This window comes from Peromyscus leucopus, chromosome 6 (genome assembly GCF_004664715.2).
Source record: "Peromyscus leucopus breed LL Stock chromosome 6, UCI_PerLeu_2.1, whole genome shotgun sequence".
Lineage (NCBI taxonomy): Eukaryota > Metazoa > Chordata > Mammalia > Rodentia > Cricetidae > Peromyscus > Peromyscus leucopus.
Window position 1 is genome coordinate 61409441 of NC_051068.1, and position 144179 is coordinate 61553619.

General features: G+C 42.1%; 2 protein-coding genes across 8 annotated transcripts; one reads left to right on the top strand and one right to left on the bottom strand.

Moving 5' to 3' along the window:
* Positions 1-3401: 3401 nt before the first annotated feature.
* Positions 3402-91869, bottom strand: Arfip1 (ADP ribosylation factor interacting protein 1). 7 transcript variants are annotated; one of them, XM_028894291.2, is made up of 10 exons: positions 91512-91869; positions 79558-79637; positions 65219-65320; positions 45813-45921; positions 38779-38874; positions 37382-37494; positions 33419-33640; positions 30791-30948; positions 24665-24839; positions 3402-5326 (listed from the first exon to the last, which is right to left on the bottom strand). In XM_028894291.2, the coding sequence occupies exons 2-10, from the start codon at positions 79633-79635 to the stop codon at positions 5171-5173; spliced, it is 1209 nt and encodes a 402-aa protein (XP_028750124.1). In that variant the 5' UTR covers positions 79636-79637; positions 91512-91869; the 3' UTR covers positions 3402-5170. The 7 variants fall into 7 exon arrangements, with proteins under 7 accessions (XP_028750124.1, XP_028750126.1, XP_037062592.1 ...); XM_028894293.2 differs by lacking the exon at positions 79558-79637; XM_037206697.1 differs by lacking the exon at positions 38779-38874.
* A 7347-nt stretch (positions 91870-99216) lies between these two features.
* Tigd4 (tigger transposable element derived 4) lies at positions 99217-102590 on the top strand. Its single transcript, XM_028894285.2, has 2 exons — positions 99217-99941; positions 100200-102590. The coding sequence occupies exon 2, from the start codon at positions 100602-100604 to the stop codon at positions 102141-102143; it is 1542 nt and encodes a 513-aa protein (XP_028750118.1). The 5' UTR covers positions 99217-99941; positions 100200-100601; the 3' UTR covers positions 102144-102590.
* Positions 102591-144179: the final 41589 nt, after the last annotated feature.

Sequence of the window (144179 nt, forward strand, 5' to 3'; positions counted from 1 at the left end):
CTGACAGCATTATTAGTGAACTAACTGCAATGGTGTTAGGGTTCTTAGACTGGGTCTAATTTCCTTTCTCTGTGCAGACAGCCTCCCCTTTCCACATCAGAGCTAACAACAGAGTAACACACAGTTCTTCCTTATTATACATAACCCCAAAGAGCAGCCTTTGTTTCTAGAACATTTGGGAGGACCACTTGACAGTTTATCATGAAGAACCATTTATTCGAGGAAACCTGTAGGGCAGGAAACCTATCGAGAACACAGAATTTAGTAAAGGTTGTTTGCATTTTTCTATTTTAACAATAGCTCCTGTAACATTGTAATAGTAGTTAAGAATGCACGGCCTTGGAAAAGTTTTGAACTAATGCAAAATTAACTGACTCTTTGATTAAAAAAAAAAAACACCCAGTTCATTCACAACTAGAAAGTCCTAGGTAAACATAAAAATGTGTAATTTTAAAAAATAGCTGAGTTATTTATAATTTATTTTTGAGTGTATCAGTGTATATTTACGTGGGTGTCCTTGAAAGCCAAAAAAAGGGGGTTGGATCCCTTAAAATTAGCATTATAGGCAGCTTACAAGAGCCTGACATGGGTGCTAGGAACCAAATTTAGGTCTTCTGCAAGAGCAGCAGGTACTCTTACCTGCTGAGCTATCTCTCCAGCCTCCCCCTCTCCCTCCCTGTGTGTGTGTGTGTGTGTGTGTGTGTGTGTGTGTGTGTGTGTGATGGGCAGGCCTGTGTGTGGAAGTCAGAGAGCAACTTGCAGGAGGCTCCTTCCACCATCTAAGTTGCAGGGTTGAACCCAAGTCATCAGGTGTGGCAGCAGGTAAGTACCTTTCCCAGATGAGCCATCTTCTCTGCCCCAGAGTGCACTGCGTTAGAATGTTTGATTTTAAAAACTGCTGTTTGGAGGCTGGACAGATGGCTCAGCTGTTAAGAAAGCACTTGCCACTCATCCTGAGGACTTGGGTTTGGTTCCCAGAACCCACATACAGCTCACAATCATTCCTTACTCTAGCTCCAGGGGATGTCGTGCCCTTTCCTGGACTCTGGGGCCACTAGGCACACACATAGTGCATGTGCACACACGTAGGCAAAACACTCACATCATTAAATAACTAAATCTAAAAAAACCAAGCAATTTAAATGCTGTTTGATGCTGGGCATGCCTACAATCCCTGCACTAGAGAAGCAGGAGGCTCAGTTCAAAGACACCTTTGACTACACAGCAAGTTCAAGGTCAGGTGGGACCTCATGAGCCCCTATCCCCAAACACCAGAGTAAAAATAATAAAATAAAATAAAACTGCTGTTTGCAGTTTCATACAAAGAAGCATTAGATGAATTTTGGGATTATTAGGATAGAATTTCCTACAATTTCTGAAATTTCCCTAAACATATTTCAGCCATTTTATACTCATGCCTATACATGTTCTTGGCATTAACAACTGATTAGAAAATCAAAATACTGATCAGTTCTGAAAAATGAAGATGCTATTCCATAGCATTGGATGTTCAGCTCTCTTCTGTTAAAAATAAGCAAGCAGAGCTGTCTCATTACCATATCAATTTGTACCCATCTTCAATAAACCGTAAAATCATATGTAATACCAAAGAACTGTTTTAAATTAGATGTCATGATTTATCAGTAAATGTTTGATTTGTATCCTTATTTCATCTGCCTTGGCTTGGGCTCATCAGCTTCTCAGGTGAAAAGGGTGGTGAGCAGAAAAAGCTAGAGACACAGCTGGATGTTCTAGCACTGCTGACTTCTCAAAACCACCCATCATCTCTATGGCCTTAGATCTCACTCATTTTCTCTCACCAATTTAGTAGTTTTCAGTGTACATGTCCAGATTTTTTTTATTTTTATTTTTTACATGTCCAGATTTTATTAGAAGTATTCTATAACTTTGGTGGGTTTTATTAGCATTATGAAAGATACTTCTGAAACTTCAAATTTTATGGGTAATATATGAGATGGAAAACATGATATCCTACAAAACAGCAAAACCCATTGTCTAGTTCAGGTGGGTTCTGGTGCTTTCTGTGGAATTTCCTCTGTAGACAATGGTGTGCCTAGACAGATACTGTTTACTTCTTCATTTGCTATCAGTCTGGCCTTCATTTCTTTTTCTCGGTAGTATCGCACTGTAATACCCAATTGTGTTGATGCAGAACAGCATTGCTAATGACATACATTCTTTCATTATGTACAACGTTAAACATAAAGTGTTCAATCTGACACTAGTATTAATTCATCTACAGATTTTCAATAGGAATTTTTCAATTCTTATTTTATGGAGTTTTTTGCTCATGAATAAATGTTAGGGAAGAAGAAAGGGAAAGAGGGAGGGAGGGAGGGAGGGAGAGAGGAAGGAAGGAAGGAAGAAGGAAGGAAGACAGCCGTGTACATGATGTTAATATGGTTTGCCCATTGCGGGGGACACCTTAAAGAAGTCAAGGTTTTTGCCAGATTGCTCCTGCAGGTTTGGGGTCCTTCCTAGACTCTATTGAAAAGAACAGGGCTGGGGGGCGGCACAGCGGGTCGAGCACGGGATGCCCAGCGGACTCGCAGCACTCAGCCTGAGACAGGGAGAAGACAAAAGAATGAGCCAATTGGCTAGATAGCCAGGAGCAGAGTTGCCAAGCCAGTTCCTTCAGTGTGTGTTTTCCTTGGATAATTTCTGTTTTAATGTGAGAAAAGCCATCCCTCCACTGTCCCGAGGCACCACATCCCCAAACTCTCGGATCTTGTCTATCTATCTTCTAGACAGCAGTTCCCTTTCCAACCGTAACACCCACAATGTGACTCCTGCTGATTCAAGAATCACTTCACTTTCCACATTCTGGCTTAAAACACACGCTCCGTTCCCACATATGCTCCCGGAGGTGGAAATGGGTACATTCACTCTTGAAAGCAAATCAGCAATACAGAACCATCTTTAAAGTGTGTATGCACTCCGAGGGCCTGTCTTCTCTTCTAGCTATAGATCCTAAGGGTGACAAGCCGGCTAAACATTCACACCGAGTTCTTCGTACTAACAGCCTGGCAACTCAGACACCTACCTTCAGGTCTGCCCTGTGACTCCTGCAGATGGCATGGGAGTGACTACTTCTACTTGCTGAACTTTTCTTTCTCTACAGTGTCAGGGGTAGCCTGGGCAACAAAGTGAACATACTACTGTCTAGCATAAGGTTACACTCACTTCTTTTGCACATGTGCTCACTATTTAGAAATCATCATTACTTTTAGCTTTTCTGAAAAAAAATTAATCCATGAGTCTAATAACATTTAGCTCTTTTGCTATAATTGTTGTTAAACTGTGGTGAGATTGGGCATGTTCAGTTCCTGAGAGATTCAGATTGAGAAGAAAGAATGACTCACAGAACACGACAAATTAAGTAATAGAAGCACCATTTCTTTTTCAAAACCAGGGGAAAAAGTATATTCTCTGAAGCTCCAAATAGTTACTTCTTATTTAAAATGTATGAGATCAGGGCAATAAGATAATGTAGCACAGACTTTAATAAGAGTACAAAGTTCACCCCAGAGGCACACTCTGGGGAGTGTAAATAACCACACAAGTGGCTTTCTGCTTGAAGAATAAAATAAGGCTCTCTCAGAGTACAAATATACAGAAGGAATGATTTAAAACGGGTGCATGACTTACAATCACATGACAGTGTATTAAGCACTCAAAACAGGCATATTAATAAAAAAAGCCAGCTAAAAGGCATTTGGACATACATAACACATTGTACAGTCCACAAAGTTTACGTACAACAGTAATTTTAAGTACTTCATTTCAACACAATAGAAATGAACAGGTAAAGTGATATCTTTCCAAATACTCATTTATATGTATGACAAAAATCAAAGGAACTTTACATTTAAACAAGATTACCTCACGGAGGAAACCCCCCACAGTGGACAGGCCAACTGTATACCTAAGACCAACAGCACCGCACAAATAAAACACTGGCCTTTCCCTTCCTATGACCTTCGCGCTACACAATCTTTTCATTACCCAAGTAGGAAAAATTCTCCCACAGTCCCATTCTTCAAAAGGAATCAAGAGAAACCAAACAAAAGACTCCAAAGTTGGTTTCCCCATCCACCTCAAGTATGGTTTGATGAGGACATAGAATCCCAGCATTTACTGTGCTCCTTTCCAAAGAACAGACACATCAATCGTGATCCACGGGGTTTCTTCATGGGTTCTGTACAGCGGTTGGACAAGAATTACTGCATTTGAGAAGGCACAGATCTGTGATTTAAGGCTTAACTGGTACAGTCACACATGGAAGTCTACAAACATGGTCTGGAAATTCTCTTCTATCAAAATGGAATTTACCCCCAAACTAGCTTTCCAATCTACAAATTTCTACTCTAGAAACCACTAAGAGTTTCCATTCCTATGTCCACATGTAGAAAAAAAACAAAACAAAACAAAAAACTCCGCCTCTCTTAAGCAGATTTCATTATAAATCAAAATTGCTAACACAAGTGTCAAATTCATAAGTTTAAACATGTCATAGAAATTATGACACTGTGATTCCCAGGTCTTTAAAATTACCTAAACAAAATTACAGTGGTACAGATTAATTTTTAAAAGATATCTACCACAAATTATGAGCCAATCAGTCATTCATTTGAGTTGCCCCTCTGTGGACACTGCGGGACGCTATATAACTTACTCTGCAAAATAGCTTTTCTTCTTTAAGATAATACACGAACATGAACTTCTTAAAGATGTTGATATATTCATATATAAAATATCTGACATTGATACAAATCATATAAACCTCCCTTGGAAAATTACAGCTGGTCCTCATTTCTAGGACCAAAAGCCTTGAATTTTTATCTTATCAGTGCAAATCTATATTAAATATTTCAAATTATAGAAATAGCCATCAACCCTGAAAATACAAAAAGGATTCCTCAAAAAGGAAAACTACTGTATTTAGAACTATAGAAATGACGTTTCCATACAAACCACCCACCTTCTCATCAAATTTAACAGCTCAATTATTAGGGTGTGAAAAGGGAAAAATGAAAGCTATCTGTGCAAGAGCCTCTCCAGGTCGGTCACCTCCCCACTCCCCACTCCTTCACTCTCATTAGGTGATCAGTTCTTTAACAATACACTCTTCCTTCTTTTCCAGGTGAGTTTACTGCTCTTCAAGCCAAGACGGGGCGTCCACTCCAGGGGTTTTCAACTTGACATGGAACTGCTTAAGTGTCAGTTCAAGCTGCTTCTGATTGCCGGCAAAGTAGGCAGCCACAGCACTGTGGAACAGGACCAGCTGATTGCGCAACACTTTAACCTGTGGACAGGGCAGAGCGACAGGTCAAGTATTATACCACGGGCAGCAGACCGACCACACGGTGAGGTTTCCTCCATCCCTCATTCAGGTGTCACCAAAGAGGCCATTCTAATAATGACAATATCCACATCAAGTACATGATGTCTGTTGAGGTCACCAAGCTCTTAGTGACTTTTTCATTACCTAAAGGGGGCAGGTCCACTTAAGATGTCTTGTTTTTGCATTGCTGAGAATAGAATCCAAGGACCTGCATTTGGTTAGGGGAGTGCTCTACCAAGGAGCTAATATTCAGGCCCATTAATCATTTCCAAACAACATTATTGAGAATATTAACTAAAAGCACCATTGTATTCCGTCTGGGACTAAGAATATTTAAAACTATGTGAGATACAGAAGGGAAACACTATCTACAATTACCATACTACAGTACACCAGCTCCAGGGAGAGGCAGCATTAAGACTAAGTTTGGGTGGTGGTACCACAAACCTCTAATCCCAGCACTCAGGAGGCAGAGGCAGGCAGATCTCTATGAGTTCAAGGCCAGCCTGGTCTACAAAGAAAGTTCAGGACAGTCACGACTGCTACAGAGAGAAACCCTGTCTCAAAAAAAAAAAAAAAAAAAAAAAAGACTACATTTTACATAAATCTGGGTAGGCTGAATAATTTTAAATGCTATGGTTTTTTTGTTTTAAAGAAATCAAAGAACAGAAAGTCAGTTTATTTGAACGCCATCTCACTTTCCATATACTTCCAACTACTTATTAGTTGTAGTGACATCAAGAACACATCAAAACTGTTTGTAGATTTATTTTTTCCCTGTGTGTGTGCATGGGTTCAGTGTGTGCGCCTGTGCATGTAGCATGTGGCCACCCTGGGGTGGGGAGGTCAGAAGAGCAGCAGTACTCCTAACTGCCGAGCCACCCCCAGATCCCAGGAGCTCATTTTAACCCAATAACACTACACTTAGGAATCTTTCTTGATGAAATACCTTAGGTGTCATAAAGGTTTATGAATTACATTGTTTCCTTCCCTGAGGTTTTATTTATAAAATTCATTCTGATTTACACATCCAGTGTAATATTCACCCAAACTGAAATTCAATAATCTTAATGATGTAAAAGCACCTAAAATATGACCCTAAGTGCAGAAATAGAACATAAAATTTCAAATGTGATATGATAGCTGCATCTTATTGTCTGTCTCGATTTAATCTGATCTGCTCTCAGTTAAATCTACTATCACTATGGCTGATAGGTTTCTAGTAGGTGTGCTGTCCAGATTTGATCCCCGGCATCACACGCACACGCACACACCTTTTATGAAAATGAAAGGTAAACATGTAAAGAGCTTGATTATAGAATATATAAAGAATTCAGTAAGATGTTAACACCCCCACCCTCAATAGGCAGAAGACTGAATAGATATTTTATCATATAATACATAAAAAGGCTAAGCACATGAAAAAATGTCCTACGTCTTAAATTATCAGGAAAATCTACATTAATCCTACATTGTGATCCCACCACAGTGGTAAAGATGCAGAGTGACCAAACTTCTCCCACATGAGTTTGTAAAATGGTAAAGTTTGTCATTTTCTTAACAGTTAAACATACAATTAACCTGTAATCCAACTAATCCACTCCTAGGCATTTTGCTGAGAGAATGAAAACCTAGGTGCACATGGAAACTTACACAGGGATGCTCAGTCAGGCTGGGTTAGAATTAGAGTCAGGGGTTGAGTTCTTGTGATAGCTTCACAGTAAAAACAACTCAAATGTCACAATAGTAATGAGATGAACTGGAATATTCCCATAAAAAGGAGTAATGTTCAACAGAAAGAACTGAGTATGAAAGAAACCAGAAGGGAAGCACACAGGTCGCTTGGGTCCATTTCTATAAACTTTACAAAGTACAGTCTCCCTCTTCGTAAGGCTTTCACTCCAGTGACCCACCAAGGGCTCTTTAACTCTCCACCCTGCTCTGCTACCCGAAGTACTACTTGGCCTATGTTTCGCATTTTTATTTTGGACGATCCTTGAATTACACAGCAAATCCAGGACTGATGTATTGTGAAAGTCCACTTTCTACAAGGAAGTTCTAATTAGTAACTTTACTGTTGTCCAGGCCACAAGTATTTCTTGTCTTGGAATTTAACTCCTAATACTTTTCAGTCAAAGAGACTGGGGGAAGAGCATGGAACTTAATTCATATACTGAACCTGTAAAGAGCTGTACCAACGGCACCAGGGAAAGGGAACCACACCTGCAGATGTCTAGCTAAACCAGTGTCCCACGAGTCAGCTTCTTGCCCCAGCCACGGTGACAACAAACTGAGCACACACAGACAGCTGGAGAAGAGAGAGAGGGCAGCTCACAAGGCCCCGACTGGGGCATCTGCTGGGTTGAAACCACCTCTCATCCACAGTGGAGCTTAATCCACACAGCCGCATGGAGCTGGGCTTTGGGGGACCAGACTCTACTTGTGTTTTCACAAGACAACAGAATACCAACAGCCATGAAAACAGTCTCCAGAACCGAGGAGGTTGATGTGCGTGCGCCATCTAAAGACAGCGCTCAGCTGTCCCTGCTGAAGACAGCGACAACAGCGCAAAGCTCTGAAGCCGCAATGGAAACGCAACACAAGGCAAAAAGCCTCCCAAATGTAACCAAGGATCGACTTCCATCCTCCTTTTACACCACAAACCACTTTTCCCTCCACCACAGTTGTAACTTTTTGGTATGCCAAAACAGGTCAAATTTTTCTGTCAACACTGAGTATTGAAACTTAGATATGTTTAGTTTTGGTAGTAAAGTCTTAAAAATCAGACACAAATTTAAATAAGAACATTAACTCATTTATCCACTCAAAAATTAGTAAATCAAAGTCAAAGCTCAACACATCTATGATTTAAAACAGGATGGTTTGCCTTTCTGCTTATCGTTGTCGCTGCATTATGGTACGTACTCAGACGGTGTACGTTCATATGACGGACTCAGCACAGCTGTGTCTGCCGTGCTGCAGATGACTCTGGTTATTAGACAAGAGAGACTGGGCTGGGAAGGTGGCTCAGTGGGAAGAGTGCTCGCTGTGCAAGCATGAAGATATGCATTCAAAAGCCAGCACGTATACGAAAAGAAAGAAAAGGAAAGAAGCGGGCGTGGTGGCATGTACACCTATAACCCAATCCTGCGGGCAGTGAGACAGGAGGACTCTGGGGTCTGCTACCCCCAGCCTTGCTTCACTCAGTGAAGAGACCTGTGTTACAAGAACAAGGTAGAGAGCATACAGCAGGATACCCAAGGGCTTCCTCTGGCTGTTGCACGCATGGGCAGCACCACTCCCCACGCCACGCGCACATAAAGAAACACCACAATCACGTAAAAATAGTAATTAAGGAGTATTAGAAAAGCAGTTGCTAAACAATTTTAAAATAATTAACTTTTACAAAATTTTATTGCAGGCTGAACAACCCAATTTGAAAACAAAAATCCCAAACACTAAACATCTACATTTAAGTGCTGATTATGACACCAGTGAAAAGCCCCATGCTGGACCTCATGTATGATCCAGAGGCAGGGCCACTGAAAGTGGTAGATGAAGTCACCTTCAGGCTACCTGTATAAAGGTATATATGTATGTTTAGAACTGGGTTCTTTCAGCGTAACAACTCATATGTATGTATGTATTTACACACACACACACACACACACACACACACACACACACACACACACACAATCTCAAAATACAAGAAAATCTAATATCCAAAATACTCTGGTCCAAGCAGATACTAGGAGATGGTATCCACATGGGATATTGGCCTTGTAATGAGTGCACTATAACCATACAACACATTCTAACACTACATGGAAGTAGTAATTTTACATAATATTGCGTTAGTTGAGTAAATTTATTAAATACATTTTGTATTACTTTACTTAACCTGTTTCTTGGGGAGGGGGTGAGCACTGGGGAGTGAATCCAGGGTCTTAGGGGTTTTGAGCTAAGCACTCTACCACCGGGTCATGTCTCCAGCCCCTTGAATCTTTCAAAGAAATGAAAACATCTCAGCTCATAAAGTCAAGAAATGCCTAAGGCTAGATAGACCTCCTGAAGATAGACTGGAGTGTGAGGAACTTGGAAATGTCACACTCCTGGATGGTTGCATGCTCTTTCACCTAGTGTAGCCTGCCAGCACTCACGAGACAAGAAGCATTTTAGAAAACTTCTGAGCAAAACTTCGAAGCAGAGCCTGGTGGCGGCGCACGCTCAGGAAGAGCGGAGACACCGGGCCAAGGGTCGCGTAAGCGTTGAAGCACACACAGGCAACTTCCTAAGATTATGAGGTAGTACAATATTAACCTGTACGTGCATGTGTAGGTACCCGTGCATGTATGTACATTTGTGTGTCTGCGTGCATGCGTGCATGCGTGCATGTGTGCATGCTTGCATTGCTAGGGATGGAACCCACAGCCTGTGCATGAAGCAAGCCACTCTGTCTCTAAATTATACCTCATGCCCCAACATTAAAGCTTTTGTAAGTCTTTCTGTACATATAAAGAAGAAGAAAAAATCCGAAACTACTTTATCTTTAGAAAGACAGTGGTTAAAAGAATAAATAAAGCAACAAAAGCAGAGACTTAAGAACAAGAATAACTATTACAGGCAAAAAGGAGACGACAAATCTGACCAACTTTTAAAACTTAGCACCAGAAAGAAAGCAATTTAAAATGAATATACTAAATCACTGTGTGCTCAATTACAAGGAACTTTCATGAAGATTTGCCAGTGAACAAACCAGATCAGATCTACACAGAACCACCACAGCACCATCTGCCAGTGACCTAAACATACCATACAATGCTCTGATTGTTAAAGGCCAAAACACACCCAACAGCGACTCCTAAGGCAGAGACCAACCAGGCTCTTAAAGAGCATGCTCAGAGATGATGCCGAGTGGATAACACTGCCTCCCACTTACAAAGCATCCTGGGAAGATGAACACTATGAGGCTACTGACATCCTGCAGGTGAGTGCTGCCCTGTAGTCAGCAAGGCTGTGAGACCGCAGGCCTCAGGCACACCAGGCAGCTGCTCAGCCCGTGAGCTATGCCTCCAGTCTTACACACGCCCCCCCACTCTTCAGAGAATCAGTTCAACAACAGGTTTCACACAGTCAGAGTAAGCTATTAGTCTCAATAAACAGTCCCATTGTGAGGTGCTTCAGAGTCATTACTGGCTCTCCCAGTGAGTCTCGGAAACAGGACTTACATTAAATATACTCAGCTCCTGGAGCAACAGACTAGCGTGAGCATATGCAGAAAGGGTGCAGTAGGCCATTCTGTAAGAGGGACCCAACTACTAGGACACCAATATTAACAACGCCTTTCTCCACACCCCACTATTTCAAAATGGATATCTGTGTTTCCCTTGTCTGTCACTGATCTTTCCAGGAAGACACCAGAAGAACAGGCAGAAGAAGCAAGCCCCCACTTGGCCCTCCACTAGGTTCCAGAAACAACATCATTAGTTCACACGCCTGTCAGGCCAAAGCAACTCTGGGCAGAGAAGGAGAAGTACTATCAAGACATGGGCATGGCACTGGGAAGGGGTGAGAGCAAGGAGACCGTATGATCAAGTGGTGGCAGAAGAGATCATCTCAATTTTTTGATTCATCGGGTTTAGATGCAGCCTGTAACGACCGATGAGTAGAAGGTTAAAGCTGGAATCTTAGGAAACGGTGGTGGAAGCCAGTGAAACACTGCCAGTGAGCACCCTGGAAAGAAAGTAACTGAAGGCACTGACGGAGAAGCCCGAGAAGGCCGGACTGCCAGTCTGCGAAAGCACATTCTGAGTACAGTTTGATCTCGTACCACACACACCCCACACATATACACAACACTTATCCACACACATCCACACACACATACATCCACACACACACATACATCCACACACACGTACACACACACACCACACACATATACACACACATACACACACACACACATCACACACACATATCCACACACACACACACACACACATCCACACACACACACACCACACACATATACACAACACATATCCACACACACACATACCACACATCCACACACATGTACACACATCCACACACATATACACACACACACATATCCACAACACACACATATCCACACACACATATCCACACACATCCACACACATGTACACACACACACACACACACACATATCCACACACACATACATACACACACCACACATCTACACACATGTACACACACCCACACACATATCCACAACACATATCCACACACATGTACACACACACACACCCCACATATACACAACACATATCCACACACACACACATACATACACACATATACCACACATCCACACACATGTACACACACATGTGTACACACACACACACACATACACACATATACCACACATCCACACACACATGTACACACACACGTGTACACACACACATGTGTACACACACACACGCACACGCACACTTTTGAGTGCTGGCTGGGCATCTGCAGCCCCAGCCTCTCCGGTTGTGGCAGAGCAACTCAAGAGCTCCTATTTTTGAAGCCAGCAATACAACACAGTCAGAACACATCTCAACCAACAACACCCTGAATGAGGAGGTTTTCTCTCCTCGGGCAAAAATGTCTGCTGCCTTCTACACTCTGACTTGTACTGTGAGTGCCCTTCCCTCCCTTCTGACTGCTCTCTGTTGGATGTGATCACATGGACTCTGCCTCCCAAGGTTATCTTCCCGTCTTCTCCCACTATTCTCTCAGGAGCTGTACCCTGAACAGCACTGAAACGCTGTACTCAACCAAAGGCAGGGCTCTGGAGCCAGTTAGGAGGTTTCAATTCTAGTTTAGCTCTGAGACGTCAGGCCAGCCACTAGACCTCTCTCGTCCTAACACAGACCAAGGATAGAGTGTGTGAGGAGACTTCTGAATGCCTCTGAGAAAACTCCAGGAAACAGACAGGAGTCTTGTGACCTCAGTCTAAACACAGAAGTGTTCTTCGAGTGTGCTTTCGTGCCCCTTCCAGGCGCAGTGGCTAGCAATGAGTTTATTTTAGATTAAATAACTGATTAAGATTAATCATTAAAACTGGCTACTGTTATTTGTTTATATGCCTCCATGGAAAAACATGGTTTTGCCACATACGGCTTAGCCAAGTGCAGCTCGCCCCTGTGATTGGACACTTTACTCATGTGACTCTTCTGAATCCTCAGAGTATAAATCATCAGATGCTCTGAATAAAGTTGGCTGTTGCATAAGACTTCAGTCCGCTTCATTTATCGGCACTGTCCTCCCAGGTTCCACTGCCTCTAGAGCAGCAGACACTCTTTGAAACATGAAAGTTGCAGATTACATATACAGAAACATAACATACAAAGCCCTTGTTAACTAGTGTCCTTTGGGCCCAGCGTCCACTGACTGAAAGCTTAGCACTTCACAGACTCACTCACAGAGTATCTCTCTGAGGGCAAAGGAGACCAATAGCCGTGACACACGACACAAAGCCCTTTAACCAAAGAAGGGCCTGTGACACACGGGGAGGGGGCAGGTGGGGAGGAGGGAAGTGTGTAAGTTGTTACAGGAAATGAAGTTGCGTAAGCCATTCACACGAGCTTCGGAGCTTTTAAAGTTAATTTTCAAGAGGAGTTGGGAGAGTTAGCAGCAGCCTACTAGAGGAATTTGACAATCATAGGCTTGAGAGCACTGGAGTGCTCAGAGGTCCAGAGAGACTGCAGCAGAAATTTCCCAGAAATGATCAGGAAACGCAGTGAAGAGAATCCACTCATCCTTGCTCTATTCCTGACCTCATGTTCAAAATAGTCCTGCCCCTTCAGGTGTTCCTGAATCCAGAAGGGAAACATGTGTGCTGAGGGGTGTCGGCAGGTGCTAAAGGACGTTAACTCACTCAAGTTCTCTACCAGACAACAGAGCTCACTGAACTATGGACAACACGGGGTGACGAACACACAGAAGGTCTTCCAGAGGAGAAAGCCTGTGCTTCCTGGCGTTTGGACACGCGGCAATACAGAGCTAAGTGAAACAATGGTCCATTCAATTTCACCATTATAGTCACAAAACAGTTTTCCTGAATAGAACATATTATAACATCATGGAAAACTAACTTTAAGAAAAATTATGAACCTGAAGTCTTATAGAAATTACAAAATTCTGATCTCATTTATTGAATGTTTTAATGAAATTTATATTCTTTAAAAACTGCAAGCAGTAATATTCTCAGCTTATTAAGGAAGAAGTGCTGGGGGCAAAACTCATTGGTCGAGTGCTTGCCTAGCTTGTAGAGGGCCCAGGGCTCACTTACATTCTACAAGAGAAAATCAGGATTCATTCTTTCTTTCTTTTCTTCTTCTTTTCCCCCCTCTTTTTTTTGTATTAGTTCTCTGTCTGCATGTGTGCCGACAGGAGAGGGCATCAGATCCTATTATAGATGGTTGAGTTGCTGGGAACTGAACTCAGGACCTCTGGAAGAACAGCCAGTGCTCTTAACTGCCAAGCCAACTCTCCAGGCCCAGGATTTTAAGTTTATTTGGACAGAAAACCAGAATGCCTTTTAAGTTTAAGAATGTTTTAAAAATCACCCTCATTATCAAGTGACTTTTTGGTCATGCCCAACAAAGCACAGATGAGTCACGGCAGGAGTGCAATGTCAGCATCAAAGTCCCAAGTCACAGCAAGGACCCAGAAAGCTCCCAAGGAGCAAAGTGAAACTCAAACACCGCTAGTGTCATGAAACGCCGCCACTCTGAAACCCTCACTGGAGATAGGCAACCCAAGAGACAGGAACTAGGAAGACTTGGTCAAGGGCGCAGTATCAGTGCTGCGCACCAGCCCCACAGCAGCCCTGACACTGTGGCTCACACTGACCACTTAAATACAACACAGACCACAAAACCTGGCGAGCCAACTTGGGAGATGCTCAAGGCTAGCGGTGTCGGTGAAAAGGGGAGCCGAGGAGCCCACAGACACCGGCCACTTAGACAACAGGTCCAGTGCAGCACCATGGTTAAGCAGCATGCACTCTCGTAAGTGAATCCTTTTTCAAGTGGAAAGCTGGAACTACTTCTTCTTCTCTAACATATCCAACAGAAATCTGAAATTCCAACCCCTACCCCACTTCTAACCAAGAAGGATTAGAAGACATACATGTCAATGCATTCCTAGCATTTCAGAGGTGGAGGCAGGAGGGTCAGAAACTCAAGGTCACCCTCCGCTTTATATACTATGAGTTCAAGTTCATGTAGCCACTTGGGCTACATGAGACACTGTCTCAAAAAACCAAACCCCAAATCCTCAGCTCCCAAACAAACCAAACAAAAAGCGATGTCCTTGGAAAACATCACTTTATTGGAAATCTGAGCACAGCTGACAAACTGAACTGGTCAGCTGGGGGTGCCTGCCACGGCCACAGCTTGCTGTCGCTCCTCATCTTCTACCAACTGCTCTAAGTGGTTCTGGGTAGGTGAGACTTGGCTAAGTCTAATTACAAAATCAACACACGGCTCACGGTTCATTTTGCTAATGGTTTACAGTCAATTTTGTCTTGTGTCTGAAGAGAGGAGGCGATACCACAACCACACCCCCCCCACTACTTGGGTTTAGAAGAAAAAGCAGTAATGTGGAAGGCATTTAACCACGAACAGAAAACACTACCGTATGTGCAAAGTTTCCTCCATCACACGATTCCTACTTCGTCCTTTAAGAATGACTGAGGTAACGCATGTGCTCGCATCAGCTTACTTTCTGTTCTTAGCAAAGAACTGATCAGCAGGTTTTAAAGCAAAGCAGGGAATCACAGGCTCAGGCTATATTTGGAAAATAGAACTCTATTTTTTCAAAATAGACTGATTTTTGAGAAATGGAGCATGTCAGTTACAAGATTTTCTAGCTGTGTATATTTCCTTTCTCCTTACAAGTAAACTTGCTTTATTTTAAACACCTATGTGTGTGCACACAGCTGCTCCAAGGACAACCTATAGGAGTTAATTCTCCTTCCACCATGTGGTCAGTCTCCAGGACTAAACTTCGGTCATTAGGTTTGGGTGCCAGCATCCTGACCTGCTGGAACATCTCACCATCCTAGTACCTACTTTTGAATAGCAGGACTGATATTTTGTTTCTGTGGTTCTTTAGGTAGAATCTCATCATCTCACATTGCCCACCCTGGTCTAGAACTCAGGATCCTCCTGCTTCAGCCTCTTGAGTGACTGAGATTATAGCTATACCTGGCTTAGGTAGAACATTTATATGGATTAAAAATTTTAATGGCTGGACATGCTAGAGCACAACTTTAATCCCAGTACTTGGGAGGCAGAGGCAGGTGGATCTCTGAATTCGAAACTAGCTTGATCTACAGGGTTAGTTCCAGGACAGCCAGGACTACACAGAGAAAGTCTGTCTCAATGCCCCCATCCCCCCACTCCCAATTTAATATGTATTATTTTCACTCCTGTTTCCATCATAGTTTCCCTTTTAAGTAATTAATTCTATTAATATTTCTATTTTTCCTTTATGCAAACAAATAAAACATGATTATGTATTCTTCCTTTGTTTCTTACATTCAGTTATGGTACCAGCCTGGTACAATGGTATACACCTACAATCCAGAAGCATAAGGATCATGAACTGAGGCCAGTCTGAGCTACAACAGGAAGACCCTGAAGGTACCAAGTACAATGGTATTTATACTTAACTCAAGTATGTTCTGGGGCCTTTCCATCAATAGAATCCTTCTTTGTTTCTTATAGTTGTAAAATACTCTAATATTTGAATGAGCTAGTCCTTTACTGGTGCGCTCTCTCTCTCTCTCTCTCTCTCTCTCTCTCTCTCTCTCTCTCTCTCTCCCTCCCTCCCTCCCTTCCTCCCTTAGTCTTTTTTTGTTTTGTTTTTTTGAGACAGTGTTCCTCTGTGTAATACTCCTGGCTGTCCTGGAATTCACTCTGTAGACCAGGTTGGCCTCAAACTCACAGAAATCCTCCTGCTCTGCCTCCCGAGTGCTGGGATTAAAAATGTGCATCACCATGCCCAGCTTGGTGATTCTTATCTTTTCAAGTCACAAATAATGCTGCAACAGGCTGGTCCCCTTCCTCCTCCCACTGACAGTCCCGGTTTCATGTCATGTGGATTTCATCACCTCTTGCAAACACTTATGTTTAGGCCTATAAATTACTGCTGCTGTCAGCTTTTGTCGGCAGGTTTCTCTATGCAGGGGCTGTAGTTATTACGGAAATTCAAAGGAGAAAATGATCATACAGCTCAGGAAACATCGTGGAAGAAGGGACACAGGAATGTATAAGAACCCAGAAAGGTGTGGATGAGTGTTGTACAGCTACACCCTTCCAGAATGAAAAATTCCTTCCTAGAGAGAGTTCATAAGGCTCGGGAGGCCCCCAAGAAAGCTACAAGTATTTTAAGTCACTAAACCTTACCACAGAGATATTTGTCTGCATTCACATTCACTGCTTCACTATTCACGACAGCTAAGTACCTAGTGCCCATCAACAGATGAACAGATAAAGAAAATATCCTGAGTGAGGTAACCCAAACCCAGAAGGACAAATATGGTATGTACTGACTCATGAGTGGATACTAGATATAAAGCAAAGAACAATCAGACTGCAACCCACAGAACCAGGGAGGCTACATAGCAGCGGGGACCCTAGGATGACTGTGGCTTATAATAAGTTTTGGTTTTACTCAATTACTGGGCAAGCCTCAGTGAAACATTTCACTATTAAGAATTTGTACCGTATCAAGCTGATAATAAAAAAAAAGAAAAAAGAAAAAAGAAAAAACAACAACAAGAAAGAGAGATAATGTGGTACCTATATTTGACGGAATTTTATTCAGCTGTAAAAAAAATGGGATCATAATATTTGTAAGACAATGGATGAAAAACCAGAAATCATTAGGTTAAGTAAAACAAGGCAGACTAAGACAAACATTGCATATTCTGTTTTAAGAGGAAGCTAGACTGTAATGTGTGTATACATATATATATGTATACACACACAGGTATAGATACACGTATATACAAATATATGCATACACACATATTTACATACACACTTATAGACTAAGTTGTTTTCTAACACTAGACTTAAGCTCTAAGGAGAGGATTTATATTTATTTTTCATTTACTGGTGACATCAGTATCTGGAACACTACATACTTGAGCAGCATATATTTGCTGTTTGTTCAATGAACAGCGAAGAATAACAGCAATACAAAATTACAAATTACATGATAACATGTGCTCAGAAGGTAAAGATGTATGGATAAGGGAATGTTCGCAGGATCTAAATGTAGGTACATCATTTTTTGACACTTGATAGGTCCTTTTGTGCTCAGCATCACACACTAGTTTGTCTACTGTATTCAGGAATCTTTTTTTTTTTTTTTTTTTTTTTTTTTTTTTGGTTTTTCGAGACAGGGTTTCTCTGTGTAGTTTTGGTGCCTGTCCTGGATCTCGCTCTGTAGACCAGGCTGGCTTCAAACTCACAGAGATCCACCTGGCTCTGCTTCCCGAGTGCTGGGATTAAAGGTGTGCACTGCCGCCACCGCTGGCCATCATCTCACTTGACCTATGTGTAAATATACCAAGTACGAATAGTCCAGTTGTAGAAAACAATTACACAGCGAATAACCGACACAGACAAGACACTTTGAAACACTACAAGCTGAAGTTTTTTCTCTTTCTCTTTTTTGACAATAGGAAAAACATTCCAAGAATGTACTGTAGAATGCTTGCACAACACGCACCAAGTCCTGGATGCACTCTCCAATGCCACACAAACTCGGGTCAGTGGCACATGCCTAATATCTGACACGCAAGAGGTGAAGGCCTGAGAATCAAAAGGTCAGGGTTACTGTCAACTACATGAATTTGAGGCTTCATTTGTACTAGTACATACTAGGTAACGGTAAATATGTTCCTAAACTCTGCCTTATATAATCATCATTTTCAATTCAGAAGTCTAGGCTGGAAGCAGACCGTGGCTTAGCAGCAAGAATATGGCTTTGGATCCTAGCACTGTAAGAAAAAAAAATCCAACTAACTAAACCAGAGTATGGCATTCCCCTTCACAGGTATGTGTATTAAGCAAGGGATACATGGTCCCCTAATTTTCCAGATCCTAAGTTTCACAAGTGCTGTACTTCCTGCCGCCGCCTGGATGTGTCAAGTCAGAGCCGCACAGTCACACAGGTGCCGCCTCACACCGTGTGCATTTTCTACTCCGTCAGACATTTTCTAGTGTCCATGCAGTCTTTCTTCTGCCCAACCATTTTATTTGGCCCTCTGAATTTTTCTCTAAAAATTTAAATTCATAATACACAATGAAATAAGGTGGTAATGTATTAGAAATGAAAGAATATTTTAGTACTAGAAAGGAAATTCTTCCCAGCACTTGGGAGGCAAAGGCAGATAGATGGATCTCTGAGTTGGAGGGCAACCTTGTCTAAGGAGCTAGTTCCAGGACAGCTGGGGCTATGCAGAGAAACCCAGTCTTGAAACACACACACACACACACACACACACACACACACACACACACACACACACACACAAGGAAGGAAGGAAGGAAGGAAGGAAGGAAGGAAGGAAGGAAGGAAGGAAAAAAGGAAGAGTAATTTTACTTTTCTTAAAAATAAATAAACCCTTACTTTTTGGTTTATACCCCAAACTGTTTTACTGGATTATTTTTCACATTTAACCCCACCCTCAATATAGTCATAGCCTTAAAACACCTATCATGTAAGTGGGATTACTCTTTACCTTCTTCCTCCTAGTGCTGGGTTCAGCCTCCAGGGCCTCAAGCACACTAGACAGGCTCTCTACCACTAGCCCCATTCCCAGCCTCACATTACCTTACACCACGTAGCTCACATTCTCAGTGGTTCCAGTGCAGAGTTGTTTAAAACTAACTTAAAGAGTTGCTAGAGCTAATCTGCTTCTTTCCCCAGCAACAGTAGGCTGGGGAGACAGACACAGCCGGAGTGTTCTGAGACAGTAAGCCGGTCAGGACACACTCTCTTCTCTCCTGGTGACTCACCTCCTTCCATGGCTCTCCAGTTCCTGCAGTGGACTTCCAATCCAGGGAAGAATGCACACACTGTGTTGGTGAATGCCTGCACCATCTCTGAATATCATGAGGGCTTAAAGGAGGACACAGTACCTATTTTCACAGACTTTACAGAGCACCAGAAATGTTGGCTTTCTTTCTGTTTTACTAAAGTGGCCTAATGTTTGGTTTTGAGCTGTGAAAGATAAATGATGGGTAAAGAAGCTGCTTGAGGTCACAAATATCTCAAACTCTGTTAATTAACGATCCAAGAGGAGAGATGCTGATGAGAGGTGAGACACTGCAAGAGTCTAGTGAACTTGGTTCTTCCTGCTATGAACCTGGTGTGGTTAGCAGATGAAAGGCACCACAGAGACCAATACGATTGTGTACGATCTGCGTCATGGGGTGTGAAGGCAGAAACACACACGAAAGTGGAACACAGCTTCTTACTAAAGGCGAATAACGAGCTCAAATGTCTTTTATTACTCTATATTAAGGCATGCACACATACAGAAGTGTGTAGCAGTACACACTTGTAGTAAGGGATGAGACGGAACACAGGAAGTGAAACCAGGATCTAGTTTGGTTTCCCATGGGCCAAGAGTGAACAAACTTCAACATAACTGAGTCCAGGAGATCTCTGAACAAGAGCTAAAGGCAACAAATGAACTGTGCTTACTTAGGGCCACAGTGCCTGTGACCTTTGAGCTGAACACATCAGCACTTCTCTCTTGCCCTTAAATCTGAACAATGTCCCTCACAGACTCACCTCACAATTTCATTTACAAGTAGACAATTCTTTAAGATAAGCAAACCAGCTTGTATTTTTACTTTATTTTTAAACTTTGTTTAATCTTTTAACCTAGTTGTAGATTATATTCTTTGAGCAGTGTAACTTCAAAAGACAATAAAATTGTTAGGATACTTAAGATGTGCCTCTCTCTTTCCTGATAATCCCACACCCAAGTAGTCTCACATCTTAAATTCCCCTGCCATCCCACACCTGATAAAACCCAAAGTGCGTGCTTCTTTTATCTCTGACAACTACACTTGCTATCTTGACTCACTTCAGCCCTGAATTCATTTTGTTTGTCTGAGATACGGTCTCATGTTGTAGCTCAGACAAACCTTGGACTGAGTATGTGGTACAGACTGACCTTCATGGCCAATCCTCTTGCATCTCGAGGCCCCTCAAACGCTGGAACTGCAGGCGTGTCCAGGTAAATCTTTCCTCTCCTCTGTGCTGGGGATTAGATCCAGGGCCTCAGACTTGATAGGCAAGCACTCTATTGGTCCTGAAATTCTTTTCAGGTGTGATAACTGAGGACCAGCTTCATCTGAGTGGTGGTCCCTAAGAGACAAAGCTCCTCAGCTACAAGCTTAGTGTCACTCTGCTGCTGCTCATATACCTATCTGTTCTGTTTTGCCAAAGCACAGCAAGGCTAGACTAAGAGCATACTGTAAATATCTTCATTTCTAAAACAGAGCAAAGAACCCAACCCGGGGCCAGGCTCACAAACACTAACACTAAAACTTAATACCAAGCCACTGGGCTGACTCTCAGTTCCATACTCAAGGACTTTCTGCCATGGCTTTAAGAACCATTCTAACACCTTACTGTTTGGCCTCTCATTTTAGAAGAGCAGTTGGCTGGGGATGTAACTCAGTTTCAGAGTGCTTGCTTATTGAGAACTATTAGTATAGAAAGCTACAAGCCACAAGAATCAGTAGAGAACACCCCCCCCAACCCCATAGAGAACTACAAAACAAGTCCTTATAACATCAAATTATAAAGCAGCACATTTAGTGATACTGTTCTCTAAAAACACACTGAAGAAATAAAAACCTGTAGTATGTTTTGTTAAAATTAATCTCTTAAATAGATGATTTACATCTGTGTATAAAAGATCAATTAACCCAGAAGCAGTTTACCAGAAGAACAGAACCGAAGTGAAAGCTGTCAAGGAAGCAAACTGCAGGAGAGACAGTCCCTAGGCCTCCCTTTGTTTTCTCACTATTCCAAATAAAAAGGGTGAGAGCTGTCCAACCATACAGCCCTGAGAAGTTCTCTCATGGATCTAAGTCCTATAGATAATGATTACATTAACAGTTTGATAGTACCTCATAATTTTGAACCATTAAGTAAAAGGATAAAAGATCTATTTCTATAGAACCTTTATTTCAGACTCACTGACTGCAGTTCACTCTGAAATCTAGCTGATGATAACCATGCTGCTGTGGCCTGAATGTTCTGCCCCTACATTCATTTTGAAATCCTCACCCCAAGGAGATGGCAGGACAGAGGTGCCTCTGGTGGTGTTTGGTCCCAAGTCCACATGAATGAATTAATGCCCTCTTCGACTCCTTCCTCTTCCTACTGGGCAAGGGTGTAACAAGAAAGAGCCATCCATGAGCCAGAGGCAGGACCTCACCAGACATCAAGTCTGTGGATGCCTTCACCTCAGACCTTCAAGTCTCTAGAGACCAGAGAAACACATTTCTGTTTATAAACTATGTATCTATGGTGATTGTTCTAAGAGCCTCCAAAGACTAAGACATAATCTCAGAACACAAAACCCATGAGAAGAGGGATAATTTTCTATTATATTTTACAGTAAAAAAAGAATGACATTATTCTCCACTAATGCCCAAACCTTTGCCACGGAAGCCCCAACTGTTTCTAAACTCTGAACACACAATGGTCAACTTCCTATCATCTCCCCTTCAATATTCCATCCCTGCTTCAAGTTGAACACTAGGTTAAACGAAGGTCCACCTGCATCTTCATCCTACCTAGTTCCCAACCCCATCATGCTAGGTTAAACGAAGGTCCACCTGCACCTTCATCCTACCTGGTTCCCAACCCCATCATGCTGCCACAGAAATGCCCCTTGTGACAGCTGAGCTCAAGTTACTCAGTATTCCACTTGGCTATAAAAGCTTCCTTACAAGATGGTAAATATCTACTTTATTTTTAAAATTACCTAATTTATCTTTGAGACATGGTCTCTACACAGCTTTGGCTGGCCTTGCTCTGCAGATCATGCTGGCCTGGAATCCACAGGTCCTTCTGCTCTGCTACCCCAGTGCTGGGATTAAGGCATGCACCACGGCCACACCCACATTCTTCCTTAACAAAGTGCTGACTGAGTGCCTAAACTATAACTATCTTTCTGTCACTCCCATCATGAAAATTTTTCGGTGCTTACAAAATAAAGGCATTAGTAAGATCCATCTGACTGGCATTTAAAATTTAGAGATGAGCTGGCTGGCTGTGAAGGTGTCAATATCCATATTCCTGTAGAGCATGCCTCTTTTTAAGTACTATACCACACAGTAGTAATGTCAACAAATATGCAAATACTGATATAATAGTATCTACCAAAATACTAAACAATGCAAGTGATTCATATGTCTGAGATGGAAATGAACATAATCTTATGAGCCTTAGCTAATGAATGCCTTAAAAGGCTGTGCAATCATGTTGGGCAATCTGCCTGACAATCTACTTAGGTTTCTTTTTCTACCATTGTATTGTTTCCAGGTGAGTATTTTCATCCACAGTTTCTTCAAAAACTGGAGTAACACTTCTAGACATGGTAGATTCCAAAGAAATATATCATTACTCTGTGGGCTTTATGGTAGCTGTGAGTTTCTAAGAAAACATTAAAGGCAACAAGAAGATAGTAATTCAATATAGCCCTTTGATGTCATGAGGGAGAATATAAATATTAGTTTTCTAGGAGAAGTAAAGAAAAATAATTGCTACAATTTGAATCTTTAATGCCCCCAAAGGACCATGTGTTAGAAGACTGACTGCCAACCTATGTCACTATTGGGGGCTAAAGTGGGGCCTACAGCCAGGCATGGGGCACAAGCCTGCTTAGCTAAAAACTCAGGCACAGAGTTCATCATGAATACAAGGCCAGCTTTTTTTATATACCAAAACTCTGTCTCATAAATAAAAGCAACAGCTGGGTGTGGTGGCAGATGATGAATATGCATGCGGATCTCTGTAAGTTCAAGGCCAGCCTGGTCTATATAGCAAGTTCCAGGACAGCCAGGGCTACACAGTGAGCCCTTATCTCAAACAACAACAAAGTAGAACAAAACCAACTCTACCACAAACAAAAGAAGAAGAACCAATGTGGTGGGGCCTCGTAAGGAAGGAGGATCACCCTGGCTACCACAGGGTGAGCAGTTTTGTTTGCTACGTGCTCCTGCTGGATACACTATCTTATTACTGAAACCTTGGCAACTGTGAGCCAAGGCAACCTTTTCTCTTTAGAGAGCAGCTGTCTCGGGTACACACCACAGTAACAGACTGACTACATAGCCATTTTAAGAGGGCACCTAGAAGAAGATGGTGGAAGGCCTGTCAAGACTTCAAAGGATGCAAATAGCACTTGAAGAGAACTATTGCCACGCAAGATCCACCTTCCCAGGACTGAGCAACACCAACTGTACTATGCTAGTTACTGGCTCTCTCATTTGCAACTACACTCTTCCACATAAAACTCAGAAGACATGTTGAACACAGGAACTCATCTTTCACACAAAGGAAAACTCAAGGGCTGAGGACACAGCTCGGCAGCAGACCACTGACCCATTATGCTCAGGGATTGGATTCAATCCCTAGCACCCAAGGAAAACAAGCACACAACAAAACCAGGACTGCCTGCTGCCTCCTAAGGCTGGAACATGGGCCACCAAGCCCGGTAACAGCTCCATTATTTAACTACTTAAAGTACTCGCTACCAACATCAATCTCAATAACGAAGTTTAACACAAGCATTTTTGACTCCCAGTTGTTATATATGAAAGCACAAGATAGTATGGTTGATGATTTTTTTTTTTTTTATTTTGGTTTTTCGAGACAGGGTTTCTGTGTAGCTTTGTGCCTTTCCTGGAGCTCGCTCTGTAGACCAGGCTGGCCTCAAACTCACAAAGATCCGCCTGCCTCTGCCTTCCTAGTGCTGGGATTAAAGGCGTGCGCCACCACTGCCCAGCAATGATTTTTATAAAAGAAAGATAAGTTTATTTTTATTGTACCTATAAACTCAAACTGATTATAAACAAAATTCCTTCATGCAATTGTCATGAAAAAGTTATTAGAGATAAATACTTTCTACTGATTTTTGTTTTAAGTGATCATTTTAAAATCCATGGAAAGCTGCCAGAAAGCAAAGAAAAACTTTACCTTATTTTCTTCAAGAAATTTCAATTTGACAGAAACATCACTGCGCATTTTGTCGTATTTTTCCTTATGTATTTGGAATAGATGCTGTGACTGCTCAATTTTTGGCAGAGTGTTTGCATCACGTGGTCCAAGATTCAGTTCTTCCAAATCAGTTCGATATGCATCATATTCAATTCTGAAAAGAAGAAAATAAATAATGCATACCAGAAAACACTAAAACAGTCTGGAGATGGGCTGGAAACCAGCACTCAGTCTCATATTAATAGTAATACATACGATACACACACACACAGTCTATACTCGATGTATCTGAAACTAGCACTTCTCTAAAAATAAAGAGCTATTAATATATAAAAGGGATGGGGGACTTCAGTGCTAGAGTGCTTCTTTCGAATGTGTGAGATCCTGGCTTTGTTCTCCAGCACTGTAAAATACATGCATGCATACATGTTTAAGTACACAATGCATGCACACACACAGCCTGGAAAGAAGAGCTACTTCTTAATCTCATAGACTATTTCTCCCCAAATACAGTATTAACTGACAAAATTTTCAACATTTAGCAACCACTTAAAAAAAAATGCGACTTCAACTGATGTCAAAACAAGTTCAAAGGTAGTTATCAATCCTTAATGCAAACTGGTTAATACTGATGAGACAAAGTCGGTGAGATCAGCCACCTTCAGAATGCCCTAGCAAAACCAGTAAGAAAAGTTACACTGAGGGTTTCCAATGCATGTCGTACATGCACTTTAAAATGTTCCAGGAAAGGCGCAAAGCTACACAGAGAAACCCTGTCTCGAAAAACCAGAAAAAAAAAGTTCTAATAACTATTTTTAGATAATAAATATTAATTTATTTTACCCAGAACACCGAAAATCCTATTGCTGCAACCTGTGAAGAATGTAGACAATTGCTAACGAGCTACTTCACAAATGGACACTGAGTCTCGGGAAGCCACCGTGTACGTTTTAGAATCACACTCTATTCACACAGGCCACACTTCAGTGTTTAGCAGGCACAGGTGACAGCACAATGCTGGGGGTGTTTTGTGTCACAGCAGCGTTTAGAAGGTGACAGTGGCATCTCCTACAGAGCACGATGGCCTGTCTGTGAGATGCTCTGCCTGAATGACTTGGAAACAGCGACCCCGTCAGCCTCACTCCACGATCTCACTAGTGATCTGCACCGCACCTGTCACAGCCCTGTGGAAGTAGAGCGCTGCTGTGGTAAGCAGCGACTCGCCCGGCTGCCTCTGAAGTAGTCAGTACTCAACTGAGAAGGAGCAAGTCACCTCGAATTTAGTTTAAAAAAAATCAGAATCACCAAGTTTATGTCCGACAATTAAAGGTCTTTACTCAGATATCAACAGGGTGAGTCACATCTCCCAGTCCAAGAATGAAGAATACTTTTAAGTAATGAACTACATTATATAGCTAACTTGAGAAAGACTATGTCAGTCCCTCACACTAAGCCCAGTTTGTTTATTTATTTTTGGGTTTTTGAGACGGAGTCTCACAGTGTAGCTCTGGCTGTCTTGGAACTTACTATATGTAGTCCAGGATGGCCTTGAACTCACAGAGACCTTGCTTGGGGAAAATACATTAATGTACTACATACATATGTATGATGTACTAGATAATTTTATGTACAGAAAGAAAGTGTACAAGAGGTAGCTTAACAGAATATCAGCTTTGGGTGTTGATGGTGAGAGTCTGGGCCTGCCCAGACTCTCCCTCCCAAGTGCTGGGATTAAAGGCATGTGCTACCATGCCCAGTGTTCAAGCCCACTTTATTTTTAACGTGTACTAAATTTACCAAACCAGATCTTGCAGGGCCAGTGAGGATCATGTCTGTTCCCTAATAGGCTGACCCATGCAACAATGATCAAGTCAGCACCTTCTGTGTTTTGGGGGAGCTGATAAGTTAATCCTCAAGAAGCTGGTACCCAATTACAACAAAAAGTCATGATGCAAATTATCATCAACGACAAGGGGGTTGACTAGATATTTGAGAAAGCATTTCTGAGAACAAAAACACGACATAATTAAAATTTGAAGAATGGTAAAAGCTTATTAGGCTGATGAAATTGGTAGAACGTTCCAAAAAGAGAACAGTGTGGGCACTGGGAGATATTTGTGAATTAATTCAGTGTATTATAATCCAAAATTAGTACACAACAATGGAAGAAATTTCGGTCAAGACAGAAGGTAGGTAGCCCCATGGTCCCTGATGTACAACAGCAAGAACAAGCAGTAAAAAGCCATGGAAGAGCTGCAATTTGACCTGATTCCACTGTTCAGGGTTAAAGCTGATTTTCTAATGGTAAGGAAGGGACATGGACTGGAGCAGACTAAAAAATGGGCCAGCCCCAGGACTATGGGCAGTAAGAAATGAGTCTGGAAACTAGAATAAAGATAATGGAGATTAAGACAGACATAAAAAGTCAATGGGGCAAGACAAACTTGGTAACAATAACAAGTTAGTTAAAGCCAGGGGTTTAGAAGCCAACTACCTTTCACTTGCTCTCATGTCTTTAGTTAGTGTTGCATATTTTTTGTGGTCCCATTTTCCATCTATGAATTCATACACATATGTATTATATGACATTGGGCAATAATTAAAACCTTTAGAATGCTTAGTATTAGAAAAGGAAGAGCTAAAAGCAAACACAAACAAAAAAGTAGAACCCATCTTGTTAGCATTTAGGCGTCTGTACTGGCCTACCCTTAGGGTCCTGACAGGATAGACCTCAGCTGCCAACACTAAGAGCACCCCCGTGCGCATTTGCTGTTTCCTTATGAAAGGCAGGCCTTGCACATCTCCCATCTCTCTCTGTCTCTCTCTCTTCCTTGTCCCCGACTGGTCCTTGCCCCCTTCTCTGCCCCTTCCCCCTCAATAAACCTCCTACATGGACCCTGTTGTATGGTGTGACTCCTTCCTTCCCGCCCTTTTTAAAATACAACAAAAGCCTCTTCAAATCCCGGCAGCACTTTTTAAAACAGTAATGATGAACTGAAATATAAGCAAAGTTACACTATTGACCTTGCAGTCTTTACTGTGACACTCATTTTGTAGATGACATCAAAGCAGAAGCTCTTGCCAGCAACTCTCCTCTAAGAGCACTCCTACACCCAAGGGAGGGCACCCAGCCCTCCAGAGCAACCTGCACTTCCAGATGGCCAGCCTCGGCCTGTTACTCTACGGAGAGCAGGTGTCCACACCTTAAAAGCCTTCATCACAACTGCCTGCCTTCCTGGCGCTGCTGTGGAGAACTGCTGAATGGGCTGTTGGCAGAGGGCTAGGAAATGCTTGTACACAATACACATCAGGGTTAACAGACCACCCAGCATGTGCCTTAATGACCACTTCTAGTGCTGATCAAATGGTTGACCCTCACCGTAAAAGTCAGTAAATTGTGGGTTTAACAAAGAAGAAAACTCTGCTACTTAAAGCTTTGTAGTTTGGACTCTTCATCATTAGAAGCCAATGTCCCAGTGTTAGAACTAAGCAAGCCCTCAGCTAAATGATAAACAGAAATCAAACCCCAAGCTAAACTTAAAGAATTTGCTAGTGTAATTTGAATAAAAAAGGATGATTATGGGATGATCTTTGTTGGTTTGTCAAGCACACAAATGAGGTTGTCTGAAGGTTTCCAAATAAGCCAATATACTGTATAATACTGAGATCTGATACCACATTATCCTTCAAGTTACGGTTCTCATTATAGTATGTAAAAACTGTTTTTCATTATGAGACAGTGTTGCACGAATCTTAAATGGTCTTATAATTAAAAACCCGGATCCAGATATTAGGGTAAATGATGAAAGATCAGAGAGACAAAGGAACAAGCCACAGCCACTTCTCACCTCTCCAACTCCTGAATCCTCTGACTGAATGTCTGAGTCCTCAACCAAAAGGCTTCTGTTTCTGTCTCCTCACGCCTTATAATGCCTTTCTCTGCCCAGTCATATCACTTCCTGTCTCAACCTTCCTAGTGCTGGGATTAAAGGCATGTGACTCCCAAGTACTGGGGTTACAGGTGTGTGTCACCATTGCCTGGCTCTGTTTTTCTCCTAGAGTGGATCAATTATGTAGCCCAGTGTGGTTTTGAACTCACAGAGATCCACATGGATCTCTGCCTCCAGAGTGCTAGGATTAAAAGTGAGTGCCACCACTGCCTGACCTCTATGTTTAATCTAGTGGCTGGCTCTGTCCTCTGATCTTCAGGCAAATTTTATTAGAGCACAACAAATTATCACCACAAAACATGAAAATTTTTATGTTCTTAAAAATTACATTATTGTTTTGTTGTGCTAGGAACTGAACTGATGGCTCTGAGAGTGCTTGGCAAGACACGGTCTCTGGACTACACTTTCTGCCCCGAATTTTACATGAAAAGCTAGAAAGCCAAATGGGCATCTGAAACTACAGGTAAGCAAGCCATTCACGCTCTGGGGACTTACTTTCCCCCTCTGTAAATCTAATGTGTTTTCTGTACTTTTCTGTGCATGGTGGCACCTGCTAGGAACCCCGGCACTTAGGGGGAGACACATAAAACAAGAAAATTCTTATTTTCTTAAGTACTAGAAAAGCTGAAAAGACTGAAAATCATCTTAAAATGTTTAAAGATAGAAGAGCATGCACTGTGAATGATTATGATAGACAATTCAGCAAAGACTGATTAAAGAAGTTAGACAAATGAAGCTTTTATTCATACACATAATGAATCCTTTGAAAAATACAATGTCTCTGAAAGGATTTAAACAGACTGGAAAATCAATTGCTGTAGATGTTGTTGAAGGGAATTCCATTAAAAGATATATTACTGATAAATGGTTTCAATGTTAGTGAAGGAAGGATAGGTAGATTGCTTCCAATTCTTTTTTCACCATCTGATTTTATCATGTTAATAAATTAAGTTTTATGTTCAAAACTTAAGTGTTCCACATATTGTTTTTGCCCTGTGTAAAGTATAGACAATGCATACTTAAGGATAAGCACCCAACTACAGAATGGCAAGGTGCTTCGGGAGTTCTCAAAGCACTCCATTAAGTTAGAGCAAGAGGTCAAAAGGTCAAGTTCTCCAACAAGGTAAAACTTAGCACCATCTTGAACCCTACTATGAAAATGGAACAGAAAGTCAGCATTCTAAATACTCAGCAAACACTACCAGAAAATTGGGCTGATAATAAATAATAGTGTCAGGACATAGGGAAAAACCTAGACATGAAGTTGAAAATGTCATTATGGGTGTGTTACTTTTTAAAGAATTTTTTAGATATTTAAAAGTATTTATTACTACACATTTTGTTCACTTAACAAAACCATGAGATAGGGATATATGTATAAAATAGTACATTGGGAAAATCTGTATTGTAAACAACTACTAAGATAAAGGGAAATATTTATGATAAGGTCAAGTGTGAAAGCATGTGGTAGAGATTGAACCTGGACAATGAAAATCAGGAATTGGTACTATGGAAGCAGCGTGATGCATCCCAGTGCACTCACAGTGGGATGCACCAATTATATAGTTACAGGTTCACATTAGGTCAGATTCCAGAGTATATACTTGGCAGGACATAGGAAGCTAAAATTGAGAACTCCTCTCTTTCCTCATTTCTTAGTAAATAAGGTTGAGGTATACGACTAAGGCCCGACTGGACATTCCCAATACGAAGTGTTCAGGGCCTTTTGAAAATACTTCTGGAGAAGTGGCTGCACTGAGTAACTAGGGCACCGGACCCATATGCTAATTAGACACTTCTGAAGCACTGTTTGGCTTTGGTTCTTGACTATCTTCAAAATCTTGTTCTCCCCTTTTGTTATTTCTGAGGACTACCCTCTAACCTTCCAGTACCTTCTTTGTGGAAGTCAAAGAACATTGCTCTGTGGAGGCGGTTTTCTCCTTCCACCTTTACATGGGTCTCAGTACTGAACCAACACACAAGGCTTATGTAACAAACACCTTTGTTCACTGAGCCATCTAGCCATCTTTTTTCCCCCTAGTACATTCTTTATCTTCCCATATTGCACAGTAGGTTTCTCTTGTTTACAATAAAAAACTTTAACTAAATACAAGTCATCTGTGAAATGGACAATATAGAAAAAGTCGATACCCACCTGGCATTTTCATACTGTTTTACAGTCATTAGTGTATCTTCAATTGTTTTATTCACCAAGGTGTTCACACTAGCAATGAAAAAATTAATGGCCCCAAGAAGAGTCTCTCCATTTTTAGCCAGCAGCTTCTGGGTATCGGCATTATAGCCAAATTCTTCCTAAAACAAAGATGACATCTTAACTAGTCCACTAATAAATCAGTGGACATGACTTTGAAATCATAAACATATTACCAATGGGGAGAATGTTTGACTCAGAAATCTAGTAAAAGAAGTTTTACTTTTTCTGCTAATCTTTAGATTTCTAAGAATCTAAATCATTGCTAGCTACATAATTACTAAAATTGTAGTAAACCAAAATTATCATTAGCCCAGACACACAGCTAAATCTAAATAATTTTAAAAGCTAAACTATTTTGCACTATAAAGAATATTTTTGTTTCTACATTTTGTTTCTATTACACTGTAAGCACAGCTGTTCGGGAAAATACAGCAGCTTATTAATCATAGAAGTTAGAACTTTCAGGACCAAATTAGGTAACAATTGGTTAAAACTTTCAGACATAAAATAGATTGCATTCTTTTGTGTGTTTTGATTGAATTTCCTCAAAGTATAAATACAGACAAGACACATTTCTTTGTAAACTTAGGGACCAGGTGCCTTTCAAGCTCAGGTCTATCTGGGCCCACAGCTGAGGGAGATTCACTCAACACCAGCTTCAGTTCATTCTAATAAACTATTTTCAGCTCAGCCAACATTTCAGACAGTTCTTTCATATGTGGCAAGAACACAATCTTCATGCTCAGCAGTCTAAGCTTCCCAGTTCACATGGATTACTCAGGAGCACATCTGACCAAATAAAGTAATCCTATTTTACTGTGAGATGTATCATTCAACTTGAATTCTCCAGTCTGTTATAAAACACTTCAATTTTGGCTATAAAAAAAAAAGGAATAGAAAGTTAACTAGAAGATGAAAATTTAATGTAGTACTACAGTTATAATTATATTTCCAGATGATAAATTATTTAATAATTCAGTAAGTATTGGGGGAGTAAAGTTATATTATGCTAAAAAATATTTTCCATTTAAGACAGGTTCATGTACTTTATTCCAGACTCAGTCTTCTAAATTGTGTAGACTGATTACAAATGTAGGAATGTGTAAAAAGAAGATTGCACACTTGTTATACTAACATTCAAGTGTCTGAAACAATAGACGTATTTCAAGTTCTATTCAAAAGTTCAAGCCAATTGGAGCTAAAGGGCAAGACCCTGTCTCAAAAGAGTGTCAATCAATGGGGAAACCATCAATCATTCTACCATCACTACAGCATTTCTACAATGAAAGGTAGGACAGCAGGATGCTTCTGACATTTTTACAAACCAAATTATGTATGAAGTATAAATAAATGTTACTGCATATAAAACAGTATAGGATAGAACACTTTAACTTCTAGGAAGTGTTAAAATATTATAATTGAATGTACTTATTTTTTTTGACATTTATAAAGAGGTAAAAGCCCAAATTAAAAATAAATCAGCAAACAAGAGGAAGAGTACTATAAAAACTAGATGGCCAGGCAGGCAGGATGGCATACACCTTTAATTCCAGCTCTTGGGAGGCAGAGGAGGTTGGATCTCTTTGAATTTGGGTCTAGCCTCGTTTACAGAGCTAGTTCTAGGATAGCCAGGGCTACACGGAGAAACCCTGTCTCAAAAAACCCCCAAACACTACATTTACATAAATCTAATCGTTAATAAAAACTAAAGTGCCGTCTTACTTACCGTATAACAGAGCATGGGACAACACCACCAGGCATGCCAACATGAATGTGGATAGGGGACATGGGAATGGGTGCCAGCATGGAGAGGACATGGATGAGGGACACAGCGGTGGACAAGGATGTGGAGGGGTGGGGTACAGGAACAGGATGATGAAGGGAGAGAAGGTACACATGGCCTCAACCCTACACAAAGAACTACAGGCAACTAAGGAATACAGAGAGAGGGTGGAACAGTCTTCCCCAGGGAAAAGCACCCTAAGTAGTTATCCAAAACCAAATGGCCTGTCCCCAAAACATACATACAAGTAACATTATACACACAGAGCAGGTTGTATTTATGTATTTAGGAATACACACACACACACACACACACACACACACACACAAACACAAAACAACAATTAATGAAAACTGAGGCCATATCTCTTCACAGCAATAAAAATTCTAAGACACCACCAAAACTCATACATAGTTACGATTCTCTGTAGACTTGAGCAGGCTGGGTAATCTTTTTCCTTCTTTCTCACCAAGAACTTTCTTCTAGAACCTCCAGCTGCATCCATTCCAGGCACAAATAGATCATTGCATTGACAGAGTCATTTGGGTCTTCTTAAAGATTATATGACAAAAGAATGCCTCAAAATCCCATTTACATTGGGGTTTGAGGATAAAGCTCAGTGGTACAGCACATGCCATTGGGTTCAATGTCCAGCCCAAACAAACACAACAATGACAATTTTACTAAGAGTTTAGCCAGTCACATATGGAAAAATTACCTCTCAGAATACTTCTATTAGCACCCTCACACCCATAACCCCTAAGAGTTATTTTAAATAATCTTACGTGGAGTTCTAGAGACTTCAAACTCAGGTCAGCAAATGCATCTCCAAGTTGCTTTTGAGTATGCACCATCTGGAAGAGCTGTGTTGCCAATGTCTGAGCCAGTTTCAGAATGTTTTCATATTTTTTCTTATTGTCTCTTAATATATCAATCTGAGCTTCAAGTTCAAGGTCCACAGTTCTTGAGCCACGGCCTAGTTTCTCAGATATAATTTGCCGGGTACACTAAAAGTAGAAAGATGTACTTTGTTTAGGAAGAAAAAAGAGAATAATAATACAGCAATGCAAAGTACATTACATTGCACGTTCCAGTTCTAAACCTCAAGTGAGCTAGTTTTCAGGCTTGAATACTGTTCCCCTTCCCAGGACCTAGGAAGTACATTTACAAGCCTGTCTAAAAACTATTGCTAAGCTAAGGAAGTTCTGACATACATCTAGCTACTGTTGTGCAAAGTGACCATTTTTTTACATGCGCGCGCGCGCGCACACACACACACACACACACACACACACACAAAATGTTCACAAGCAGGCACTTGGGTCCAGATCTAATAAAGAAATGCTTTTTTTTTTTTTTTTAATTTCCCACAACTAGGGCAGTAGAAAAAATAAGATACTAATTATGAGGCAAGCTAAGTTTGGATACATTAAATAAACTTTGAAACTAAATTTACAAAGCCTACATGAGGTAACTGTACATTTTTTAAGGAAAATCTAAATAATCAAATGAGAGGACTAGAGGATGTCTCAGTTTTTAAAGACAGTATACAGTTATTCCTCATTCCTCCAATATTTGGTCCCAGGAAGTTTCCTAGATAATTCCCAAAACATTCTGAAGTTAAGACGCACAACTGAAGAGGAGGACACACCACAGCAAGTTTACGGAGGATCTAATTCCTCTGCCTTCCCTCAAAGGGCCGGAAATGGAAGCTACTTACAGTCAGAGGATCAAAGTTTCCCATATAAGAATTCACTTAGGGCATGGGGGTGCGCACCTTTAGTACTGGCACTATGAGGCAGAGGTAGGCAGAGCTCTGAATCTGAGACCAGCTGATCTATCTACATAGCACGTCCCAACCTACCTACCAAGATCTTGTCCTCCTTACCCCTCAAAAAAAATCATTCAGAAGATAATGGCCTCCAAATGAAGCTAACCTGCTAAAGAGCTGGAAAGTCTGAAAACAAAAAGGAAACGCTGACCTATGTAGATCTCTAAAGTGAGGAGGGTGGATGAAATGGAATGATACCCAGTCCACAGCATACCAGGAGGCCATACTCTGGCTCCTGAACTGACAAGACAGCCCTGCACTCTGATTACTGAAATGTCACCAGAGCTCTGCTGTGGTGACAAAACAAACACTAGAGGACAGACAAAGAAAGGTTATTAAGACAAAACACAGAAGGAAGCCGAACAGCGAACCAACAGGGGAAAGCGGCCAGCAATGAACGGATGGGGCAATCCCAACAAGAAAAACGGGCCAGAAAGCTGAGAGCTGAGAGTCTGGCCTAAAGACAGAAGTGATGGGGAGAATGCTAATGGAACTGATTCAGAGTTTAAAGAATGACTTTAAAATAGTATTTCCTAGTCAGGAAAGATGTCGACTCTGAAAGCTTGAAACTGAGAGAGTCTGTTCATGGGGGGTGGGCAGGGCGCAAATGAAAAAGAAAAATATCTCAAACAGGGTAATACAGCAAAACCCTGCCTCAAAGAGGCAGGAGAGCAGGCAGGATGGACAGATAGACTAAAACACAGACACAACAGAAGGAACTTCCAGTTTAGGCCTTGAACCCATCTTCTCGAATTAATTTCCAGTTACTTACTTTCACCTGAAGAAATAGTTGATATTAGGTTAATAAATACAGGTTAATATCTTTAAAAACAGGTTAATACCCTGTTTTAATTAATTTATTTTTATTAGCTGGTTCTTGTTTCTTTTCCTAGTGTGTAATAGAATGTTTTTGTGAAAATGTCCTTGTTTGTTCTTAAGGAATGAAGCTCGGTGTGGTCGGACAATTACACAAGTGAAAGGAACGGGGATTCCAAAGAGCTGGCCACACCCTCATGCAGCTACAGAAGCGCAGAAGACAGGCTACTCAGGAGACTCAGGGAGTTTGGAGTGGATGGGATCTGCAGACAAAAGCCGTAGGGTAATAAAGTCGGTAAGGCAGGAAGGGCATCCCATTCTAGAGACAACGGGGATCTGCTGAGGGAGTTTAAAGGAACAATGACCCACCACACCCGTCCAAGAGAATCGGTGGTGACCTGTAACAATAGTCAAATAGTAATAAAGATATGGACGAGGACTGTGAGAGCTGGAACAGGAAAGGAAGAGAAAACAAAGGGAGAATCCAGAGGATTTAATGACTGATTAGATATGGAAGATCAACAAGAGGAAGGGATGAGTATTTGCAATTAATAAATAGTTGTATTATAAGAGAACATAAGGCAAGAATCATACACCCCTACCCTTGAGAACAGTGAGGCAAAGACTTTCAAGGAATGCCCTGTGTGAGACGAATGTAGGCATCACTATTGCAGACACCACCAGCATTTCTTAGTTCCTGCGATGACATGAACTAAAAGGACTTTTGGAAAGATTCATACAGCAAATTTGGGGCTGGGCAGACGATTCAGTAGTTAAGAACTCTTGCAGTGAACACCCACATGGTGGCTCATATCCATCTATAACTCCAATTATCTAAGGTCTTCTCCTGACAGGCACATGGCATACACATGGTGCACATATTTATATATAGGCAAAACATAGAGGGTTTCAGGTTGGAAGAATAATCTCACCCTGCTTTAGTCTTGAGAAACATGTTAGAGAAAACTGCTGTGTGTAAAAGTGTAGACAATTTTGACTTGCCAACCTCTAGACCCATAGCCAATTCTAAACACAGAGTATTGTGGCTCATACTGTGGCCTGAGCTGTTGGGATTTTTCATCTTAAGTAAAGTAGTCCATGACTTGTAGCATCTGATCCCCAGTAAAATTCAAAAGTACTAAGTGGATTTGTAGCTTGGACAGTCTGAAATGGATTCAATGTGCCATAGACTTAAAAATTGGCTTTTTATTTTACTGAGACCATTAGGGAAATAACCACCAATTACTCCAAAGCAATGCAAACAGCCATGTTGAATTTATAATCTGGTGCTGCCTTTATAGTTAAGAATTATTACAAGATCACAGAGTTTCAGACTTTGGAGAACTATTGTGTTATAAAATATCAAGAAAAGGTCATGTTCAAGGGCATGAGCCTGTAGTCCAGGTAACTCAGGAGGCTGAAGTCAAAGGATCCCTTGATCCCAGAAGGGGAGCCCAGACTAGCTAATAAAGTGAGACTGTGTCTCTTAAGAAGAAAATGAATTATCAAAAAAGGAGAGAAAGTAAGTACATTTAATATAGCTCTGTAGTTAAAGGTATTCTATGAACTCTCATCTGTGTGTGTGAGACAGAGTCTCCATATACTAGCCTGGAAGTGAGAGAGAGAGGGAGAGGGGAGGAGAGAGAGAGGAGAGGGGGAGGGAGGGAGGGAGGGAGAGGGAGACAGAGAGAGGGGGAGAGAGAGGGAGACAGAGAGAGAACACGTGAGAGTGTGAGACAGAATCTCCATATGTAGCCTGAAAGTTGCAACAATCCTGCTTTGGCCTCCTAAGTGCTGGAATTATAGGCATGCATGCAGGTTGGGTTTTTTGTTTTCTTTTAAACATGTGTATTTTTTGTCAGAGTTAAGTGTTTTAGTAAGTCTTTTTTAAATTCTTTTGTACTAAATTTTAAATTATATGTAAAGATAAATAATGGAACAAATATTTATGGAACAAAACTTTATTTCCAAATTGCACATCCATGTTTAGATGGTATTATTTTTCATATCTGTATAAGCTTGATAAATATGATAACGGGAATAACATATAAATGAAAAGTCTTAGGTACAGTTAGGGTGGAAATATTTAAAAATCACAAACCTTGTATGTGTTGAGACTCCACTTTCTAACAAGTTCTAACTTTTCCATTGCAGGATTTTTAATTTCATCTGCTAGAATAACTGGTCCACCTTTTGTGTGTGTCCTTTGGCCGCCTGCATGAACAGAACAAAAGACAAAAGCACAACCCAGATAAACCTAGGGCATGAGAGAAAAAGTGAAACCTGAAAGTGATGCGTAAACATAAGGAAACTGCGTGAAGGACTACAGCCTCTAAATCATGCAGGCTAATTTCCTAATCACTTACAGATACTTCTGTCCATTAAACAAACATGAGGTTTGTCTCAAAGGAACAAATTCTGCTTCAAACTTACCTGAAAAAACAAAAAACAAAGACAATGAATGTCTGGTTGGTCTGAGGGGACTGCTTACTCTGTAAAGTACCCGCTGCACAAGATCTGGGACTCATGTTCAGATCCCTAGCACCCACGTAAAAAGCTGGGTGTGGTGGTGCAGGTCGGTAACCCCAGCACAGATGTTGGCGAGGGGCTCCCTGGAGCTCACTGGTCAGCTAGCCTAGCTGACTTGATAGGCTATAGGCATAATGAAAGACACTGGCCTCAAAAAGTAGAGAGTGATGGTGAAAGACAACCAAGCCTGACTTTGGGACGGCACATGCACACCAAAAATCAGGGTGAGTATAAATTTTCTTCTCCCACTTATTCCAAAAGCCAGATTAGCTTTTGGTATAGCTTAACAACAGACATAAAATCAGAGCAATGCAAAAATAAATAAAATAAAATGTTAATGCCATACAAAAAGAAATGTTTAGTTTGTTTTTCTGTTTCTTTTTGTTTCATGTTTTGATTTTGGGAGTGTCTCCTTATGTGGCTCAGGTTAGCCTTGATCTCTTTAGCCTCAACCTTCCCAATGCTGAGATTACAGGCAAGCACTACTAAATCCAGCTTCCTTTTCAGTATTTTGTTGCAATCTACAAACTATCTGTATGTGGAGGCTGACAAGAATACACAAGCTTTTCACTTGACCCATTCTCAATAATAACATGGCTGTCAGAGCTTCCTTTCCATTTGCAAAGAGGGCAGAGCTGCAGAGCTGAGAGGTCAGAATCAAACAAGTGGACCTGTACCAACCAGAGAAAAGAGAGAATGGGTGAAAACAAATTACGTTGTACTGTTTTAACCTTTAAAAATCATGAAATTTCAGGTTTGAGATGCAACCTAATTGCTTTGAAAGGACAAATGATTTTGATTTCTAGAAAATTGATTTATTGTTAGAGAAAGCAGCAGCAGCAGCAGCAGCAGCAGCAGCAGCAGCAGCAGCCATAACATACGCCTACAAACACAGAGTGAGCAATTAGGAAATGGAGTTAGGCTGGCTTCAGCAGGAGGAGAGGTCCAGTCAGTCAGTGCAGTGACTACCTGCAGGAACGGTCAGATCACCTCCTGGCTGGGCCAGCTGACTCGCTGCAACCCTGCTGGGAGACAGGACAGATGGCAAGGGCGGCGCCGAGGGACCTGGAAAGGCAGACATTACTGTGAAGATCCACTCCTCCTCCACGTCAGAACAGAGATCTACTGACAATTCCTTTAACATGGTCACACACCTCAATTAAGACTACAATTAATACACTTGCTCTCCTGCAGGAAAAGACCAATAATAAGACAATGCCAGGGGCTGAGTTCTATGGAAACTTATTATTAACCTATCAAAACTAAACAAAGCACTTCACTATGTCAAAGAACTGGCAAGATCATATCTAAACAAATTTCCCTGGAGTCTGGTATTTTCTTTTTTCTTTTTTTTTTTTTTTTTGTTTTGTTTTTTGTTTTTTTTTTCGAGACAGGGTTTCTCTGTGCAGCTTTGCGCCTTTCCTGGGACTCACTTGGTAGCCCAGGCTGGCCTCGAACTCACAGAGATCCGCCTGGCTCTGCCTCCCGAGTGCTGGGATTAAAGGCGTGAGCCACCACCGCCCGGCAAGTCTGGTATTTTCAAAACCAAATCATATAAAATCTGGGAGTTGAATGATTCATAGTTTAAGTATATATCTCATAACTTCTCAGTCTTTACTATGAAAAAAAAAGGCTTAGGTACAGAAAGGAATACAGAAACGTATTTTAATACTTTTTACAAAAATGTGAAGGAAGTATGTCTTTCCTAATAATTACAACCTTCATAGGAACTGTTGCCAAATTTTTCCAAACATAAACCAAGTCTGATACAGTGTAGACTACTGCTCTTAGTGTTGGGAATGTTGGGAGCCCACAGCAACTCAGCCACCCTGAGGCATGTTGAAAGGCAGAGGCTCAGGCCCACTGAGCCAGGAACTGCAGTACCACAAGATCCATGGTGAACTCTAGGTACTGGGAAGTTCCAGAACTGGTGCTGTCATGGTTCCCAAGTGATCATGAGAATCATTCCTGGAACTTTAAGAACATATCTGGGACTCTCTCAAGATCTATTGCTTGTCAGTGTGAATGCACCTGCTGTTTTGAAGGCTACTTGTGAGATTTTCAAACAGTCGAGTTTGAGAATAAGAGGAAAGAGAGCAATTTTTAAGTAAAACACAACCAAGCTTTAAATTCTAATTCTGGGTATGAAATTCTGGTTCTGTCTATCACATAGTGACAGGAACACTCTGACAATTTACTTACATCTCTGAGGCTCTGTAGTCCTCTACAAAGTAAAAACTGTTCCCTATCAGGCTGATGAGGTGGCTCAGCAGGTAGAGGCACTTGCTCCTAAACCTGATGGCCCGAGTTTGGTCCCTGGAATCCATGGAGAAGTAGAAAGCTGATTCTCACAAACTGTCTTCTGATTCCACATGCATACACTGTAGCATGCACACCCACACACATATACACACAAAACAAATAAATGCAATTTTTAAAAAGGAATGCTACCGTATATCATTGTTCCTAAGGCAACTATTAAGTCAGGCAAAAAGAATAATCATTAAAAACATGAGAAATTCTTTCAACATTTAGCTGAGAATATTTTTCTCTACTAATATGCATGTGTGTATCTCTGAGTGTCAACGTGGTAAATTTGCAAGCACGCATGCATGAGAGCTGCAGGAGGAACCAGCTCGATCCCTCTGAGCTTTTTTCTCTCACTGAACCTGGAGCCAGGCTGGCAGCCTGCAAACCCCAGGGACCTTGTCTCTATGCACCATTCCCCCATCTCCCCAGCACTGGAATTACAGGCACCAGAAGCCATGCCTGGCTTTTCATGGGTGCTAGATATTCAAATTTAAATTCTCATGTCTGCAAAGCAAGTGCTCTTACTCACTGATCATCCCTCCAGCTCTCGCTGAGAATATTTTAATGCTTATAATGAACTGTTATTTCAATTACAATCTTCTCCGGTTTTCTGGAAAAAATGTATATCAAATGTATTCATGACAGGAAAGAATCAATACTCGCTTTACATATAATTAACAAGAGATGTATATATCCCATACACAAATAAACAAGATTCTGATGAAGACAGTCTTTAGTTGTAATAGTAAGAAAACCTGCTTACATTGAATTCAAGCATATGACGAACCTAAATAGACTACCACTATCATTTAAAGTACAGAAATCTGTCTCTTTAAATCTACTGAATTACAAAACTTAAAACTAGACTGGATGATAGAAATCAACTGGCTTGAACACTCACAATAAAGTTTATGAGAAATGAGGCTCAGGAGGTTAAACAGTTTCATATGGGGAAGTTCACAATCTACACTACAGGATCTCCATTATCAAATTAAATACAAAAGCTCTATCTACAAGTTACTTGCTGAGTTGAAAGACATTTCAATAGGCTATCCAGTCTAAAAACCATGTTATACAAAGACCATATCTCTATTATCCAAGGCACCGGGTTCCTATCATAAGGAAGTAGTAAACACAAGGAAACAACGGCTAGAGTTCCATGTCTGATGACCTCAAGAACAGAGCTCTGTTGTTCTGGTTATTACAGTCAGTTCATTAATCTCTGTAAGAAATGATGTCTCAACACAACATGACATGTGTATAATATATGTAGCAAATGATACAGCTTCTATACTAAAATGGCAACTGATGAGGTAGGATTTCAACTGTCTGCCTTACCTTTAAAGGTACCTTCCATTTTTCCATACTGTAAGCCTTTAGACTGGTGTAGTTTAAATTAGCCCTCCCAACTAAATGTGGCTATCCAAAGTGTTAATGCCCACAAAAAGCTCTTAAGAATCCAAAATCTTCAGAGCAAGATCCAGGACAGGCACCAAAACTACATAGAGAAAGGGTCTCAAAAAACCAAAAAATAAAAATAAAAAATAAAAAGAATCCAAAATCTTAAAGCTGGACGTGGTGTTACACACCTTTATTCCTAGGACCCAGGAGAGGAGCCTGGGGAAGGATTGTGATTTTAGGCCAACCTGAACTACACCTGACCTTTCAGACCCTCTCTCCCAAAAGAAAAAACAGAAAACAAAAACTTGAGGATCTTGCTAACTAAGTTTAGAGGAATTAGCCAATTTCCTCTCAACAGAAATCGAGGCAGAGGCAATGATTAGAACTCTCACCAAAAAAAAACTCGGGACTAAGCCTACATCCTTGTTAGGAGCTTGGGTTTACTTTTGACGTGTGCTCTTAATGATTCTGCCACATTTTTGTTGTTGACCAGGTTTCAATATTTGTTGTTGTTTTTAAGCTAAATTTAGGTATAATTTTTTAACTTTAGTAAAAAGTAGAAAAGTATATTATTATCTTATAGTAACTGTTCAAGTAATAAGAAGTCTTTATCAAGTAATGTTTCAGCCTTCTGTCCAGAGAGCTAACCATGACTAAGTCCCCTAACACTTTCCCTCGGATTCACTTCCTAAGTTTTCAGCATGTCACCCTTCCTCATGGTCACTCCTATTACCTGCCTATCCACGTCTTAAAACACGTGCCTCAAGACAACTGTGCCTTTCCATAAGTGCTGAACTAGTGCAAGTATACAGAGTTCTCTCACGAGTACACCGATCAAGCTGTAGGTTAAAACAAGCTTTATAAACTCAATCCAAAGAGATAAATTACTCCCATTAGCAAAAAACATACTTGTCATTCCAATTTGAGTATCAGAGTCAGAGTGCATTGACAAGTAAGTGAAACTAGCCGGCATTTTAATGTTCATGTACTATAGATTTTAATGGCCATTTTAGTCCAATTACTCTACAATCCTGTTACTTACAGGGACAAGATCAAATCAAATGTCAGACAAATAATTTCATTAAAAATAATTAAAATATTTAAATAAAACATTTGTTTTTTGTCATGAGAGACTGAACAGAGCCATTGTATCTGGCATCAGTTCTGGAATGATGGCAGCTAAGCTTTGAAGTAACCTTTTGTAAATAGTCAGGGATTGTTATTATCTAAGTTGCTCTTCCTGAAGTATTCACAGAGCCTTTGCATGGCTTGGTCTGGAGACATGTCTGGCAAACAAGGAGGTCTCATATGGCTGAGAAAGGCTCAGGTACCAGTTCCCTGGGACAACTCCAAGATCGGATAGGAGGCTTCAGTATGTGGAAATTGACTTGCTAAAGTACCTCTTGGGTAACAATAAAGAGGTTTCTGCAAAGTCACTAGTTGAGCTCATCAGAGCTGTTCACCTGCTGCTGTTGCTAAGCCATAAGACACCCCAAAGTGTCTCTCTTTGACCGATTGAGTAACTCAGAATACCATGTTGATATTTAAAATTTGAAATTGGGGCTGGGATATAGCCTAACAGTAGTAGAGCACTTGCCTAATATGTACAACGTCCTGAGTTTAACTCCCAGTACCACAACAATTAATAAATAAAATTAATAGGTAGTGATTGATCAAAACAACCCTTTCAAAGACAAAGAACCCTGCATGAGAACGCTATACTTCAGAATGCAGCAGAGATTGCATGTGCCTGTCTTGTGAATGCCTGCACACACCAGAGGACTCTGGGTGTTGTTCCTTCTTAGATGCTGTTCACCATGTGTTGTGAGATAGGCTTCTCACGAAGCTGACAAGGCTGCTGTCTACACCTCCTGGCTCTGGGGTATACCTGGTGTTCTAGCATGGGCTCTAGAAATCAAATTCAGGTCTCCATCTTGTACATCCAGCACTTAACCAACCACATCATCTTCCAAGCCTTAAGACTGTACTTTTTAGTTTAGATTAAACACACACACACACACACACACACACACACACACACACACACACACTTATTTATTGTAGGAGGGATAGGCAATCATGGTGCACATGAGGAGGTCAGAAGAGAGCTTGCAGAAGTTAGCTCTCTCACATCTTCCATGATGTAGGTCTCAGATACAGAACTCAGGGTGTCAGGCTTGGTGGCAAGTGTCTTTACCTGCCGAGACATTTCATTGGCCTCAGACTCTATTTTTTAACAGCCATGTCTTGATTTTTGTTTTCAAGAGCTTTACAAATATATACTGCTAAGATGCTGACCTATCTCAGGAGGCACAGGCAGGAGGATCGCTGAGTTTGAGGCAAGCCTGGTCTACAGAGCAACAGGACAGTCAGGTTTACATAGAGAAGTCCTGTCTGGTCTTGAAAAGCCAAACACCAAGAACAAAGAAGACACTACCACGTTTGCTTCCTTTGTACAGCGGAAGGAAAACAGGTCACTAAGCAGACCGTTCACTCCTCAGCTTACAGTGTGGAATGCACACTGGGTCACCCAGAAGGTCTTTTTCCAAGACCCATGCAGCCAAGAATATATTCAAAATCCAAACTGCTCTTGAAATAAAGCGATGGGCAATCATATGATAAAAAGATAGATTAATGTTATCTGCAAGAGGACTAAGTACTGCCAAGACAAGGAGATCTACTATATAAAACCACAACATTAAAAAAGTTAATACAGTTCACACTAAACATTAACTATAGCTACTTAATTACAGCTCTAGATCCAAATGTCTGGTGGTTTTCTTCTACTCACTTAAAATAAATTCTCAGGGAACATCACAGAAGAGTGGGGTGAGGACCAGGGTAAAACAGTACCTTCTGGATAGGACAGGATCGGGACACTCATCAACTCTGGGAGTTGTTGCCTACACAAGACCTAACCAGCCAACATTTCAGCATGAAGGGGAGGGGCTCATGAGCTCTAACCCCTAGCTACGGGAGGTTGATGCTGGGGAAGGGACAGTCCAAATTCTTCAGACCGTGGGCCCTGGCAGGTTGACCATGCACCAGTGGATGGTCCCACACCCATGTGAATATGAGCAGCACATTCTGGACTAAGTATTTTGTTTGTTTGTTTTTATAAAGGTGAAGTTGGGAGAGGGTGAAGAGAATCTGGGAAAGTTAGGATTAAGGAGTAAGGGAGAAGATGATGAAAATCTATTGTATGCATGTATGAAATATCAAAGAATTAATGAAAGTATTACACTAAAAACCCACAGAAAAAGTTATAGGCAAGGCCATGAACAAAAGATTTTCCCTTTGCATTAAATACAGATATATATTTGCATATATATGTGCATATACACATACTTCTCAGATTGTGTTCAGGAAAAAGTTATGGCAGGTCTAATTGCCTGTCCTTAAAAAGGCTGTTTATAAGACTGGCCTTTGTCCAGATCCTGGCAAGCTGACTTAAAAAAAAATTTCCTCCAGAAGGCTTGGGCCCAGGTCCTAAATTGTTCACACAAACAGTGTGGTTGAGGTTGAGTGTCTACAGACTTCTGTTAAGTCTAGAATATTGATGGTGCTCACAGGAAGTCTGTGTGGACTCCTAATAAAAGTCCTGTACACTAAGTGCTCAATGAGCTTCCCTCAGTAGCCACACTTTAGGTACGTTGTCACAACTCACAATGAAAGAGCTAAGTAGTCCTTGTGCACTGGCACTAGAAGACCCTTTGAAGATGTTGCCTTACTGACTGCTTGTAGTTGTCCCTGGAATAAGCCACAATATAAGTATCGGCCGAGACTGAACATCAAGATGATCTTGGAGATCTCCTTTATGGCAGGCACAGGAAAATAAAAGCTCCATTTTCTTATTTATTTTTTTTTTGAAATATGTAGCCTGCATTTATATAAATCAATACAGTTATAATTTTTGTGGTTACAACCAAAAGTATCTAAGTTAACATCGTGAAATAATTTTAGAGCTTGATTTCACAATATTTTAAAGTGATTACTAGAAAGTCTTCCCAAGTAGTAACCTGAAGGGGTATGCATGAGTGGCAGGACATGTGCCTAGTGTGTGAGGCACAGGCTGCCCCTGGAACGGTAAGAGTAAAAGTATACTGATACAGTCATATAAAGACTGGTGAAATCATTCTTAAATTATTTAAATTGAAGAGAAAGATGATTGTTTATGATCGCTTTTCATCACAGATTTAAAGAGCTCAACACTTGTCTTCTTTAACAGAAGCTGCACTTAGTGAACCTCCCCTCTTCCACTTCAGCCGTCTTTACAATATGTGGGATCTTACCTTGCGATGCTCCTGCTTCAATAACCCCCTCTTTGGTACTGTCAAAGCCATGGGATGTAATTTGAGTTTCTGAGAGTCCAAGTCCAGACGGTAATGAACGCTTCAAATCCTTAGTAACATTGGAATAAAAGAAAAAAAAAAACTTGGTAAAAGATCTCACATCACATAATATTTCAGAATTGTACCTTTAACTACATTTTATGATATTTTTCTCTTTCTACAGATTATCCTTAAATTGACATGCATTCTGTGATGATCAAATACAACACACCTTTACACTGATCACAGTTTAAGGTGTAGGGACACAGAAGGTTGGAGAGATGGGAATGAGGGTAAAGCAGGATGCATCTCAGTCTAACTAACAAAGACCCTTGTGGAGGAGGAGCAGAAAACTCTGGGCAGTCATGATCACGTTATTGTCAAAGCAGGAGGGCAGCAAGGAAGCTTCCAGGATCAAATGCAGTTAAAGTCTCCACTGAGAGATGGGTGAGCAGGAATAAGAAGAAGGATAGATAAAATAGAACATTTACTTCTAATTGAATTAAAAAAGGAGTTCTGAAGAGTAGATGTGCTTGATTTGGTGAAAGAACTAATTTAAGAATATTAATGTGACACATGTAAGGACAGCTTAAAAGAATTAGAAGCTGAAGTCAAGACCAATCATAAACTAGAGACCATTATATCTCATCTAATGCCAACCTAAAGATAGAGAAGTAGAATCCCCTCCCCCACAAAATGAAATTCAGGAATAAGTAAAATTAAAACATGATGAAAATCTGCCCCACATTCAGTATCACAGTAAGTGGGATGGATATCTGCTATATACAACTGGCATCACAGACCATTTAGAAGTTAATTTTCATGAACACAACATGACAGGCAGGAGTGATATAAGTCAGTGGTAAACCCACCGCTGATTTTCAGCAACTCTCTCTACTCTGCTACTGGAATAAAAATACTGTAGCATAGGCTAAGTGACATCTGTGACAACAACATGATTTGCAGACAGCATTTGGAATGCTTGCTGAAGAACTTTCTGAATCCTGAGATTCCTCTAGCCCTTAAATGTGCCCACTAAGTTTTTCTCGCTCAAGGCATTAGCAAGTCTCAACTCATTTTCTTAAATTTTTCCACTGTTACCAATGTGGAACTTGGCAACATATACAAAGTGTCCAAAATATAATTAATATGCTAAGTTTATCATCCTTACACTGCTGGGGAAAAGCATTTGCTCCACATCTATTTTGAGAACTGAAAACATTTCCTGAGGACAGACTTCTATGGAACTCTCTTCTCTGGTGACCAAGCATGAACTCGTGCCTTTCTCTACATTGAGATCACCTCTCGAAGAATCCTGGGACTCCATTAAGATTGAGTACTGGGTCTAAAACCTGATGACTGGCTATACCACTAATGTCCTTATTGTAACCCTAAACATTTAAAAAAATACAAGATTTAAAATTTATTTTTATTCTAGAGACAGGACTATTCCACCTCATGTTGACCTTGAACCTGCAACCCTTCTACTTCAGCCTCTGGAGTGCTGGAGCTATACCTGTGTCACTATATCTGGCTTACCATACATGATTTGTAACTAAACTCACAGGAATTGAAGCTATTCCCACCTGGGGATATTCCTGCTTTAGTATTGCTTATGATTATCCTTTTATACTCTGCTAAACCAATTTAATAACTGAAATATTAAAATTCTCATTCTCTCTCTCTCTCTCTCTCTCTCTCTCTCTCTCTCTCTCTCTCTCTGGGGCAGGGTGGGGGGAGTTCAAGAAAGGGTTTCTCTGTGAGCCCTGCCTGTCCTGGAACTCACTTTGTAGACCAGGCTGGCCTTGAACTCTCAGAGATCTGCTTGCCTCTGCCTCCCAAGTGTTGGGATTAAAGGTGTGCACCACCACCGCCTGGCTTAAATACATTTTTAAGATTTCCCCTAGATCCTAACTTCCCAAGAACAGAAAACTAAATATGCACCAATTGACTTCTGTTTTTATAGCATTTGTAGGCTGTATATAAACCTAAACTTTTCCCTTACTGTAATAGTGATTGTATGCTTTACTTTTAAGGCATCTCTGCTTAATTTTGAAACACTCTGTTCTATTTATTCAACCTTAAATCTCGTAACTTTCTAGCTAGACCAGTAACTGAGTGATTTATCACATTACATTAGGTGGAGGGAGCATGTCTGGGAACAGTTTCTTAATCCTTCAGTCTTCAACCTTGGCATTTCACCACACTAGTGTCTTCACTGGTATTATAACAAGGTGTGTCTCAAGTGATTTGTTATAATAATGCCTAAAACAAAAACATTTATCAACTTCTGTGTGAAGAATATTTATATTGTGGTAGGGTCGAGGTTATCTCTACATTATAATATGCTTTCTAGACTGAGAGATGCAGGCAGAATACCTCAGAAAGAAAACAAAACTGTTCAGCACTTTGGTTATCAGTAAAGAGTTAGTTGTGATACCAAGTGGATTTATTACTTTAAAAAATAATAGCAATAATCAGTTTGATGTAATGGCTGCAACATTTGCTCTGAGTCCAGTCAGATAAGCCTACACTGGGAACCTGGCTTAGTCACTTAATCACCATGTGATCCCAGACAGCTTCTCTAACTTGTTGAGTTTCTTTAGTATAAAATGGAGATAATTGAGGGTTAATAATGCTTACTTCACAGGCAACACACAAAGAGCACGTAGGACAATACCCTCTTGCATTAATTTATAAACAGAACTCTGTTGAATGTTTGAAGTGGGATCAATAGAAGATTATATATGTTTCATATAATTTAGGATGAGTGATTTTTACTTTAAGAATGACAAAGACAGTACAAGACACCAAAGTCATTATTGTATCTCCTTATCATCCTCACAAACATGGAATTATAAGCACTCATCCTTGACCCATCGTTAAGTAATACACTTAACAATGCCATCTTAATTATATTAGGGCATGCCTATATTTAAAACTACCATATAATTAACTTCTAATATTCACCGACTCCACATGAGACACCTACAAAGAGCTTTTAAGTCTGAGAGCCTGGAGTTTTAGAACGTTGCACACTAGACGGGTACAGTGGCACACTTGTTAAGTCCAGCTGCTTGGGAGTCAGAAATAGGGCACACTTGAGCCCAGGGGTTTGATGGCAAGAACACACCTCAAAGACAAAATAATAAATGAAAGCACACACTTAGAATATAAAATGATAATATATGCAACAGAAACTGCCTATGAATACAAAAATATAAGAAAGTCAGTCTTTAAAGGGTAGGCGTTCATTTCATACTAAAAATAAATGTATAGAGAGCAAACAAAAGAGGAAGAGGCAGATCATGAATTTCAATAAAAGTAACTTAATTCATAGGGATGGCACTGAACTATACCTTCTACATATGTTTTAGAAATCCCTTCTTTATGTTTTCCCTTTCCCATACAGTATAGGATTAAAATTTAAAGACTCAGAACTCACTTTTTTATTTATCATAATTTTCTGCTATTTTAACATCCCTATTGAATTTGACACAAGTCATCCACTTCATTTCCACAGTCTCCCTATTTTTTTCACCTTGCATAAATCATAACAACTTTTAAGAGATGTATCTTTCAGTGAAGATAAGCTCACCTTAGGAAAAATATGAGAACTTAAAAAAAAATCTAATCACTCAATCTGGACTGCCACCTTGGTTCCTAGAAACTTCAGCAGAAGGGTTTTAACAAAATTCCCTGGGTGTCAAGGGATAGAAAAGCACAAAGAAGGACTGAAGTATCTCTGAGACACAGGTTGATCATTCCTAATCCAAATTCCCCAAATACGAAATGTCTTCAAAAACCATAAACTTCTTTAGTACCAACAAGCTAAATGTTCCGACCGGTGCATGGAAATCTCACACAAAATGGCCTTCAGGTTATATGCATAAGGAATACAGGAAACATAAATGAATGCTATGAGGAGACTAGATCCTCAAGACTGTGTGTGTGTGTGTGTGTGTGTGTGTGTGTGTGTGTGTGTGTGCGTGCGTGCGCGAGCACAGGCAAATATTTCCAAATCTAAATCTCTGGGCATGTCTTCCAAGGAGTCCCCAGATTTGTTAATTGAGGTGTGAAGACTCACAGGTAATGCTGGTGGCATCATTCTGTGGGTTAGGGTCTCGAAAGAGAAAGAAAGAAAGAGAGAAAGAAAAAGAAAGAAAGAGAGAGAGAGAGAGAGAGAGAGAGAGAGAGAGAGAGAGAGAGAGAGAAAGAAAGAAAGAAAGAAAGAAAGAAAGAAAGAAAGAAAGAAAGAAAGAAAGAAAAAAAAAATGAGCTGAGCCCCAGCATCCACCACTCTCTGCAAGGTGACCAGCTGCCTCAAGATTCTGCTGCCATGACTTCTCTGTACTGACCGACTGTACCCTAAACTGTGAGCCCAATAGACACTTCCTTCCTAGAACAAGTACCTAACATGAGTGGTATACAAAGTGTATACGCAGGCATACTGGGGCAGCTGAACTCACCTGAAAGAACATTAGCCACATGAATCATTTTCTTATAAAAGAACACTGTGTAAATTCTCACAAAGAAATAGTAGAGTGCTGGGTATAAGGTGAAGTAGTAGGGACTACATAGATATGATAGATATCTCTGATTATATACACTTTTAAATGACAGAAACTGCCATCTACCTTATTACCAATGGCCTCCAGCCTGACAATGTCAGTACTTCATGGTGGCCAGGGTTCCTTGACTCAACAAGCAACAATCCTTCAAGAAACAAAGCTCTTGTCAATATATGGAAAAAGTGCAGCATCTGAACTGAAGCGGTACAAAATTCTGAAAAGGGACTAGTAGCTTGATGGTACAAAACAACTGGGGATGTAAGAGAGGAATGGATAACTTGTGAGATAATACTCAAAAGTCAGAGTGTGTCAACTTGTCTATTGTGAGGGGGCATTATATTTCCTAAAGTAATACAATATAGGCTCACGGTGTACAAAATTTTCAAATGTGTCTTTTGCACATAATTTTTTTGTGCTTAGTTATAAGATATTGCATAGCTTAGTAACTTGTTGAATGTATGTGACTGTATTTATTTCTATTTTTACAAAGTCTATTTCAGAAATAATTAGTCCATTAATAACCAACACTAAATCCACACTTTACATTTTTATGTTGCTGACATTCAATTCAAAACTTAAAATGGCTTAAGTCTCAACTCTACTGAAACAATAGGTCAATACTGAAGTACTTAATACACTTAAAAATAATTTTCAATTAGCCTATAAGCAAATATGATACTTTAACAAAAACTTCAAATAAGGTTCCTATGTATTTTTAGTACATTTTAAATAATACAAAATCAGACTATTTAGATTTCACAAAGCTGTGAAGGAGTGTTCATTTTAAGCCATGGGAACTTGCCTCCATTTTGCATATTTTAATACTGGTTAGAAAATGAAAGAATGCAAATTTTTAAAAGTTTTTTTTTTTTTTTTTTTTTTTTTTTGGTGTGTGTGTGTGTCTATCTATCTGTGTGAGTGGCTGTGTGTGTGTCAGGATGCCTGTGGAAGGTAGAGACACCTAGGAGCTCTTAGAGCTGGAGTTACAGGTATCTGTGAGCTGCTGACAAGGGTGCTGGAATCCCAACTTCAGTCCTCACATAGAGCAGCCAGAGCTGAGCCCTTTCTTCAATCTCAAAATGAAATTTAAAACCTAAACCCCAATTTGAAACTTGGCATAACTAGCTATTTTTGAACAACAGTGTGAAACAAGCATATCTAAGAACACAAAGTATTCGACAAATGTTTTAAAATCGACACCCTTGATGATGTGCATGATACTGGAACACGTGAGGAGAACTGCAGCAGAATTACTTGTCCCTTATTCTGCTAGAAGAAAAATATTAATGAGGGACTATTTCTCAACCAACATAGTGCATCCTTCAAGTATTTTATGAACCACAGCAGCTCCTTCTCTTGTTTCCTTACACTATATTCTGATTTCCAATTGTCTATCTTTAAACAGTCTGGTGTTCATCAACGGTTCTACTTTCTCTACCAGAGCCTAGGTCTTACCTCTCTTGTCTTGGTGACTATTCTTGTGTTCCTTGTCTCTTGTCCTGTCAGCCCTGCAATGGAATCTTTACACTGTAGTGAGAAACAACTTTCTTTGCCCTTCTCCCCCAACCCCCCCTCTTTTTTCACAGGTCTGACTATGCATCCATAGAGTGACCTCGAACTTGCTAAGAAGCCCAGGCTCACTTCCCACTCACGATCCTTCTGCCTCTTCCTCCCAGTATTGGGATCTAAGGTGTGTACCACCATGTTCAGCTCAGACACAACTTTCTAAAATGTGAATGTGGTTGAGATAACCCATTTTTATACTTTTTTGTGGCTCTGCACTGCCTTTTTCATAAGTTAGTTTTTTAACATGGGTATAAGATTTTGCAGGGACTACAGTCCACATTATCTATCTGTGTCATTTCTCATACACTTTATGCACCCCCCCTCCCCCAGCACACACATATTCTCTACTTTGGCCACCTTCTTCAGACTCTTTACCGGTGCTTCTGAAGGGAATATTCCTCAGCCTTCTTCATCTGTCTATCTTATCTTTCAGCTCTCGGTTTGATCAGCAATTTCTCGGGCAATATTTCCTCTAACCATATATAAGCATGTTTTATTTGACCAAGTCTATCATTTTTTTCCCACACATTATTAAAAAAAAAATCAACAAAGACTACATATCCACAAAAGCAAACAACAGCCCAAGCAGCACAATTAAGGGCGCGTGATGTAGTCAATCTGAAAGTATAATACCTCTCTCCCACCGCTCTCACAAAAGTAAGCATTCATTCATAAAAAAATATTTACAAAATACCTCTATTACACACCTAGCATTTTTTGAATAAAGATTCTTACCCCTCACTGCAATTACAACCAAATCACATGGGTTTCTGGAATAGCTATGTAATGCTAGTTACTCCATCTGGACATCCAGGATTCTCTGCCTGTTGTAAAATAAAGCAGCGAGAGCCAAAAGTCTCTAAGAAGTTCGTACTGAACTAGTATTCTGTAATTTAAGTTCTGAAGACCCTAGATTATACCCTCTAAATTTAAATGGAAAATTTGATAGTTTAGTATATGTATATAATTTTCTAAGGACTTCAGAGATGGGAAACTTCTGAACTATATGTTTTTGCTTGGGACATTCCACAGGAAAAGTTCCATTTCAGATTTATCTAACAAGGAAATTTCCCTAATCTGACAGTTACAGCTGAATTGACAAGAAGTTTCAACTGTGTATAACTCATGTTTGCTTCTCTTTAATTCAAGGTACAACTTGCAAATGTCTAGTCATTATTTAACAAACATGATAATAATATGCATCACATTTCATTTTTGCTTTCTATTTTGTTTTCTGTTGTTTTGAAACAGTCCTATATTTTCCATCCTGGCCTTGAATTTATTGTGTAGCAGAGAATGACCCTGACCCTACGACCTCCACCCCCTAAACTGAGATTATCAGTTTTATACCTCTTCACTGTTTAGTAGGTTTTTTTTTTAACAGCATCCATTGTAAATAATACACAGCTCAGAAGTTGAAAAGTAACCTGACTTCTGTGAAGATTAAACTTTAAAGAACAAAAAACTATTTTACTTTGAAAAAACATAGTATCTTTACTGAGGGATGGAGGAAGCACCTGAGATACACAGTCACTGTCACCCTCTCTAGAGCCAAGGACTACAGTGCTGGGAAAGGAGTTTCTAATGTTGGCATTTCCATTATAATCTCTACAGACATGTGAATGTGGAGGACTGTCTACAAGGCAGGCTAGAGAAGTCAGATTAAAAACACAAACATCTGCAGTGAGAAACAAAAACATCAACTTGGATAGCTTTTACAGTTTCATTGCTTGTGCCACAGTGACACCTGCTGGCCAAACAAATCACTGCAACTCAGGAAGTTGGAGTTCAGGGGACTACCCTTTTCAAGTAACATAGCTACTATGTAAAAGGTGCTACAAAGTTTTAAATGAACAAACACGAGGGAAGAAGTATGCATGTATTTCTGAAATCTCCTTTTAGGAATCCAGACACATGAGACTGTTTTAATATTCCATAAACATCTATAGTCTAATACCAGTCAATACATTTGACACTTCGTCCTCTATAAAATTTCATCTTTGTTAAAAGATTCAAGGTTAAACCCAACTTCCTTTTCATTAACTAGGAAAATGAAATGAGAAAGTGACTAATGTTTAGGTTAACATATACCTAATGGATCTTGAGCATAAAGACGGAAATTAAAGAGTTCCTAGAATTCAATGAAAATGAAAGTACAACATACCCAAACTTATGGGACACTATGAAAGCAGTGCTAAGAGGAAAATTCATAGCTCTAAATGCACACATAAAGAAGATGGAGCAATCCCATACCAATGAATTAACAGCACAACTGAAAGCTCTAGAACAAAAAGAAACAAACTCACCCAGGAGAAATAGACGCCAGGAAATAATCAAATTGAGGGCTGAAATCAACGAAATAGAAAACAAGAGAACAATACAAAAAAATCAATGCAACAAAGAGTTGGTTCTTTGAAAAAACAAGATAGACAAATCACTAGCCAAATTAACCAAAAGGCAAAGAGAGAGCACCCAAATTCACAAAATCAGAAATGAAAAGGGAGACATAACAACAGACAATGAGGAAATCCAGAGAATCATCAGATCATACTTCAAAAACCTGTACTCCACAAAAATGGAAAACCAGGAAGAAATGGACAATTTTCTGGATAAATACCAAATACCAAAATTAAATCAAGACCAGATAAACCATTTAAATAGACCAATAACCCCTAAAGAAATAGAAACAGTCATCAAAAGTCTCCCAACTAAAAAAAGCCCAGGACCAGATGGTTTCAGTGCAGAATTCTACCAGACATTCAAAGAAGAACTAATACCAATCCTCTTCAAAGTGTTCCACACAATAGAAACAGAAGGAACACTACCAAGCTCTTTTTATGAGGCTACAATTACCGATACCCAAACCACACAAAGATGCAACAAAGAAAGAGAACTACAGACCAATCTCCCTCATGAACATTGATGCAAAAATACTCAACAAAATATTGGCAAACCGAATCCAAGAATACATCAAAACAATCATCCATCACGACCAAGTAGGATTCATCCCAGGGATGCAAGGATGGTTCAACATACGGAAATCAGTCAATGTAATACACCATATAAACAAACTGAAAGAAAAAAACCACATGATCATCTCCCTAGATGCTGAAAAAGCCTTTGACAAAATCCAACACCCCTTCATGATAAAGGTCTTAGAAAGAATAGGAATACAAGGAACATTTCTAAACATAATAAAAGCAATTTATAGCAAGCCAACAGCAAACATCAAATTAAACGGAGAGAAACTCAAAGCGATACCACTAAATTCAGGAACAAGACAAGGCTGTCCACTCTCCCCATATTTATTCAATATAGTACTAGAAGTTCTAGCTAGAGCAATAAGACAACAAAAGGAAATCAAAGGGATACAAATTGGCAAGGAAGAAGTCAAACTTTCACTATTTGCAGATGATATGATAGTATACATAAGTGACCCCAAGAACTCTACCAGGGAACTCCTACAGCTGATAAACTCCTTCAGTAAAGTGGCAGGATACAAGATCAACTCAAAAAAATCAATAGCCCTCCTATACACAAATGATAAAAGGGCTGAGAAAGAAGTCAGAGAAACATCACCCTTTACAATAGCCACAAATAATATAAAATACCTTGGGATAACACTAACTAAACAAGTGAGAGACTTTTTTGATAAGAACTTTAAAACTCTAAAGAAAGAAATTGAAGAAGATATCAGAAAATGGAAGAATCTCCCATGCTCATGGATAGGTAGGATTAACATAGTAAAAATGGCAATCTTACCAAAAGCAATCTACAGATTCAATGCAATCCCCATCAAAATCCCAACACAATTCTTCACAGACTTGGAAAGAAAAATACTCAACTTTATATGGAAAAACAAAAGACCCAGGATAGCTAAAAGAATCCTATATGCTAAAGCAACCTTTGGAGGCATCACCATCCCTGACCTCAAACTCTACTATAGAGCTATAGTAATAAAAACAGCTTGGTACTGGTATAAAAACCGACATATGGACCAATGGAATCGAATTGAAGACCCTGACATTAATCCATGCACATATGAACACCTGGTTTTTGACAAAGGAGCCAAAACTATACAATGGAACAAAGAAAGTATCTTCAACAAATGGTGCTGGCATAACTGGATGTCAATATGTAAAAGATTACAAATAGATCCATATCTGTCACCATGCACAAAACTCAAGTCCAAGTGGATCAAAGACCTAAACATAAATCCAGTTACACTAAACTTAATAGAAAAGAAAATAGGAAGCACTCTTGAACGCATTGGCACCGGAGACCATTTCCTAAATAAAACACCGACAGCACAGACCCTGAGCACAACCATTAATAAATGGGACCTCTCAAAACTGAGAAGCTTTTGCAGGGCAAAAGACACAGTCAATAAGACAAAAAGACAGCCAACAGATTGGGAAAAGATCTTCACCAACCCCACATCTGACAGAGGATTGATCTCCACAATATATAAAGAACTCAAGAAACTAGACATCAAAGCACTGAACAGTCCAATTAAAAAATGGGCTAAAGAGCTAAACAGAGAATTCACAAAACAAGAACTACAAATGGCTGAAAGACATTTAAAGAAATGCTCAACATCCTTAATCATCAGAGAAATGCAAATCAAAACGACTCTGAGATACCACCTTACACCTGTTAGAATGGCTAAGATCAAAAACACCAATGACAACCAATGTTGGAGAGGATGTGGAGCAAAGGGAACACTCCTCCACTGTTGGTGGGAATGTAAACTTGTACAACCACTGTGGAAATCAGTATGGCGGTTTCTCAGAAAATTAGGAATCGAACTACCTCAAGACCCAGCCATCCCACTCTTGGGCATATACCCAAAGAATGCTGATTCATACCATAAAGATACATGCTCAGCTATGTTCATAGCAGCACTATTTGTAATAGCCAGAACCTGGAAACAACCTAGATGCCCATCAACGGAAGAATGGATGGAAAAAATGTGGTACATATACACAATGGAGTACTACTCAGCAGAGAAAAACAATGAAAGCATGAAATTTGCAGGCAAATGGATGGAACTAGAAAAAATCATCCTGAGTGAGGTAACCCAAACCCAGAAAGACAGTTATGGTATGTACTCACTCATTGGTGGATTCTAGATATAAAATGAACAATCAGACCACAACCCATAGAACCATAGAGGCTATATATATAGCATGGAGGTCCCTAGGACGACTGTGGCATATAATAAATTTCAGTTTTACTCAATTATTGAAAAAAAATAGCCAAATGAATGGAAACACATGAACTATGAACCAAAGGCTGAGGGGCTCCCAGCTGGATCAGGCCCTCTGAATAGGTGAGACAGTTGATTGGCTTGATCAGTTTGGGAGGCATCTAGGCAGTGGGACCAAGTCCTGTGCTCATTCCATGAGTTGGCTGTTTGAAACCAGGAACTTATGCAGGGACACTTGGCTTAGTCTGGGAAGAAGGGACTGGACCTCCCTGGACTGAGTCTACCAAGTTGATCACAATCCTCGGGGGAGGACGTGTCCTGGAGGAGGTGGGAATGGAGGGTGGGCTGGGGGTAAGGGGAGGGCGTGGGAGGGGGGAGAATAGGGGAACCCATGGCTGATATGTAGAACTGAATGGTATTGTAAAATAAAAAAATATATATCACAAAATAAAAAAAAATTAAAAAATAAAATAAAATAAAATAAAATTTCATCTTTGTTAAAAGATTCAAGGTTAAACCCAACTTCCTGTTCATTAACTAGGAAAATGAAATGAGAAAGTGACTAATATTTAGGTTAACATATACCTAATGGATCTTGAGCATAAATATATTGGCATACAGTCAAAAGATGCTTTTGAACTATTGTTTCCACTCTTGAAGAAAAGCACACAACTAAGATTAACTTTAATTAAAGGATACCAAATATGTAAGAGACCCATTGTCTTAGGGTTTCTATTGCTGTGAAGAGACACCATGACACCTTATAAGTGGCAACTCTTATAAGGAAAACATTTAATTGAGGGGGCTCACTTAGAGCTTCAGAGGTTCAGCCCATTATCATCATGGGAACATGGCAGCGTGTGGTGCTGGAGCAATAGCTGAGTGTCCTACATCTTGCAGGCAACAGGAAGTCAACTGAGACACTGAGAGGGATACTAACCATAAGAAACCTCAAAGTCTGCTCCCACAGTGACACACTTCCTCCAACAAGGGCACACCCACTCCAACAAAGCCACACCTCCTGATAGTGCCACTCCCTGTGAGATTATGTGGCCAATTACATTCAAACTACCATATACACGACACACACATTTTCACTAAGAGCAGGTACAAACAGAAACAAGCATTATGGTGTTGAATTTCTTGATGGGATGAGGTAGGATGCACTGGTTTAATTATATTATTGCTTCTCTGGGGGCATCACCACTAATAAAAGTCCACACCGAATATGGAGAGGTCTCCAAGACAAACACCTTTTCCCTTTCACTGCCTTCTAAGATGAAGTGAAACAACACCGTAGGACAATCCCCAGAAAGGAGAATCTGATAGTAACGAAGAGTCAACTTTCAAATCAGCGAGTTGTTTGCTTTGCGTGCATAAGGAACGTACTTCATCAGCACTACTCAACGGCAAGAGTTAATGTACAAAGTAACCCTGAAGAAGATTCTCACTGGAGCAATGAGCTGCCAGATATCCAGGTTGGAACTGGTAGTTTTACCCACCTTCTGTATTACAATGAGATAATATGGTGCTGTTTCAAGGACAGACCAAGAAATAAAGCAGAGTTCAAAACCAGAGCCACATAAATGACCTAGATTTATATTAATAGCAAAAGCCCATAGAAGAGTTCCCTGTCTATATAAAATTTTATAATACTTTTTATTTAATATATATTCTATTTAGTATATACTTAGTATATTTAAAATGTATTTAGTATATATTTGAAAGTATAAAGTCTCACATAAGAACAAATTTATTAATATATAATTTACAAAACTGTAAATAATAAAAATGTAAAGTATCCATGAGTAATAATGTACTGTGAAATAACTACAACCTAGCTAATTAACATATTAACATATTTATCACCTTAGTTGCCTGTGTGAGCACGTGTGTGTGTGTGTGTGTGTGTGTGTGTGTTGAAGTGCCCTAGATCTTAGCAAATTTCAAGTATGTAATACACTATTAACTGTGTTATGCATTGTGTCTTCAGAACATACTCAAAATCGAAAGCTAACTGCCACCTTGACCAGCACCTGCCCATCCTCCCCATCCACCCTCCTATTCTTTTTCTATGTTTGGATCTGGCTTAACTTACTTAGCAGAGATATCTTCCAAGTTAACCCATGCTATCACAAAGTGCAAGACTCACATTCCTTCATTCTCATATTCATATTCATATTCATATTCTCCCTCACCATTTCTCTCTCTTTTGTTTGAAACAGAGATTCACATTGCAGCTTAGACTGGCCTAGGACTATGAGTCTCAATCATCAGTCCTCTGTTTTTCATATTTTAACGATGATATTCCTTTGTGTGTATATACATGTGTGCTTGTGCACAAAGCTATCTGTATTTTCTGCCCCTGTTCAACCATAACAGATACCTAGGTTATCTCTGTATCCTGGCTACTGAGAACAACACTAAACAACTGTAATTTTATTTCTTTTGATTATACACCCAGAAATGGGATTGTCTCTTTTCTACTTCTACTATCCTAGAACTGTTCTGTTTTTAATTTTTCAACGAATCTCTATACTGTTTCTTTTTATTTTATTATATTATTATATTATTATTATTATTATTATTATTATTATTATTATAATAGCTGTTTACATTTCCACTATGGTGGTTCGAATGAGAATGGCTTGGGAAGGATTAGGAGGTGTGGCCTTCTGGGAGAGGTGTTTAACTGGGAGCAGGCTTTGAGATTTCAAAAATGCCACACTGTTCCCAGTTAGCTCTTTCTGTCTCCTACTTAATGGATAAGGATATAAGCTCTCAGCTACTGCTCCAGCACCATGTCTGTCTGCCTGCTGCCATGCTCCCTTCCATGATGATTATGGATTCACCCTCTGAAGGCCAAAAAACTCTTCTATAAGTTGCGTTGGTTTAGGTATCTTAGCATGCAATAAAAATGTAATTAAAACATCCACCTATTATGTTTAAGAGTTATCCACAATATCCCCAATATTTGTTTCATATTTATGTACTGTCTTTAAAAGTGAAAGAGAGACAGAGAATGACACACATGGAGAAAGAAAGACAGAGACAGACAGAGGATGAGAATGAAAACGAGTAACCGCTAGGCAAGTGCTCTAATACCGAAAGTACCCCCATTTTTTTTTGCCTTCTGATAAAAGCTACTCTAATAAGTATGAGATGGTAATTCACCGTGGTTCTAACTTGCAGTTTCCTGGTGGTCAGTGATGTTGACCTACATTTTATCTTTGTCGACTGGCAGGCACTCTTTTTGGGAAACGGTGACAGTTGTATTTCAGCAGTAGAGTACTTGCCTAGCATACTTTAGGCTCTGGGTTTCACCCTTGGCACAGGAAATAAGGAAGAGGGGGCAGAGAAAGACAGAAAACAAAGTTTACTCAGGTGCTTTGCTCATTTTTTAATTGTGTTGTCTGCTACTGACACTTGGACATTAGCTGCATTGAATATATGGCTTGTAAGTATTTTTTCCCATTCTGTAGTTTTCTTTTCATTCTGTTTATTGGCTCTTTTGCTATGCAGAAATTTGACTTTGCTAGAGTTGTTAATTTTTGCTTTCAACGTTATACCAAAGAACTCACGGCTAAAACTTTCTTTATGCTTCCTTCTAGAGATTATATAGTGTCCAGCAGAAAGTCTTTAATCCATCATGAGCTAATTTCTATGTAAGATAAAGATTCCATTTCCTTGCTCATTTTGTGTCTTGTTTTAGACAGTCTGATGCTATAGTCCAGGCTGACTTTCAACTTCAGTAACCTTCCTAGCCCAGTCTTCCAAATACCAAGATGACAGGTATGGACTTCCACAACCAGCCTCGTTTTCCACGGACAGAAAACAAGGCCTTTTAGCAGATGGTGCTGGAGTAATTGTATAATATTAATTTAGAAGGGGAGGAACAAACTGTGGCTTCTATTTCAGATCACATTCAAAGTTAAAGTTAATTCAAGATAAACCACACACCTAAGCATGAGAAGCAAAATACAGCTTATAAAAGAAAGTTTGTTCATGATACTAGATTTCTTAAATGGGATAGCAAGGGAAAGACTGATAAATGTGACTCATTAAAATTATCAATTTCTGGCAAAAGGGGGTATAGTACAACTGTTAAGACTGAACGGGACAACTACAAGGGCCTTAGTCGGCAACCTTGCTCACTAAAAGATACCACTAGGGTGAATATGACCAAAATACATTATATTTACATATGAAATTGTCCAATGAAAGCCTGTTTTGTAAAAGTAATATATAACATGTTTATATTTATAGAGTACAAAAGCCTGTGGTGGAAGGAAGCTACTATCTACCTATGTAGTAGGTACATCCAAACAGGGAACTTACACCCAGAATATAAATTTCTACAAATCACTGAGAAAAAAGTTCACACCTAATTAACTAGAAAAGTCACTTCACAAAAGACAACATCCAAATGGTGAGTCCAGCGGCTCAACAGCATTAGTCATCAGAGAACTGCACACTAGGTTATCACTATACTCTGTAAGAATGGCTCACGTGGAATTATCCACCAAATACCAAGAGCTAGCGCAGATGCTGACAACTAGAACGGTCATTCATTGCTAGTGGAGCTGTCGACTGGCTCAGCGGCTTGTCACACATCTGTGGACTCATGACCTGTACAGGAGTGGGAAAGGCAGCTTTATTCATAATGGACCAGGACTGGACACATCCTAGCTTTCCACCAACCAAATTACAAATAGAAAATTATTATAATGCAATTAAAAGAACAAAAGACTGCTATAAGCAACAATACAAATGAGTTTCACAGATGTTGAGTGGAAGTGAGTTCACAAACTCTAAACTGATAATCCACTGATAATAAAAAAAAAAGGACAGTGAAAAGCAGTCCATGTTTGGCATGCTTACATATCTTACATTTGGGAGACTGAGGCAGGGGGGTCACAAGTTTGAAGCCAGCCTAGGATACATAAGAAGACCCTGTCTCTAAACAACAAACTAAATGAAGAAATAACTAAATAGAACAATCTAGACATATTTACATTAGTGGTAGTCACCCTGAAAAGGAGAAGGCATACTGCCTAGCAACAGGCAATGAGGACATGGTCTGAGTTCTGGATACTCTGAATCTTTATTCAGTGGTGGTTTCATAGAGCTTCACATTTCACACTGGTGCTTTTTTCCCTGTGTATATGCCATACACAGGAATTTTAAGAAAAAGAATAGGCTAAAGGTGGTGACTTTTCCAACAATGAACCTAACTTCAATTGTTTTTTCCCTCGAGACAGGGTTTCTCTGTGTAGCCCTGGCTGTCCTGGAACTCACTCTGTAGATCAGGCTGGTGTTGAACTCACAGAGATCCACCTGCCTCTGCCTCCCAAGTGCTGGGATTAAAGTCGTATGCCATCACCACCCAGCTCTAACTTTTTGCACTGGGGATGAATTCAAAGCACACACTCCATCACTGAGGTAATCCTAACACACGTTGTATATGGTGCATTTTCACTGCTTACAGGTCTTCAGCTCTCACTAGATATTTCTGCTGTCTGTTTGTTTGTGTTGAGACAGAATCTTACTCTGTAGCCCTGGCTAGCCTATAACTTACTGTGTCGATAAGCTAGCCTAGAACTCGCAGCAATCCTCCTGCACCTCTTCCCAAGTCCACCTTCAGATAGTCTTTTAGGATGTCAATTCTCTGGTGGTAGGTATTTTTTTCATTACTATAGTCCCAGTGTCTTGTGTGGCACATAGCAGTTACTTAATAAATATTCACAGAATAAATGTGCTAAAGTAGTTATCAAAATTTAGAAGAAAAATGATTAAAATTTTGTTACAATGAATATTTGAGCTAATAGATATTTTTTAAGTAATTGGTAGCAGTAACTTGAGTTTCCTTATTGTGTAGTTTTATCTTGGAGGTAAATGATTTCATTGTATGCTCAGAATTTGATTCTTCCTTCAACTACTCTATTTTTGGACTATACATGCCCAGAAGTCCAATTAAAGTACTTGAAAGTGAAATAAATAACTAGTGTAAATGTGGTCTGTCCCTGGTGAAATGTATGCTGCCAAGGTAGTAGTAGTCTTCAAAGTGAGGCTTCTGAAAGACATGAATGGCTTTTCTCATGGGACTGGGTTCATTCTCTCAAAAACAGGCTGTTCTGTGTATTCCTATTCACCTCTCACAGATAGATGCCCTTTCTCCATGTGATACCAGGTTACAGCATGACACAGCCACCTGATCTTGAACTTGCCTGCCTCTAGAACTGTCAATTTACACAAACCTCTTTTCTTTATAGTCATCCTCAAGTCCTCTGTCCTGGCAACAGAAAACACTAAGATGAATCTCAGGCTTGACAACTATCACAGAGCGCTATCTAAAATAGAAGTTCCCAACCAGAAGGGAGTTTCTCCCCAGCCTCACAGACACAGCCATATATGAAGCTCATCTGCTCATTAGAAAAGAAAGGCACCACGAGCAGGTAGCAGGGAAAGGTCAAGGCTGTGCTAACCCATTACAAAGCATAGGCCCCAAAACAGAGAATTAGTTGACACAGCTAAAATATCACACAAAGATTTCATTCTTAAATGGAAAGCTGAAGCCTGTCTGAGCTATAAAATAATTTCAGAACTTTTCAACCACTAGTTTTTCAATCACGCACACGCACAGGCACACACATACACACACTCACACAGAGCTGGGCATGCTGGTGTGTACATTTAATCCCAGAACTCAGGAGGCAGAAGCGAGCATATCTCTCTGAGTTCAAGACCAGCTTGGTCTACATAGTGAGTTTCAGGCCAGCCAGAGATACATAGTGAGACCCTGTCTAAAAAAACAAAGAACAAATCTAAAAAACACAACAGCCTTTTCAAGACCACAGAAACCATATTTTTAAAGTTGTATACTCTTATCAAATGTCATTAGAAGAATGTTTAATCCCCAAAATAACAAGTATCACTTTCATTTCTGCCCTTATAAGGTACATTACTCATCTCACCTATTAATATCCTAAAGAGAGTAAATATTTTTATTATAGAAACAGCAACACTCTCAAGGTTACACTGTTAGAAATGACAAAGCTGAAATTTGAACTCAGATTATTTCCAATCTCATATTCCTTTAAAATCATTAAACTGAATTCCAAATTTGGAGGCAGAGCAAAATCAAATACCCTAGGCTACAGTTGTAACTCAGTGGTAGAGTGTATGCTAAGCTTCACAAGGTCCCAGGTCCAGTCTCAGCACACACCCATATGAAAAAATGCACCTTAGATTTCAGTTTCTTTCTGAATCAATTATGCCATTTTCAGGATGTTAACTATTTTGGTGGTTTGAATGAGACATGCATAGGTTCATGTATTTGAACACTTGGTCCCCAGCTGATGGCGCTGTTTGGGGAGTCAGAGCCTCGATGGAGGAAGTATGCCATTGGGGATAGGCTTTGAGAGTTCATAGCCTCACTACATTTCCTGTCCTCAATTTATGCTTCCTGTGTGTGGACAGAAATCTGATCAGCCAGCTTCCTGCTCCTATCTCTATGCCATGACTTCCCACCTACTATGGACTCTCTTTCTGGAACCAGAGCCAAAACAGCCCCTCTTCCATAAGCCACTTTTGGTTATGGTATTTTATCACAGCAACCAAAAAGTAACTAAAACAACAGCAAAATCAAGAACAGCTACTTAGGAATTATGTACTTTTTAAAAAAGCATTAGATGATATGAAATTTTAAAAGGACATATTAATATTCATAAATAATATTTAAAAGGATAAAATACTACTCTAGTATTTTTCCTTATGAAAAGTAAAAAAGCTACGTAAAATTTTATGCCAAAATTGTAAGATATACTGTCATTCTGGTTAATGGCATGAAAGTTTAGTTAATAGTTTTGTTGCCTATTACTAAGCTAAATAGCAAAGCTTATGGCCCTGAAGCCTTGGCAAATCAATGTCGCAGCCTATCCAGTATTCCTTATAACAACCTCAGATTATTGGCAAAAACTTGTCATGATTCTTTGCATTAATAGAAAGTAAAGTGCTCTTACCCTGTGATAGCCATGTTCATGGGAGTCATCAACTTCTCCATTACTAGTTACCGGAATTTCCGCTGCAGAGTTTTTGGGAGACTCTTGAGCCATGTCAGACTCCTAAATTAAAAAAAAAAAAATTAAAGAGAAGAGAAAAAGCCATATAAATACCAAACTATAAGAGGTACATTTTAAAGACTGTATTCACATACATTTACTACCTAGCAGACTAATATTTTTATAACTCGATAAATTTATATATATATATACATATATATATATGTTTTGCATGTTTTATGCATGTGTGTATAAATAGTCAACATGATGACAATATAAAAAAAAAAAAAAACACACCTGGCTGCTTTTATTGCATTCAATCTAAATTCCCTGATTTAAAGAAAAGTTACATATGACAAGTACTGGGGGCATCATCCTTGCCTCTTAGAATTATGATACACTACCTCTCATAATGGAAGAAATACGACAGAAGCCATGCTTGGTGTGTAACTTACACACACACAGTCTACCTGTCCTATTTAATGGGCTTCAAAGTGAGCTTCTGTCTACAGGAAAAGGCTGTTTGTTTGTTTGGTTTGGTTTTCGAGACAAGGTTTCTCTGTATAACAGCCCAGGCTGTCCTGAAACTCTCTGTAGACCAGGCTGGCCTCAAAGTCACAGAAATCCTCCTGCTTCTGCCTCCCAAGTGCTGGGATTACCGGTGTGTACCACCATACTCGGCCTCAAAAAGTTTTTTTAATATAACAAAAAGTTTTAAATATGTGCACCAGGAGAACTGAAGTTTTATCCACTAGCTTTATAATTCTAAAAGCAAAGTAACAGTGAAAATAGACTCCTTAGTTTTATAACTATATGAAGTATACTTGTTCAGATTAAATTATAAGAGAACATCAATTATTTCTGTTAAAACATTTCTATTTCAGTAATGATTTTAACTTTTCTGACAAATTAATGTGAGAATTTCATACAAAGAATCTTCAAATTACTTTCTCCAACTCTAAATTTTTAAAACCTCCAAAGCAAACAAAGTTTATTCAACTTGCCATAGAGAACCAGTGACCTTTCCTTCTCCATTTTTAGTCACTGATGTCTTTAGAAGTGCTACATACGCCTTAAATGAACAATGATAGCTACTAAGATAATGGCACTGGAATAGGTACTTGTCAGAGGTGGAATAAGTAGCTCCCAATGTAAATGTGTTTCAATGCTAACACCTGAATCTAGCTACTGTCCAAACTGCACTGCATGTGTGTTTAATCTACAGACTTGAATCAAAAAAATGCAATTAAGAAATGATCAGCAAGACTCTAGGTTTGATAACACTGAAAAAAAAATTCACTGAGCATCCTCTGAAAGAATTGTTTTGTTTTTTTGTTTTGTTTTGTTTTTAAGAGATTAAAAACAAAACAAAACAAAACCTACTGGGTTCTCACTGCAAGGGTCCCATTCTCTAGGACATCACCAACCTAAAAGAGCTCCATTTCCTATTCTCAGTTGTCCAGGTGGGTGGAGGAAGCCTGACCCAACTTGAATGTGGGACTCCATGAAAACAGTCTTAAGGGGCTAGCTGCCTCTTTCCACCTACAACCAGCTCATCATTTCTCTCATCTTTCACCAAGGAGAGTGATTTCTCCCAAATATCTGCTCTCCTACTTCCCCATAAGTGCACAGTAGCACCCATCAACTACAGTGGACCAGTGCAGAGTACAGACATCCTCGAGCAATAACCAATCCAAAGACATAATGTGGAATGACCCAACATCAGACTCTAAGGTTGTCGGGTCCCTTTACACAGCAGAAAAAGGATTCCTCTGTCCTCTGGTGATCAAATGGCCTTCATGGCAACTCAACACTCACAGGTGCCACCCAAAGGGCTAAACTTCCTGCTGTCTCCCAACTTGTGGCAGCACAGCTTCCTTTCCCCAAATTGGCAGAACTACTAAAGGAGCAATGACCCTCATACTCAGACTGTACTCTGAAGTATGCATGGTCAATAAATGATGTTTTACACAGAATGAGAATAGAAAAGTCCAACTACCTGTCTTCTCTCCATCTCTATGTGTATATTTACACACACACACACACACACACACACACACACACACACACACACACCACACAGAATCTCGAATACAAATCTGGACAATCTCCTTTACTTTTAGCTAGGAACATGTACAGAAAGCTGGCCTTTTTAAGCTAGTGGAAATTTAAGGAAAAGGGAAGGTGAAAGAGCATCCAGGAAAGGATAGATCTAGTAAGTAAGGGAATCTATTTCTATCTACATCTCCAACCCTTGAATTTTATTGGGATGAATGGACCCAAAGGAGTTCAACCAAAGAGCAAAGATCTAAATAGAAGAGTCACCATAAAGAAACAGTTTGTTATGAAAGCCCAAATGAGAAAATTACTCACTAAAACAAAGGAAATAGTATTAAAAGAGAAACCAACAGCCTAGACTCCACAGCCTAATGCTCCTTTCTCAGGCACTGTCCTATTGCTGTGAAGAGACACCATGACCAAGGCAACGCTTATAAAAAAAAAAAAAAAAGCATTTAACTGGGGGCTTGCTTACAGTCTCAGAGGGTTAGTCTGTTATCATAGCAGGGAGCACAATGGAACACTGGCAGGCACAGTGCTGGAGAAGTAGCTGAGATCCTGATCCACAGGCAGAGAGAGAAACACTGGGCCTGGCATGGGCTTTTGAAACCTCAAAGCCCACCCTCAGGGACTTCCTCCAACAAGGCCACACCTCCTAATCCCTCTAATCCTTTCAAACAGTACCACTCCCTGGTGATCAAGCTTTCAAATACATGAGCTGATGGGGGCCATTCTTATTCAAACCACTACAGTTCCTAGTGTCCAGAATACAAGTCAAAACATAAAATAAACCAAGAAAATGAAATATATTCCCAAGGAAAATCCAATCTAGTCTGAGATGATGAACTAACGAAGATCTAGAAGCTATTATTTTCAATTATATAAAATGACAGGTTTTTTTTCCTGTTGTTGTTCTTTTTTTTTTTTTTTTTTCCTGTTTTTTGTTTCTCTGAGACAAGTTCTCATGTAACCCAGGCTGTATTTAATTGGGGTTGACTTCTAATTATCTTGCCTCCACCTTCCAAATATTGAGATAATAGGCATGTGCCATGACATCTGACCAAAAATGAAGTATTTTCAATGACTGAAAATCTCATTGACAGGAAAAAGGAAAAAAAAAAAAAAAGGCAAATCAAAAAAATGAACCCCTGGTGTGGTGGTAGTGCAGGCCTTTAATCCCAGCACTTAGGAGGTGAGGCCAGCCTGGTCTATAGAGTGAGTTCCAGGACAGCCAGGACTACACACAGAGAAATCATGTCCCAAAAAAAGAACCCCTGAGATGGGCTGCCACTTGGTGGCAGAGAATTTGCTTGCTATGATAGTTAAACTGACAGTGACCTAGGAGTCAAGCCTCTGGGCATGAATGTAAGGGTTTACATGTAAACTGATTAGGTAAACTGAAATGGGGAGATAGACCATTATTCCAGGGGCTGAGGTTCTGTACTGAGTGAAAAGGAGAAAAGGAGCTAAGCACTAATATTTATCACTCTCTCCCTCCTGACTATGGACACAATGTTGCCTATCACTCCTTCCACCACGATGAACCACATCTCCTTGAAAAATAAGCTAAAATAAACCCAATCTTGTTAGATTGTTACTGTTAGTTTATTTTTGTGGTGTCCATACTAACTGAGGCGATTTCTCAACTTCTGATATGATCTCACTGAATTCAGAGCAAGAGATGTTCCACACAATATCATAACATCATACTACTGAAATATTATAACACAAATAACTCGAGCATATATAAAGGGAAAATATTTAGGAACTAGTAAGTTTTGTATTACCTTTGCTTTAAAGCCATGTTTATTTAGTTGTAAGTTTAAAGAATTATTTTTATTTTTTTATTTACGTGTAGTTCTGTGTGCATTTTTGCCATACATATGTGGGTGCCTATGGAGGTCTGAGGAAGAGATCAGATCCCCTGGATCTGGAATTACAGGTAGTTTTGGGTCCTCTAATGTGGGTGCTGAGAACTAGATTCAGTTCCTCTGGAAGAGCAGCAAATGTTAATTACTGAGACATCTCTCCAGACCCTAATCTTCTTTTTTTTTTTTTTTTAAGATTTATTTATTTATTATGTATACAATGTTCTGCCTGCATGTATGTCTACAGGCCAGAAGAGGGCACCAGATCTCATTACAGATAGTTGTAAGCCACCATGTGGTTGCCGGAAATTGAACTCAGGACCTCTGGAAGAACAGTCAGTGCTCTTAACCTGAGCCATCTCTCCAGCCCTCCAGACCCTGATCTTGAAAGACCCCCGCTCCATTATAAGGACATGGGGCGTTGGGCCGATGAAATGCCCCCCCCCCAGTCCCAATAACTTAGCCTAAGAAACGCCATTCTGAAGGAATCAGAAAAACAGGAGTTCACAGCCGTAGCCAGCCACCCGGCCTTGAGAGAGATAACTATGGCCAGCCATCCAGCCTTGGGAGAGAGATAACTGTGGTCAGCGGCCTTGAGAGAAAGACAGTTGAGTCAAATCAGGATATTTTATGACTGGCCCCCTGGCCTTGAGGAATAAGCAGCTGGGCTGGAAAAACACCCACTATACCCTGAGCACGGCCAAGTCAGCCACACACATACGACCCCGAGTTCACCCTGGCCTTCTTTGAAACAACCAATAGGGACCCTGTAACTATGCTTCTTGCTTCTGTAACCGTGCCTTTGCCCCTGGAATCCCATAAAAAGTCCCCTTTGCCCTAGGAAAGGGCGCAAGTCCTCCGAGAGACTTGGCCCCAGGTACCTGGTCTAATAAACCCTCTTGCTGTTTGCATCTGATCGGTGGTTTCGGTGTGTTCCTTGGGTTTGGGGTCTCTCCTGAAGGAAGATCTCCCCTGGGAATCTTTCAATCTTAAATTCATATAGTTGAAACTTTTAAAGTAACAGCTGGTCTGCAGATTCTTAAAAAATTGATAATCAAATTTGCAGGCCAGTGCAGTCCACTGAATCAACTTGAAGTGAGGGAATTAGTATGAGGCACATACTTTATCCAGCTGGAGTGCAGGGAACAACCCTTTAAAAACCAGTATACGTGTTTGGAGACAAATAAAAAGCTGATCACTCTTCTCACTTTCCATTTTATAAGGTATGACTGAGATAAGGGTTTCCTTAGCACTGGTTTGGGGGTTTTTTGTTTGTTTTTTTGGGGGGTGGGGAATTTGAGACAGGATTTCTCTGTGTAACCCTGGCTGTTTTGAAACTCACTCTGTAGACCAGGCTGGCCACCTGTCTGTGTCTCCCAAGTGCTAGGATTAAAGGCGTGTTCCACCATTGCCCGGCAAGCACTGTTATTTCAATAACCTAGAGCTGTTCTGTCCACTGGGCTTTTATCCTCTCCAATTTATACAGTGAAGACCATAGCAAATGGGAAGAATCTCCACTGGCTCCTCCCACCATGCCTCCTCACTTCCTCCACTGCCTCCAGGACCACAGTTTCCTCCATGTTCCCAATAACACCAAGGTTTCCACTCTTCACTGGACCATAGTTAGAAGGTTACAGGTTATAATTTCCCAAATCACTGTAATTTCCACTTCTGTAATTTTCTCTTCTATAGTTGTCATAACCACAGCCATAACCCCCAAATCTGGCTGCCATATCCAGGTCCTTCACCACCACATCCTCCTCTTCTTCCTCCAAAACTTGTACCTTCAGGCACACCTCCATACCCATTATAGCCACCCCCAAACCTACATCCACTTTTATACCCATCATACTCCGCACCCCCACAAGCACACACAAATTGCTTCCTGGTCCTGATCCTAAATTTCCACAGCCACCACATGAACCCCCAAACCTCCACTTCCACTCCTAGAACTTGAGACTTCCTGCATTTCTTACCTAGACAATTTCGAAACTAAATGGTTTGATATTTTTGCAATACAATTTATCCACAGGATCATGATTGTAAGATGTAACAAAGCCAAGGCCTCACTTCCTTCCAGACTGCCTATCAGTAATTATTTCAATAGTATCAATGTTTCCATATTCAAAGTAATCTCTAAGGTGGTGTTCTTTGAGATCTTCCTTAATCCCACCATCAAACAGCTACTTCACAGTCACAAGGGGTCCAGGTTTTCCAGAATCCTCTCTTGATATGGAATGCTTGACTCAACTACTCTCCCATCTATTGAAGGAGGCTTGGCAGTCAAGGCAGTATCAACCTTGGCCAGGGATGAGAAAGTCACAAAATCAAATCATCTTATCCTTTGCTTGAAGGATGTCTCATAACCAGTCTGTGAACTTTCCCCGACTGATCCTAGCAGCTCCTTAAATGTTCTTCTGTTGGTTTCAAAATGTAAGTCACCAATGAAGAGTTTACAGAACAGTTCCTTTTCTGTTTCCTCTCCAAAAGAGCCATTTTAAAAGTTTTCTCCAATGCAGACCCAGTTGTTTTTAGCCTGATTTCCGGCAACAGAGCAAGATGAGAAAGACTTCCACACACGGGCACAGGACTCACCATGATGCTGTAGTGAGAACTTCCATGGTTCAAGAAACTTCTCTGTGGTGTCTTCTGATCACTGTCCACAGGGTCTGTGGTGTCTTCTGATCATGTCACAGGTCTTGCTGTCACTCTGTCCACAGGGTTTGTGGTGTCACTCTGTCCACAGGGTCTGTGCTGTCACTCTGTCCACAGGGTCTGTGGTGTCATCTGATCACTGTCCACAGGGTCTGTGGTGTCTTCTGATCACTGTACAGTCTGTCTGTCACAGGTCTGTGTTCTGATCACTGTCCACAGGGTCTGTCTGTCACTCTGTCCACAGGGTCTGTGGTGTCTTCTGATCACTGTCCACAGGGTCTGTGGTGTCTTCTGATCACTGTCCACAGGGTCTGTGCTGTCACTCTGTCCACAGGGTCTGTGGTGTCATCTGATCACTGTCTACCTATAAGAGACTGATTTGCAGCTCAACAACCCAGTAGCAAAATAACTTTGTCATCTTGCAAAATGTTTTACCAACAAAAAGAAAATAACAACACTTCTCTACCACTATAAAAATGGCTGCAGCAGCCTAAATGCCATTTACATATACCCCATTTCATCCAGAGTCTGAGAATCCCAAGTAATGCCTCCAAGTGAGAATCCAAACATGGAAATCTGGAAATAGTGGCAGGTGCACTCAATCACAGAGGAAAAAATCCCAACTACCCATCTTAGATCTTTGAAATAGCAATGGAGGCATATAACTGGTTTGCCAAGTCAGCCTTCAGCTAAGGGTTATGGATTTCTCATTTGTTTATTTTTGGCTGGCCTCTCAATGTTCCTCTCAATGTTAGGAAAGCCTCCATACTGTAAGCTTTCAAGAAAAGAAAGCTTTGGGAAGCATCTTTCTTTGAGTACCCGAGTTGGAGCTGGTTTTAGACTCAACAGCAGATGAATGGAAGATGGTCTTTTAGTACCTTTATGAATGTTTCTGTAGCAACTCTGAAATGGTTTACCAACTGCAGATATCAGAATGAAGAAGCCAGTTTCCTAGCTTAATGGACCCTTATTCTAATACCAACAGGAGTCACTGTTAAAGTGATCTTTACTGGGTCTTCACTAAAAATCAGCACTGAACTAAGAGCATCACATGAATTATTTCACTTAATACTCACAACTGCCTATAAAATAAATGTAATGTTCTCAACTTCACAGATGAGGACATTACGGCCTATAAAGATTAAGAAATTAAATTAAACAATGCACATCCTTCTGCAAATGAAGCCCTGTAAGAGGAAGAACAAACAATGAGTACTGACCATATGTCAGATGCCATTCTATGTGCATGTCACACAATAAATGTCTGAATTCTCTCTGCTTCATGTGTATCAATACATATGACCTTAGAGATAACTACCCTCTGGCCTCAGTACCATCATTCCTGCTTTTAGGAAATCTGGCGAGGTCCACTAGACATGGATGAACTTGGATTCAAATCTGGCATTCTGATTTGAGACTTTAACCTCACGATATACTAACTACGTCTTCAAGGATAACTGAAATTAAATGGTGAATTAAAATTATCTAATCAAACATATCAACAATGCCAAGGTTGAGAAATTGGGTAGACAGCCTGGTGGGTAAAGTCTTCAGACTAGCAGGCCGAAGTCAGCATCTACTCACTGTTTCTTATAAAGGCAGCCCATCGCAGCTGCCTTAGAGAGGACGCACCCCATGCCTTCATGAACCAAGCAGTTCTCCAGCAAGCTTTCTGGGCACAACAAAAATACCATGACTTAGCTAGTTCCGGGTCACTTCTCCAACTGCTCCTCAGGCCACAATCTCCCCTAACTCTCTTGACACTCTCTAGCCAACTAACTTCATCTCTACCCTAGGGACACAGAGTAACTCTCCTATCAGCGTAACATTTAGTCTATACCCTTTCTACAGCTGCCAAAACCAAGGGTTAAAATGTTCCTGTAATACTGTTCTGGCTTATTTAATTTTCCAAATCCTGAAAACAGACCTTGATGTGACAACAGGCTTTCCATTCGACAATTGGGCATTTATGGGTAGACTCTCATAGGAACAAGAAGTGTCATTAACCAAGTGCATCCAAAGGCCAAAAGATTGTCTTAATACGGCAAAAGAAAGACATATTAGAAACAAGTTATGCCCAGGAAACCTTAATTTCTAAAACATGCTTATAAAACTCTAGAATCTTTACAGAATCTTTACAGAAAAGCTCCACAGCCTTGCCAATTGCATAAGGCACTTATCACTGTTTAACAGCAGTTTAGTATAGTTAACTTAATTAGCAGTTCAATTTCAACCCACTTTACCATTGAGCAAACAAAATTAAAGGTATAATAATAAGTTGAAAGTTTCCCCAGATGTTTCTTAAATCTACCATATTTTTATAAAGTTCTTTGAAAATGCAATAGAAAGTACCCAAAAATATTTCAATGTTTAGGGCACTGCTTATATTCAGTACATATTTTTTCTGCTTTCCAGTAGTTATATTTCCTACCAGTTTTGTAGGATTAAATTCTTAATTTCAGTCAATTCTAGATTTAAAAAAAAAAAAAAAAAAGAAGAAGTGAATAAAATAGGCAGAGAGCAAAGAGAGAAAGTGCAAATATTCCAGCCCAATTGTTCTGGTTCTGGCTTCAGACAGGAGGGTCGCAGTGCTGAGTGAACTAATTATACATCTCAAAACAGGCCATATTTTGTTCCAATACCAAAAGTACAAATGCCTTTTGTGTCAAATGAAATTATTCAGATTTTTGTTTGCCCATACAAAGACAAAGCAATTCTAATAAGCTCATAATTTAAATACTTTCTGAAATTTCCTCCACTGTTAGTACAAATACAACTTATTAAAATGATGAATATAAGGCAGGGCAAGGTGGCACGTGCCTTTAATCCCAGCACTCAGGAAGCAAAGGCAGATGAATTTCTGTGAGTTTGAGGCCAGCCTGGTCTACAGAGCAAGTTCCAGTACAGGCTCCAAAACTACATTAAGGAACCCTGTCTCAAAAACAAAAAACAAACAAACAAAAAAAAAGATGAATATAAGTATGGCTCAGCATCAATTCAGTATGGCTCCAAAGTATTAGGCAAAACAACATGCTAAATGAAACTGAAGGAGGACCTGCTCAAGTACTAAGGGTACCAACCTGCGGTCCAGCTCTGCCCTGTCCTTAATTCACAGACGTCACTTCACCCCTGTAATCTCCCCTTCCCTCACTACAGGGAGGTTACTAGGGCTCCTGAGATGGCTCAGCAGGTAAGGAACTTGCTCCCAAGCCTGAGTGTGATCCTTGGGTCCCACATCGTAGAGAGAGAAGCAACTCCCATTAGTTGTTCTCTGACCTTACACATGTGTTGTGGCTGGAGCACACACGCACAAGCACACAAAATAAATTAAAACGTAATAAATATGGCATTATTAAACATCCCAACACGTCACATAGGCATTGGGTACATCAGTGTAAGAGCCGGGAATGTAGCTCAGTGGCAGAACATTTGCCTTGCATGCACAGGGCCCTGAGTTCAACCCCCAGCATCACAAAACAAGGAAAGAGATAACAGTGGTAGAGAATCAAATATGAAATAATATATACCATGAAGATATTACAATCACACTCAGCTCAAGACCAACAGACAAATACAGGAGTAGCTGTATCAACACTAGCGTTTCCAAAAACTGAAAAACCTCTGAGCACCAACATGATGCTTCACATTGATTTTATGCGACAGATTCTTGTCAAAAAACAGGTTACCTGTACAAAGTCTATGTGAAACACAAATGAATTCCGTGGTTAAATGTTGGATCAAACCCCTAAGATAAATATCATTACATATCTGTAAATATACTCAAAAAAGTGAAACTGAGATCTGGAAACATTTCTGATCCTCAGAAACATGAATCCAAAAATAATTCCTAGGAGATATTCATATAAGAGATTTGACCTGACTTTACCACAGTATATTCATCTCTGTCAGTGGGAGCACTCTATACTTTACTACAACTGACCATAATCAAGACGAAGCTAAATTACAGATACAATGTAAATGTGTGTAGTTTATTTCCTCCTTGTCTTTAAGTCATTCTGATAATTCCATGGCTTCAAAAGACAGAGGACTCTTGACCCTATTATTATAAATGAAGAAAACAGATGTTACTGAATCTGAGTGAGCATATAGAAATTTATTTACTACTTTGTCATTTTTTTTTTTTTTTGCATTTGTTACAAATCAGTGTTTGAACCCATTGCTCTCAACTCCCCACTACCCCAGCACTATTTTAACTCCCCTTCTAACTACTCATCTTCCGCCGGTCACTGTCATGTCCACTCTGCTCCAGTCTTAGCCGTAGCTCCCTCTTGAACATACTCCTTTCCTTCTTTCACACCCATTTACAGCCCTGGAACCTCTCCCTTGTTCCTCAAACACACCAATCTTATTTTTGGCTTTTGCTGTTTCCCCTGCCTGGAAGGTTATTATTCTAAGATTTCTGCATGACTCTTACATCTCATTCAAGTTTCTACTCAAGCATTATATCCTCAGAAAGTGATCTTTGACCAGCCTTTGTAAATGAACACTCTTTGTCACTTTCTAACCTTTTTTCATGCTTCATGGCAGATAACAAATTATATTACATAATAATAAACATAACCAAAATGTCTCTCTCCAATACCTATAAAATAAAAGCCAGCTCCTCAACTTGACACTCAAAATCCTTCCAATTATTTTCTCTCCACTAATTATGCTTTAGATTTGTTAAATCAAATTCACTCTCCACATACCTATTTCCCAATTTCCTCTCCCTGTCTTTAGAAAGGACATCACTCACATGCTCAATTCTATACACATTCCAAGAGTGTAATACCATTGTCACTAATATTCCTGATGATATTCCTCTAAACTACCACAACCTTTAATCTGTGTCACTCTAGAGGTACTATTATCTTGCAATTTCTTTCTAAATTTCATTGATTGATCAATGTATACCTTGAATGAAAGGTCTACACTCAATTTACTGTTTAGACCTCAGAATTACACAAAAGAAGAATGCAAATATTTGTGCATTTTCTTGAGTACTAGAAGTTGTTATATAGAGTTGCTAAACTAAGAGGAAGGCAGAAAGAACTCAGGCTACAATCCCAGAACAACAAAACATAACTGATTTGATTCCTTTGCTGTTATTTTAGAAATATGCCATGTTTGCTTTCCCAGTTTCTTGCTTCTATCTTTTCTTTTTCTATTTAGTTTTTTCAATTTACTCATCTTTTCCACTTTCATTTGAGTTCCAGTCGTAGTGATGGTTCTTAATAACTCTGTTAACCTTTCCAATATGCAAAGTCTTGATGTGTAAATGTGGGAGGAAAAACCTAAGGAGAGTATATACATAAACCTAGTACAATGCCTGGCATCTGAAAGTCTTTCAGAGAATGGTACAACTGGACCACTGCTGTGCCTGGCTCATTCCACCAAGCAGAAAGAGCTCCAATTCTAGCCACACTGTTTCAAGACAGGATTCCATTCTAAATTATGAACTTTTAAAGTTACAAAAGAGTTCCAAATCATACTTTAACTATAAACTCCTATAATGCTTTTAAGCCAGAATATAAATTCAGCTTATATTTACACAGTTAAGACTTTTAAAATTTATTATTATTATTATTACTGCCTTCTCTCTGGAGGCCAACTACTTGGGTATGACTACTACACACAAAAAATACTTAGAAGGAGTTAATGTTCGTTTACTCTGAACAATCCATTACTTGGCAGTGGCTTCCTTCAGATCACTATCATCCAAACTCCACTGTCTACTGAGCAGGGAATTTCTACTTCACCATCTCTCAGAGTACCATCCACATACAAGAATCGCACAGTGGCAAGCAGCAAACAGAACAATACTTGCATGAACTGTCATGAACCCATCACTGGCTGGGCTACAAATCTTCCCTATAGCTTGCACACACCTGACTTCCCCTGATCATCTCTCAATGATATATATTCAGATATAATCACAGAAAACCAAACCATGAGCAGGAGTATACAAAATATAGTACATATACACACAGTATATACTATATACATAATATAGTACATATGTACATGATATAGTACATAATACAGACATACTACAGTACACATAGTTCTCTACTCTCTCGGGACTACATATAACTATAGCACAGCTTTGTCAGATGATGAACAGTCAAGTTATCTTAAACAACAAAGAACTTTCACCAAATCAGACTTGGTGCTACAGACCTATAATGTCAGCAACTCAGAAGGCTGAGGATCCCAAGTTCAAGGACAGCCTGGAATATATGGCAAAACCCAGTGAAATAAAGAGGGGGAGAGGGAAGGAGGAGGAAGAGGAGCGGAAGGTGAAAAGGAAGGAATATCTTAATCTTATACAAATAATACATATTTCCCAAGTAGAATTGATCACCATTGATGTTTAGCTTAAGAGTCAATTATCGCCTGGGTGGTGGTAGGTCACACCCTTAATTCTAGCACTTAGGAGAAAGAAGCAGGTGGATCTCTGAGTTCAAGGCCAGCTTGGTCTGGAGAGAGAGTTCTAAGACAGCCAGACCTACACAGAGAAACCCTGTCTTGAAAAACAAAACAAAATAAAACTAACCAAGCAAACAAACAGGAAGTCAAAGTTCTATATGACAACATGTCACACAAAGGTCTGGGAATAGTTGAGTGGTACAATGCAGCAGTTACTACCTAGCATACAACAGGCCCTGGATGTAATCCTCACTACTGAAAAAAAAAAAAAGAGGAGAAAAAACAAAGAATATTTATTGCATAAATTCAGGATATCCAGGCTTCACTGAAAGATGAATGAGTCTTTACAAGTGGCAGACTGGTACAGGAACACTGAATTTGGTCTCAACGGGCCCCCGGTGTATTTTGGCCTTAGCAAGTCCTGTAAGTCGGTAGTCACCTGTCTTTTGTCTGTCTTAAAGTTAACTTTATTTAACCAAAACAACAGGAAAAAAACAACAAATGCTTAATATGATTTTGTGCCAAAAACAGCTCTACTGACTTGAATGCAATTAAAAAAAAAGTTTAATCTTTTCCCCCTGTTAATGAGCTACATAAATGAACCCATTTAATGAATCCTCTTTCTTTTCTTTCCTTCCTTTTCTTCCTAACTAATCTTTTTCCCTAGTTTAATGAGCTACAATAGTGGACCTTATGGTGTTTCATCACAATCAATTATAGAATCTTCAAAAAGGAAAAAAAAAAAACCAAAACCCACAAATAGGACCCAGTATCTACTATCACTGCAGGTTCACTGGGTCTCAAGTACAAAACTCAGTAGTTTAAAAGCTCTCTTCCTGGATTCAGATGCTCACTTGCCGAGTGAGGACTCATGGGAGTAGGTAAGACAAAACGTGAGCCATCGACGGCAACGAATACTACGAGTATTTTGATAGAAACTTTGAACACTGCTCTGTTGTATTTCATATTATACATATTAAATCAAACCCTATACAGTGTTTGTTAGAGTGAATATATTCATCTAATTATGTGATGTTTTAATTTACATGAGTTCATTTCAATAAAGCAATTTTTATTTTTTTAAAGTTATCCTTTAAAGCTTCAGGTCATGAAAAGCAAGTCTAACTTACTCCTTATCACAAAGAAAGGCCTTGTTTTATCTTGTCGCTACGTGTGAGAGTTTATCACTGAATGGTATGTCTCTTGACAACTCATCAGTCTGGACAGTCTGAGACCTTATTAAGACAGGCAGACCTTACACAGCGATAAAACACCACCCCCAATCACCTCAACTTTAGACTGGACTTCTTCTGTGGCTGCCGGAGCTGTACCAAGAGCTGTAGCATCACTGCTGCAGTCAGACATACCTAAAAGTGAAATGTGTCAGGCACACAGGAAAACAGTTGGTTAAAGGAGTGGTGTCATCCCACCGACATTCTTATAAATATTTCATAGCATAATAAACTTATTTGTGATCAGAATTGTTTTACAAAACTATCTGCATTTATATGAGTTACCTATTGATTACACAGGTAAATGCTTCTAAAAAAATCAGAAAGGGTCGGGCGGTGGTGGCACACACCTTTAATCCCAGCACTCGGGAGGCAGAGCCAGGTGAATCTCTGTGAGTTGGAGGCCAGCCTGGGCTACCAAGTGAGTTCCAGGAAAGGTGCAAAGCTACATAGAAAATCCCTGTCTCGGAAAAACAAAAAAACAAAAACAAAACAAACAAACAAAAAAACCAGAAAGGGCACTTAAATAGAATGAAGAAAACAATTTTATAAAACCATATATAAAACACTGTAAAAGACTGTCAACTTGATCTGGCAGGTAAAAACTAATCAAAGATGTCTAAAGCCAAAATGTCAGTGACCTGTGATCTCTCCCAGAGCAAAGCTGCAAACCAAATTCTGGAGAAGTAACCTTTAATCCTGGTAACTGATGTGACTGCGCACTAAGTGAGACACAGTTCTCAGATTCGTCTGATAAAAGCTTAATTAGAAGTTACTCCTGCTTCTAATTTATCCAGTAATACATGGAGAACATCACTACATAACAAAGCTCAGGTAAGCACAAACAAGAGATTCCAGAAGTACTCTCAACCTAATCAAAGAGACAGAGAATTGCAAGACATCATGCTCATCACTCTAGTGCAAGACATGTGTTTCTACTCTCAAAATAGACCGGAAAGAACATTTTTTTTTTTTTTTGGTTTTTCGAGACAGGGTTTCTCTGTGTAGCTTTGCGCCTTTCCTGGAGCTCACTTGGTAGCCCAGGCTGGCCTCGAACTCACAGAGATCCACCTGGCTCTGCCTCCCAAGTGCTGGGATTAAAGGCGTGCGCCACCACCGCCCGGCAAGAACATTTTTACTGCTTACAAACAGAATCTAATACCACATTAAGAAAACAATACAAATATGATGGAGTGGGATTTAGCCCATGAACATACGATTGGTTCAATTACAAAAATTTATTAATATATAATGTCCTCATAAATTTAACAGGGTAAACATACAGTTTTTTCCATAACCACTGAGATGGAGTATGGCTGACAAACTGAAACACCCATTCAAAACTAAGTATTCAAAGAGACAGACATACAACTGATTGTCTCTCAGTATATGTGTGTGGTGTGTGCTCTAAATCGTATTTAATAAAGAAAAAAGAGTCATTTGCACTAAGATTGGGAATAAGGCAAAAGTTTCCACCATCTTCATTATTATCCAACACTGTATTAGAAGTACTGACCAATCCAACCAGCTAAGAGAAATCAGAATGATAATAAAGAGCTTTATTTGCAAACAACAGGACAGTACATACGGGGGGGGGGGGGGACGATGACGACAAAGAATTAATGATAAAACTAATTCAAAAAGAAAAGAATTCATTGAAGTAGCAGGATAGGAAATAGCCTGCATATACGACAATAATCAGTGGACCAAATGACAGGAAAAAAAACCCATTTGTAACAACAACAAGACTAAATAGTAAAAATAAGCAATGTATAAACCGATATGAGAAAAAGATGAAAGGCCAACTAGGCAAATGCAGATATCCCCTCTTCTTGGACAGAATGACAAGCACTGATAGAAAAATACACACACTGCAGCGTTCTTTGCAACCATCAGACAGACACTGGAAACCACCTATGACTGTACATAGAAAGGGAATAAATGCACTATGCCTAAACCAGGCAAGTCCAATCTTTGACATCGTGATAGTTACCATTCACAAGGGTAATGCTCAAGAACCCTGTGGCTGAGGTTAAAAGGGAAAAACCCATGCTGTTCTACATTTACAGTCTTATGTTGGCCACATTTATAGCTATCCTTGGCAGTATTTGGCCTATAAGCATTGGGTTAGACAAGTCTGACACTATGTAACCGCTCATTGAAAAAACCCAAGTCTGACAAGCTATGGTTTGCTACCTTTATCTAAGAATGAAGGGGGAATAGAGGAACGCACAAGCAGCAGAAGTCTGAAACAAAGAAGACAGTTTATCTCCAGGGACAGGTGAGAAAATGGCGGAGTGGAGTAGAAGAGGGGAAGAATGGGAACCCCAGAGCTAGCAGGATGAAGAAGTACTGACACTCCTTTAGTTGCAGTTTCTAAAACTAACTCTGACTCTTAGAGCTACAATAATGTTCACATGTCCATGAAAAATAGTACTAATGAAAGCTGTAACTAACCAGGGTGGGGTGGGAACTGAAATCCTAACACACCAATCTGTGTTGTAACTAAGGGGGGAAAGGAAATCAAACCCAACACACAGATGGGCACACAGCAAGCATCTGTAACCCCACACATGGGAGGGGCAGCACTTCAAGGCTAGACTCAGCTTCGCAGAGAGGCTGAGGCCACCCCGAGGGCTATATGAAAATCTGCTTTGTTTAAAAGAAAGCGGCGTGTGATGGCTCACACCTTTAATTCCAGCACTGCAGAGGCAGAGGCAGTCGGATCTCTGAGTTCCAGGACAGCCAAAGCTACACAGACAAAAAAAAGCTAATGACTTGCAATTTGTGCTGTGTAGCACAGACAATTATGTACGTGTATATGTGTGTGTTTATAGTACATACCTATAATGCAAGCATGCTGGATAATCATCAATTCAAGCCTCACCAGCTTAGACTAGTGAGACCCTATCTTAAAAAAAAAAAAAAAAAAAAAAGGCAAGACATACATTTTCTGCTAGTGGCATAGCTCAAGTGATAGTCTGTACTTTGAACTAGCAAGGCCATGCATGAAGTAAATGCCTACCTGCTCTGACAAAAAAGATATACCTTTTCTGATCTTTATACAAATTCGGCTATTTTTAACACTGTCTTTAAAACAGAATGATAAATTACTACTATAAAAGTAATGTTCATGTCCTCATAGGCCAGTTATGCTGTAGGCCAAAATGTCTGTTATTTCTCAGGCTCATCCACTATAACCAGCCACAGGTATTCATTAGCTAATGAGTATAAGGAACAAACCCCTACAAAATAAATTACTAATTAGCATTTATGAAAATGCATATAGTATTGATTGAAGTTTATAAGTCAATTACAGCTATTTGAGATTCTTTAGCTTTTACTATAAAAATCATTTGATTTCTATAAATGGAAGAAAGTAACATATTCAGAGGGAAGCCATATAAAAAATTTAATGTGGGAGGAATTTAATGAGGGGAATTCTGTGCCCTACAACTCTTACACACAATAGAAGCTAAGAAAAACAGCAATAGGTACTTGATCTGCCAGATTCCCCACAAATAAGAAGCAAGACTAAGCGGAGAACAATGAAAAAAGCAAAATCCCAGCAGTCACAGTCTCTATGGTGGCCCTGAGTCTAAAGACTTCAGAGTTTAGTATTAAAGATCTGTGAGACAAGAGCTGTTGAACAGATATTCTAATTTGAGTTTTTCAAACTAGAATGCTATACCACAGGAGCTCTGAAACAATATGCCTGAGCTGAAGACAGACAAGGTAGATATAAATAGGACATACATGGTATATCATACTGAATATGAATTTAGATTCTTCTTTTAGTGAAGTAAGTATATAATGGAATCTAAAGCAAAATTCACTTGAATAATACACATGCCTTTAAAGAAATTTACAGATTTTTAAAATAATAATGATAGTTCAACCAGGCATGGTGGTTCATACCTGTAATATCAGCACTTGAGAGGTGGAGGCAAGAGGATCAGGATTTCAAAGTCATCCTCAGTCACACAGTGAGTTCAAGGCTAGCCTGGGCAATATGAGATCTTAACACAAAAAAAACTTTTTTAAAAAATTTAAAATGCAAGTCTTCAAAACAATGTCTTAGAAGTTCTTCTTTGTAGGCATACTCTACTAAAGAGCGCTGCAAATGAGGTCAAGGAGGAATGGATGTATTGTAGAACACTAGGGTAGAAAGCACCAAGACTTGGGTTTGCTTGGATCTAACGTTGCTTCATTTCTTCACAATGTTTGCTGTTTGCCATTCCAGAGACTGGTAACCATGATAATGATAAGTGGCTCAATTTCTTTGAGAATTTTTTTCTCATTCAGGTAGGACAGTAAGGCTTGTTTTGATGTCACAATTCAATGTTAATCTTCATGATGAACTAATTTATAATTTAAGAAATGAAACAGCTCCATTAATTAACTCTATATATTTAGAGTTGTTTAGAGATGAAAATAATACCCAAAACATAGAAGTTTCCCTGTCAAAACAACTTAAAATAATTGTCTTCTATGACAGTTTCCCAAAAACAAAGCAAAAATCCTTTCCTCACAGCCCAATGAAAATTATATTGAATGGAAAATGATTTTCCATACGTGTTCAAAGCATATTATATTCCTTTTCATAAACTGAATAACCAAATAAAAAGAAATAATATTCCTACCTTTATATCAACAACTATCTGGTAACTGTTTTGATAGCTCTTTATCTTGATAGGCACCATTCTTTTTAGATACTAATAAATTGAGTTCAGGTTGCTTATTAAGATAAATGCATTAGTCTAGAGCTTCAGAAGTAGAAAGCTTTGACTAATTACAGTTAATTTTTAATTATATTTCATAAAGAGAAACAACTGATAAGTTAACCTAACAGACAGTCAACAACAGCTATCCCTTTCACCACAACTAATCTTTAAAACAGGTAATAAAAACTATTTGGAAAGCCTTTTCCTTTTCCCCATTGTGTTACAGAGAAACTGATGCAACATAGTGTTCTCAAAGCTACATTACTATCTGAAAAGGAAACGAGCTGTAAATAAATGCTACATTATTCAGTTTAGTGTGGCCTCTTTCTTCACAGATGGCCAGCTGGGTTCCAGCACGTTAGCAGTTAGTAGCCAACCAAGAACCAATAATACCAGTGTTTGCTGTTTGCTGTAGCTGATTTCATTACAAGATCCACTTACTTGTTACTTGTTATTATAGATATAAACTGCTTTTCTACCTTAGTAATTAATAATTGGTAAGTTACTAAGTTCCCCCAAATAAACCACCTCAAAATTCACAGGTAAAGTTTTATCAGTAGAAAAGGGTTCGTGGTAAGTACAGCTTAATATAGACACAGACCATCATTTATAAAATGTCTGTATATATTCTTGGGAATATACAAGTCAGCACACACACATATATTTCCTTGCTCTATCTCCTGAGAAGCCCTAAAGGCAATGACACTCAATGCCCTCAGCAATGACAGCACACACAGCCCAGACACTAATTGCATTTTCTACTAAAAAGAATGAAGGCTCCTGGGAGAATGGATAGTTCTAGGACTAGGGAAGGTTATCTGTTAGATGAGCAAGGAGCATCTTGTAGAATAAAAATTAAAACCAAATGAACAACCACAATAAATGCTGTGGGGGGGGGAAGCAATCTTCATAATGACAAGGGTATTTCAAGAAATCAATTAAAAGGCTGGAATGACTATCAGCATTAAAAAAAAAAAAACCACTGCTGACACTTGCCAGGCATTGGTAATGCTCACCTTTAATCCCAGCACTCAGGCAGAGGCAGGCAGATATGAGTTTGAGGCCAGCCTGGTCTACAGAGTGAGTTCCAGGACAGTCAGGGCTACACAGAGAAAACCTGATTTGGAAAAGAAAAAAAAAAAAAAAAAAAAGAAAAAAAAAAAAAAAAAAAAAAAAAAAAAAAAAAAAAAAAAAAAAAAAAAAAAAAAAAAAAAAAAAAAAAAAAGAAAAAAAGAAAAAAAAAAAGAAAAAGAAAGAAAGAAAGAAAGAAGAAAGAAGAAAGAAAGAAAGAAAGAAAGAAAGAAAGAAAGAAAGAAAGAAAGAAAGAAAGAAAAAACTGCTGAATTATAACCAAAAGTGCAAACCATGTACTCATTGGTCAAAACAGTTTGGAGAGACAGTTGAGCTGTTACGAGAGTGTGTATTACTCTCTCACACAGGACTGGAGATCGATTCCCAACACCTATGTCAAGTAGCTTACAACAACCTGTAACTCCAGCTCTAGGGTGAATGAAGTCCCTGGGCATCTGTGCTGCACTCATGTGCACATACCTGTACACACACACATACACACACACACACACACACACACACACACACACACACACAATTTAAAACAATAAATTTGATATAAATGACTGAATGAATCAGTAAATAGAAGAGGAATGTCCCCTTTACAGATTATTTCCAAAAAGTTTTTATGAAGACACCCTCCACTGCTTTAGGAAGTAAAGCATAATTCTCCACTATCTTTGCAGCACACAAAAAGATTTTCTTGGGGCTGGAAAGATGGCTCAGAGATTAAGGGTACTGACTGAGCTGGGCGGTGGTGGCTCACGCCTTTAATCCCAGCACTCAGGAGGCAGAGGCAGGTGGATCTCTGTGAGTTCGAGGCCAGCCTGGGCTACCAAGTGAGTTCCAGGAAAGGCGCAAAGCTACACAGAGAAATCCTGTCTTGAAAGACCAAAAAAAAAAAAAAAAAAAAAAGAGTACTGGCTGCTCTTCCAGAGGTCCTAAGTTCAATTCCCAGCAACCACATAGTGGCTCACAACCATCTGTAATGAGATCTGGTGCCCTCTTCTGGCCTGCAGGCATACGTGCAGGCAGAACACTGTATACATAATAAACAAATTTAAAAAAAAAAAAAGATTTTCTTCTGTAAAAGGCAGTATTCAAAGGGAAGGACTTAAAAAGAGTAAGTCCACAGGGAACGAATCTGACAAAGTGAGGCTGACTGTCAGAAAGGTTAGCACCAACAGTGCAGTTACAATGACAATCAGGAATGGCACTGTCACTCTGGGATTCTCTCCATGCTAATCATTAGGAAAACACCAGATAAATCCCCACAGATGGATGTACAGGATACCTTCAAACAATAATCCACAAAACTATCAACTCATCAAAAACAAGGAAATCTGAGAAACTGTCTATGCCAAGAACACCTGATGGCTGGATGGGACAAAAAAAAGACACAAGGAAAAACTGACACAATGTGAATAAATGTGTCACACTAATGAATTATGTTAATAAGGAAAGCTGGGGATGGAATATTCAGATACCTCTATACACGCACGCACGCACAACACACACGCACGCACGCATGCACACAGAAAAAGTAAATGAACTGATCTAAATAAAATAAATAAAGTGATCTAAATTTTTTTTAAGGACCAAAAGAGGCCAGCTTGGTAGAGCAGAATTTCTCAGACCATGATTCAAGATAAGGCTGAAAAATGATGACTGTTAAGGAATTCTCTTTTTACTCTAAAAGCAATGCAAAGTCACTACAGGGCTGGGGGAAAGGGCGAGAGTGACAATCAGTATGTTCATAATAAATCAACGCTCTCAGGATGGATAAAAGACTGAAAGTAAGTCAAAAGCAGACAAAAATGAAGGCTCTATACAAAGTGATAGAGTGCAAAGTAAAGCAGTGAGTGGAAGTAGAGAAAACATATTCAAGAACCTTTATAAGAAAAATTAATACCTGTTCATACATTTGACATTATCAAGGAGAAGATGTAAAGATTGTTCCACATTTTCAAGATTTTATATGTTCAGACAATGTCATCACTCAGTGAAAACGGAAACAAAGAGAAGAGAAGCGATGTTTTTGGGAGGAGAGGAAAGAAGAGAAATGCATCCAGTTTTGGATATAACAGATCTGAGACATCTTTAAATCTCAATGAAAGGCATCAACCAGATACAAGATGTACAGACCTACAGCTCAAGGCAAACAGGAAATGCACATGCCCTTGGGAAAGCTGACAGCATTATCCTAGAAAAGGAGCTAACAGCCTAGTACTCCCAGTATGCAAGAAGATCATTAGATAGATAGACTTTGACCATCTGGATTTAGTTAAAAAGCCAAGAGAGAACACGGCTATGTTTTGTCAGCTAAAACAAAAACTGCTAAGTACCACAGGGAGGCAGAAAAGTTTCCTATCTTGGTTCAGTAGTATACTAATTATGTAACAAATTACAGTAGTTCAACATTTTAGCCAGGCTGGAAAATACTGTTAGAAATGTTCTAAATCTGTACTGTCGTAAAAGGCAGACACCAGCACAAATGACCACCGGGCACTGACGCGTGGTTGGTACAACTGAGTGAATTTTATCTAATTTCAAATAACCCAAACAGCCACAGGTTAGAGGGTATGGTGTTAGAATGAAGAGGTTGAGAGCTTCCTTGTGTTATTTTCATTCGATCCAACTATATATTGAACTAACTGGGAGGGGACCTGAGACCTGGAGGTGGGGGTGGGAAACTGGGAGGAGAAGACATTTTCATTCCATCTGTTTATCATATAGTTGGAAATTTCATTTCAAGACTATACAGTATAAGGCTGGAGAGAAGGCTCAGCAGGTAGACTTCCGTTTTATAGGCTTTTTTGTACATCCCCAAAGTAGCAGCACTACAGTGTGACTTCCAGACGGTCATCATCCACCCCACCTCACCATGCTCCACAGCCCCTGGAGTAACTCAGTGTTCAAAGTCTACCAACAGTGCTAGTTTCCACCACGGCTGTATGAACTTAAGTACTCTGCTGAATTGATTCCTTCCGCTATCCCAAATGATCATTCTGAAGTTTATGGTTCCAAACTCACTGTGCCAACGTTCGTTTCCATTCATTCTTACAGGTCATAAAACATACAATCCAGCAAACTTGTATCCATCTCCACAAAAAAGCCCTATCAGCTATTCCAATCTATAGGCCTTCTTCAAACTCTCCTTTTCATCATATGTTTCAATATGACATTCAACAGGGTGTCCACCCACTAAAGAGTAATAGAGGAAAAGATCTTTGTTTTGATGTCTAATATATAGTCAAGGTATTTCCAACTCATTCCAAAACTTATATAATGTAAGTATCCTAGACTCTATCTACAGTTACATACCTAAAATCAAATCCTGGCTCCACCAGAATTATTCTAAGCAAATTACCTTAGTCTGTTGGTCATTTAGTTTCACTCTTCATCAGTCACTGTGGTTCTCAACCTATCCTAATGCCGCAACCCTTTAACGGTTCCTCATGTTGTGGGGACAAAAATTATTTTCGTTGCTGCTTCATAACTGTAATTTTGCTGTTATGAATCATAATGTAAATATCTGTGTTTTCCAATGGCCTTAGGTGGCCCCAAAGGGGTCATGATCCACAGGTTGAGAACTGCTGATCTATAAATGGTGAGGGGGGAGCAACCTTTTAAGATTACTGGAAGGATAAGATAATCACCGAAAGCACTTGGCATCATGTACACAGTAAGCAAATAAATGTACCTCTCACTGTGGTGCTAGACGGAATGTATCTTCTAAACTTGCCCTTATCTTACTAGCAACTAGCTTAGCATTGACTGCTCCACCAAGTGAGGACACCATACTGAGGAAATATCATGTTATTGTTTGAAGAGAAGAAATTGGTTACTTTAGACAAATTAGGATGAGCTGTGCAGGTAACATTGTATGAAGTGAGCTTCAAAATTCACAACTTCAACTTCCAAACAATCAAATCAGTAAGTAAATATGCACCCCAAAACTTACATTAAGCTTGGAAAGATCCTAATTTACAAGAAAGAAATAATAATCAACATACATAACATAGAATGAAGAGAAAGGGGTGTGGAAATTACCACAGCCATACAGACTACATAAAACATCTTATTTGCCCTTCCTTAGGGAAGCCCAAGCCCAGGGCAGACATTTCCAGTTAAAACAGGACAAGGGAAGCGAAGGACAGCTAGCATCACTATGCTTTATTCTGAGTTATACCCTGGGTTGACGATACTTAGTACGCATTAGATTATGACAAACACATCAGTTTATAAATTCTCTGTATTAGCCAAGCAATGGGCACAGCCAGCTATCCCCAAAAAGAAACCTCAAAACCACAAATCAGGAACCACCTTGGTTCCTTCTATGGGTCCAGGAAGGAATTTAGAAACTCTGCAGTTTGAAGTAGTGAGATTTCAGTACCAGGCTGCAATCCCTGAACTCTACTCTCCTTAGCACCCCCAAAAGCCATTTGCAATTTGGGAAAACAACAGCTCCACCAATAAACTGTTTCCATTAGCTTCAACAAGACACCAGACCAGTGCTTTCTAGTATTGCTGGGTATATACATACATGTCTTTTAAGTCTGATAAAAAAAAAAAAAAAATCAATGCATTTGCCCAGAACACACACATACAAACTTTGCACATAATTTCTGGGGTGGGGATAGAAAATCACTAATACCTGGATTGAGAACCCAAACCAGGATTAAGGCAAGGATAATCCAAGAAAAGTAACATCTTATCAAAAAGGAAACAAGCAGGTGGTGGAGGCACACACTAGGGAGGCAGAGCCAGGAGGATTTCTGTGAGTTTGAGACCAGCCTAATCTACAGAGGGAGATCCAGGACAGGCACCAAAACTACACGGAGAAACCCTGTCTCGGAAAAAAAAAAAAAAAAACAAACAAACAAAGGAATCAAAATAGCTCAGGCAGAGCCTTTAATTCAAAAAATGCAAGTGGAAATAAGCCTTTTTCCTATATACTAAGTGTTAGACTTAGTTAGGAGACAGTGTTGGTCATGTTTAACAAGAAAAACAAAAATTAAAAACAAATGAAAACAGAACAACCAGAAGTATAATAGTCGCAGTACTTGCTCTGAACTAGCAGCAATGAAATGGCCAATTCCTGCAGCCTCCAGAGATCTGATCAACGTCATCAATCTGGTACACCTTTCTTTGTCAACGAAGTTAATTAAAAGGCAAATGTGAACACACCCTCTCAGTTGTGAAAGCAACACGTTGGTGAAAAGCCCTGCAATTCTTTTTTTTTTTTTTTTTTTTTTCTGATCAGATAAGAACCAAGTAAGTATAGTTCAGGAAAAAATAAAGGAGGGACGAACAAAATCCTGAAAGGGTGGCTTAAAGGATATGCAGGAAGTGTAAAGTACAAACTTTTTGAGATCAGAGGGCTCAAGAGGAAGATTAGAACAACGAACGCCAAGGAAGCAATAACAGGGAAGAAAGTCTAGAATCTAAACACTTACAGTAAGAAAAGAAGAAGAAGAAGAGGAAGAAAGAAGAAGAAAGAAGGAAGGAGGAGGAGGAGGAGGAGGAGGAGGAGGAGGAGGAGAAGGAGGAAGAAGAAGAAGAAGAAGAAGAAGAAGAAGAAGAAGAAGAAGAAGAAGAAGAAGAAGAAGAAGAAGAAGAAGAAGAAGAAGAAGAAAAAAACTTCCTTTCCTAGACGCGTAAAGAGCAGTAACTTGGCCGTGAGGAACGCACCAGAAGGCAGGGCCACAATTTCCTTCTCCGAACTCCAGCATTCCTCGGACGCCCTCACCAGCACTCAGGCTTGGGACGTTTCAGGCAGGGCGCCTCCCTGCACCAGCGTCAGGCTACTTCTCCGTGGGACAGTCGCCACCTCCTCCCAACCCTCCCTCTCGCAGCGGGAGAGAGGAAGTGGGGGGCGCAGGGAAGAGGGGAGAGGAAGGCGGCCCACTCGGACAGGGTCCAGAAAGACGAGGACTCTGCCACCTCTTGCCACCCAGAGCCGGCTGAGCCGAGCGGTGCCGCCGAACGCTCCGGCACTGCACCCCGGAGCAGCCAAGTCGCCTGGCCGGTGCTGCCCCCTTCACTCGGGACCCAGTCAGAGGGACAGCAGGGACCCAGGGGCGGACTTGGCTGCTCCCGGGGGGTGCAAGTGCCCGGGAGCAAGTTGGTGGCGCGAGAAGCCGGAGGCGACGCGTCCGCCGTCGAGCACGCCACCTCAACCCCATCCTTCCCGCCGCGGCTCCGCCCTCACCTGTCTGTCAGCGGGGGAGCCGGCCGCGCTCGGTCGCGGGCTCTCCCGGTCGCTGCACTCGGGAATCGCGTCAGGCCGGGGGCGGAAAGTGAGCGGAAGCGCGACTCGGAGCTTTTCCTTCGTCCCCTCCCCCACGCGCCTCGGCTGCTCCGGGGCGGGGAAGCAGATGCCGCTGTCACAGGCTCGGGCGAGGACACTTGCACCCGCGACCTCTCAAGCCGGCCTCCGGCGCCTGCACCCCAGCCTCGGAGCCGGAAGTGAGAGGACCGGAAGTGCGGGGTCTTGGGCCCTGGACAGCCTCTGGCTTTCTCTCTCCAGCAGCCAAGCCGGGCGCCGCCACGTCTCTATGGTGCGCGCGCGTCTCTCAAGGGGCTGGGTCCTCCCGGCTCCGCCCCCGGGCTACGGCCCCGGCGACTACATCCGGGAACCGGCACGGGCCGTTGCCGGGGTAACAGGGCTGCGGCGTGGAGTAGAGCGGCTGGTTGGAGTTGGTGAGGTGCAGCCGGCCCTTCGGCCCGGTGTCTCCTAGCCTTTTCCCACGCTCACACCCGCTGCACGGAGGCCGGGGATGGCCGTATCTCACCGCCACAGCACCACCGAGGAGCCGAAGCTTGGTCAGCCACCGGAGAGAACGGAGAAGGTCATTCCAGCCGCGCGGACGGGACGCGGAAGGGATGGAGCGAAGATAAGCCGCAAGCCGGGAGCAGCACGGAAGCCTGACCCTCGTTTTCCCCGGTGTCTCGCCCTTTTGCCCGCCGCGATCACCGCACTCATGCCAATCGCCGCAGAAAGTGAGCGCACGATGGTAGCTCCGTTTCTGTGCCCTCCCGCCCTGCTCTGTGTCTCTGACAGTGGACCCATAGTACTTTTCTTTGCGGCTCCTCTTTTGCCAGCAACCGAGTTCTGCTTTCCTGCTTATCCCCATCATCTCTTAAGTAGATCGCCTCCGTCCTGTCCACAGAAACCGCTCAACTATTCCTTCTCCCAGAGCGCTTCTTGGTCGTTTCCTACCTTCCTTTGGGGGTACCTCCAAGAATCCTCCCTCCCCAGCATAAACTGGAAGGAAAGTGATTCCCAGCGGCCCAGAGCACATTTTCAGGGAGTTCAGCATCCCTGTGCTGTGCCTTGCCCAGGCTCGTTAAAAGTGACACTATATAAATGCACTACATACACTTCAAACCTAAGTAACAGTATTGTCTTAGATCTCTAGCATGTCAACTCTCACAAAGACAGTGCTGACATCGCCAAACATAAATCCTGTATAAAAGGCCCTTCCGTTCTGAGGAACTCCTCCTCTCACTGCGTAGGAACTGAATAGGACATATAGCTAAGTGCAAATGTTATCTACAGGGCTTCTGGGGTGACTTGAAAAAAAACTGTCTCTTAATGTCCAGTTGTGGATGAATGGTGTGGACAATTAGTACTTAACAGAACTGGGTGCCTCCTTAAGGATCCCTGAAGATGTCTCTTTTTCTCTTCCTTCCTTCCTTCCTTCCTTCCTTCCTTCCTTCCTTCCTTCCTTCCTTCCTTTCTTTCTTTCTGTGTTACTTGAGATCATTTTTTTTATATCAACTGAAAACTTTTAAACCCATGTCTACTGAAATGGAGATTTATTTTCCCTTCCTTCCTTTTTCCTCCCTATCTTCTTTCTCTCCTTTTTTCTTATTTTCTCCCCTTTTTGCCCCAAAGAATTCTGCCTGCCCATTCTGCTTAGGAAAACTAGAAGATTCTTACTTCTCTCAACTGATCAGAGAGGTAAGATAAAAAGGATTTGCTGTCACAGACTAACTTGACATGGAGATAATGTATTCACCGTTTGCAAAGTTAGACACTCTCTATTCCCTGAGCTTGAGGAGAACTTTAGTAGACTGCCTGTCTTTCACTTTGTAATCAGGAAGGGGAGAACAGATTAGTGGCTAATGCTTTTACTCCATTTTGCATTAAATAAGTGTCAGATTTAGATTTTGAATGTTGCATACTGCTTATCAATGCTATTTTCTCAAGAACAAGTAATTGCTATGTCCTGATCTTGTCTCTGAGAATTCTAATAATGTGTCAAAAATCCCAGCACTCTTCATCAGTAGCTTTCTCTTCGTGGAGAGATATGTAGGAGAGATGTGTAGGATCACACAGTGTAATCTTCAGGAAATAAAGGCTTTAATAGAGGGTACTGCATATCGGGACATATCGAGAAGCTCCCAGGTGGTCAGGGTGAAATGTAAAGGTGTTAGACTTTTCAGAAGCTTCCTAATAGGTACTTGTACAACTTCACTCACTTATGTATAAAGTACACCAGATGAGCTTAGTGGTGTTAGGCTTTACCCAGAGGAGTCATTTACTCGTTTATTATTTCATTAGATCATTTGTTGTTCTTGATAACAAGGGAGCCTTCTCATATGACTTGCTTTTCCACGCTAAGCCTCCGATTAGCCTTGGTGGCATTCTGGATGAACCTGACCTCCCTACTTGGCATGCAAGGCTTCTGGAGGTCTGGTCCCAAGCTTGCTTTCTGTTGTGTGACCCTTCAACCCAATCAGTACTCTATATATCCTGAGTCAGAGTGCTCATTTAGTCAAGTACCATCCATCTCCGCCTGGGGATGAAGGTGTGACTACACAGAGCTGCTTAGTATGTGCCTAGCCCTGTGACTTCTGGCGCGTCTGTTTTCGCTGTCCAGTCTTCTCTGCAGAAATGTCTTCACGCTCATTCCCACTCATCCTTGACACTGACTCAGCTCCTGCTTCCATTAGAAACCCAGTTTTGTCCTCCCTGTGAAGGTTCTTGTTGCCATCTCTTCACCACGGCCCTTAATTTGAACCCCTGTTGGTCTGCCCTGTATGTACCGCTGACCTCATATATGTTTCCCCTAGTCCAAACAAAAAACCAGAAGACCCAACTTAACGTTATCAGGCTTGTACCGAAAGTCTTTAGCGGCTGAGCCATTTCATTGGCTCCCTTTTCCTTTTTGGCAGACTGAACTTTGGACTCGTTTTTATCCTTTGATAACTACCAGGAAGTTAATACTACTTGAGTTGTAGGAATATGTTCTGTGTTGCACAGCAGGAAACTTCCAGAAGACCAGTAGCTGCTGTCGTTAAGTGTTGTGATATGGGCAGGTTTACGTGGGCATAGTTGCCATCTAGGAGTGAAAGACAAAAGTGAGTGCTTTTCAGTTTGGGAAGTGGTGGGTCTTCGCAGAGAGCTGTGAACTCCCGATAGGAACGGAAGAATGTGCTACTCCCCAGATTTTCTGAATGGGAAGACTGCCAGTGTTTATGTCTCCCAATGCTTCCGTTTTCTTGTACAATCTGGTACAAATAAAACACTAGAATTTTAAAAAAAGGAGAGAGGAAATGTGGGTGGGGAGGCTGAACTTACAATTCATTTACTAACAGGAACATTCAGTATTTCTGGTGAAAGGCTGGTGTTTCACCAAAAGACTTTTATCCATATTTTTTCTTCATTTATATAACAATTGTTATTAAGAATCTGTAGTTCACCCAAGTAATGTAATTTTCAGTATTTTCTGGCATATAGATTCATATTTTGCTTTTTAAACTTATGTCATAGAATTTTCTTCATGCCATTAAATATTATCTTTCCAGCCAGGAATGATGGTTTATACCTGTAACCTCAAGCTATAGAGGAGGCCAAAACTATAAGTTTGAGGTTAGCCTGGGCTATAGAGTAAGACTCTGTCTCAGAAAAAAAATCACTTAGTGATACAGTAGTGTTTCAATATATAGATATTTCTTAATTTATTTAATTAGCCCTTTTGTGTACATTTAGATTTTTCCAGTTCTGTCTGTAATATATAACCCAAAGAATACTATGTGCCATGGAGAATCTAGGCTGACCTCCAATGACTTCCACCTTGTATTATTCCCTTCCTGTAAACATGATGGGATAACATTTCCAAAATCATGTAATATTATCTGCAAGGGAATTTTTACAGGTGTAATTAAGGTAGCTAATTAGTTAGCTTTGAGTTACTTAGCTAATCTGGGTGAGTGTAACTAACGTGACCCCATGAACCCTTTAAAAGCAGTTAGGAGAGGAAGTCAAAGAAAGTCAGAGCGTACAAGGGCCTGGACAGGAGAGTATTCTCTGTCGTGAAGACTAGAGACAAGGACATGATGGAGGGCGGAGGGCTGTGAGTGCAGAGAGTGATCTGGAAACAGCCACCAAATAAATGCTGGGGGCTTCAGTCCTACACAGCAAGGAATGACCTCAGTGAGCCTGGCGCTCATTCTTTCTCAGAGCCTCTCCATAAGAGACTAGCATCCTGATCTCTGCATTGTGAGACCCTAAAGACCAAGTGAGTTCCCTGGACTTCTGATCCATACACATAGGAGATCATAAATGGTTGCTGGGCTGGTTTGGAGTACTTACTGCTCTTGAGAGAGGGCCTTGTAGACCCTTGTAAAGGCTCAGCTCCCAGCACCCACATGGCTCACAGTTACCTGGAACTCCAATTCCAGACAGAATTGTAGATACAGACTTTCTAGATTAAGAGGTTATTGTTTAAAGCCTTTCCTCTCGTACTGCTAATTTGCCTTCCATAAGCTTTGTACCAATTCTGTGCCTCCTAAGAACCTATGTAACAATATCCTGGACAACACTAGATGCTACCATTCTCATAGGGAAAACCAGAAACATAAAAGAGGACTGGTATTATTCTTATCACTTGTAGGATTCTTTAGGGAAAGGCCTATTACTTAGTTTAATTGTTGGCATTGAGAAAATATTTTCTAACTCATAGGACAGCATTTTTCGGCTTAATGTGTTCAAAGGGGAAATGAATTCTGAGCTTATTAAAAGGATGAGCATTCAGTGAATATTAGTTACTGCCATTATTTCTTGCAAAAACCAACACCAGCCATTATTCTATGTGAGGTGGGATAACATCCATTTTATTAATTAGGTAGCACCGTGTTTGTACTTTTCTAGGGGAAAGGTCTAGTTTGTCTGGCTTACATCACATATTTGATTGTTTTAGGAATTTGTTGTATTTTGTTATGGAAATTTGACTTTTGTTGTTGAAGGAAATGATACTGTTGAATATCTTCCTAATTAAAGGTACTGATCAAGATGACCTGGTCTCTGTGATTGTGTATACGAGCGTAATGTTCATTATCTGAAGTGCTTCACACAAGTATTTCAGAGTGTGAGTCTTTTATTCAGAATATTTGCATAGATTCTACAGGGTGAACATCCTTAATCTGTAAATCTGCTGGATTTAACATTTAGAGATTAGAGATTTTCAATCTGGTTTTTTTTTAATTGCTTTAGTTAGGATGAACAAAGAGAGGAAATTCAAGTTATCACTTCTGTAGCCATTGTTTATTTTTTTGACACATAAAATAAGGTGGGAGGGAGGGAGATGTTTTCTGAATGCTAATATCAAACTAATAAGAGCAAAATGTTTACCTAAAAGACAGACAACAGATTTATAAGAGAATATGCAAAGAGTCCCCATATAAATGAACACTGTTCTAGGAGTTGAGAGGACTCCGTCAAATGGTCAAATCCTGTTTACTTAGAAAGCCTAGCTTTCCCTAACAGTTAGCTAATGATGCCATGGCTGTTCACAGCATCCATAATGATCCATTCTCCCATAGGAACATGATATTGCCTTTAAAGTATGTGTTGTTAGGGCCGGAGAGGTGGATCGGTAGTTAAGAACACTTGTTCTTACATAGGACCTAGGTTTGGTCCCCAGCACCCATGGCAGCTAACCATCTGTAACCCCAGTCCCAGGGGACCCAGTGCCTCTTCTGACCTCCGCAGACTCCTGGGCCCATGCATACACATAAAATAAAAATAAACATTTTTAAAGTTGTAAGTTCTATGTGGGTACTATAGGTGCTGACTTGGACTGGTGCAGGGAACACAGAATGTAAACTATGGTCAGGGAAGGCCTTATCAATATGATTCAAGTATACTCTAATATAAAGAATATAGACTGGACATTAAAAAGACTAGATTCTGAACTGTGTTCCAATCACCTTATAACTGTGTGATTGTTAAAACTCAGCTTTACCTTCCTCCTTAGTTACTTGGCATATAGGCAGCAAAGAGATTTGAAAACCAAAGCCTTGTTGATGTTATTATTAAGACATTTTTTGCAACATCAATTTAAAAAAAAAAAACCTATGTTGTAATTCCTGTTATTCAAAATTACTCCTCTAAGTTAGAAAAAAGGGGCAGAAGAATTTTAACAAGATTATGTGAGCTGGGCACATCTGCAATCCCAACACTCAAGAAGCTGAGTTATGCAGATTATGAGTTCAAGGTCAGCCTAGACTTTGTAGAAAGATCCTATCTAAAAAACAAGCAAAAAGATATAGCTTGTTGTCTGGGAATCCTGGAGACAGCAAGAAGACTAGGGTGCCCACATAATAATGTCCACTTACCACATTAGCTTCTTGTTATCTTGGCTACAGCTTGTCCAGAACAGATAGATTCTGGCAAGAGAGCTAGTGTCTGGGAAGTGACAGTGAGCCTGTCTGGAGCTGTTGTGGAATATTACTTTAACTGTGTAAAGATGTGTTGCATTTGTTTATGCTGTATTTGTTTAAAGATGTAAAGATGTATTACATTTGTTTCACCTTGCCTGACTAAGCCACCTGACATGTAGTAAGGCAATAGAGGGATAGGCAGGGCTAGAGGGCAGAGAGAACAAGTAGGAGGAGGAATCTAGTAGGGGGTTGGAAGGATGGGAAGAGAAGAGAAGAGAGGAGAGGAGGAGAGGAGAGGAGAGAAGAGGAGAGGAGAGGGCATGTGAGGGGGAGGGGAGGAAGATGCCCCAGGCCCAGCAGCCAGGCAGCAGCCAGCCAGGCAGCAGCCAGCCAGGCAGACACGGAATAGGACATACAGAATGAAAGGTAAAAAGCCCCGAGGCAAAGCACAGATGAAGAGAAACAGGTTAATAGAAGTTATAAGATCTAGTGGGACAAGCCTAAGCTAAGGCCGAGCATTCATAATTAATGATAAGTCTTCATGTCATGATTTGAGGGCAGACGGTCCAAGAAAGCCTGCTACATGGAGTCCTGTGGCTGTTCTCACTGCTGCTGCTTAAAAAGAATGAGGCTTGGCAAGGAGGAGGACTGACTGGCTAAGAGTGCTTGCTGTTCAAGCATGAAGACCTGTGTTGGAGCCCTAGCGCCTTCTAATAAGTCATGCAATGGCTGCATTCACCTGTAACTTCAGTGCTTGGGGTGGGTGTGGAGACAGACAGACAGCCTAGATGAAAATGGCGAGCTCCAGGTTCAATGAGAGACTTTGTCTCAAGTAAAAAAAAGGACACCCAACGCCCCCCCCCCACACACACAAACAGAGCACTGTTTCCACTCTATTTTGTTATACATGTCCCCAAATCTTCAATTTACAGATGAAATGATGAAATGATCAGCCCACTCGTTGGGGACTTTAACAAGCGCTGCTGGGCATGGTGGTTGCATACTGTTAAATCTAGCCAGTGCTTTAGCGGCTGAAGAGAGGATGGCAAGTCCAAGACCAGCCTGGCCTGTATGCGAGGGGGTGTGTGTGCTTGCGCGTGCGCATGTGTGTGCGTGTGCGTGTGTGTGTGTGTGTGTGTGTGTGTGTGTGTGTGTGTGTGTGTTGTGTGTGTGTGTGTGTGTGCATGTGTGTGTGTGTTGTGTGTGTGTGCGTTTGTGCTCTTGTGTCCCTTGTGCTCTCACTGAGTGTTACTGAGTGCATAGCAACTCTCTGAAGTCAGTCCTGCAGTTTTCTCTCTTTTACAGATAAAGAGCTGAGGCTTTTAAGTTAGGTGACCCAGGACCACTAAGTACTAAGTGGCAGTCAACTTGTCAAGATCCATCTTGCACCAAAGCTCTTGTCTTTATACTATGGCTAGTCACTTTTCCACACATCGACAGCAGAGGGCCTGAGAGGGCAGGAACCACGGTCATTCCACTTCCTATTTTAGTCTAGATACTTTTCTACATTATATCCTCTCAATAATGTGTTTATTATGATGCATGTTCTCAAGCAACACTGACCTGTGTACAGTCAGGTACTGTACTAAATTGATGTAAAAATTATTGGATTGTTTAGCTTTGAGGGAGATTAGGGTTTAGATTTTTTTTAATGGAATTATCGAGCACTTGATTTAGTATTTCAATGAAGCAGACTCCTATGAAGAAGTCTGTCTCCCATGTGCTATTAAAAATTGACTGTCTATTTTTCCTCTTAGAGGAGTCAGAGGCTACAGCCTGACCTCATGGAGAAAACAGCCACCAAGGATCTCTCCAGGATCGTTTTTAGTTCTTTAATTTTGGCAAGCACACATTTTTAAAACAGATTAAATTTGTCTGATTTATTTTAGAAGTATGTATTTCAAAGCACAGGGAGGCTCCAAACCCACAAAGCAGAGCTGGGGAGGTTTCGTGGAGAGCCGTTCAGGAGGTAAGTGTTCACCTGCAAACGTTGGTCGCTGCGTTTCAGAAACTTCTTCCCACCCGTTTCTTAGTCACCCAGAGTGGCACAGTATTTTCTTGATATCCAGTTGACATATTGCTAAAATGCTACCTTTCCCCCTGTCATTTTCAAGAAGTAGAAGGAGCATGCCACTTTTTTTTTTTCTGTAACTTTGAAGAAACTAGAACTTCACAGGTGATGTTTGGCATGGACACTTTTGAAAGTTTGTTTCTTCTTATCTTTGAGGCTGGCTGTGGAGAATTAGTAAAAGGTTGAAGCATGCATGGATAAAATGTATCGTCTTAAAGGATTGCAGCTCCAAAAATACATCAGCAGGACTGGGCAGGTCTGACATAATGAGCTTCCTATTTTAGCTTCACTTCTGGAACTCTGAAGAACTATAAATTGAGCCACACAAGACCCGAGGAAGGAGGTGCCTCTTTTAGTCGCATATAGAATTTTCTTCAGGCTCTGAAAAGATATGTCTAGTTGTTGGTTTCCTAAAGAATTAGACTGTTGATACCTACCACCTTTAATACAGGAAATGACAGATTGGAAGCCCTGGTCCATACCGTCCTGAAAACCGAATTTGGTTACAGAAACTCGTACCCGGAGGTCAGAGACGAGGTGCTCACATCTGCAGCTGCGATGGCAGAGGCTCCTGTGGATGCCGTGACTCAGCCAGTAACAGTGAAGAAAAAGAAGAGTCTCTCCATTGAGGAAAAGATTGACATCATCAACGCAGTGGAAAGTGGCAAGAAGAAGGCAGAGATCGCAGCTGAGTATGGAATAAAGAAAAATTCATTGTCTTCCATTATGAAAAACAAAGACAAAGTTCTGGAAGCCTTTGAATCTTTGCGATTTGATCCGAAGAGAAAAAGGCTGAGGACGGCATTTTATACGGATCTGGAAGAGGCATTGATGAGATGGTATCGGATTGCCCAGTGTCTCAATGTTCCAGTTAATGGTCCAATGTTGCGTCTAAAAGCCAATGATTTTGCCCAGAAGCTGGGACACAGTGATTTTAAGTGCAGCAATGGTTGGCTGGATCGTTTTAAGTCCAGGTATGGCTTAGTATTCCGAGCACAACCTGTAGAAGCCACGGGTATATCTATAGACCCTGCCACTGTCTGGTACCAAAATGTGCTTCCTTACTATTTAAATGATTATCATCCTAAAAACGTCTTCAATGTCAAAGAGACTGGGCTGCTTTATCGAATGTTACCTACAAATACATTTGCATTTAAAGGAGAAACCTGTTCAATTGGAAAGCTGTGCAAAGACAGGATAACGCTGGCAGTAGGTTCAAATATGGACGGCACAGAGAAGCTTCCCTTGCTTATTATCGGGAAAAACCGAACTCCACATTGTTTCAAAGGTATCAAATCACTGCCGGTGTATTATGAGGCTAACAAAATGGCATGGATGACTGCAGCCATATTTGAACAGTGGATGCAGAAGCTTGATGAGAAATTTCAAGCCCAGCAACGAAGAGTGGTGATTTTTGTTGATTCTTTTCCAGCACACCCAGAAGTGAAGAACCTGAAGTCCATTGAGTTAGCATTCTTCCCATCGTGCTTGTCTTCCGGGTTTGTAGCCATGAAACAAGGTGTTATTAAGAGCCTTAAAATCAAGTATCGGCATTGTCTTATCAAGAAATTCTTAAGTTCTGTTGAAAGTAGCAAAGAATTTACATTTTCTCTGCTAGATGCTGTTGATACACTGCATCTCTGCTGGAGAGCTGTAACCCCAGAGACCATTGTTAAAAGCTATGAAGAAGCAGGATTCAGGTCTCCACAGGGGGAAAATGACCCGCCAAGTGCACAGAGTGACGCTGCTCTTGACCTGGCTGCCCATGCTCTGGGGGCAGGAGTGGAGTTTCCTGAGGGCTTGTCCATAGAGGAATACGCTGCCCTGGATGAGGATCTGGAGACTTGCGAAGCCACCCCAAATGATGAAGCTGAGTGGACCAAAGAAAGTAAACAAGATGAAACTGGATTTTTTGCTTCTGATGAAGAGGAGGAGGACAGCGGAGCTCCAGAAGTGGACCTGCCCTTACCATCCAAGAATGAAGCAATGGAAGCTGTAGGCACCCTTAAAAGGTTTCTTAGAAGTCACGATATGAATGACGAACTTCACAATTCTTTAGCAGACCTTGAAAACTTTATTAACACTTTGTCATCTAAATAGTCATGTATTGTACATCTGCGGAGCAGGAACTTTTCCTGGTGATCTTATTGCACAAGGAACATAAAAGGAAAGTGTCAATTAATTGAATAAGAAAAGAGAAAGTCTAACAATCCTTGACTTAATTGCAGCAGCCTTTGATTTGAATAGCAAAGCTCCCTGGTAAATAATGACTAAGTGAAACTGCAGAATTCTGCTTAGCAGGTTTGGGGAGAATAAAACTGTCTTCAGAGGCTTTGTACTTGAAAGAGACAGGGTGTGTTTGAAATAACTCTTCAGCTGGCTAGCTCACATGCATGAAGTTGCTGGTTTCTGTTTTCTTTGTTTTTAAGTTCAGATCATGTTCTAGAATATTTTAGTTTATCTATATAGTTTAAGAAACAAATAGCTTGCTTATTTTTATAAAGTTACACACACACACACACACACACACACACACACACACACACACACACATCTGTATCCTAATGAGTTCTTTTATTCTCTTTTGTTTTTTTGGTTGGTTTTTAAAGACAGAGTCTCACTATGTAGTCCAAGCTGGCCTCAAACTCATGGTAATGCTCCTGCCTCAGACTCTCAAATTCTGGGATTGTAGGTGTAAGCCAACATGCACAGTTCTAATTAAAGTTTTGAGTATCAAAGTAGTGTAAAATTTTGCTACAATTAGTTAATCTTCCTGATTGAAAAATATTCTGAAAATACATTCTAATCTGCCTGTGCACCAAGATGGCATACAATGTAACTTTTGCTGCTTTCAAGTAACTTTGTCAAATTAAGTCAAATGAAAAGTAGTTGCTCTGTAGGGCTTCCTGTCATCTGTCACCAGGAGATATGGGTCCTTCTGTTATATATATATATACACACATGTGTGTGCTTGTTTAGTGGGAAAACACTTGAAGGAAACACTTATTAAATTCATATATTAGAATAGGGTTAACTCTTGAGCAATTGAGGGTGCACAGAGTTACCAAAAATTATGGTGCTTTTTTTTTTAATTATAACAGCTCAACTTTTAATCTAAATTTTGTTCTTGATTTTATTGAATTTTATTTTCAGCAATTGTGATAATTAGTTATCTTCCTCCAATTTTCCTTTCTCTAACAATTTTTATTAAAATTGTTAGAGAAAGTTTTATCTATATGTTGCATTAAAATAACTGTAGGAAATTACCTAATCACCATCTAAAAATAGTCATTGAGCAAAATTTTAGCAATGTGTCAGTTTTTCCTAGTGTTCAGTTTTAAGTAGCATGTTTATTTAACTTATTATACCTAATTTAGGTTCTGTTGTATTTTACAAAAATACAAAGCATAATGATTTGTTGTGAACTATTAATCTGCCAAAAGATCATACGCTTAGAAGAAAATAATTTAACACAGCATTTTTATTTTCTATTACTGACTTGCTCTGCTCTGAGGATTTAGTAATAGTTGAGCCTTACAATGTATTAATATTTTAAAGGTTTCTTTTATTATTAAGCATGGACTATTTAAATTAAAAGCATTTTGTGATTTGATATGTAATTTTAATTTGGCTCAATCATGGACCTAAAGAAGTTCTTGAGAGCCCATTTGTCCCTCAAGAGAAAATGACTTACAGTTAATCTGGTTTTAAAATAAATGGTTTTGTTCCCATTGTTTTGGCTTTATAAACTCTTGCTGTCTCAACAGTGTTTTTTACTTCTTATTAACCAAGAACAAACCTTGTGTTGCATTTCGGGCATTTTTCACTGTGCGTCCCTCCTGAACTACTTAGTGGAAGGTTTGGTTCAGGCTAACACAGGAGGGTGTGTGGGGTGTGTAACCAGCGTTTGGGGGTTCCTGTTGCCTGCCTGACTCCTGTGTAGACTGGGCCCCCACTGCAAACCTTCTTTTCACTGTCTAGGAGGCAGATCAGCTGGGAGGGGGAAGCAAGGAGAGAGGAAAATTAAAGGAAAGCCATCCAGACAGACACTTCCCAGTTAAGAGGAGCCCATCTACTGGACCAGATGATGGAAGGCAGAGTCGGGAAGCAGACTTCTGCTTTCAGGGTCATGGGCAGCAGAGAGCTGGGCTCCCCGAAGTAAACAAAGTAAACAGCACCCAGGGAGTCAGTCAGCAGGAGGCTGTGGCCACTGGGTAAAACGACCCTGGAGCCCTTTCCAAATAAAGCAGGGGCTGTGGCACAGTGAGAGTTGGTGACGTACATGCTGGATAATGTACTATAAATGGCATGGTCCTCTTCATGCATCCACCTAACAGAGCTCAAACGGTCACCTCCTTGATGAGACAACTCCTCTGCGATATGTTAGGAAGAACCAAAGGATCCGGGCCCCACTTCGTTCCGTGCTTACTTATTTTGTTCTTAGGTGTCAACTTTCAGCAACTTGTTGAAAGTTGGGACAGTTATATAGTTTTTTCTTATCGCCAGAGAATACTGAGTGCAAAGCAGGCACCTGGTGCGATCATGTGCTTGTCGGCTGTAAGAACTAAATGAGGAGTTCCCGGTAGTCTTGCTTCCTACACTGAAGGAAGCGGGAGAACAGGGCGTCTGTGTGGCCCTGACTTCCTCTTTGTGGGCCCCGAAACCCTTGGTGAATGCACTGTCACTGTGGTAGGCTGTTGACTGATGCCACACCTATGTTCCTCAAGGCAAAGGTGATAACTCAGCACTGTGAGAGAACCACTTTTGAGCTGCCGTGGGAGCAAATGAGGAACCCTTCCCCAAGGAGGATCCGGAAGCCCACCTTTCATCCCCCCGAGTGCTTTCTGAGGTGCTGTTTTGCTCTATACCATGTATCCACCAGTCTGCCGTGTTGTTGAGGCCCATCTATTTGTAGCAAATCCTATACCTGCCCCTCGAGGTAATGCTGGGAGATGTATGAATAATACGGTATCTGAATGACTGCCAGAAGAAAAGTATGGCCTGAACCAAAAGACAATTACATAAGTGGAAAGATTAAGCTTGATTTCTACTGATGGAAAAAGAGGCCTTGTGAGCAGGTAGAACCCGTTTTAAAAGCGTACTTCTTCATTCCTGAACTATGTGCACATTATGCAAGTCAGACCTCCCATCCAAGTGAGGAACCTTTTATAATGTCTGTTTGAACTTGAGCTGTACAATTTCAGCTTTAAATCCTATTGGGTTGTTTTCATTTTGTTTTTTGTTATTATTATTATTATTATTATTATTATTATTCCAGATTCAACCACTGTTTTCCAGACCCAATTATCCTAGTAAAGAAACATATTAACCCTTTAGAAGAACAGATCGATTTTCCCTTCTTTTCAGTTACTGGGGTAAGGAATCTTACAAATATTACAAAGTTCAAACCTGGTGACTAAAGATTGTAATAAGAGGGGATGCCTGATAATTAGAAAGGGTTTATCCTTCTCATGGTGCTAGGCACTGAAAGTTTAATGATGAGAACAGAAAACACAAAATCCTTTTGTCGTGGCATTGGCAGGTTAGTTGTGGGAACCCATTTTCAGGTTCCTAGTGGCTTTACCCAGCAGGTCTGCATAGAGAGGATGATTAGGACCATGGGCCTGAGTGCAGGTGTCTGAGATAGTCTGCACTTGACTGTGCTGGGGGGGAGGTCTTTTGCTCCACCCCTTGGTGTTTCTATAAATACCTTAGGGCAGAGACAGTCTGGGCCTGTTGGAATAGGTTCCAGGCACTCGCAAGGCTATCCTGTATTTTCTATCTGTTTATCTCCACACTCTAAATCCTTCTAATATTTCCTACTCCTCTCACTCAAGAACGCTCTGGGGAAATGTGGGGGTGGTGGGTAGCTCTCCCTCAGTAAAGGAAGCAGGTACTATTTCGTAATAACAGGAACCTGCTAAGCATGTCTGTGACTACAGAATCAGACAATGTGGCCTTTAACCTGGTCCTGAGGTTAGGGCAGGAGTTAGCTGAGTGTCCAATGCCGAAACCCGAGATTTGGACTCTCAGGATAGATTAGAGTTTACTAGCAAGTTGAAGAAGAGGGGGAGATCATTGTGTGTCAGGCTCAGGGAGGATGCCTGCTGTCAGCTAAAGGGCTGAAGGAAGCACGCGGAGGAAGAAGTGGCTAGAGGTGGAAGAGGCCGCCCTTGGCGTGATCAGCTGGGTTAGGGTTCAATAAAGAGCCATTTTATATACGGGAATGGGAAGGAAGAAAAGCTTTTCCATCTTTGTTTTTGAAAGTGTTGAACGTAAGCAGAATCGTGGGCCTCAGAACAGAGGTAGAATGTTAGAGAAGGAGACTCTGGGGAAAGTGGCCTATCCTCTGTGCCAAGCCGCTGCCACCTTGAGGATACGCTTGAAAAAAGGGTCATCCTAGCTGGGCCTCCTAACACCCCCCCCCACACACACACACACCATCATGGAGAGGTATGGAGAGTGGACCCTCGCCTGAGTATCCGGCTGTTCCCTGCTGAATATCACACAACACTGCCTTAACTGCGCGTGGCCTTAGGGAGGGCTAGATAGAGTATGTCGGCCAGGGAAGATGAGTAGAAGCTCCATCGAGGCAGCCACGGAGAAGCCATCATCCTTGCTGGGTAAAAGCTTTCCAGATGTGTGTGGCCTTTTATTGGGGTGGGGGGTACCCACACTCCTGTAAATAACCCATTACCTATGCTGGTAAGGAAGCCCAATAGATTCATTGGTTCTCAGAGTGAATTTGGGCACAGAGTGAATTATTTTGTGTCTGGGACCTTAGAAGGAGGGATGTTGTTGTTTCCCCCAGGAAAGAATTTCAGCAACACCTCCCAATGTACAAAACGATTCCTTCCCATTGTAGGGGGAAATAGTGGGAGAAAGGGACTGCCAGTGGACAGACAGGCCTCTCCACACACCTCAGGAGAGCTGACAGACACCGGTTCTTGCTAGGCCTTTAACCCTGAGTAAACAGCTGAAGGAGTTGGCGCAAACATTTCACACACGAATGAAGATTCCAGTCAAGGTCACTGCGCAGGCCCAGGGATGGTGGGAACTGAGTTGGTGATGTAGTGGTCCAGCACCCCTGGGATGACCAGCTGTCAGTGCCTGGTCTTGGGCTTGGATTAATGCTGGTCCATCACAGCATGCCCAGGAAAACTTCTCTTGACAGTAATAAATAAATACATACATACATAAATACTATTTTAGTAGTAGTCATTATTACTGATCATGGCTGAAGTGGCATTTTGATGTGTTTTTTTTTTTTTAAAGATTTATTTATTATGTATACAATATGCCTGTATGCCAGAACAGGGCACCAGATCTCATTATTGATGGTTGTGAGCCACCATGTGGTTGCTGGGAATTGAACTCAGGACCTCTAGAAGAACAGCCAGTGCTCTTAACCTCTGAGCCATCTCTCCAGCCCCATTTTGATGGTTTTTGATGACACATTAAACCAGCTTTTAAAAATGACTTTTATTGGTGGTCTGTATCATCTTCCCCCGCTCTGCCTCATCCCACTAACTAACAAGATGCCTAACTTCTCTTTTTTTTTTTGTTTTTTTTTTTTTTTTTTTTGAGACAGGGTTCTCTGTGTAGCTTTGTGCCTTTCCTGGAACTCACTTGGTAGCCCAGGCTGGCCTTGAACTCACAGAGACCCACCTGGTCCTGCCTCCCGAGTGCTGGGATTAAAGGCGTGTGCCACCACCTCCCGACAATGCCTAACTTCTTAAACAACCTTATTCCACATACTGTCCCTAGGTATCGGATCGCTCTTTCAATGTTTATTTTCTGTGGGAACCTTCACAAGCTTAGGCAGCCTTTCTTCTTTCTACAAGGTGTGTAGCAGACACTCTGCTGAGCAGTTTGCAAAACTCCCCGAGCCTGGAAAAAGGTGCAGCTCCTAATTAACTGCCCAGAGAACTGTCTCACAGTGTAAGAACCAATCAAATGCTTCTGGTGGGTTTTGTAGGACCGGAGGGAGACAGTGCATCCTTAATGAACCAAACTAAAACGCTGACACTTTTTCATGACTTGCAGCCCCACTCCTGTGAGGACTGCAGATGTCTCCAGCTCTCAAGAGCAATTCTGGAAACCTTGTCCTGTCCCATGGACCCTGAAGTCATTAGATAAGGTTAGCTTGTAGACACTGCCTGTATTTATTTGGGGGTGCCTTTATTTTTTGAGGGGGTTAACTTGGAGACCATTAAAAGACAGAGGGGTTTTTGTTTTGCTTTGTAACCAGTGGAAAAAAAAATGCTTTGAAACTTGAAACACACTTGGAATAGGAGTGTTCTCACCTGTTAAACTCAAGACCAGCAGGTGGGGCGTCCTGTCTTACGCCGCCGTCGTGGAGAATACAAGGAAGGCTTCAGGTTTTCCCCAAAGGAAAGAGGTATAGAAAGTTAAAACTGGAGGAGACTCATTTATGTTTCCTCTCAGTGCTGGGGACTGAATACAGACCCCGCACGTGTTAATCAAGCACCTACAAGAGCGCTGCAGCCCAGGGCCAGGGAGTTCCCCTTAAGAAATTACCTCGTGTGATTAGGGGTAAGAGTACTTGCCCCGTGTCCACAGAGCACCGAGTTCCATCCTCAGCATAATAAATACGTAAACAGAAAGAGAAATAATAAAGGGAAGAGAAAACTGCTCCTCTTCCTGCCATTCACAAACTCCCCCATTGTAAAGTTACACAGAACGTTCACACAGGTGAACACATAGCCCGAGCCGCCATTCTGCCTCCCACCGCTCTGGTTTTAAATGCCCTGGTGTGACTAGCAGAAGCTTGCAGAAAACTGCTGAATAGACTTCCTTGTCTGCACCGGTGTTTGAGCTGAGCCTTCTTTGGCACATTCCCTTTTCCTTTCTCCTTCGCCTGCTATTTTTGATAATGTTATTTTTAATAGCTTGCTAGTATATTTTTACGAGGATTCCTCTTGCCAAATCCAATTAAAAGGACTGTCTGAGGCCTTGTGCTCTCTGGAAGCTGAACAGAGAGTCTGGGATTTAACACCAAGCTGGATCTCCTTGACACTCCCAGATGCCGTCATTTCGAGAAGCATCAGAAATAAAGCACTAAAACGGGTAGGTCACAGGTAGGGGGCCACGTCCCTCCGAGAAATAACATGCCTTCTGTATTCATCGAAAGAACACAATTCAACCCTAGGACCAGCATTAGTAGCTATCCCAGGATAGAGATGACTGCCACAGACACACAAATCTTTTGGGAGAGCCTTCTCTGCTGATGCGACATGTCCCGAAGCTTCCAGAGGAGCCAGACTTGTATCTATCTCGGTTTATCATCTAACTGGGAAGGCAGAGTAAACACTCCACTCGGTCAGCTGTTTCAAGCCAGGGTGGCAGATGGAGTCCAGGAACCTAGGGCCGAGTTTGCCGTGAGCTCTCACAGCGAGAAAGCTTCCTGAAAGCATCAGGCCAGGCCAAGTGGGGTATCCAGGGTACTAACGCCAGGCAAAGGCCCCATGCAGGCGTTCAAGGCACTTCAGAAGGATTTTTACAGGGTTTCGTTTATATTTTCTGTGTCATACAGAACAAGTAGAGTGTATGTTCTCCTTAAAATTTCCAAGTGTAGATCATAGGAAGGGAGTCATGGTGTCACCTGGGGCTTGTCTAGGTTGTAGGTAAATGGCTTCAGCTTCACCCTTGGTTTCATGGAGCACCGAAAAGTGGGGGGAGGTGGGGGACACGACACACACCCATTCCAAGTGAGCATGTGACCTTCACAAAGCTACACAGACAAGAAAGGAAAGTCAGGCCTGAGCTCAGGCCTTTTAAATATATCTAGGGTGGAGTGGGATGAGAGGATTAAGTTGCAAATAACAGGGTCCAGAAGAGCACGGAGGTCAGGAGAGCCGTTCGGGGGAGCGGCAAATTTATATTAAGCGTTTTGAGGAGTAGCTGGAAGACAAGACGGCTCATGTTACTTCTTGTCCCTTGTCTGAGCAGCAGCAAGCTTCCTCAGAGGCAACAACCTCTGTGGAGAAGAGCTGCAAGAAGAAGGCCGATCCCCCGATTCAACTTGACTTTCCAGTAACCCAGTCTCACCCTGATTTTAGTATTAATAACTTGACGATAAGCATAAATGTGATTCTAAGTGTGTCAGTTCGGCTTCTCCAGAGGAGCAGAACCAATGGGTGAATGTGTGTCGGTGATAGACTACCTGTGTTGACGCCTGCGGTGTGTCTGGCGTTGAGCTTAACATTTTATGTAAACTGCGGTATGTCACAGCCTAATAGTAATACTATCATTTTACAAAGCGTGCATGGTGTTTCTTATTTTTAGAATTAATACACATTGTTTACATGTTTATCTGGGTGACTTGTGATGGATATATTACATAATGATTATGACAGGTACTGACTTGATTTTGTAGGGAGTAAAACCAGTTCATGTTCAGGCCGGGATGTAAGCTTTTTACAGAGTCAGACAGTCCCTCTCCTCTCCTCTCCTCCCCTCCTCTCCTCTCCTCTCCTCTCCTCTCCTCTCCTCTCCTCTCCTCTCCTCTCCTCTCCTCTCCTCTCCTCTCCTCTCCCTCCCTCCCCCTCTCCTCTCCCCTCCCTTCCCCTCTCCTCTCCCGCTTCACAGGACACAAGTGAAGCCATTGTAGTTGAAGAAAGGCTCTTGGTTTTTTGTGTGGACAGTCTGTTTCATTAACACTTTCGATTACTTATTTAACCAACACCCGTGTATTAACTACTATGTGTTAGATACCCTTTAAAGCATTTTACAAATACCCTTCTTAGGTCTCAGTCTGAGTCTCTATTGGCCACTTGTGACTTGGGTAATGAAGTCAAATTTGATAACTTCTCTAGGCTTCCATTTCTGTATCTGTTATCTGCTAAGAGAATAAGAAAACCTCATAAGCTGCAGGAATCAAATGAATCATATGCCAGTGCTTTAGAAATGGCAAAAAAAACAAAAAAGTTCATCATTATCATTGTGTGATGGTGACACAAACTGGTTGTTGCCAGTCTACTGAAGAGTTTGGCATTCTCCTTTTTGGAACTGCCGATCTGTGGTGACTGGAGGTGACACAGACAAGCCTAAGCTATAGGAATGAAGACAGAGAGCTGGAAACTGTATCTCAGGTTGGGAAGAGTGTGAAATATGAACACATCACTATAGTCAGTTTAGGGTGGGGTAGGGATTGATACTGTAACCTGGCAAAGGTTTAGTCCACAGAAGAGTTTGGGTCCTCACCCTTCCCGCCTCAGCTTGGTGACTGCTTCCTTGGTGACCTGAAGCCTAGCATCATGTACAGGATTCCTCTGTGTGGGTCCACAGTATTCTTATCCTCTCATCTCCCACTCTTCATTTGCTGTGCTGGGAAATGAACCCACAGTCCCACACATACTAGGCAAGAGCTCTACCACTGAGCTATAGCCACAACCCTTTGGATCCATTTTCAATGACTGTTATTTTCTAGATCTTCAGCCACGCCCACTGGCTGGAAGAAACAAGGCCACATCTGACTTTTTCATCCTTGCTTCTTTTGCAGTTAACATACTGGCTCCTAGTCAGACTTCAATCAATACCTGTTGGGAAAAATTGATTTTGCATCTGAACTAAAGAGGCGGCGACGACATGTAACTCTAGTACATGTGTAGAGGACTTCAGAATGTAGTCAGCTGAGACCGTGTATCTCTTATTGTTAGTAGAAAACTCCACTCTGGTATTCTGAACGTGCATTCCTGAGCTGACCTTGGGAGCAGCCAAGCATTCAAAGTCACCAACGAATGTTCAGAAAATCGTCTGTCAATGGCTGAGTCCTAGATGACTTTGCCCACATCCCTCAAGGGCCTTTATGTATCTGACTGTCCTTGACCGTGTGTGTGTCTGTAATAAGCTGGAATTCAGTTTGGGGATTTGAGTGTTGGTGTGACAGATTGATGCTCTCTTTTAATAATTCAGCCTCTGAAGTATAGACTAGCTTGGAAGAGTCTGGAAGAGAAGCCCAGCTGGGTTGTATTATTGAACTTGCTCAGGGCACACAAATATCCTTGTCAGTCTCAGAAGGGCCAGGGAGCATCCTGGTCAATGAAAATTTTCAGACATTGCAAAGAGACAAAGTGGCATTGAGAATGAAATGAACTGTCACCCACAATGAAATGGGATGTCTGAAAAAGGAAAGAGGGACAGACAAGGATGATAGAGCTGACAGTCATGGGCAGACAGCTGCTTAGCCTAAGTTAATTTCGCAGCCAGCCCAGTCCAGGATTCATATATCTGGCTTCCACTGTGACACATGAGACCCGGACAAGATGGTGGCGGGCAGAGGGTACAAAGGCCATTTCTGTACGAGTTTCAGAAGCATAATAAAGACCAGGGAGAAACAGTATTTTCTTCAGATTTTCAAGATTCTTGCCACCTTTGTGCCCAAAGCAGCTCCTTCCCTAGGAAGAAGGGCCAATGCATTTGAGCATCGTTGGCTAGGTGTCTGCACAGTGCGGACCGAGGTTTCCTTTGGAGTCGGCCGGATGTGCATGTTCCTGTACTCACACGCGTGAAGCATGTGGTGAAGTTTCTCCTGTGAGCTGTGTAGAAAGTAAGTCAGTCGTGATCCGGGCATCTCTGAGAATAGGATTCTGCAGCGGATGTCAGTGAATAAAGCTTCCGGCTAGAACTCGAACATTTAAAATGCAAAGGTAAAACCCAGAGTTGTTGGTTTCTAAAATCTTGAGAGCTGCAGAAAGTCTAACAGGCTGAAGCACTTTCCTGGTTAGAGCAGTTGACAAAATAATTCCCGCTAAGGCGCCTGAAACTTTGGTCTTCCCCCCTCAGCATCCAGGGAGCAAAGCACAGGGGCAGTTGCTCAAGGGAACACCAAAGGATGGCGCATGCCTGTAGTTCCTGTAGGAGGCCAAGGCAGGAAGGGCCTGGGCTAGCCTGCGCTACATACATAGTGAGACCCTTTCTAAAAAAGTGAAGCTAAAACCTCAAAGAGGTGGGTTGGTGAGATGGCTTAGCAAGTAAAGGTACTTGCTGCTGAGCCTGGTAACCTGAATTCAATTCCCGGTACCCACGTGGAAGAAGGAGAAAACTTACCCCTCTGTCCTCTGACCTACACACGCCGTGGCGTCCATGCATCGCCCCCTCCCCACACAAAATAAAGTATTAAAAATGTACACATGATCAAAACTTGTCAGAGCAGGTCCTCGGTCACCCGAGCGAGGAGAAGGGTGGGGCACCTGCCAGAAGGAAGCAGAGTCCTTTGCCACCTGGAAGTGACAGCAGTGACTTCCAGTGACTGCTTTGCTGACCAGGCTTTGTCAAATGGTGATCTGGTAAGGGTCCAGAGAGAGAAACAAATGAGCCAGTGCCTGGGCAGAAAAGCCGTGTCCAGTCTGGGTACAGTGTCCCCTGGGCAGTTATTTGGTGTCCAGTCGCAGCCCTGCTACCTGCCTGATCTCCGGAGCCTAGTGGCGATTCGAGGGGGTGGGATGAGGTGGGGTGGGGTGAGGTAGGATGGGGTGGGGGTGTAGGAGAGGCTCCTGAGAATGTCTTGCTTACTGACTGCTGCCTCAGACAGAAGTAGAAAGAGTAGAAACTTGATTTAAAATGTGTCTGTGCATCCTGGAAATGCTGGGTTTAGATGTAAAAAAGCATCCATTCCACCAATGCACTCTAGGAATTTCCCGAGTAAAGGAAATCTGCAGCGTGCTTCCTCTAAAGTGCAAACCTTGTTATTTTAAAGCAAAATGTGATTACATTTTAACCAATATAGTCTTCAAGTCTGACATTTAGGGGACAGGTGGTAAAATAATAGTAAAAACAGATTCAATTTGTTTCTGTGGTTGTTCTGCACTCCATGGCAGTACACAGTGAGTCACTGAGATACCAAACGTGTATTAAAGGCCCACACCTCTGATACCAGCATTCAGGAGGACGAGGTGGAATGATCTCTGAGTAAGGGGCTACATGGTGAGACATTCTCTCTCTCTCTCTCTCTCTCTATATATATATATATATATATATATATATGTGTGTGTGTGTGTGTGTGTGTATTTATGTAACTAAATATATAGTTATAACTATATATATTTAATAAACTTTTTTTTTTTTTTGGTTTTTCAAGACAGGGTTTCTCTGCGTAGCTTTGTGCCTTTCCTGGAGCTCACTTGGTAGCCCAGGCTGGCCTCAAACTCAGAGATCCGCCTGCCTCTGCCTCCCGAGTGCTGGGATTAAAGGTGTGCGCCACCACCGCCCGGCATTAGTAAACTTTTTTTTAAGAAAGCAACTAAAATTTGCCTTCATAACTTGTAAGGTGAGAATCTATTTTTACTTTATTATATCTACTATTATTTTTACTATATAAGAAAATACTTGATGTGCAAAAAATTAAAAGGGCCTGACATAAAGGACAGTGGGCCAGGTGCATGCCTCTCATCCCAACTGCTTGAAAGGCTGAAGTTTGAGGGTCATGAGTTTGAGGCTATCCCAGGCAAATTAGTGAGCCCATATAGATATAGATACAGATATATAATATGTAGATGTAGATATCTATACTATATAGAGATTATATATTTGTATTATATTTAATATATTATACATTAAACACATCTATATTATATATATAATATATAGATATAGATACAGATATATAAAAATAGGTAGCTAGGAAGGGAGGGAGGAAGGAGAGAGTGGGAGAAAAGAAGAGAGGGGGGGCAATTGGTAATTAGCTAACAAATACAGTGAAGTATATTTTTATAAATATATACAATATTTGCATGTAGAAGTTACAATATAAAATTCTATTTAAAGAACATTAAATTATATATAATTAATAGTTTAATGAACATTTTTCAGCTTATGGATATATATTCAAAAGGACATCACAAAACGTAAATGTTCAATTTATTCTTCCGTTTCTTTCTATCATCCATTTCTAAATTCAGCTTCTTATAGGTCAGTTAACAGAAACCAAAGGAGAGGTGGGGGGGGTGGAGCCCAGTGTAGTGGGAGGGCCTGCCTTCGGTCCTTACTATAAAGGTGAACATACACAGGAGCATGATAGCATCTCCTTTATTTAACATTCTGGGTGGAAACCTTGTGAATCCCCTGTGGCTCTGATGCCACCCTTACTCCTCACTGGGACCTGGAGAATGTGGGGAGAAGTGTCTACTCAGGGATCCCTCAAAGCTGGTGAGGGGAAGCCAGAGGCCTGTTCTCTGCTTTCCCATTAGTGCCTACGTGGACTCAGGACTAAGTCAATGTGTTTACATTTGGGAGACGCGCTTATGCTTGGGTCTTCTCCAAGAGGCTCACTTTTGAGTCTTCATTGGTCAGCACTGTGGTGGTGAATACTCACTGCCAACTTGCCTAGACTTAGGATCACCTAGGGGAGACACCTCTGAGCACGTCTGTGAGGGGCTTTCCAGGGAGCCTCAACTGAAGAGGGAATGCCTCCCCTGAATGCAGCTGGCTCCATCCCATAAACTGGGGTCCTGAATGAAATAAAAAGGACAAAAAGAAGAAAGCAGTCTGAGTGCCAGCATCCACCTCTGCTTCCCTACTACAGGTACATCATGACAGATGGCTCCATTACTTTTCTATTCATGTGCTAAGACGCCACGACCAAGGCAACTTATAGAAGAAAGAATTTATTGGGATTTCCAGTTCAGAGGGTGAGTCCATGACCATCATGGCGGGGAGCACAGTGGCAGGCAGGCAGGCATGGTGCTAGAGCAGTAGCTGGGAGCTTACATTGATCCACAAGCATGAGGCAGAGAGAGACACTGGGAATATTATGAGCTTTTGAAACCTCAAAGCCCAACCCCTGTAACACACCTCCTCCAACAAGGCCACACCTCCAAATCCTTCCCAAGCAGTTTCACCAACTGGAGAGCAAGCATTCAAGCAGGTTTGCCTCTGGGGCCATTCTCATTCTAGCCACCACAACAGGCTGCCTCACAGTCCTCTTGCCACGGTTACTGCCATGCTTACCCCACCGTGATAGACAGTGTTCCCTCAAATCATGAACCCAAATAAATTCTTTCATCCTTAAGTCACTTTTGACTGGTCTTTTGGCACAGCCGTGAGAAAAGTAACCAGGCACTTGCTGGTGATCATTACAACTACTGGCCCATTGCAGACCATCTCTTCTCTGTGATTCAACCCACTTCAGGTTATTTGTTTCCCTGGAGATCCTCCAACTAATGTAAAAACAGGGAAAAAAGCCTGTCCTCTATCCTTCCCAAACTGCTGCCTTCTGGGTAGCACTGCAGAAGGGAAGGATGAAACCTGCTGTCGTAGGCTGTTCTCTCTCCCCAGGTCGCCTGTCCCATTCCTACACTCCCCCCATTCCTCCTCCACTATGGTTTGGTTCGCAAGGAGAGCCTGTAAATATCCCTACAGCAAGACCTCTGGAGCCGCCAAGCTGCAGGGTGATACAGGAGGGTGCACTCCTCGGGTGATGGCTCATCCAGAAACACTTAACGTTTGAACAGCTGGTACACAGTATAGATGGATGTCAATTGATGTCTGCCCACCCCGCTGTGTGACAGCCCCGAATGACCTGGCCCCCAGAAACCCAGCCCAACCCCCCCGCTCATTGAAAGAATTTCATTTGTCCTGTTTTACCTTGCCGCATTAAAATGACTCATAATGACTGTCCACTACATAACCGTTTAAATGGCTTTACTTAGGCTTTCTCTTCACCGTGACCACCTGTAGGACACTGGGCAAATGAATTAATCTGTAACCGTTTCCTCCTGCAGAGTCACAATTGAGCCATCTCCTGCAGGTGGGGGAGATGTGAGTTCAAGCCTAAGGCAGCAAGTCTCAGCCTGTGGGTCACAATCCCTTTGAGGGTCAAATGACCCGTTCTCAGGGGTCACCTAAGACCATCTGCATATCAGATATTTACATTATGACTCATAACAGCAGAAAAATTACAGTTAAGAAGTAGCAACAGGGGCTGGAGAGATGGCTCAGAGGTTAAGAGCACTCGCTGTTCTTCTAGAGTTCCTGAGTTCAATTCTCAGCAACCACATGGTGGCTCACAACCATCTACAATGAGATCTGGCGCCCTCTTCTGGCCTGCAGGCGAAACACTCACTGTATACATAATACATAAAATAAATCTTAAAAAAAAAAAAAAGAAGTAGCAACAAAGTAATTTTATGGTTGGGGGTCACCACAACATGAGGAACTGTATTAATTAGAGGGTTGCAGCATTAGGAAGGTTGAGGACCACCAGCCTAAGGGGTGGCTGGAGCAATATTCAGCATGAGAGGCCACTGCGTAAGCCGCTACCCAGTCTAGGGAGTCAAAGGTGAAGCTTGGGGCTCTGATGAATATGTCAGCCTCAAGGGTGAACAGAGAAAAGGCCGTTTGTTTGTTTTGGAGGATATTTACACCTTCAGATACGGACAGCTACCAAAAGCAAAAACATCATTGTAATTTTTACTGTATATGCCTTCTAAAAACTTCTGACTTTCTGAGTTGTCAAACATCTTGTGCCTTCATTTCTTGTCATTTTTTTTTTAAACACTGTTTCTTTTAGCCAGATGTGAAGACATTGTTAGCTGGATCAGATAGGCGGGTGGACACGTCTGGGGGTGGGGCTTGTCTGTTCATTGGTGTAAAGGGGCCCTGCCCACTGTGGGCAGCACCATTCCCTAGGCCGGTGTTCCTAGGCTGAACCAGAAAGCTAGACAGGCATGAGCCTGTAGTGAGCCGGCAAGCAGCAGCTCCTGTGGTTTCTGCATTAAGCTGCTGTAGGAGTTTTTATCCTGACTTCCCTAAATGATGGTCTGTCACCTGTAAGCTGAAATAAATACTCTCTTCCCCTAAGTTGCTTTTGGTTAGAGTGTTTTATCGCGACAACAGAAAGAGAAGAAGAACACGGCACCGCTTAGATCTGTCACTCAGAGAGTCTTTTGTTATTTTGGTATTTTATTTGTCAACTTTCTAGACAGTAGCTTCTCCTTGTCTTCCTCCTCTTGAACCTATTCTCTCGGGAGAGCGTGCCTCCCTCCTTGTTTATGCTGGCTGCCCGTCTTGGAGTTCGTCTCCATGACATCTTCCTGGAAGGGATGCGACCCGGAATTGTTCAAGTGTGAGCCTCCCCAAGGCAAGAAGAAGGCCTTAAGGCCTGCTGGCTGTATCAACTCTGCGGTGACTAGGTGCTGCATCGGGTAGCGCCCTCTCCCTAACGCTAGGGGTCACTGTTAAAGCAGCATTTCAAGAGCTGGCTGCCTTTCCAGCAGCACATTTGAGAAAGTCCTTCAGAGCACAGATGTTATTCACGGAGTCTGGGGGCAACAGCTGGGGGTTTGTCAAGCTCCTACGCTGACATTCACTCGTAATCTCTTCTTGTCTCTCACCTCTAGAAAACAATCCCGTTTTCCCGGAGGGGGTGAGACCTCTGCCTGAGAAGATCTGGAGTTCAAAAGCTGGCTCTGGCCTGGACTGCTGACTCCAAACCAGCCTCTTCACCTCCGAGCTCCCCCCACTCCAGCCCCGGTGAGCCCTTTTCTAGGGCACCCTCTATTCTAAACATGTTAAACAGCACCCTCTCCCCTCCATACCTCAGACCCTTTCCCTTTTCAGCTTTCTTCCTGGGGATGACCTGAAACCTTGAGGCCTTCCTTCACTAAGTCCTGGTGGGTTTACTTCCTATTATTTCTTGAATCCCTCTTCTTCCGTAAAGTTGTATAACAGTGCTCACTCACTGCAGAGAACTTCAGGGGTTAGAGCACACATACCTGCCTCACCCTCACCTCAGCCTCGAAATCTTCTTTTAAAGTCACATTTTGATCATTTTAGTACCCGCCTCATCCCTGCTCTCCCTAATATTAACTTTTCTTTGAATTTTGTCAATTTTAAGCTATGCACAAATGCTCTTCCCAATGCCTCAGCCTCCTTTGTAGCTATCCTGTCTTCCCCTTGACCTCAGTCACTTAATCCTGTCATAGTCTGGGCAGTCTAAAGGAACCTCCCTCCTGAGGTTTATATCCAACCAGAGCCACAGGGGCTACAGAGCCCCGGGAATGTGACCAGCATCAGTGAGTAGCTGAGATGTAAACTCTTATTTAATGTTTAGCTCATACAACATAGAGCACCAATCTGTGTGTGTTCTTGCTCTGTCCCAGTTCTGTAGCTGCAGACCTATAGATTCTCCTCCTGCCTCAGTTTCTGTCTCTACAAGGTCATTTTTATCAACTTCCTCCCTCCTTCCCTGCCCCCCACCCTGTGCATGGTGTATGTGTGCATGCTGAGTATGTGTGGTGTGTGTGTGTGTGTGTTATAAGTGTGTAGTGTATGTGTCTAGTGTGGGTGTGGTGTGTGGTATGTGTATGTGGTGTGTATATGAGTATGAGTGTGTGGTGTATGTGTCTGGTGTATGTGTGTGTGGTGTGTGTATGTGGTATGAGTGTGTAGTGTATGTGTCTGGTGTGTGTGTGTGGGTGGGTGTGAGTGTGGGTGTGGTATGTGTATATGGTATGTGTATGTGGTATGAGTGTGTGGTGTGTGTGTCTGGTGTGTGTGTGTATATGTGTGGTGTTGGGGGGAGGGGTGTTGGGGGGAGGTCAGAGGATAGCCCTTGGATATTGGTCCTCACCTCTCCACCTTGTTTTTGATGGTCTCCTCATTGGTAAGTAGGCCCGACTGGCTGATTTGCAGGCTTCTAGAGATCCCACTGTTTCCCACAGGGGTGCTGGGATGGTCTGCAGCGCGTGTTGCCGTGTCCAGCTTTGGCCTCCGTATCTGAAATCAGATCATCAGGCCCGCACAGCGGTACTTTTATCTCCAAGCCTTCTCCCTAGCCCCACCGCTATCTTAACAAAACCTCTCCTCACTCTGCTTCCATATCTGGTCGTCCCTGATGTACCCCAACTTCTTAAAAGAAAATCTATGCTCACAGAAAGACAGGTCATCTCCCCATCGTCTCTTGAATGTCCACTTGGAGTCTGCTCCTCACAAGGAACCTCTGTAGTGCCAAGGTGAGGCTGTCTCTGAGGTCCGCCTCCAGGAGCACCTCACAGTTACCGTCAAGCTCACCTTCTCTCAGCCTTCTGGGGCTCTGGGCTTCCTCCTGCCTTGTCTCTGGTAACATTCTCTCCTCGTTGACCCTGCGACCTCTGCATGTTGGACTGCCAGAAGCTTAGCCCATTTTCTGTATTTACCTGTGCCCTGGGTGGTCTAACTTGGGCTTGGGGCTTTAACCCTTCCCAGATGTTGGCCATTTCTACATTTTTATCTCCGGTGCTGACCTCTCCTGCAGAGTCCAGGCCAAAATACCAATGGCAACTGGACACGTCCAATCTGTCTTCTCCTCTCAGTTAGAGGGACTCCATCTTCCCTCTGCTCAGCTCCCACCTGAGACCAGTTTGTCCCTCCCTCCCATCCTTCCCCTGCCTCCCCCACCCCATGCATCCTATCAGGTCTATCAACAAATGAAGCTGGCCCTGTCCCCACATTATTACCAGAGACTTAGCCGATTCTCAGCTCTTCACTGCAGTCACCTCGCCATGAGCCGTCATCATTTTCGCCCCCCTCTGGGGTCACAGTAGTTGTCCCCAATCCCGCCTTGCCTCTCAGTCTATTCTCAGAACTCAGTTGGAGTGACCCTGCTTGAACTTGGGTCAGATCTTACGCCACTCTTGTGCTTGGGACACAAGGTTGGCTCCTGTCTCAGCTGGAATTAAAGCTGAAGTTCCTAGTGTGACCTTCAAGGTCCAAGAAGTTGGGGGCTCCCTTGCCTGTACCTCATATCCAACAGATCCTCTGCCATTCACTCCAGGCTGACCAAGCTGGCTCCCCACCACCTGCAGAACCAGAAATGACTTCACAGATGCCGCTGTCCTTGCCAGGGATGGTCTTAGACCAGGGATCTTTGGTCTTGTTCTCTTGCTTCCTGCTGGTTCTCTGCTCACATGTGATCTTCTGGCATGGCCTCACTTGTTTTTTTATAATGTTAATATAAAAACGTTGTGCCCTCTCCCAGAGTTCTCTTTCCCCCTTCTTGCCTGTCTTTTCTTTTTCTTCTTAGCACTTAGCATCATCTGTCGTTCCACTAACTTGGTTTTGTCTTGTTTCTCATCTTTCTGCACCAGTACAAGGTAAGCACCATGAGTGTAAGGATTTCTGGGGGTTTTATTTACTGCTGTGTCTCATGACTTGGATCAGCATCTGGCATGTTTGTTGAATACACTAAAAACAATTTGTTCAGTGTCCTTATAATAGCAACTACCACATAGTAATAGTTTGGTTCATTTTAGCTGCTATTTTTATTAATTAATTCATTATTTATTTTCCCAGCCCAATCACATTTTCCCCTCCTTCCCTCCTCTCCTCCTAGTCTCTCCCCACAACCTTACCCTCCTCACCCTCCACTCCTACTCCATTCTCCTCAAGAAAGAGCAGGCCTCCCATGAATATCAACCAGCCATGGCATATCAAGTTGCAGTAAGACTAGGCTGGATGAGGCAACCCAGTAGGAGCAAAGGGTCCCAAGAGCAGGTAACAGAGTCAGAGATAGCCCCTGCTCCCTCAGCTAGGAGCCCCATAAGAAAATCAAGCTACACAGCTGTAACATATGTGCAGAGGGCCTGGATCAGTCCCATGTAAGCTCTCTGGTTGGCTCAGTCTCTGGGAGCCCCTGGGAACCCAGGTTAGTTGATTCTGTGGGTTTTCTTGTGGTGTCCTTGACCCCTCTGGCTCCCACAATCTTTTCTCCCCTCTTTCACAGGGTTCCCCAGGACCTGCCTAATGTTTGGCTGTGGATCTCTGCACCTGTTTCCATCAGTTGCTGGGTGAAGCCTCTCTGGTGACAAGTGGGCTAGGCACCAATCTATGAGTATTTAGCTGGTTATTTTTTTTTTTATTGCTCTAATTTTCATTATCACCCTGTCATTCCTGGATGGACACACACACACACACACACACACACACACACAGAGTCCACCCCAATAGCAGCTTCCTCACTTTGGGTCCTCATCATCTCATACTTAGACCATCTCAGTAATCTGAACAGTTGTCTTCCCATCACTGATTTTGCCTCCTTTAGACCCACCCCATCTTCTAGAAACAAATTTGATCCTTTCATAGTCCGGTCAAAAACTCTTTAGCAGGCCTCCACTGCTTTCAGATGAAGCCATAGCATTCATGTGACAGAATGACTCACCTCCCTACGCTTCAGCCCTCCACTCCCTTTATGTACTCAAACCCCAAGATACCCGCCCTTTCCCAGCGCTGTGGCCCTCTCTGCCAAGAACACCCTGCCCACTCCTGCACCTGCTCAGCTCCCTATTGCAGGGAAGCTTTCCTCCTCTGCAGGGCACACCTCTTCCTGCTGCCTCTGCAAGCTTCTGCCTCAGCATCATTGGGGACTTTTATACATTTATACTGTTGTCTTAGTTAGGGTTTCTATTGCTGTGAAGAGACACCATGACCATGGCAACTCTCATAAAGGAAAATATTTAATTGAGGTGGCAGCTTACAGTTCAGAGATTCAATCCACTATCATCATGGTGATGAGCATTGCAGTTGGAAGTATGATGGCATGCAGGTAGATGTGCTAGAGAAGGAGCTGAGAGTTCTTACATCTTGACTCACAGACAACCAGGAAGTGGTCTGAGACACTGGGCTTGGCTTGAGCATATATGAGACCTCAGAGCTCTCCTCCACTGTGATGAATTTACTCCATCAAGGCCATACCTCTTAACAGTACCACTCATCTCATCTCTTCCTTCCTTCCTTCCTTCCTTCCTTCCTTCCTTCCTTCCTTCCTTCCTTCCTTCCTTCCTTCTTCCCTCCTTCCATCTTTCCTTTGTGATCCTGAGGACTGAACCCAAGTCTTTATATATGTGAAAGAAGCAAGTACTCTATCCCCAAGCTACATTTCCAGTCATCTGTTTTATTTTAAAATCTGAGGGCAAAGTTGTAAAGAGTATCTAATACAGCCTTTACATACGCATTTATGTTTATATGTATTGATGAATATATAATCTAATTACGCAGTGTATCAAAAAGCAGTCTGAGCACCAACTCTGTGTTCAGAAGCACTTTAAAGACTGAACACAACACTTCAGAGAAGTGGAAGATCCTTGGGCTTCTTCCTCTGTCCCTCCTCCCCACAACTGTTTATTTTCTTGTCCATCTAGGGACTGCCAAAGGCTGTCCCTGCAGCCACAGCCTGGGTCTACTTGTCACATGTTATTCTAAACTTTTCTCCTGTAATTCCCTCACCCTCAGACTCCATTCTCACTTCCCTAAGCCATTCTGCCTCCCAGAGTATTTACATGCTAATCTCAGAGCTACCCAGAGTGCCCAGCCTCCTTCACCATGACTTTCCCACAATGTGAGTCTTGGTGGAAAGTAGGACTGTCACCTGTCACCATATACAGCTTTGGCTGCTGGGTCTGCCGCCCAGATGCTCTTGGTTCCTGCTTCACTTCTTGATCAGGTTACCCTGCCCTCTGACAATTACGTGGATTGCCCTCTAACTTTCCAATAAAATTTTCCTCGTAGTTTAAGCAAATGTTTATTGAGCACTTAGTATGAGACAAGCAAGGCTAAGGCTTTACACAAATTACCTTGTTCAGCTCTCAGAAGGGCGCAGTGAAAATGTGCTATTATCAGCACTCTGCAGAGCCGGCACTAAACGCGAAGGGGTTCAATGCTTTGTCTTAGAGGTGCCAGGGCTTAGGAACCAGAGGTGCAATTTAAACGGAAGAAACCTGACTCCAGAGTCCCCGAGCTCATCACGGTAGCTGACTCTGCTGTCCCCTCCATCCGTGCCTCCAAAAGCTCAGTTCTCCCGGAAGCCTCCTCAGGGGCCTCTCACCCCTTCTCAGCTCCACGGCGCTCACTGTTGATGCCTGGCTTCCCTGTGCTGACCAAGACGGTCAGCAGCGCTCATGCTCTCAGCCACCTGTACTCTCGCCATCTAGTAGCTCCAAGTCAGCCTTTCTCAGTCCGTTTCTACTCATCAGTGCTCTGGAATGTCTCTTTGCTCCGAAGATGGGGGCCAGGTGGGTGTTTCTAAGAGCCATACTTCTGTGGCAGATTAATACAGCCTAGGGGCTCATGGGGGAGGGGCGCTCAATTACTCCCTTGCTGATTTTGTAGTTCTTATTTCACAGGTAATGGGCTTAGGACCAGCCCATGCTAGGGTCAACCTAGTTCTGTGTCTTATAATTGGGCCAAGAGAATAAGCCCATGGGGGGGGTCTATGTTTTCACTTGGGCCAATGGAGAAATCACCTACAGTGTAAGTAAACCCAATGATTGACTCAAGAGACATCTGATCATTTTTCTTTTCTTCTTCTTTTTTTTTAAAACAGAATTTTGTTATGTACCTTTGACTAGCTTGGCACTTGTATCCCAGGCTGCCTTTAAACTCACGGCAGTCCCCCTGCCTCAGTCTCCTGGATGCTGGGATTGCAGGTGTGTACCACCATGCCTGGCATAATCATTTCCTCCTAACAAAATCAGATGACGCAGCCAGGTCTAGTAGAAGCCTGCAATCCCAGCTACTTGAGAGGTGGATGCAAACAGATCTCAAGTTCAAGGCCTGCCTGGGCTACACGGCACGTTGGTTAGTTTCTAAGATGTGGTTTGAGCACTGTGAAAAAAGGACTTGTTCCAGCCCTGGAGGCACAAGAGGCAGAGGTGAAGACCCATGAAAAGGGGCTGAGGGTGGCTTAGTGTGGAATGCTTGCCTAGAGTGTGTGGGAGACCCTGAATTCCACCCTCAATACCAGAAGGGAGAGAGGGAGGGAGGGATGGATGGATGGATGGAGGGAGGGAGGGAGAGAGGGAGGGAGGGAGGGAGGGTGGGCAAGCAGGCAAACAGGCAGGCGAGCCTCTAAGCAAAATAAACAACCAACTCAAACTTTCACTTTATTCCGTGGTAATCTTAGACCCTTTCGCGTGTGCCTGTGTTAGTTAGTGGGAAGCCAAAGGAGGCTGTCAGGTGTCCTGCTCCCTCACTCTCCACTGCATTCCCTGGAGACAAATTCTTCCCCAGAAGCTGGAGTGAGACTGCTGACCAGCAAGTTCCCAGAGACCCTCCTGTCTCTGTCTCCCCCAGCACTCCAGCTGGACCCACACCCAGGCCAACTCAGGCTCTCAGGCCTGCGCAGCAGCAAATGCTCCTACCACTGAGCCGTGTCTCCTGCCCCTTCAGAGACTTTTTAAGCCAGCCGGTGTGGTGGGTCTTCATGCCCGTTCTTAAAGCTTGTGAGGCAGCTATCTGTGAGAGGTTCGGTTTGTTTTGAGTAGTTGGATTTGTCATTGTTGTGCTCCCTGGGACCCTAGCCCTTGGATACTGGCCAGTTTCCCTAGTCCATGTGGGAGAGAATCGACGAACCTCACTTTTTTGGGATTTTGAGGGATGATGTTTTTCCACGCTAAGGCTGTAACCCAGAGTTTTGTATGTGCTAGGCAAGCGCTCCGCCCCTGGGCTGCATCCCAGCCTAACAGAAACACTTGTGCTGCCTGTGTGCCTCAGTTTACAATTGCTACCTACAGCAGAGGTGCTTTCCTGTGCATTCGCCACACGGCCAGACTGATGCCTGGCCTGGAGGGGCACCGCCGTCTTTCCTAATTCTGTAGTTTGGGTGAGTCTAACATTGATCCGAGGCCGAGAGCCACTTAAGGATTTTTACTTCTGTAAGCAGGGTATGGTGGCTCAGACTGTAATCCCAGCCCTCGGGAGGGGGAGCAGAGGATCCTGGATTCAAGGTCATCATTGACTTGAGTTTGAGACCAGCCTAGACTACGTGAGATCCTCTTTCTCTAAATATGTACACACACACACACACACACACACACACACACACACACACACACAGAGAGAGAGAGAGAGAGAGAGAGAGAGAGAGAGAGAGAGAGAGAGAGACACAACCTTTGCCAAGATCAAAGTACTTGTGTTCTTTTGCCTAAACAGGTGGATTTTTCCTTTAATTTTTTTTTTTATTATTTTAGCTTACTGGCGAAGAGAAACCTGGGAATGATTTGACATGTTTTTACTGTGTCTTCCTGGCTTTGAAGAATAATATCAAAAGCTCAAAACTTTGAGGCTTCTGGCTCCTCAGATGCTTGCAGGGCTGCTCCTAGCATACAGGCCAGTGTTTTGTCTACAAATCCTGTGTACGTGGCACAAGTCATTTTCCTGACAATCTCAGGGCATTTTCGGATGAGCAGACGCACGAATTTCTGCAAGACTGGTAACCCACCTCGAGGGTCTGCCAGCACCACACGCGGTGCCGTGCGGTGCTTCTGAAGCCGGCTGTTCAACAAGCATGCCCAGGCCCTCTGGCGCATACTCCACTCGGGATTTAAGGTCTGTAAGCATCATTTCATTGGACCTTCCACCAGTTGTTTTCGCTTTCATTTGCTTCTTTTTCTTTTTTTTCTTGGCAGCAGAATTGGCTGTCTGCTAAAAATGATGAAAAAGAGAATAGCCCTGGATTTCCATGTGCTCAACCAAATCAGCATTCCATGCGAGTCAGTGTAAATCTTCCTTTAAAGCAGGCCTGCTGTTCCATGTTTCCAGATAGAAAACTAATAACAAGAAAATCAGTAGGCAGCTTAGACCTGAGCGTTAAGGGACCAACTCCGACAGTCAGGCCACCCCACTGGGGCAACTGGTGAGGAGCTTGAGTGGCATTTTAACTCTGGCACTGTTGAATCCCTGCTTCTGGGGAGAAATGATGACTGACTAAGAACAAATCCTGCCAATACCACCACCACCTGCACCTTCATGCACATCTTTAAGAGGGTCCACAGGGGAAACAAAGGAGGGGGTCCCATCCCAACCCTGCTTTTGCAACATGATTTGAAAAGGAGAAACGTGTGCCCTCTGCCCACCCCCCTGTGTCTCCCCAGGTGCTTACCAGAGGGTGATCCACAGCACCACCCTCTGCCCTATTTGAAGCATCTCACCTCCTGTGAAGACAATCACTCTGTTGGGCTGGCACCCCGGCTTCCTTTTCTCCCTTTGAGCCAGCAATGTGCAAGAGAGAAAGAGAAACAGATCCCAGAAGGCGGCGGGGCTGCACCATTTACTTACACATCGCCACCCACCGTGCCGCCCCTGCAGGCTTGGAGCTCTGACTTCAGCGGGAGCTCCTCCAGGTTCGGGGCTGCAGTGGTTCTAGCTATAAACGGAAGTGGGGAGCTCAGCGGGGCCTGGCAGGACAGGATTGGAAATCCCAGCTACTCGGGAGACAGAGACAGGGCCTAAGCTCAACGCTGTGAGGCAAGCTTGAGGGCAGTTCAGGCAACTTAACCGAGCAAGCGGTTCTGTTCCCGCCAGGCCCGTGTTTCTCCTTCCAGTATACTGATGACATACGATTTCTTTCTAAAGCAAACGAACCCCCCCCCCCGCACCCCCGCTCCAAACAGCAAGAACAAGAAGGGCTGGAGCCGTCGTGCACTGGCAGAGTCCTGGCACACTATTGGCAAGGCCCTGGTTCCATCCCGTGTACAGTACTGCAGGGAGGGAGGGGTGGGGTGGGCTGAGGGGAATGCGGAGAAAGGAAACAAAAGAGGAGGCTCCTCCTCCCATAGGACGCAAATCCTAATGCGGAGAAAACATAAGCCAGTGCAGGGCGAGTTCACAGGCTGATCAGCAGGAAAGGAAATAAAGTCGCCTTTCTAAGAGATGCTTGTCCGGTTTTAAACTCTAAATTGCGTTTAGATCCGCCACCACCAGCTGCCTGACTGGTGTACAGTGGTCAAAGTCTTGTTCGTATGGTTTCAGTAGCGAAATGTTCTTCCCCCAGGTCCCCAAATAACTCATCTTAATAGAGGGACTTCCCCAGCCACCCCAAGAACCCTGTCCCCAACTCCTGCATCATTTCTCAGTATAGCAGTTGTTAACTTGAGATATGCTGCTGTGGTCTACATGTATGCACCTACCTTATCCGTGTGCTGAATCCCAACCCTAGCGCCTGGCTTTCATATGTGGAGCTTCTGAGGGGAGATGGGAAGTAGTTGCTCTTGGTACTGATTTAACTGTTCATTTTGGTCATTGGGTTATGGTTATGTTCTTAATGCCCTTGTCTTTTCAAGATACACATGGAAATATTTGCAGGTGAAATAACAGAGTGTTCGGAGAGCAGAATCACCTCGGGGCTGGCACAGGAGGGATTATTAAGCGGTTTTATCTATTTTTGCATATGTTCAAAATCCTTCATAATAAAGTTTCTAAAAAACCATCGGCTAAAGTAGTAATGGATTATAACCTAAGGGATAAAATAAATTTCCAGGAGTCAACAGAGCTGTGAACAAATGGGAAAGGAAGAGACAAAGCTCCCATGTGTGACTCCACGAAACTAGCATCAGCGTGGCCCGTGAGGAGGACGAGCACAGACCTCCTCTTCCCAAAGGCAGGCTACACAGAGTGATTGCCTTCCAGAGCGCAGTGCAAAAGCAGAGAAGAAAAGAGAAATGATGAGCACACCGGAGCCAGGCGATCACAGCGAAGGTCAACAGTGAGTTGTATTGACAGCATGTGCCCTTGATACATCCCGAAAATATACCAGCTCTGTCTAACCTTGGGGGGAACTATCAGACAAACTGAAATTGAAGCACACTCTATAAAAATGCCTGACCAAGTCTCCTCCAAGCTGTCAAGATCATCAAAAATATGAACCGTCTGAGAAACTGTCACAGCAAACAGGAGTCTCGGGAAACAAAGCAAATAAATGCAATACATCCTGAATGAGACCCTGAAACGGAAAATGGATGGTACATAAAAACTAAAAAAAAAAAAAAAAAAAAAAAAAAGTGAATCATGGACCAGCTTCGGTTAATCATAATGTATGAATCTTCTTTTACGGTTTGGAGAGAGGAAATGAAAGGGGGAAATGGTGTAATTATATCATAACCTAAAGTGGTTTTTTAAATTGTTTTTTCATTGCAGCACACGTGTGGAGGTAGGAGGCTAACCTGCAGAGATCGACTCTCTCCTTCCACCTTTAGATGGGTTCTGAGGATCAAACTCAGGTCGCCAGCCTTGCAGGAGAAGCTGAACCATTGTGATGTGACTCTATTCCGGGGAGAACAGTGTCTATTCACTTCAGATAAGAAAGGGAACAGACCAAAGTATGGTTACCACCTGGTCCACCTTGGTGACCCACGAGTTTTATTGGGACTACTAGAAGAAATATGGGTGAGAGATTTCTTATAGGAGCAGAAATGACTCCAAGACAATTACATCACCAAAGCCTACCCCAGTACAGGTGACAGCTCACCAAAGGTAGAGTCCTGGAGGGCGCTGCACAGCCTGCAGACAGCTCAGCAGGTTGGAGAGTGTCCTGTGCAGCTGGGTCGGTCTGTCTCTTCCAGGCTGCTTGGCTGATCTCTGCTTTTTTTCCTTTCATCTCTGCTTGTCTGAGAGTGTCTCTCAGCAGTCCTTACTACTTATACATACTTGAGAAGGGAGGGGCTCAGTGAATCTGATCAGTTTCAGGGATTTTTCTGAGACTAGTGAGTTGTTTACTTCCTGAGCTTCACCTGTGTTTAGATGATTCAGACTTTCTCCCCCCCCTTTAACAAATCTCACATCTTAGCAAGCTCCCCTCCAAGAAGGAAAGATTCTTGATCTCAGAGAAAACTGCCACACGACAGCCATCTGGCTGGCCCCAAATATGCTTTAAAAGTGTATATACAATAGTTTTTGTTACTTTTTTTTTTTAGAATTTCATGTGTGCATACAGTGTGTTTTGATCATACTCATACCCAGTGACTATTCTTTAATTATAAAAAATAAAATATTAATGGAAGATATTAGTAACAAGAGATAATATTGGCAATGTAGATCAGTGGGCAAACGCTTGTCTAGCATACACAGGGCCCTGGGTTCCACCCTCAGCTCAATAAACAGACGACTAAACAAGGGCCAGGTGAATGAGAACTCTGTACTGTTTCACACTAGTTCTGCAAATCTGCGTGTCTCAAATGGAAAATGAATTTTAAAAAAGAAAACCATCAGCACAAGACCAGATGATTCTGAGGCTCCTATCCCTCCAGTGATCCCTCGCTCCCCACAACCAACTCTTTAGCTAATGACTGATAAGGATGTCTGTGTGATAAAGATTAGCAAGATTAGAAAGCTTGAAGTCGACCCTCTGCTGGCATTCCTGATTTCCTACACTGAAGCCCCCTGTCTCGGAGAAGGAAGAGGCAGAATACTGCAAATCTGAGATTCAGGGTGGTTTCTACCTCAGGGGAACAGATAAAGCAGCGGTTTGTCTCTTCCTAACTGTGGGCTTCAGTGGGGTTGAGAGAAGAAAATTGTTACCAACACAATGCCGTTTTCTAAGATTTCAACACATCTCCCTCATGATCAAAAGAAGATATTCTCTTAGAATATGCTCTAGAACAGTGGTTCTCAACCTATGGGTCTCAACCCCTTTGGGGGAGTTGAACAACCCTTTCATAGGGGTTATCTAAGACCATCGGAAAACACAGATATTTGCATTATGATTCATAATAGTAGCAAAATTACAGTTATGAAGTAGCAATGAAAATAATCTTATGGTTGAGGGTCACCACACCATGAGGAACTGTATTAAGGTGTCGCAGCCTTAGGAAGGCTGAGAACCACTGCTCTAGAAAGACCTCGGTAATAATTTTGGTTTGTATTCTTTGTTGTTGTTGTTGTTGAGGGCTGGAGAGATGGTTCAGTTGTTAAGAGGGCTTGCTGCTCTCCATGAGGAACTGAGGCTTGTTCCCAGCATCTATTTCAGTGGCTCCCAACAGCCTCTAAGTCCAGTTCCAAGGGATCCAGTGCCCTCCTCTGGCCTCCCCAGGCATCTGTACATGAGTAGTGCAGACATGATACATCCAGGCTTACACACATGCACGTGAAATAAATAATCGTTTTTTAAAAGAACGGAGATTGTAAACCCTACTCAAGAGGCAGAGGTTGGAGGACCTTAAGGGCAAGGTCAGCCTGGAGAATTTAGCAAGACCCCGTCTCAAAATGAAGGTCTAAGGAGAATGGAACTCGGCGGGCAGCACTTGCTAAGCATAGCAAAGTCCCTTCTTAGACTCTTAGTCACCAGTGGCTGAGGCCCAACAGAAGCCAGTCAAGACCAGGGAAGGGAAAGGGCCCCTGGCGCCCTGGGGTTTTCTCTGCTGAGAGTCCAGCATTCCTACCCAGTTGAGAAGCTGCTGCAAGAACCTACTGAGCAGGGACTGCCATTTCTGAGTGACAGCTCAAACACGGGGATTAAAACAGTCAGTGAGCCGTGCCAAAGGCCAGGGTGTGTGTCGTAAAGCCTGCGACCTTCGATTTTAACCTTACCAGCACTCTTTCTCATCTGCCAATCTGAACACCTTACAACATTTACGGAAGGAAAGTCCTTAGGATGAGATAAATAAGAAAATAAGCTCCACTTTAAAAAAAAATGTTGAGTTTTTTATTTGCATTATTTTTAAATTTAGCATACAAATACCAAGTCTCTTTAATATTTTCATACCTGTCTGTCAGTGCCCTTTATCTTGTTCATTTCCCTCTTCCCTGTCATCTTTCCCGCCTCCATCCTTACCTGGCCCTTCCTTTTCCCTAAATGGTTTTCTCTTCGGCCATCATGCAACAGGCACTCCTTTACTCTCTGTCTGTTCTGCCTCCTCCTCTTCCTTCTTATCTCTTTCTCCCCAATCACAGTACACACACACACACACACACACACACACACACACACACATATACACAGAAAAACACACACACTCAAACACACAGATACACATACACACAGAGAGACATACACACACAGACACACACTCAGACACACACAGATACACACACACAGAGACAGACACACACACAGACACACACACTCAGACACACACAGATACACACACAGAGAAACACACACAGATACACTCAGACACACACAGACAGACACACACATGGATACACACACACAGACGCACACAGATACACACACATACGCACACAGGTTTAAATCTAGCTTCTTCTAACGTGGTAATTGTCTTTCTGTGTCTGACTCATTTTACTTAATTTCCATTTCCTTCCATTTTCCTAAAAATGTCCTCATTTCATTTTTCATTAGGTCAATTTATATTTTCTTACTTAATTTTTCAACTTTGGCTATTCTTTGAGCCTGATTGTTGGTTACACCTTCCCCCCTTTATTTTTATAAAGACCACAAAAAGCTCATGTTTGGATATTGCTAGGACATTTAAGCGCATCTCTTTTGAAAGGATTTTGCGACTAACTTTGTGGCCAGGTTGGCTTCAAGATCATGGCACTCCCCCTAGCTCAGCCTCCCAAATTCTAGGATTACAGGTATGGGCCACACACCTCACTAGCACATCTTTTAAATACCTGTACTCAATTCTGTCTCTTACACTGTGAACTTTTCTTACTTAATAAACCCCAACTTTGCCTCTTATGCATTCACCCTGAAACCATTTCCAACCCCAGCTTCCTCTGAGTAGAGAACTCCTGAGCCTGGTGACTGTGACAACTGTCTTGCCAGAGACTTCCCATCATCCCGCAGGAATTCTGCGGGGCTTGGACAATAACCCCTTTAGGACCTCAGCAGCCAGGGAGAGGGTGGTCTCTGGGTGGGGCGCCACTACAGGGACAAGGGTTCGCAAGTGCATTGGAAGGTGGCTGCTTTCTTAAAGAAATGAACTGTGGGAAATTTGAACTGGTCCCTCCACGTGTTTAGAAGCGTATGGGTTTCTTTTCCCTGAATGTATCCATTGGAGACTATGGAGAGAAAGGGAAGCGTCCAGGTTCGCCCAGGTTGTAGCCCCTCAGCTCCCACTCAGAGCAGCAACGGAACTCCCTTACCTGGAGCAGGCAGACTCTGAGATGGGAAATAATGCCTCAAGCATGTGGGAAATGAAAGTCCTTGGGCCACAATAACCTGATGCTCCTAGGAGATCTATCCAACAGGACTGTGTCTTTTTGTTTTTTCCCCAAAGAGGGCATTTAAAAAAAAAAAAAAACAAAAAAACAAAAAAACTGGCTGCAAAGTAGATATCGAACTAGGTAATCAACCAAATTGTGGGATTTAGTTGCATCAGTTTTCTGCAATTTTTCTCACTTGATCAGAAAGTCATTAACAACATTGTTTGAAACAAGTAAAAAAAGTATAAGTGGGTATCTACCTGCTCTAGAGGTAGGGCAAAGCTTTATAAGCGTGGTGTTGAAAATAGAATATCAGGAGTGAGGGAGACGGCTCAGCAGATCAAGGTGCTTGCTGTCAGGCCTAATGACCCGAGTTTGATCCCTGGGACCCACATAGTGGAAGGGGAGAATGGATTCTCATAGCTTGTCCTCTGAGCTCCACAAGCATGCCATAGTGTACTCACACACACACACACACACACACACACACACACACACACACACACACGAGAGAGAGAGAGAGAGAGAGAGAGAGAGAGAGAGAGAGAGAGAGAGAGAGAGAGAGAGAGAATTTAAATTCTAAAAATGCATTTAAAAAAGTTAGGTCCCATAAGCTAACCGAGAACACACAATCCTGCCATCTGAGCCTTGTGAGGGCTGAGACTGCAGCTGTGTGACACCACTTTCCATTCCAAAATCATAATTTAAAAAAGAGAAAGAGAGAGCTGGTCATAGTGGTGCACACCTTTAATCCCAGCAATCAGGAGGCAGAGACAGGCCGATTTCTGAGATTGAGGCCAGTCTAGTTTATAGAATGAGTTCCAGGACAGCCAGGGCCATACAGAGAAATTCTGCCTAGAAAAACCAAAACCAAAACAAAATAAAAACCCCCAAATTTACTATAAAAATGTAAATAGCCAGTGCTTTTTTAATAATTATGTTAAAGTGGTAAATATAAATATGTGTATGTGTATGGAAACAATCCCTAGGGACCATTTTGTTGTTTTTTCGAGACAGGGTTTCTCTGTGTAGCTTTGTTGCCTGTCCTGGATCTCACTCTGTAGACCAGGCTGGCCTCCAACTCACAGAGATCCGCCTGCCTCTGCCTCCTGAGTGCTGGGATTAAAGGCACCGACCACCCCCCAGGGACCGTTTGGCTGTAAAATAGTCACAAAGAAAAACAATACCCAATAATGTGACATTAGTTACTCTTCTCATTGCCCATTCTCTTACGTCTACTCATTCTCAGACAAAAAACAACTTAAGGGTCTGGTTTGGCTCCCAGTTTGAAGGGCTGCAGTTCATCATGGGAAACAGTGTAGCCGAGAGAGCCATGGTGCCAGGGGCGTGGTGCCAGGGGCACAGGAGGCTGCTCACATTGCATCTACAGCCAGGGAGCAGAGAGAGATGGAGCTGGTGAGGTTGGCTTCCTCTCTCGCCCCCTTTTCAGGCAGTCTAGGACTCCAGCGCACATTGGCAGTAGAGGTTTGTGTCTTCCCTCCTAGTTTAAACCTCTGAAAACTCCATCACAGTCACACCTGAAGTGTCTCCAAATCCTCCACAAGTGGAAAGAGTTCGTTAAAAAGTATTAGTTCTGTGTACACAGGATAGTATATTGCTAGGTTTCTGAAATTTGTCAATATGTGTCGAAAACCTTCAGTGTAGTATATCACAAGGAAATCATCAGATACATGCTTTCAAGTATGTACTCAAGGCTATTCAGCTTAGTCTTGCTTGTGATAGCAAAAAGTTGAGTCAAGGTGACATCCCATGATAGACAGCGATTTGTACCGTGGAATGGGCTAAGAGCGTGGGCACTTGACTGTGGAGTTCTCAGCCTGAGTCCCCACTTAAGGGCAATGTGACTCCTGCTCATTTCCTCCTCTGTAAAATGAAGATAACTTACAGCATCTACCTCATTAAGTTGTCGTGAGGAATGAACTCGTTTGTGGGCACTGCCTGCTACATTTTAAGCGTTCATCTGTTATGCTCCTTTCTGGGCATAGGCCATGGCCAGGAAATGTCTTATAAGAAAACCTCTAAAAATACGGAGAAATAAATGTGATATATTAAATGAAATAAAGGAGGAGGTTACAGAAGAGTGTCTGTAACATCGTCAATTTAGTAAATGCATAAACTATGGGCAAATTCACAACACTGGCAATAGACCAGATGGTAAGTATTCAGATCTGAGTGGTGGAGTTTTGGGGAGATTTTTATATCGTCTTGTTTTTACTATCTTACAAATCTCAAATATAACAATAATTTTGTTCTTATTCAGGAATTTTAAAAATGAATCTCTTTTTAAATGTCTGTAACTTGATTGTGGCCTGCTGCAGGGTTCTCTGTCTGATTATGGCAGGGTGAGGTGGGACACTCTTCTGTTCATGTGTCCACTTCATTTCACCTTGACGTCATCCCTTGCTCTCCCCCTCTGTGACTCAAGGCTGGGCCCTTCTCTGGCCTGATGCAGCAGACGAAGCTGGTAGGATTCTGGGTCCTGGGACATCCCTGTGCAGGGCAGTGGCATCATGGGTAAATACACAGTGTCTTCTCAGCTTGAACTACCATCATTCATTTTTCCTTTTGCTACCAACATTCTCAGTGTTGGGGGAGGCATCAGGGGTCAGAGAGATGGATCTGTGGGTAAGAGTGCTTGATGCATGAACAGGACTGAGTTTGGACCCCAGCATTTACATAAAAAGCTGGGTGTGGCTGTGTTACCCTAGTCTCTTACCACAGCACTGTGGGGAGCAGAGACAGGGATACCTCTGGAGTTTGTTGACCGCTAGAATGGGGCCAGGATCAGTGAAAAACAATGTCTTAAAAGAATAAGGTGTAGGGTAATACAGCAGGACACAGCACTTTTCCAAATTTCATAATGACTTCTAAGTCAGGATGACTTCTAGTTCTCAAGTCTGCTCCCCATTCCCACTTAGTTCTCATGCAGAGTAGTAGCAGGTGTCTAGCCACTGGGCATCAGAAGGTCTCAACTCAAATCCTCCCTAGAACTAGAATTAAAGTCACATTTCCTAGTTACAAACCCTCATTTTTTTCTGGCCATGGTGAATAGCAAGAATTCATATAGGAGAGCTCCAGACTGGCGTTCTTGTAAAGTCTTTACATGTTCTGTATGTGACTTACTGCCCCAAACTGGCAGATAGAGCCTCCTCCCCCAGCCATGTCTGAGAGAGAGAGAGAGAGAGAGAGAGAGAAATAGGAGGGGGGGAGAGAGAAAGAAAGAGAGAGGGGGGGGGGGGAGAGGAGAGAGAGAGAGAGAGAGGAGAGAGAGGAGAGAGAGAGAGAGAATAGAGAGAGGGGGAGAGAGAGAAAGAAAGAAAAGAGAGAGAGAGAGAGAGAGAGAGAGAGAGAGAGAGAGAGAGAGAGAGAGAGCGCTGAAGGGCAAAGAGGTCTGAGGTTGGAGTGTAGGAGCCCACAGAGGCTACATATTAAGACTTTACTCAGGATCAGAGAATCTGAGCTTGCTTTATCCAGCAGGGCTGCACAAGGATATGATTTGGCCACAGACATGTTTACCAGGTGTCTAGAAGGGTCTACACTTGGCTGTACAGTGTGCTTTGTTCTTGTAATGGGGAGGTCTTTTGGCTCTCCCCTTGGCATATTATAAAAAACCCTTTTGAATAAGCCTCCGGGATGTTGGGTATTGACCCAGGCCTTCCCGAAGCTATCCTGTGTCTCTGTCTTCCTTCTCATCATCTAGGTCTATCTTTCTACCTGATATTTCCTCATTCCTCTCTCTATCCTGTTTTTTTTCTTCTCATCTAGTCTCTCTTTCTACTGATTTTCTCTTCCTCTCCCCCACCCAAGAACCCTTCAAAAGTGGGAGCAGGTCAGAGCTAGATTCCCACAGACTCCCACATTGGAGGAGGTCAGCAGAAGCCAGACAGTGAGGTGAACAACTAGAACAGGTCTTTCTCTTTTTCTTTGGCTGAAAGCAAACAACATCTAGGCGTGCCTCTATCTGAGTCACAGTGAGATGGTTTCAGTCTCTTGTACAGATTTCTGTCTTCTTCATCTCTTGTTTCTGTAGATGTGGTGGACAACCCAGTGAATGAAGAATAAGTGAGTGGATAGAGAGAAAGATGACTGGCTGGAGAATTTGGAGCGCAAGGTCGACTTGCCTGAATTCTCTCATCTGTCTGTCTGTTCCTTGAAGTTGGCCAGGCAGAAGGCCCCCACTCGCCCAGGCTCTTCATATCAACCCCTCCCCTCCCAGCCCTGAAGCTGAGGCCAGAGGAAGCTGTCTGGTGCAAGGGAGCCAAGCTACATTTTCCTTTTTTTAAAAGACGTGAGTTAAAAGGGTGTTTTCCAAATAGAGTCACATGGGAGAAGGAAAACAGAAAACTAGTGAAAATTTCCCAGCAAATCCTCTATCTAGAGTGTGGGCATCCAGTGGGCTGGGGTTCGGCAGCAGTCAGCCCTGGCGGAGGGTGTGTGGCTCCTTTGCTCTCAGGGACTCTGGTATTCCAGACTAGGAAAACCAGTTTCTGGAGATCTTTGGGTTTGACTGAGTGCATTGCAAGCCAAAGTATGCCATGGAAGCTGGGCATTAGGCCACCACGTCATCCCTTCCAGGGCCTGTTATTCTGACCAGGGCTACTGACCTCCCACACAGGAGTGCTCCATGGGATTGAGATGGCTTCCAACTCATGATCCTCCTGAGCCAGCCTCCCCAGTGCTGGGATTACAGGTGTGCAGCACCAGGCACGTGTGCTTGACATTCTCTTGCTGTTTCTAGTCTAGTAACTGCTTCCTCCAGCTCCCCCGACCTGTTGCTGAGAATGGAACCCAGGGCCCAGCAGGCGTGTGCCGGACCCCAGCCTTCCTGTCTCAGTCTCTCCTCATGCCCGCTCCATTGCTTCCTTCTGCCCCTGAATACCCACATGCCAGCAGGCTCTTTTAGAACACCCGAAACTGGGGCTGGGCAGACGGCTCAGATGTTAAGAGAGCTTGCTGCTCAATCAGGAGGACTCAGATTCAGATCCTAGCACCACATAAGGTGACTCACAAAACCTGTAACTCCAGTTCTAAGGAAAAAATGCCAGACACCCTCTTCTGACCTCCTCAGCATGTGTGTGTGCACGCGCTTAAACTGAAATTTTAAAAATCCTCAGTTGTTCTCACCTTGAACTATCAGAAGTCATTTTTTCCTTTTACTATCAACATTTCCAACAAAATAAAACATTACATTTGAAATCCTACCCCTCTCTTCAAATAGACCTCACCCTGTCCTCATATAGACTCACCCCTATCTTCATATAGACTCCACCCCATCTCACATAGACCCCACCCCATCCTCTGATAGACCCCACCCCTGTCCTCATAACCATGTTCTTTCCCCTTTCTCTAATATTTCTTGACTGAAATTGCTCCAAATAAATTTTTCTAGATTTCAGGGTAACTTCTAAGTTACCAAATCTGTCACTTCCACCTGTTACCCCCTTCCTGACTCCTGATGACACATGGCAGTGATGACAGCTATCCTCACTCAGGGCAGCTGGCTTTCACGCCGTCTGTCCCTGGACAGTTCCCGCTTTCTTCCTCCATCTCCTTCTCTGTTCTCTCTCATTGTCTTTCTGTGTGTCTGTGTGTGCATGTGTGCGTCTGTCTGTCTGATCTTTCCTGTTTGCAGGAGTCAGGCATTTCTAAGGGGACAGGGCCGCAAGAGGTCACAAGTCTCATTCTCACTGTCGCCTGCAGAGCCTGACACATCACAAACACTCAAAAGACACTGTGGCCACCCGAGAAGAGCCTCCTCACTTCATACCCCAATCCCCAGTCTTCCTGTCCTTCCCAGAGCTTTCCTTGCAAGGAAATAAAAAGTCCATGGGGGACTGTGGGCATGCCTGGGCACCTACCTGCTCTGGCCCACAGCCTGAGGGAAATGGGTTTCATCACAGGAACAGTTTGGGTTGGCTGCAAAAAGCCCTGGCACCAGGAAACGGAACTTCAGCCTTTCATGGCTTGAGTGACTGGGCCGTAGTCATCAGAGTTGTTTTCTGGGCTTCATTTCCACTCTCCTTACATAATCACATTGTTGGTGGAAGTTCTCAGAACTGTTCTGGTCTGAGAGTTGCCCGATCGACAAATCCAGTTTGCTTCTTCTTTGTACAGATAAACTTTTAGGTACAATAGGCCTAAGAGGTTTTCCGTTTTTTAAAGACGATCTATCTATCTATCTATCTATCTATCTATCTATCTATCTATCATCTATGTATGTATGTATGTTGTGTGTATCTATCTATCTATCTATCTATCTATCTATCTATCTATCTATCTATCTATTGTGTATGTGTGTGTGTGCACGCACGCATGCGAGTGCGTGTCCCACGTGGGTGCATGCCCTTGGAGGCCAGAAGAGGCTGAGTCAGATCTTCTGGAGCTGGAGTTACAGGTGGCTGTGAGCTGCCTGATGTAGGTGCTGGGAACCAGACTTGGAATCTTTGCAGGAATGGTTAAGTCCTCTTATCCACTGCTCCACTCTGCTCCAGCCTGCAGCCTGAGGGCTTCCTTTTCACCAGCAGGCCTGCCATCTCTGCTGACACAGGGAGGGGGTTGCCTTCAGAGAACACAGCAGAAAGGGGTCTTCCCCCTGCCTGGCCCTGTCCTGCATAGTTCCAGCAGGTAGGAAGGACAGTATTGAGTTTGAGGGCCCCATGTTCCTGCTTGCTTGTCTGTGAAACAGATACAGAGGCACCCTATGCGTCCCTGGGGTCCGTCTGCAAGAGGCACTGTTTCCAGTTCTCCAGACCAAAGCCCCTGGGGGACAGCTTCATCTGAGTGGCTCAGTTTATAATGCAGCCTAAATTCGCATTTGGGAGCTGCCACTCTCCCAGGAAGTCTCAGAGCGGAAGTCCAATCACTGCTCTTGCAAAGCAGCTGCCCAGTCCCTGCTTCCTTCCACACTCCTGCCCTCCGGCTTTCACACCTCACTGGATGTGGCGGCATCCTGGCCTACTGCCTCACGGACTCCAGCAGGTGTTTTCTACCTGTAGCCAAGAGCCACGGCTAACCTCTTGTGGCTGCAGAGAGCCAGGAATGTGGCCCAACACAAAGTGATAAACAGATTCAAAACGTTATGAGTTTTTTTTTTTCTGTAGTATTTTTTGTGACTGGTTTCATGGTTACAGAGCATGAACTTGGTAGGTGACGAAGCTGTTTTGCAATGTCAGAAGGTTGGGGCACGCCTGAATCTCCTCCATCCCAGCATTCTGCCCTTGAGTCAGCCTCAAAGCAACATCGCGATTCTGCCTCCGACCAGCTACAAATATAGTTCAAGGAGTATCAGGATCCAGGCCTTGTCTTATTAAACCTCCCTCCTACCACTTCTGTCCCTCCAGACAGCAGCGAGCGAGTTCCTTCCCCAAAGACACAGTGGGCGTCCCCTCCCCATTTGCTCCAGTCACTATTGTACTGGGATTGTCCTCTCTGACCCGTCCCCAGAAATCTGTCATTCAGGTGTCCTAAGCAGCACCCGCTGCAGGCTGCCCGCTGTCTGTCCCCTAACACATGCAGAATGCTCCTCCAGGATAGGAATGAGTACACACATCAGCTCTCCCGGAGAGAAGGGGCTGTATCCATGGTGCCTTGCAAATTACAGGAGATAAACATTCATTTGCATGATTAAATGAATCACCTTATCAAAGCCCTATACCCGGGCATCCTTGATTTCCGCAGGTCCCATTATCAGCTCATTTCCTGCCTGGAAAGGTCGATGATGGTTGGTCCCTGGGAAGAAAGATTCCCTCAGTGTCAGCCCAGGGAATTTAACACTTACTGCGCCAGCGGGCCTGACAAGGACTTTGGAACATTGTCCTTGGGATCAGATTTTAAACCCACAGCATATCTGATGTTCACCATTCATTCCTCGGGCTCCCACAGGATCAAAATCGGGAAAATAATTGATTCCTCCTCATCACCAGTGCCTTGGCTTCCTTTTGTCTCGCTCAGCTCCATGTCTCTCTAAAGCAGGCTCCTGCAGAATCTCAGCCGCAAGCTGTCTTTTCTGGGGACCATAATGCAAGGTAGAGAAAGGAGAGAAGCAGCAGCAGTTTTGTGTGCTGGAATTGTCCAGCCTCAGGAGTGTCTTGGAACGTTCTAGGGCCCTGGCAGTTAGCAGTAGCTACAGGGCATCTCTGAGAGAGAGGAAAGTCTGCATTAGCCTGCACTTAGCGGAGCTTTATAAGTAGCCGTTAAATGCTTGTTCAAAAGCATCATTAATTAAGCAGCCGTGACTGGCCCCTCACCAGAGCATGGCCTGAAGTTGAGTAATGCTGAGCCTTCCTGGACCTGGCTAGCCATGGGCAGGTGTGGATCCCTCAAGCCTAAAGAATGGAACTCTTCCTTCCACAAGCTCCTCTAGTGATTTGTATCTACGTCAAAGATTAAAGTTAAGGCCACTTAAAAACAGATTCCAAGAGCCAGTGTCATAAAAAGCGCTGTCCGTTGTCCTCTGCCCTGCAGAGACTCCTGTCTCAAAGTACAAACGGCCTCCTCCGAAGCCTTCTTCCATCTCAGGCCTCCTCTGGTGCCCTCCTCCTGGGGCGGCTGTGATCTGAGAGGATGCTGGGGTCAAGGTGCAGAGGAGGTGATGAAAAGGAGGGATGGGGGAGTAGAGGGACTCTATGAAGATGAAGGCTCTTTTTACACCGACTGCATCTGTCACAGTCCGGGAGCCATCACAGCCCACACAGAGAATAGCTCCGCTGTCTTCCCAGGCCGCCATCTTGGTTGGCTGGCAAGCAGGCTGCTCCTATCTTGGAACACTTTTAGAGTTTCACCCATGATGAACTGATAAACATTTTGAGGTGCAACCCTGTGACGTACAGCATACAATGAGAATGGAGTGAAACATTAATGCATGCACCAACGTTAATGCATGCAACAGCATGCCTCATGGTAGGCATGTTTTTTTTCAAAAGCAGGTAATACAAATTTTTTTTCTAGATTTCTTTTTTTCCTCTCTCTCTCTCTCTCTCTCTCTCTCTCTCTCTCTCTCTCTCTCTCTCTCTCTCAAGCAGGGTCTCACAATGTAGCTCTGGCTGGTCTAGAACTCAATATGCAGACCAGGTTAGTCTCGAACTCATAGGGACCCACCTGCTTTTGACTCCCAAGTGCTAGGAATAAAAGTGTATGCTACCAGGCCTGGCTGAATATACACGTGATGGCATTTTATTCAGCCATAAGAAAATAAAATTATGTCATTTACAGGAAAACAAATAGAACTGGAGATCATTGTGTTAAATGGAATAAGCCAGTCTCAGTAAGACAAATATATCTTCTATCCTATGCAGAATCATAGAACTATCATTGTGAATGGATACATTAGTAAGACAATATATCTTTATCTATGCATCTGACATATATGGATCATTAATCATGTACCAGGGACATAAAAGTAGAAGGAAGGATACATTGGAAGAGGGGTATAAAGGAAGAGGAGAGATGAAATGAGAGGTTAATGGGGGCAAAGAAAGACAAAATCTTATGTCTTCCCTCATGCAGAATCTAGACTTTCTCCCCCACCTGCCGTGTGTGTGTGTGTGTGTGTGTGTGTGTGTGTGTGTGTGTGTGTGTAGCACACACACACACAAAAGCAAAAGAGTTGGGCATTGGGAAAGGGGGGTCAGCAAGACTGGAGAGGAGGAGCAGGGACATTAGTGGGTGGGGGAACATGACCAAGGTAAAATGATATATATGTCTGGGAACATCACAATGAAACCCATTGTTTTGTACACTAACAACAACAACAACAAACTGATGGAAAAGGAATCTGTGCACTGAGAAATTGGTGGGGGGGAGGAGAGCCAGCTCCCGAGCACAAGGGGGTTCGCTGCAGTGCGGGAAGGCAGCGGGACTCTCTCGAGGGAATCTGCAGGTGCACATACACAGACAGGGAAAGGTGGTCCCGGGGAAGCAGAGATGTATGGTGTTTTGTGTGCAGAAGGATCACGCTTTGCTATTCTAGGAGAGCACCAGGGAGACACTGTTTCCTCAGGCCTCCCAGGAAAAGTAGGAATCATAGGGCCTTCTAGACGTGAAACATGAAAAGCGTGATGCAGAAAGCAGACTGTGGGTCGAAAATGGCACCTTGGTCTCCAGAGTTTAGATTCTTGTCAAGTATCTCCATCTTCTTGCATCCCCTCCCTCCGTGGAAGTGATGTGTGGGACAGCTGGCGTGGGTCCCCAAACTTCAGCTGTGTTTAGAAAACACCAAGGCTGTGTCAAGAGATGGCATCTGTGGTGCTGACTAGACCTCCCACCTCCAACCCCCGCCAGGCTGGTGTTTTCTGGGGTCCTGCCCTGCCCTAATGTCTATGGCTTGGGTCAATGCTGACCCTCTGAGGAAAGGTGGAAGACAAAGGAGAGTCACAGAAAAGAAGTTCTTGTGATAGAGACAAGGGACATGCCATGCCACCCAAGCCACCTGGAGGAAGCCAATAGTATGCCCAGACAAGAGACAGGAGCATGGGAAGCATTAGTCTGGAGTCTGTACTATGGCTTCCTTGGGAAGGCGTGGCAGATGAACCACTTGGGATGCTCTGATTAGTGTGGTTTGGGGGTGCTGTGGGCTCTTTGCTTTGTCTGTTGCCTCAGCCTGAGCTGGCAGAAGTACAAGTACAGGGTCTCCTAGGAAGGAGTCTGCCTCTAGATTGGTTGATTTGTCTTTGAAGGGTATGCATCCTCCCCACAAGAGGTTCTTGCTACCTCTAAGAATCAGCTGCTCCCCTTTTTAGAGGATGTCTCTCTGGCCAGAAAAATTAAGATGTCAAAAAACCAGAATATACAAAAAAATAAATATTTGCAGCACAGAATGGAACACTTAGCCTGCTGCCAAAGACTTGAACCTAAATACGAATTTGAGTCTCAATAGGAAGGCAGGCTGTTGTTGTTTTTGCTTTTTTGGGGACCCACCACCCAGCTCCCAAATAAATCACACACAGAGACTTATTTTTAATTATAAATGTCCGGCTTTAGTTTGGCTTGTTTCTTGTCAGCTTTGGGGGGGGGGGTTTGTTGTTGTTGTTTTGAGACAGGGTTTCTCTGTGTGCAGCCCTGGCTGTCCTGGAACTCACTTTGTAGACCAGGCTGGCTTCGAACTCACAGAGATCCACCTGCCTTTGCCTCCCAAGGGCTGGGACTAAAGGCATAAGCCACAATGCCTGGCTCTTGTCAGATTTTCTTAACGTAAATTATACTAATTTTGGCCTCTGGGATTTTACCTTTCTTTATTTCTGTATA

Bases quoted from the DNA above. Each gene is read 5' to 3' on its own strand.
- Arfip1 (XM_028894291.2), bottom strand. From the start codon at position 79,635: ATGTCTGACTGCAGCAGTGATGCTACAGCTCTTGGTACAGCTCCGGCA. The intron at 33,641-37,381 runs GTTTGTGATTTT...TTCTACTTTTAG, and splicing joins GGAGTCTCAACACATACAAG to TGTACCCGGCAAATTATATC. The intron at 5,327-24,664 runs GTAAAGTTTTTC...CCCTGTCCACAG, and splicing joins AATTTCTTGAAGAAAATAAG to GTTAAAGTGTTGCGCAATCA.
- Tigd4 (XM_028894285.2), top strand. From the start codon at position 100,602: ATGGCAGAGGCTCCTGTGGATGCCGTGACTCAGCCAGTAACAGTGAAG.